The following is a 142,687-nucleotide window of genomic DNA, read 5'->3' on the forward strand; positions in this document are numbered from 1 at the left end:
CCCAAAAGTGCCCTCATAAACATTTCCAGGCAGCGACCTCTTTGTCAGCCCAGTCAGACTTCAAAGAAGGAGGAAGACACAGCTGATGCAATGACATTTTTTTGACCAACTCTGCACTTGGACAAGAAGCATCCTATTGTGTTGCTTTGGAAAAGGGGTGACTGTGCTGCTCCAGGAGCACAGGGGCAGCATCCTGCTGCATTTACAGCATTTTCACATCCTCAGGTGAAAGTTGACACAAGGCTGCCCTGTGATGCGATAGAGGAGGATTTTTGTCCTGCTTATTTTTTACCTTTTTACCTTCTTCTTTTAGTTTTTCTCCTGAATGACCTCATGACTTAAGATCTTAAATTTGGAATTACCTAAAGAGCTGCTTCATCTTCCCTCTGTCCATGGGGAGTGAGACAGCAATTCCATAGGAAATCTCTTTTAAGATCACTTTCCTGTCAACAGCAACAGCAGAAAGCACTGAGGAGGAATATTTTCTTTTGTTTTTTTAATCTGGCAATTTTCCCTCCATTTTAGAACAATGTATTCTTTGCCTTAGCTATTAGCCCAAGTGATTAACTTATTGTCAGTGATTTATGACTCCTCTTAAGATATTCCCAGGGTTATTGGACTGACATAATCAAATTGCTCCCACTTAAGAGCAGGCAGAGCCAGCACAGAAGCAATCCTGAGGAGCTGCTGCTGTTCCAGGCAGGGTTTGCTGGGATGCCAGTGCTGTGAAATGCAGGGGCTGAATTTTCTCACCCATGGTCCAAGCTCTGGTGGGGGAGCATGAACTTGTGCTCCAGCAATTTTAGATGCCTCCAGGAGCTGCCAGCCCTCAGGCTATGGGAGAAAAGTGAAGCATCCTAAAATTGGCTCCTGCTCACACTCCTGATAAGGGGCTCTGTAGGTGCTGTGAAAAGCAGAATTTGCTTTTCATTTATCATTCCAAATCTCTCTGTTCCTCTGGGTCTTCTGCCCTGTCCAGGATCATGAAACTCTCCTGTAGGCACATTCCCACCCTGCAGCTGTGGACACATCCCTCTCTCCCATCTCTGCAGCTCTTCCCCTGAGCAGCTCCTCTGCTTCCAGATCAACCATTCCTCCTTTTCTGGGGGCAAGTCTTCCTTCCTCCTTGTTCCTTAGTGACCACAGTCTGCAGGCAGGAGGAGAGGCTGGAAAAAGATGTTGAGGGCTCTGCAGAGTCTTGGGAAGATGGATTCAAGGTGGTGTTGAGTGCAACTCTGCTCTACAAACCCAGAGCTTTGCTGTCCTGCTCGCACCCCGAGCTGCTCAGCTCTGGTGGCACAGCCCAGCCCCAAAACAGGATGCCAGTTATTTTCTTTTCAGGGTGGACACCCTTGTCAAAACAAACCTTCTGAGATAAACCCTGCTGCCATTCACCCCTGGGTCACTGCTCCACACAGCCCGAGGTTACCTGGCCGTGGGTGGGGGATGACCCCAACACGGGCACGTCCTGCAGCTCTTGGGTGATGGTTCCTCCCTGTGCCTGCTGGCTGGACACCTCCCCTGCACCTCCACTCCATCCTCAGGGCTGCCAGGAAGCTGCTGGCATTGCTGCCAGTCCCTGAGGGAGAATTAAGGGGTGACTGGGTGACAGCCTGCATGTCCCCCTGCCTTCCCTCCGGGCTGCCCCTGCCACAGCTGGACCCTCCTGGCATCACCTCACTCCCTGTTAAACACATCTGGAGCCAGCTGTGCCTCTGTGCAGCTCCACCCTTGTGGCAGAGCCTGGGGGACACATTTCACATTTTTAATTTACCACTGATCCGTTCCAGCCACCTTGTGCCTCAGTTTCCCCATGTGTGATTCGGAGTGGGAGGTTGTGACCCTCTGATCCTCAAGCCTCCTGCTGTGTCACACACCCTGCCAAGCACATCGGGGGGCTTGGGTTTCCTTGGGGACAAGTGGCTGGAGGATTGTCACCACTAGGACAATGGTAGCTCCTCCTGGGATGCACAATAAGCCAGCAGCTCATTTTTCTCACCTTTCTGCTGCCAATCCCTGTGTTTGACAGCTCAGGAGGTGTCTGGCATCCCCCAGTCTCCAAGGGTCAGGAATGCAAGTGCCAGGTTGATAAAAGGCCTTGGTTCAGGAGATGCCATGGAGATTTACACCCCAGCTCAGTCTGAAGGCAGAGTGTGCACTGGTTAATGCAACACCTCCAAAATAAGCCAGGAAAAGGCTCTTTTGACACCCCCTGCCCAGGATTTCTTTCATCTGATCTGGGAATGGTTCCAGTGAGGGATGTGGACAAGGAGACAGTGAGGGAGATGCCAGAGGATCTTCCTGCACTCACTGATGCAGTGAGGGTTTGTGTTTGGTCTTGGGTAAGCCTGACTCTTTTTCCCCCTTAAAATACCCCCAAAGGATGGAAAATAAACAGAAAAAACCTTGGAGTTGGTCTGGAGTCTGTTCACATGGGTAGTGGAAGTGTCCTGGGATCTGCAGGCCTCCAGCTGTGGTGGGTCCCCTCCAGGACCTGGGACCCCTGCAGATGTTTCAGGTGTCACCAAGCATTTTGTGTGTCATGGGGAGCCAGCTGCTCGCTCCATCCCAGAGACTGTGCTGTCCAAAATCCATCCCACTGCCTCCCCATCACTGAAAAGGCAGTTTGGGTCAGGCTGGAAGCAGCAGCAGCAGCAGAGGGAGCTGCTCGGCCGGTGGATGCTGGAAAACTGATGCTCAGAAAGTGCTCTTGTTTCACTGAGAACTCTTCAGGGGCTGGGCAGGAGCTGGCCTGCAAATGTCAATTTCTCAATCTCTGGACCCTCCCAGGGGCTCCTCTGTCGGGGCAGACCCTCCTGGAGCAGTTTTGAGTCAGGAAAGAGAGACCCACTGGATTTTTTCGGTCTTCAGGTTCTTGTTTATTATTATCCTTTTGCACGCTGTCCACACTGGCTCAGTGCACTGTGAAAGCATCACAAAAATGGCCAACAATCTCTTGTCACAAGGTCTTTTAAAGCTAAACTGTCCAATTAAGAACTGACACCTAGATTATTTCCCCTTATAACCCAATAACTGATCCCAAAAGTCACCAGTGTGGATTTTTCTGCCCAATTACAAAATACCACCCAAATCCAGGAAGAAGAAGGAAGAAGAAGAAAACCAGGATGACACCCTTTGCTTCCACTTACAACATACTAAAAAACCCAAAGCCTAAATTTCTCACCAAGTGATACCCCTACACTACTCTCCACAATCTATTTCACACTTTAGTGGATTCTGGTCTATCTTGAAGTTTTGGAAACTTTCTCCATGAATGAGGGTGAAAGTCAGTGCTCCCTTGGGGGTCAGGGCACCCCAGAGCAGCCAGAGAAATATTCCCTGGGTTTCCACATGCAAACACTGCACCCTGCTGAAAATGACCTTCTGTCCTGTCCTAGGTTACAATATTAAGATTAAGATCCTGCTTCTTCTTTTACCAAATCTTTCTCCTGAATGATCTCGTGACTTACGATCTTAAATTTGGAATTACCTTGAGAGCTGCTTTCATCTTCCCTCTGCTCCATGGGGAGTGAGACAGCAATTCCATAGGAAATCTCTTTTAGAATCACTAGGAATTTCACTTCAGGAAATATCTTTTAGGATCACTTTTCTGTAAACAGCAACATCCTCTTCAACATCCTCAAGAGCTGTTGAAACCAGGAGGGGCATTGTTTTTTCCTTATCTCCTGTTAATGGGCCCATCAATGCCTTTCCACATGACTCTGAGATAACTCCCTCCAGGAGCCATTGCTGTTTAAGGGACCCACCACAGAATGGTATCAGCCCATTGTGAGATGCTCTGCCCAGGGGGGGAGGAGCTAAGAATTCCCGCCTGGATATAATCTGGGATTTGGGACAGAACTCCCTCCAGGAGCCATTTCTGTTTAATGGACCCACAACCTGACTTACAGAATGATAACAGCCCATTGTGAGATGCTGTGCTCAGCGGGGAGGAGCTAAACATTCCCACCTGGATATAATCTGGGATTTGGGACAGAACAGGCAGCCTTTCCGCTGGATTCCCAGAGGAACAGCCATCTTTTCTACTGGATCTTCAGAGGAAGACTACACCTTTCTGCAGGATCCCTGCTCCAACAGAACCACACCTGAGACTCCAGGAGGGCTGCAGCCACAATTCCAACTGGACTGCTACCAACACCCTGACCCACAGGGTGTCAGGTTGTGTTCTGACTCTGTCAGTGATTTTTCTTTTGTATTATTACATGTATTTTGGTTTTCTTTTCCCTTTTCCTAATAAATAATGTGTCTGACTTGGAGTCTCTCACTGATTTTGCTTTCAAACCAGAAGATGTCCTCGCAGACCGGCCCGGGAGGTGGAGCTGGAGCTGCTGGGAGGCAGCAGATGCTGGGCTGAGCTCCACGAGATCAAGAAGTGCATCAGCACAGCCTGAGCTGGGTAAATAACCCTGTTCCCCATGGGTCCTGCTGAAGGGCAGCCTTGGAGCAGCACTGGCTGTGTTAGGGATCAATCCAGACTGGCTGCGATTCCCACAAAGTGGGATTTTTGTCCCTGCTGCAAGAGAGGGCTGCCTAAACTCCTCTACAGTGAGCTTTATTCTAGCTCATTTGAAAAAAGGATTTAAGTTAAAGATGTCTCCTTTTCAAATAAAATATTTTCAGATTATCCCCTCAGGAAGCAGATTTTGGCAGAAATTTTCACGTCACTGAAGCTTGCTTTGATTTTATTTCTATTGTGGTTTTGGATTTTTATTTTTTTTTTTTTTTAAATACTCACTTATATTAAATTATGGAGTGGAAGGCTGGCTCCACAATTTATAAAAATGTTTGTTCATTCAAGGAAAAAAATAAATCAGTCCCCTTGTTCTGCTGAGATCTTGGTAACTTTATAACACATCAATCATTGATAGTCCATTAAAGTCCTTAAATGAACGACCATTTGGCTGAGGGATTTTGGGTGCTTGAGGGCTTGGGTTGAAATCTGTCCTTGCCCTGCCTTTGGCAAAGAGGTTCCATTCCCAGGGTGGAATTTTCTTGGCTGTGGAGGCCGATGGAAATCTCTGACGAGCTCCTGCCTGCTCTGTACTTCCCGCACACCTTTCACAATTTCTGTGCTTTTGGGGAGAACGTCTCGCCTGCTCAAACTTGACTCCCTTTTTGGGCTTTAAATATTGAGAGCAGATCAATATCTCATGAACCTCCTCGGTGAAGATGCGTGTGATTTGCTGGGAGCTGTATCAGCCTCTTCTCCTCTCCTTATTCCCACTACAAGCTCATTAAGTCGTGCCACAGGCAGAGATCCATCAAAGGCTGTAAGTGTTGTGGATGTTTCCTGAAGTGTCTCATTCAGAGCGTGATGAGCTTTGAGTGCTTCTCCTAATGCAGGCACAATCCAGAGTTACTGGTGTGCTCTTAACTAATAAACCTTCAGCTGCAGCCCAGAATAGCAAACTCTGTAATCATGGAAAATTGCTTTCTGATGGGTGAAAATGCACGAGCCTGGGGTGGAGATCTGCTTCCCTCCCCCCTTCTCTTTTCTTAAGGCACTGAGTAGGAAGATGGAGAGGGGAAAGGGAGGCAGGAGCATCCATCCTCCCCCTCACTGTCACAATGGCTTTTTTGGTGTTTGACTCTGGTTATCACTGCAAATGGACATTTCAGGATGAATGGGAATGGGACCTCTCCAGGTCACTGTGAAAGCTTCCCCAGTCTGGGCATCATCCAGGAGGTTGCTGAACCTTCCATGGCAGTGCCAAGTCCATTTTCCCCTGGAAAAAGGTGAATACTCAGAATCCTGAGGAGAGGAAACCTGCACCACCAGGGAAGGGATGGTCTGGGGTTCATCCATGTGTCTGAAGCATCTGTGCTTCACTAGGGAGCTGCAGAGAGACCTGGGAGAGCTTGAGCTCATCCCAGCCAGAGACATCTCTCAGGACAGCACCAGACCTTGGCTGGAGATGGCAGGGAAGAGCTTTTCTGGTGGGTGGGAAATACACCAGTGCCTCCAGCTGGAAGTGTGGTCTGCAAGAGGCAGCAAGGGAAGGAGCTGCTTTTGGAGAGAAATGCCTTGGGGGCACACCTGGGCTTGCAGGTGTCAAATGTGGCTCAGCAGGAGATGAAATGCCAAGGGTCCAAGGGCAGAAAGGTCCCCTCCCACTGCCAGGGCAGGAACATCCCCCTCCATGTCCTTCCTGGGGGGTTTGTGGCTCAGGGGGATGCGTGAATGAGGCCGTGCAGGGAGCTCAGGTCAGCAGGCACTGCAGGACACCCAGCCCTCTCTGGGGAGAACTCCAGAGCCAGGAGCACAGCGGGGTCATTCCCTCATGTGCAGAGCAGGATGCACTCCCTGGAAAGGGACGGGGTTATCCTGATGTCAGTCGGGGTGACTGCGGAGTGAGGGCCAGGATGTTGCCTTGCTGGAGCCTGGCCTGGCTGAGGCTGGGTTTCCAGGAAGGAGAATGTCCCTGGGGACATCTGATGCACTGTGGTGCAGGGACAGCCTCAGAGGGATGATAAACACAGCACATGCAACACAGGCACGTGGCACTGAGGGAGGATGCCCAGCAGCCACAACTCACGGCTTTGCAGCTCCGAAGTTGAACTCAAACTTCAAATTCAGTGGGAAGCCACCCCCCCACTGCCCCAAACCTTAGATCCACATTTCCCTCTGTGAGGTTTGGCCTTAATTAGGGTTTCTGTGTTCCTTCTGAATTATTCATGAATAATTATTTTGCTTCATACAGACTGGTTTTGGTTAGCCTGCTTCACCTCAGGCTGGCTCATCTAATTAATTGACACCTATGAGAATATGAGGCACAAAAATCCCTCCAAGCCCTTTCAAGAACTTCATATCTAAATTCAAAGACTATTCAAGGACTGAGGCTCTGGCTACTAAATATTAATACTCATAAAGTAATATTTATCCTTATCTTCTTCCACTTTACCTCTTTCCTTCCTTTATGCTTCTTCAGTAAATCAAGATGAGACCATCAATCAGCATCACCAAAAACCTTCCTGGGGTGCCCTTTGTAGCTTAGCTGGAATGAATCATTATCTGTGTTTCTAAGAACCTGATGAGCTTTACTGCAGAAATTAAGGTGCTCTCCCAGCTGGTTTCTGGCTGAGAGGAGGAAAGGATGGTCTGGAGCACATGTGCCAAGAACAGGAGCAGAGGGGCTCAGCCAAAATCACACGCTCTCCATTGTGACCATGACTGGAATGTTGGGATCATGGAATTTCCTGAGCTGGAAGGGACTCACAAGGACCATTGAGTCCAACTCCTGGCCCTGCACAGGTGAATCCCAGCAATCCCACCCTGTTCCTGAGAGGGTTGTCCAAATGCTTTTTAACTCTCAGGTTTGAGGCTGTGTCCATTCCCTGGGGAGCTTATTCAGTGCACAACCACCCTCTGGGTGGGGAACCTTTTCCCAATATCCCCCTAACCCTTCCCTGACACATCTCCAGCTCTTCCTTGGGTCCTCTCACTGGTCACCAGAGAGCTCCAGGAGAGCCAGGAGGTCACCACTGAACCTCAAGGCTGTAGGGGGCTGTGCAGGGCTGAGGGTGGTCCCCATTTGGTTTGTGCCTTGTGCCATTGAGTGGTGGCCATGGAAGCACTCAGAGGACACCGGGGGATGTCTGGCAGAGTCAGCACCAGGCTTCTGCACCCATGGCTTCCCCTGGTGCTGGTGCAGCAAGGAGATGAGTTTAGATGGCATGGCAGTGCTTCCAGGCCACGTGTTGTGTTGTTGTGTCTTCCTTCCACGGCAGAGCCGTCAGGCCTGGAGAGCTGTGATCTGTGGGAAACAGCAGTAGGTCCAAGGATGAGTTGATGAGGTGTCAGATGGAGGTCAGGGCTAGCTGGGAGGGAGTGTTTCTTTCCCTCCATGGCTGCTGAGATGCTTGGGGGAATTGAAGAGGACACAGAAGCTGTGGGATGACGCGGTGCTCTGAGGGCAGAGGTCCTGGACAAGGGGAAAATCTCCAGTGGCTACAACTCCACCCACACTCAGTCTCTGCCTCTCTTCCTCTTGTTGTGTTTGGGCTGGAAAAAACCCTTGAGTGCAAGAGGACCCTCCCAGCACCCTGCCAAGACCAGGTCTGGGCCAGAGCAGCAGCTGCATCATAGGGCCATTCCCACAGCGATTATATCCTGCATGGGAAGGTGTTTGGGTCCTGGAGGGGGTTCCTTGGGCTCCAAGCTGAATGACAGGCCTGGCCAGGACCAACAGGACCCTCTCTGCAAGAGCTCTAGCTGCTTCAGCCCTCTGAGCAGCTAAAGAGTAAACAGTGAAATGAAATAGGCACAAACAAGCACAGAGATCAGCATTCAAGGCTCTCCGGCGCTTCTGGCCTTGGATTTGCAACAAAACCTTTTCTCAGCTGGCTTTGAAAAGGGAACCCACACAAGCTCCTTTTGCTATTCAGCCCAAACACAGGGCTGCTACTCATTCGAGCCCTCTGAATGTTCCCTCAGCTCCCGGGTTCCTTGGGCTGTGCCAAGAGCACAAACAGAGGCTGGAGGTGGGCAGGAAACGTCAGCAGAGCGGCAACGCATCCTCCAGAGCGGGGTAAGCAGGGCACATCCCAACACTCTCATCCTGTTTCTTGCTGTGGAAAGTGGGGAGAAGTGCTTGGGAGGACATCCTGGAGGCTGCCTGGTTTCCTCCTGCCATTGCTGTCAGGGTTTTGGCTCACTTTGCCAGGAGAAGCCAAGCTGTTCATCCCTGTTCTGCTCCAGCACTGGAACCTTTCACCTGAGCCATCAAACGTGGGCTGGGGGCTTGGCCAGAGCAGCTCCAGAGCCCAGCTCTTTGGAAACTGCTCACTGCTGTACGTGTATGGTTGATCTGAGGGGGGCTCCTGGGACGAGTGAAGAGATTTGAATTTTCACTCCATGTTTCAGAAGGCTGATTTATTATATATATATATATATATATATATATATATATATAAAAATAATATACTAAAACTATACTAAAAGAATAGTGAGAAAAGGATTCATCAGAAGGCTAGAAAGAATAGGAATGGAATGCAATAACAAAAACTCATGACTCTCAGAGAATCCGAGCTAGCTGACTGTGATTGGCCATTAATTAGAAACCAACAGATGCACCTGTTGCACTCCACAGCAGCAGACAGTTAATTGTTTAAATTTCTTTCCTGAGGCTTTTCAGCTCTTCAGGAGAAAAATCCTAGCAAAGGATTTTTCATAAAATATCATGGCTACATATGTGCTGGCTTCATCTGCTCCTTAAGGAAGGCACGGCACTGGGATCCTCTCCTTGGGATGCACAGCTTGGCTGTGCCTCAGTTTCCTTTCAGCCTCAGTTGCTAACTCACTGGGCTGCTGCACATTTCATGGACTGATCTAGTGGAGGAAACACTGAAATTAAGCTCAGCCTAATGCTCAGTGCTAATGCTGATGTGTTCCAAAACCAGGTGAGGTTTTCAGGTTCCCCACAGGAATGAAGCTACGGGAGTGGTGTCCCCTGGATCATCTGGGACCATGGCAGGAAAAGAAATGGGATTTTATTGCATTGCCTGTGTTGTCTGTTCTGCTCAGAAGGAGAAGATTTTGGCCCATCTCCAGCTTTGTGGCCACCTTCAGGAACTCCTGGATGCAGCTCCAGAAACCCTTCCTGGATGCTTTGATTTTTAGCCCAAGGAGGACACAGCTTGTCCTCATGGCTGGGTCAAGGAGAAAGTATCAGGTTGTCATCCTGTGCTTATCCTTCTGCTTGTCCCTGGAGTCTCTGTGCTTTCCCTTTTGTTATGAAACAGGGTTACAACACTCCTTTTTCCTTCCTGAAAACCTCTGATCTTCTCAGAGGTGTGTTGACATGTAGGGATGAAATCATCCACTGTGGTATTTCTCCCAGCACTGAGGATTTTGCTCTGTTTTCTATTACAAAACAAGCTCCAGGTATCTCACTTCTCCACTGTCCTGGCTCATCCCAAGGAAATTCCCTCAGCAAGCCCCTCCTGCCCTGTAAATGCATTTTCTTTTGATCCCTTCTTCTGCCAGGCATCACCACCTTACAGCACTGGTACCAATGCTGCTTACATGTGATTTTAAATCCCATCCTAGCTAACACCACAGGGGTTTGAATTTCCAGCTCGTGTGCGTGGATCATGCTAGGAGGGCTGCTCATGCCAGGAAATTCCTTGCATTTTCTTGGGTAGTTTTCTCCTCTGTGCCTCCTTGCTGGAACGGGCTCTGGCACAGCTTTTGTTTGCTGCAGCTGCTGGAGAACAGAGCAATCATGGTTCCTCTCCTTCGTGGGCGAAGCTCATTGTTTTGGAAGGAGAGCTGGCATTTTTAGAAACCTGCTGAATCGGCATCCTGGATCCCAGAGTGCTCTTGGGCCAAAGCTCAGTGGATGGAAATGGATGCTGATATTTAGGTAGCTGAGACCTGCCTCTGGATTCCAGGGGATGAGGTTTTCACCTGTGAATTGAACCCCATTCCTGCTGACTCCAAAGGACTTTGCCCACTCCAAGCCCTGAAGGAGAGGAAGCATTTCATGGGGCTGCTGACACACCTCAAGAGGTTTCCCTACCTGTCATAGTGCAGGTGACCCATCCCTACTGCCATTGCCTTGCAGGTGATCTTCAGCTCCTTCACAAGATGCATCCCCTCGGAAACCTCTGTCATCCCAGGAGATGCCAATACCTGTCCTGGCAGAGGTCTTTGGACAGTGATGGAGGGGAAAGATGAGCAGCACCGTGTGCCCTTGTGATGTCTGCACGCACAGAGGGCAGCAAGATGTGAAAATTCACTTAAAATGTTGGGCGAGGCTTGCTTCATTCTGGTTCCCTTTGGCAGCAGGAGTAAGCTTGTCAGGGATAATAAGGGTAATAAACGTTGCTAAGCAATAAGTGATTCCAAATCAGCTTCATCAGCTCAGCCCTGTGGGGAGGAAAAGGGATCTGAGCAGCAGAAAACACCTGGCAGGGGGATGGCAGACACAAACAGCCCATGTCAGCTTGGGGACCATCCTGTGACAGAGATGTGTCTGTGCTCACTGGCTCCTTCCTGCAGGTTATGGGGGCAGGAGCCAGGATGTCCCCAGGTGTCCCCATCCCCATCCAAGTCACATTCCTTGCTGCTGAGTCCCTTTTTCCATGCCTTTCCTGCTCAGATAGGTTCACTCTCAGGTGAAGCTGTCTCCAGCACGGGTGAGGTGCCAGGGGATCCCATGCTGGAATTAAGAGCACAGGGGAAGCATCAGAACAGCCTTTTCTGTGCCATGGATTGGCGTTGTGTGCCAGAGGAGCTGGAGCTGGGAAAGGTCTGGAGAAGGACAGTGAGGAAGGTGGAAGCAGGGAGTTATATTCCCATGAAGAATAGCCAGGTAAGTACCTCTTGTCTGTGAGAGATGGCTGTGGGAGGGCACAAGAGCAGTTTAGAAACTCATGGATAGTCTGAAGAGTGTGGATGAGGACTCTGCCTCATACAGCTCAAGAATTAGGGGTGATCACACAAAGCTGACAGGACAAACCCTTTAAATTCCAGGAAATCCCAGAGATGATTCCCCCGCCTTGCTGGGGTTTTGATTACTTGCCAGCTATTAGAATGAGCCTGATGGTTGACAGGCATCCCATGCAGCATCCACCTGGCTTGGAAGTGCTCTTCCCAGTGGGAAATCCTTTGGGGATGGCTGCAGAGGACTTCACTGTCATTGTTCACACTGCCCTGTGTCACTCCTCTGTCACAGTTTGTTGTGGGGCTCCAAAGCCTCTCCTCGCTGTCTGCAGTGACTCCTGGCTGCTGATGCTGCTGGTGAGGGAGGAATCAACCCCACAGGGCTCCACTTGATCCTGAGTGATGGAAAACAAGTTCCTCATCACCCCATGGCTGCTGACTTCCTTTTTGCCTTCCAGTTTGCTTCCTGCTCTGCTCTGCCCGCTCACACAGGAGCAGCATGTGTTTGTTTTCCATGTTTTCCACAGGGTATTTTGTCTGAAAACATTCACCCTCCTTTCCCTGCTTGATTTGGGACAGCTTTAGTTTTGGTCCCAGCCCAGCACCCCACTGGGCCACCTTCACATTGTCCTGGGGGCCAACACACATGGTGGGGGGAAGCTGTGAAGTGGGCTCCAGAGTTAAGGGGAAACCAAGCCCCGGTTCCATGGGATGCCCACAGATCCTGGGGAGAGGAATGTTGCTCTCAGTGGTGCAATGCTTTATCATCCTGAGGGAGTGCAGCACGTGAGAGCTCATCCCTGAGGAGCTGCATTGTGCCTTCCAGCCCAGCAAACTCTCCTCTGGGTGTTCATGCTCTCCTGATTTGACAGGTGGCTGTACAGGTGTACATGGGTTGATCCATATGGAGTTCACCAGGAGAACAAGCAAAAACTATGGAATGGTTTGGGCTGGAAAGGACCTTAAAGACCATCACCTTCCCCTAGAACAGGTTTCTCCAAGCCCTGTCCAACCTGGCCCTCAACACTTCCAGGGAGGGGGCACTCAACAGATAGATGTCACTGGATTCCACAAATCCACAGATGGATTCCACAGAACTGTTTGAGGATCAGAATATTCCATTCAAAAAAAAAAAAAAAAAAAACAAAAAAAACCACCAAACCCAAAAACAGGAAAGAAAGTGCACCCAAACAAACCTTGTGGATTTTTTTTCCCTAAAAGCATTTGATCTCTGCCTGGTCTCTTTGTGACGCTGGTGCCATGTGCTGACAAAGCCAAATGTTCTGCTGGACCACAAATCAGGACAAACTCATGGGATCACTGTGGGAACCTTAATTTTTGTATTTTTTCCCTAAATTTTGAACACACAGTCAGTGAACTCTTGCACTGAGCTGCTGCAAAGGGTTGGCAGGAGGGAGCAAGATTTCCCACAAAGGTTTCTTTGTGCTCCTGACTCAACCCCTTACCACGGAGGAATAAGTCATGGATGTTCACCTAGGAGATTCTCTGGGAAGGAGTGGTGGCCACTAGAGGGTGGCCATGCCATGGACAGCACTGCCCTTGGGGACAGTGACTTCCTGGGGCAACTCCATGCACTGGGAACCCCATCAGGGTGAGCTGGCTTCTGGCTTTGGGTGTGGACCTGCCCAGGTACCACATTTCTGACCTGAGAGGGGCTTTGGTACACCCTGATGGCTGATGGACAGGCAAGTGCTTTTCTTATCATGTGCCAGAGGAGGTGAAGAGGTGTGTGGATATCTGGGAAGGAAGAAGAAAGGTGTCAGAGTTAGATGGTTGTCTAGGCAGGACCATGAGTCTCCTGAACTTCTCAAGTCAGGGGCACAGTGGTGACATTTCCACCAGCTTGGAGCTGAAATGCCATTTTTCTAAGCTCCAGTTTTCATCTGCTTGCATCACAACCTGACTCCACACCCAGGCCAATGCAAACTCTGCCTTCTGGGTTATTGCTTGAAAGCCACGATGCTGTCAGGGAATGGAAGGAGCTCCACCCCTCAGTTATTGCAGGTCTAGGTGGGACTTGTACTGCTGCCTGTGAACACATTGCATAACCTGAAGGACATTGTCCCGTGGCTGGAGGTGGCCATAGACTAAGGCCATTGCTAAAAAGGGGCAAAATAACTTCTGTCCTCAGTGCCTGGCTCTCTGCAGGTCCTCCAGGCCATCCCACCAGCCCTGGCCACTTTCCAGCCTCCACTTCCCCTCCTCTGCTCTGCTGCTGTGGGATATCTCGTGATGGAGCTGATTTCCTTGCTCATCCTCCCCCCGTTTTGGCTCTCAACAGGAGCTCTCTGTTCCAAGGAGACTTTGGCAAACGAGCACATTTCTTCCTTTCCTGCCTCAGAACTGTCCCCACCATCCTCCTCACTCTGTCACCCGATGCTCCCTCTTGCTTTGGCTCTCTTTTTGCTTACCCTTCCACTGGCTTCTGGTTCTGCTCCTCACAGCCCAAACACATTTTAATCTTTCCCATCTGAAACAACTCTCCCTCGGCTCTGATTTCCTCCCTGGTTGCCACTTCTGTGCACACACCATGCCAAGACCAAGCTCATGTCTTCACTAAAGCCTTGGCCCGTGTCTGACAAGACCTCACGGATTTTGGGTCGTGCCCAGCATAGTTAATTTGTTCCTCCTGTGCTTTCCTGAAGCCTGAGGACACCACTGGGGCTGCTGACACAGTGAATTTGTCCCCTCCTGCTTACACAGGTCTCATCCCAGCCCCTGAAATCCTGCTGTGTCCAAACCCTGATGGTTTTGCTGTGCTGTGTCCATCCCACCCCTCTGCACACCCACAGCCCTGGGCATCTGGAACCTTCCTCACTACATGGATTCTCTGTGGCTGGCCACTGCCTTTCCCAATGGAATGGCTGATCCCAATCTCTATTCAGCCCATGCTGTCTGCAGCCTTCTTGCAGCTCAGGTGGGGAGAATTTATTTTAACCATCCTTATTCTTCTTAAGTATCTTCTAAAAACACTACAACACTGGGAGTTGGCAACAAAATGGAAGGTTTGGGAAGACCCAGCATTGTCTTTTTTACTTAGTTATAATTTGTTTTATTCATATTGGTGTCTGCTGATGGTCTCTGACCATATGTAGTTGACTTGTGGACTTGTGGGTTTTTGAACGAACAGGAATTTGATCGAGCCTGGAATGACAAAGTGAATTTAATCCAGGCATCTCTTTCAGTGGAGCTGTGATATCAGCAGCAATAAGTTTTGTTTTCCCCAGGCAGACAAATCATAGAATAGAGAATCACAGAATATTCCATGTTGGAAAGGGACACACAAGGATCAACAAAGTCCAGCTGCTGACAGGCAAAGGTGTGGGATGCTGCCCAAAAGGACACGAAGGTGCTGGAGACAGGAGGATGTGTGCATGGCAGGCAGGCTGTTATTGCCAGCCAGCACCAGCTGGTCCCACACAGGATCTGCTGCTGATTTTGTAGCTCAGTTTCAGCTTCTTTAAAGCTTTTCTGCATTCATGGAAAGGGGCTGGTTGTGTTAGTGCACCCCTGAACACCCTGCAGTGCCAAAACACTCTCTAGATACTCTGATTTTAACAGAGAAGCAGGGAGAGGGCTGAAATGATCTCACAGCAGCTCTGGAAGTTTGTGATTTCTGTGATTGGGGCAGAAGATACTCAACAAGCTCTCTTACACTTCCCACCTTCCCAGGCTATGGATTGAGATCAAGGTGCCTCCTGCCTTGGCTGTTAGAGGTTCCTGGTGTGTCCTTGTTTGTAAAACCTATCTGTCCCTCTAGAGCTGGTGCCTGTCCCTCTAGAGCTGGTTCCTGCCCCTCCAGGGCTGGTTCCTGCCCCTCCAGGACTGGTTCCTGTCCCTGCTGGCTTTGCAAACATCAGGCAGACACGAGAACATCTGCCTGATGTTCCCAGTGAAACGTGTGGGATCTGCCCTGTCCTGCTCTGTGCCACGGAGATGTTGCATCCTCAGCAGAGTGAGGGCTGGAGAGGCTTTGGAAAATGCAGATTTCCAAGCCCATTTGCTAATGCTGTGTGCTGACTCCAAAGTGCTGAGGGGAGCAGGAAGAAATGTGTCACCAGAGCTGGGAGAGCTGCTTTGGCCTGATGGGCTTCCATGTTCCAGGCTGGGAGAGCTGGGGTTGTTCAGCCTGGAGAAGAGAAAGCTCCAGGGAGACCTTCCAGCACCTTCCAGTGCCTAAAGGCTGATTATATAAAGGAGAGAGATGAACTTTAATACAGTAGATCCTGATAGGAAAGGGGGAGAGGTTTTAAATTGATTTAGATCAGATATTAGGAAAAAAAATTGTTCCCTATTTGGGTGGTGAGACCCTGCACAGGCTGCCCAGAGAAGCTGTGGCTGGCCCATCCCTGGAAGTGTCCAAGGGCTTGGAGCAACCTGGGACAGTGGAAGGTGTCCCTGTTCATTTCAGGGGGTGGAACTGGATGTTTTTTAAGGTGCCTCCCAACACAAACCATTCCATGATTCTATAATTCCACGCTCCCACGTTGGGCAACCCCTTTGTTTTGAGCCTGCATAGGATAGGCAGACCCTCATGGAAAGAGACTTCAAGTTCTCATGTTCCCTTTGAGGGAGCATCTGAAAGATGATTCCCAGGCCTCAAAAGGCAGGAAAACACAAAGGGAGCCTGGAAAAGACCCAGGACACCAAGATGCTCAAAGCTCATCAGGCTGGGAGGAAGATGGATCAGAAGGGTTGTGACAGAGGACTACAAATCACTGGGTGGTGTGGGAAGGGTGGACAGGAAGAATATGTTCCCTGTCTCTATCTCTGCGAGAATTACAGGGCATCAGATGAAACCAGAAATTGTAAATCCAAAACAAACAAGAGGAGGTGGCTCTTCCCCCAGTGTGTAATTAAGCTGTGGAACTCCTTGCAACAGGATGTTGTGGATGTTGAAAATCGATGGGGGTTCATAAAGCAACGAGATAAATTGATGGAAGGAAAAAAAAATTGTTGTGGGTAATTAAATATGAAATTGATCTCTATGGCACAGGAACCTACCAATTAGAAGCTGACTGGATATTTTGGGGAGTTATCTCAAATTATTTGCTGTACTGTGACACTCCTCTCTAGATATACATTTCTGGCCATGGCCAAAGAGAAGTCACTGGGGTGAATGGAACTTGATGGCTGTTCTGCAGGTCCCACATTTTTGTGCCTACCTGGTGGTAGATTAGGGTCCCCCCATTTATTTTTTAGGTCCCAGGACTTGTGAGGATGCTGCAGGAATTTTGGTGGCTTGCTGTGGGAGTTTCTCCTGTTTTCTCATGGATATAATGCTAATATAAATTACAATTAAAGTTTTTCACAGGAAGGGGCTTCAGTCACATCCACAGGGACCATAAAATGGCTTGGAAACTGTTTGTGTCCTTAACATTCCATGCTCCCCAAACATCCTGACACCAAGTCATGGTTCTTGTTTAAGCTGCATCTGCAGATCAGCTGTGGATCCTTTGCAGTGGGACCCTGGCTTTAATGGGATCCATCCCAGTGTAACTGCACCTCTACTGGAGTTTGGTCACCTGCAACAAGGGTGGCTTTGAGGAACATTTCATCATTTTCCTGATCCTAATTCATAGGAGTAATCTCAAGTAATCTCTCTAAGGAGGCTTAGACTAAACTTTGCTAATTCTACATATTTCTCCATTTGTTGTTTTGAGCAAACTTTTTTTTTTCTAGCCAAGGCACATCAGGGAAGCTTTTGCTGCCTTTTCCCTGGCCTTGTGTGGACCAGCAGCATTGATCAGATCATGCAGCACCTTTGGGACCTGAAGGCACTTCCTTACCCTTGTGTCTGCTTAGCCTGAGTGCCTCATGCCTTGGTTCCAGCTGGGATAGAGTTAATTTCCTCCTTAATAACTGGTGCAGTGCTGTGTTTTGGGTTTGAGTAACATTCCTCAGTACTATTAAAACACAAATATGCTCCCCTTCCCGGCGCCCATCCCCATTTTTATCCCTGCCATCTCCTCTCTGTTTATTGACCACGCAGAGATGCAATTATGGGAGTCGATCCACCCAAAAAATGTCTAAACATCAACACCATCCACGTGGTGATTTTATGGGTGGGGAAAGAGGAAGCAGCAACACTTTTGGCAGTTTTTTCTGCAAAGACTCCATGCTGGGAAGCCTCAGATTCCAGGCATGTTGGTGTTTGCACAATGCCATCATCAGCGGTGCTGGTTTTGTGACCTCTGGCTCCACGTGCCTTGAAACAGGACCTGTGCATTGGTCAAGATGAACAGGGGCTCGATGCAGGTTTTAATTTTCTTGTAAAACTGGCCTCTCAGGGTGAATACAGAGGGATCAGCAGGGATGGAAATCATCAATCCCAATTCCAGGAGGTGACCAAAGCACGCTGGGCCCTGCCCTGTGCTGGGTGCTGTCTGTGGTCCTTGCTAGCGCAGCTCGACTCGGTGACATTTAGAGACACAGCACGTTCCCAGGGCGTGACCTTTTGAGCAAAGAAAGAGGGTCCTGTGCCTGGGAAGCTCCAGGCTGCTGAGTTTCCCCACGTAGAGCCTGGTGCTCCCATTTCCCACGGATCACAAGGCAAGGGGGAAGTCACGATGCCAGCGCTCGCTTTTTTGACAGCTCCAATTCTCAGCCTTGCTGCAGCTGCAAATTCACATCAGCTTCTCCATCTGGCTTCCCTCCACAGGGCCAAGGAGGACACTTCCAGCAGGCCTGGAACAAGCCAAAATGTGCATCTTGCTGACAACTCCCTGCCCTGTTCAGAGCCAAATGTGAGAGGTGACTTTGTCCCCAAGTTGGAACGCAGATTTAGTTATCCCGTGACAGCCTTGCAGATTTGCAGCTGGAGGGGCCGAAGGCTGGAGGTGAAGGCACAAAATACAGGCTGAAATTTGGAGGGCAGGAAGAGTTTTTTACAGTACTTGGTGTCCAACATTGCATTGGGAGCCTGAATCTCTCTGATGCCTCTGGGCATCATCAGTGAAGCCACAACTGTGCAGAGGTGAAGGTGGCATTTCTTACATCCCAGCTACTCCACTGGGACACCCCAGCTTCAGGTCCTTCTGTCCCTTAGGATGACAAAAAATCATTTTAATTCAGCAGTCTCCTTCATGTTTACCTTCCCAAGAGGTAAAAGGAAGCATTTCTGCCCAAAACTCTCTGTGCTGCTCAGATCAGAAATGCCTGCAAGTTCCCAACCCATGAAGCTTTGTGGCAGGGCTGGTGTGGGAGCTGCAAATCCAGCAATCAGCCTGTTCAGACCTTATTGGGATTCAGAGGTGTGAGGTTCATAGGCCATTTTCATAACAGATGGGAATTTTAAGTAGCTGCACACTGCAGCAAATTATCTATTTCCTTACAATCTATTATTGCATGTAATTTTTAAAGTTGAGATATCAGAAGCCTTTGTAGAAGGAGAGGTGACCCAATGTGCAAGGCTGTGAGTTTCTGTGTGTTCCAGACCCATTTCACCTGGAAGCATAAAACACTCTGGAGGTTTTTCTGCTTTATCAGGATGTGGACACCATGAACTGAGGGCTCAGGAGTCCAGGATTCTGCACTCTGATCAGAGCTTGACTTCTCTTCAATTTGTACAACATGTTCTGCCAAGTCAGGAAGCACCTGAGATTGGTTTAATGAATTTTCTTATAGCAAGTTAAACCATGCCTTGAGTCCACCCCAGTTTAGGTGTGCTGCTCAGTCCATGCCCAGGCAGGACATTTTAGGCTGAATGCTTGAAAAAAATCCTCTTCCTCTCTGAGGCCACATTTTAGTTTTGGGTCAAACCAAGTCACCAGATTGACAAGAAAGGTTTGTGCAGGGCAGGGGGAACTCTGAGTTGCTCTGAAATTGTGTCCAAAGGCTGTCATGGTTTGTAATTCTGACCTTTGCTACACACTGTGCTCAAAATCTGCTCTGCTGTGGTGCCTAAGCAAGACCCAGACCCTTTGGACGATGCAGATGTCAGTGTGTGTGCACAGGGTTGTGAAAATGTTGATTTTTCACAAATTTGGCTGAAGTGAGGTGGAGCTGAAGGATGGTCATTCCCCTCAAGATGGTGATTTCCTCTTGTTTTCTTTCAAAAGCCCAGAGGAGGATTTGTTTTCACACCTTAGCCAGAAGCCAGACTGCAGCACCCCGAGTCCTGCCAGCCCCTGCCAAGGCAGATGGTGCTATTTGACCTGCTGCAGTCACTTCCATTTTCATCACCAGCTTTGTAAATGGTTCTGGGCAAAGGGACATAATCTTCTTCTATGATACCTGCCAGGAAAATCCTCCTGGAGGCAGCCCCACATGATGTGCCTGCTCCCTGGTCTGTGCTAGGCTCTGCCTTAGGAAAGGGATGAGTCTGTCAGGTTGTGCATCCTGGTTCTTCCTGGGGAGCATTCAGACTCCTCAGCTACTGATTTAACCAGACAAAGTCACTCCAAACATGGGGCTCCCGACCTCCCCAGCCTTTTCCTTTGTGCTTATCCTACTGTGATGTAAACTGAGTAACTCCTGCTTTGTAAAGCAGCAGAAAACCTTCAGCTTCAGATGAATATACATTAAAGCTTGAGTAAAAAAAGGTACTTCGTGGTAAGTACTATTTAATATTTACATGCAAAGACTTTCCATCAGGATTAATTTCCATTACTTTGATCCTGAAATAGTTTGGGTTGGAAGGACCTTAAAGACAATCCAGTTTCACCCATTGCCATGGGCAGGGATACCTTCTGCTAGTCCAAGTTGCTCCAAGTCTCATCCAACCTGGCTTTGAACACTTCCAGGGATACTTCTGGCCATATGAAAGTCAGGAATGGAATCTAAACATTGCCCAGGCTCAGAGGATGGGCTGAGATTTACTCCTGTGCTCGAGATGCTGATGAATCAGTTCCCTGCTCCAGCTGTGGTCTGTGTTGGGAAGGTCTCAGCAGTGTCCCAGGTGGGTGTCCCACCTCTGGCTGGCTGCTTTTGCTTTGGTCTGTTTGTCCCCCAGGAGATGGAGGGGGAGGAAGAGGACTTTTCTCTTTCAACCCACTCACCCCTGGGACTGCTGCCTGTGCTGCTGAACCCAAACAGCAGCCAGAGGTCACAGCCTCAGTCCTCAAATGTCCCAGAAGAGGAAGTGCTGTACATGCTGAAACTGTCTCCTCAACAAAACAGCAAGACCAAAGCTGCAGCTGGGGTTTAAACAGCCTGACCTTGAGTAACACAGGCTTGCCAGCTTGAAGAGAAGGTAAATGTGTGATTTGGGGTGGGAAGGCAATGGTGGGAGGGAAAGATTTGGCTTCCAGAAGGGTAAATCTCTCTGGATCCTGGTGAAAATATCTTCACTGTAAGAGTGGTCAGTCATTGAAACAGGCTTCCCAGGAAAGTGGAGGAGTTCCTGGGACTGTTCAAAAACATGTAGGTGAGGCCCTGGGACATGGGTTAGTGCTGGCCCTGGCAGTGCTGGGTTAAGGGTTTAACCCGATCTTAAAGGGTTTTTCCAACCTAAATTGTCCTGTAACTGTGTGGTGATGCTCCACACGGTGACAGCACAAGGAAAGGTGTGTAGGTGCCCTGCAGAACACACCTGTGCCTCACATGGGCATTGCCAGGACCTCTGGGACAGCCAGGCTGGGTGGGGGCTGAGCCCCCAGCAGTGGATGTAGCTACTGGACCTGTCCTGGGGCAGGGAACCAATGCCTGGATTGAGACCAGCAACCCACTGAGCGTGGTGACAGCTGTGAGCTGCAGCTTGTAATGGGCACTGACACAATCCCTGACCATGGGGACGTGTCCTGGCACATGTTTGTCAGCTCTAGGCTCATGCTGGGGCTGAGGAACCTGTGCCTGGGGGCTGCACACAGCCTGTGGCTTCATTCCCCTCCTTCCTCCTTTGGGCATCTTGGCTTAAAACATTCGAGTTGAAGCCTGGCTCTTGCCAGGGCTCTCCAGCACCACTCCAGCATTCCTGCACCATCTGCCATGCCCATATGCCCAAGGTTTTGTCCAAGGGCACTCTGCACATACCCTGGTCACCACTCTGGGGGGTTGAGGACAGCCCTCACAAGGTCTTTGAGCTGAAGGAATAACAATAATTTCATTTTGTACCCAAAAAGAGCAGGTGAACCAGAAAAGACGTGCAGCAATTCCAGTTCAGAGTGAACATGGTTAATCTATTCCAGGCAAGAACAGACAAGAGCCCACAGCATTTAACCAGGAACTGCTTCCTGGGGACAATGACTGGCAATGTGACCATAGTCCTGCTTAATGAAATCATTTGTAGCTGGTTCAAAAGGTATGAAGGACCTGCTTGACCTTTTGTAGTGGAAAAAGTCCATGGCCTTGTTTTACACAGTGAAATGGGAAGGTCTAAGCCCTGGAGAAAGTAGCTCCAGGCAGGAAATGTGACTGGACATATGGACAGGTGGCTCTAAGGACCTTGTTTGCAAAGAGAGGCTGGAGCAGGGTAATGGACTGGCCTGGCCTCATTGGTTTGGGGGTTTCTGTGTGCTGTCTTGTCATGGGAGCAGTGGGAATAGGGGCAGGGCAGGGATTTTTAAAGGTAAAAGAATGAGCAATGACTTCAACCAATGCAAATGGATTTAGGTCTGCTTTGGTCATTGGGTTACCTGACTGATGGGGCAGTGAAGCTCCCTGCAGCCCAACAGCTTAGGGATAATGTGAGTTGGGATGAATTTGTAGGTGCTCTAGGGCCATGAACTGCCAAGATGATCCCATTATTTGACCAGGAGCTGCAGGAGAGACTTTTGGAGAAGTCTTGAGCTCCTCAAGTCATCAGTCTGGGATCCTGACTGCAAATCAACAAGCCTGGCTCCCTGGAAGGATGGAGGAATTGTTTGTGAGGAGCTCCTCACACCATCCCATGAACTGGCAGTCCTGATGGAAGTTTGTCCTGTCCAGTGGTAACATGTGCTGTATCAGAAGTTCAACAAACGCAATGTGTTTTCTGTGAAATGTCCAGCATTCCACAAATCTGACATTCTGATGGGAAAAAGAAAAAAAAAAAAACAAAAAAACATGTTGGCCTGGAAAATTCCCAAGCATCCTGACTGGCTCTGTGTGGTGTTAGGAAACGTGACAGCATTATGCTGTCCATCCCATCCCTTGGGTGTAACCTCATCCCAGACCTGAATAACCTGTCACTCTTGGATAAAGGCTCTGGCTCTCTGCCCTGGCTCCCCTGTCCCCACTGAGCTTGTTTCCATGGATTTCTGCCATGAACATGGCTTTATCTTGGTCTCCTAAGGAAACATTTGTGAGCACACTCTGCACAAATATGGAGGAGGCCTGGCTTCATCTGTGACCTTTGCTCTTTACCTTCCTTGAAGAATTTGACCAACTTCCACCAGATTTCATGGCAAGAGCCACAAATATAAGCTGGTGGTTGACTTGCACCATAGGGGGATCACAAGGCACAAATCCACATGGCATCATTAGGCATTGTCAGCTTTGTTGCATGTTGAACTATTGTTCATGTTGAACTGTTGTTCTCTCTCCACTCCTCTTTTTGCCCCTACAGGGTGAGATTGAAGGGGCCAAGGAAGGTGCACATGCCTGGATAAAGGAATTTGCAGGCTTATCTCCCTTTTGCTTTCTGTATGGGGTTTGTAGTAGCTCTCCCCAGCCCAAAGTCAGGCTGGGTCCCTTTGCTTTCCCCTCTGGATGTTGCTCTGCAGAGCAGAGCCCATGAAGTCACTCTCCAGATCCTTCATTAGCCTCTAAAAGCCTCTGAGATTCAGCTGCTTTATAAAAGAAGAAGTTAATTTTTCATGTTAATGTAGCACTTTTGACTTGGCTGTCCAGAAGCCTACAATGTGCAAACAACAAAACATTCCTGCTGTAAAATTCATGTGCTCCTCAAGGGATTGCAGGGAGGCTCCAGGAGTTTGGAAGTCATAATTTAGGCCTTCAGCTGAAGGCTGGAAAATTCAATGGATTTTGGTGTGTATGTGACTTGATAAAATCTGGGTTTCTCCACTTATTGAGCAACTGCAAGGGTGGGGCTTAGGAAGGGTGATGAGGATTTGGACACTCCTGATGACAAGGTGTGAGCTGGCGACGTCCCTTGTCCTAGAAACACCTCAGGTGGACAAAATGCATCAACACAGAAATGAGATGTTTTCTGGCATCTGATAAAACCAGTGAGCTCTGGCATGCAGACCCTGCCCTGACTGTAAAATGGCCACAGCCACCACCAAAAGCAAGAGTCATGCGTTGTCCACACCTACACAGGATGCCTGGAGTAACCTCCAGGAATCACGTCCTACAGGGATGTCATTTGAGGATGGAGTCCACTCTGCTGGGAGTGTTTGGGCTGAACAACACCTCTTGTCCCACCTGCATCCTGCAGGAATGAGGGACTTTGTAAAGAAGCAGCAAGCTCCATGCTGCCAGCCAGGGGGATCCTTGGACAAATCCAGGTGCTGCCAAGCCACCCCTTTGACCCTGCTCTTCTGGAGACACAACATCTCCTTGCACTCCTGGTTTGGAACATGAGTCTCCTCCCCAGCCACCCAAATAAGCAGTTGTGGTGACAAAGAGGCTTTCACAACCTCCTGTGTGACAGTGGAAGACGTGGGGAAGGTGATGATGTCAAGGGTGGTTCCTGCAGCCACCCAGCATCAGGGTGTGTGCACCCTTTCCAAGAATGTGGCTGCGGGGTGTGGGGTCACAGCTGAAGCCCTCGGATGGGGTGGATGGAACACGGGGATCAAATCAATATTGAACCAGAAAAAGCAGGGGGAGGAGAAGTGTAGGAAAGAGCCACAAAAGGAATTTGAGGGGGGCAATGGGAGTCCATGGAGAACAGTATGATTAAAGGCCGGATCCTGCTGCTATGTGCCACCTCTGGCAGTGGCCACCTGCTGACCTTGGTGTCAGTGGCACTGAGCACCAAACTCTCAGTTTCTTGCTTGGTTTGACCAAGCAGGGAGATCCCAACAATGGAAGGAAGGTCACGGGCTGCTCTTGCACCCCTGACCTATGTCAAAAGTAGAATAGAGACCTCTATGTCATTAGAAGAGCTTTAATTTAAAAATATCCAGGTGAGGGACCCTGGTCTCTGTCTGGGGGCTCATGGAGAGGATCCCACTGGAAGGCAGAGAAAGACCATGGAGCAGCAGAGACTGGTGCTCTCTTCTCCTGGCAGGTTTGAATTTCCAAGTGCGGAGTGTGGTGGGCACAGGACGAGTCAGCACATGGTGATGGATAGCATGATTATGGATAGATGGCATTATTATGGATTATTGTGTCTGCCCCATTCCTGGAAGTGTCCAAAACCAGGCTGGACAGAGCTTTGAGCCACCTGGGATAGTGGAAGGTGTCCCTGCCCATAGCAGGGGGTTGGAACTAGGTGGCCTTTCAGGTTCCTTCCAACTTAAACCATTCTGTGATTCTAAGAATATATGATTCTGTGATCTGCTCGATGGGTTTACCTCAGTGACAGGTCAGCAGAAAGGTCTGGGGATCCTAAGGGATGAGTCTTTATGCTTCAGGACCCCACTACACCCCCCTTTCCTGTGGGAAAAGCACCCTGGCTGCCCTTAATGTGGAAAAATGTCAAAATTCTCTTTTGCACCTGAGGAAGAGCCAGGCACAGCCCTTACAAAGCAGCATAATTCAGGAAGATCTCCAGGTTCTCCCCTGGACTGCAGCCTGGAGGTGCTTTGTCTGAATGTAGCAATGCTCTCTGATGTGTGGGATTTAATAGAAAATAAGGGCATTTATCAAATTCCCTGAGTGCAGCAAGGAGAGGGGTCAGCACGTTCCTGCTTCCCAGCCTCACAGCTCAGTTCTGTGGAACAAGGATGTGTGTTGGAATGAGAGAGGTGGGCCAAAGGCCACCAGGCTCACCCTGATTTCAAATCCCTCCGTTCCCTTACAAGCCCAGGGAATCTCCAGAGGAATTCTCTGCCTTCCAAACACACAAGAGCTACAAACAGAAAAGCCTCTCTCCTGACTGAAAAATATTAGCCAGATAAGCTGAATATTCTTCTTTTAATTTAATTTTAATAGCCAAAACATACTATGCAGGCAACAGATCCGATGTTTCTTGGCTAGCAGGGATGATTAGATCTCTATAACTATATGCTATGAAGTGTTCTTGCTACAATAAATAAAGGTCAAAGGCAAGACACTTCCTGCTACTTTTGCTGACACGTGGCTGCCATTTAGTGATTCATAATCTCTACACACGGCTTGGCACACGCAAGGGATTTTTTTTTTTTTTTTTATAGGAGCTGTTTTCCACTTGTGCAAACACAACAAAGGATTTAAAGGGACCTGCTTTGAGCCACCTCCAGCACCAGCAAGATTCAGCAAAAGGTAACAAAGATGAGCAGGACCATGGGTTGTGTGTTGAGCTATGCACAAGTGGGAGCTGATGCTCTGCTGGCTTTTAGGGGTCTTTGAGCTGAAAAAAGTTTAAAGATATGCCTGTTTTTGATTTTTTTAATAGTTTTTTTTTTCTTCTGTATATCCCAGTGCCTCGTGGAACTGCATAAGCACTGATGTGTCTGAGTGGCAGATAACAAATGCTGGGAGATAAAAAAAACTGATGGTGTTTGGGTAGGATTGTGGTGGGCTCTGGTCTTCTGGTCCCCAGGCTGGGATTTAGTTGTGACATGGACTCTGATGAGATAAATTTTATTATCTGGACAGGAAAAGGAAAAAAATAGTACAGGAATTAAGTGTTTTGCCATGTTGGGTCTGCTCTGTGGTTTGTACAATTTGTTGGTAGCAGGTGTACAGGGGCAATTGCAAAAATATGTGAAATGCCCTTCATATTTAGGAAGAAAATTGGGCATAAGCTGCTTGCTTCATCCATCAGGCATTCTTAGTTCTGAAGAGTTAAGTTGTGTAAGGCTGTGGTTATTGTATTCGAGACAACTTTTTTTTCTGTTTCTGTGGAAAATATCTGCAAGACTCAGACAAACCTGAAACATCGGGATGTGGAGAGCTGCTGGGTGTTTGGGTGTTTGTCCTGAATGCAGTGAAAAGGAATGACTTTTTAATGCACTCTCACGATTTCTCAGAGAAAATCAGACTTTTCTGCACTAAAAGTCTGCCTCGTCTCCCATTTTGTTTTGTTTCAATGACCTCACAAAATGTTTCCAGTTGGAAGTGGACTGGGAGATGTGCACCTGTGAGCAGGTAATTCCATAAAGTTACCTTTGGTGGTCGGTCCACTTCATTTCCTTTTGGTAACTTTATTTTTCTACTGTGCATTCATGAAAAGTTCAGGGAAATGGTTTGAATTGTGTTGTTTGAGTGAATTCCCCATGCAGTCATGGAATTGTAGACTCACGGAATGGTTTGGGTTGGAAAGGACCTTGAAGATCATCTTGTTCCAATCTCCTGCCATGGGCAGGGACACCTTCCATGATCCCAGGTTGCTCCAAGCCCTGTCCAACCTGGCCTTGGACACTTCCAGGGATGGAGCAGCCACAGCTTCTCTGGGCAACATGTGCCAGGTTCTCACCACCCTCACAGGGAAAAAATCCTTCCCAATATCCCATCTAAATCTTCCTTCTTTCAGTCACTTTGGGGTTTGTATAACAGCCCAGCTCAGAGACTGCTCTTAATTGTGCAGCAGGAGCCAGTCCTTGCATGGGAGCCAACAGCCGAGGGGCACAGGAGAGAAAAAGCTGGCTGGGGAAGGGGAATCTGAGTGGGAGCCTTGCAATCCATGGTCCTACTGACTGAATCACGCTGCTGATGTCATTTATTAGGGTTGTTTCCTGCTGAGGAACAGACCCAGCAGCACACAGGTCTCCAGCCACTGCTGGCACGCTCCGGCGCGGTGAATCACCCGTGCTGTTTGCTGAGCTGAGTCACTGGCGAGGACAGAGACCTCACAGAAAATATTCCTTGGTGAACAAACTACTCCAGGATCTCAGTAAAAAAAAAAAAAAAATTAAAAAAAAAAATCCAGGTTCCTTTCTGGCGTTCTTTGCCCGATGAAAGGAGAGTTTTTCTCAGTGGAATTTCTCTGCTCCGAGGTGGTGTCTGGGTGCAGAGTGACCTGTGTTTCCAGCTGGCAGAACAAAGGCAGGGATCGTGTTTGAAGGCTGTTTGTTCAGCATCCCAGTAGTAAGACTTTGGGCACCTGGAAACTTTGGCAAGCAAAACCTGTATTTCATGACATTTTTTAATTTTTTTTTTTTATTTTTTCCTTCTGAAATCTAAGGAAACAGAGAAAAAAAAAAGTTTAGGTTTTTTTCTTTTCAACCAAAAAGGAAATTGTGCAAGGAGGGGGAAAAAGGAAAGTTGTTCCAAGTTGTTCCAAGGCCAAATTATCACCTGCTCACTTTTAATATTGGCTCAGGTAAGTAAAAAGAGAACTGAAGAGCACACAAAGTAGGTCTGGAAAAATCCTGTGTTTGAGAGACAGGGTAGTGAGGGAACAGCCAGCCAGTGTCTTGGCTATACAGGAACTAGTGGCCAGAAAATGAAATTGGTGGGATACCTCCATGAAGGTGGTTCCTCATGCAATGGGTAGCTGAGCTGGAAATGTCTTTCTGAAGGATATTGTGGATATGAAAACGTTCAGGAGGTAAATGGGCTACTGAGAGATGATGGAATTTATGGAGAGATATCTTCTGGGATTTACTAAGCAGATAAATCCCATCAGGCTCAGGACATCCCTTGAGGTGAATATAAAGAAGGCAAGGAGAGCTTTGGGGAGATGTGTTTTGTGTGTTTGACCCTGTGATAGTTTACTTGTGGGGAACAAAGTTCTGGGAGTTCCTTGCACTTCAAATTCCAACAGACCCAACCTTGAGCAGCTCCTCGTGGTCACTGATTTTATTTATTTTCCCATCACTTTAACCTGGAGCAGCAGGAAGGAAAATAAGCTTGGCCACTGAAGCCATGGTACTTTGCACCATGTGAGCAGAGTTGGGAACAGCATTCCTGGGCACCAGGGGCAGGAAAGTGTCTTTTAAAAGTCTGAGGTGCCCCAAATGATACCAGAGAGCTTATGAGGATGTTCAGCTTTCTCTTACATTTTCTTTTCCAAGTCCCTTCCTACCTTCATCTGCACCAGCCAGAGCAGCTTCCAAGCTGGAAGGAGCCTGAGCACTGTGGCTCTTTTTATTCCCTAATGTGTCCTGGCAACACTGGGCAGCCAGCCTGGCATTTTGACTGAGATTTTAAAGGCTTGCTATTACTGATTTCTCTTTTTCCATTTCTCTCCCAGCAACACTGGGTTATTTTACCTTTTTTTTAAATTATTTTTTTAACTCTTGCTTTGCCCTTCCTTTGGGGACTGGGACAAGGGACATAGCTCCTCAAAAAATATTTGGATGCCAGATCCCTGCTAGCACCTATCACCAACTGTACTGTGCTGCTACCTCTCTTCTTCCCCACCTCAGAGCCAGGCAAACACATTCTGTTCTTTTGAGATTATATCCTGGAGATCTGAATGTCACAGCAGGCTGTGCAGTTTAACACAGGAAACATTTGTGCCTGCTATTTAAGAGAAATAAGTTGCTCATGTTTCCCTGGGAACCAGCCCGTCAATCGAGCTCACTTGACTCCCCTGTTATTAAAATAAAATGTGAAAGAGTCAATGGATATATTGCAAGTCGTGGAAGGGCAAAAATGCTATCTGGGTGTATTTTGTATCCAAAATACTCATCCCTGTGTAAAGAAGAAGTGTTTTTTCAGCTTTTTCAGATGGATTGCTGTTCTTTTGGATTACTTTTGCTGGCAGTGTTGTGTCTTCACACACAGAACTTGGAGCTGACTGTAAAAGAGCCCCCTGCAGCTCAGCAGTTGTTGCATTACGTCTGTGTGCAGGTTATACACAACACTTGCTCCCCAGGCGCCCTGGCACTGCTTTTGTGGCTGTGTTCTTTATTACCCCTCTTAGACCGCTCCTTCAGTGCTTTCCTCTCCACCCCAGGAGTGTTCCTCACCTCATTTTTTTGCGGGTTTATAGGAGGGTTTATCTTTAAGACCTGCCACTGGGAGAGGCAGCAGGTTATCCGTGGGGCAAGGCTATTTTTAGGGAGCGCAGTGCCAGGATGGCTCACAGCTCTTGGCAGCGAACACGTGCGGAGCACAAAGGCAGCCTCTGTGCTCAGGGCTGCAGAACTGGGCACCCTCAGGAGCTGGGAGCCAGGCACGGGCAGGGAACAGGGCACAGCAGGAAAAAGGAGCTGCTCTGGGCAGGGAGAAGGGCTGTGGGCACTGCCAAGGCACAGGAGGGGAGGCAGGGGCTGCCCAGGCTGGGATGGAAACAGGGGAGGTTCTCAGGATCGTTCTCTGGCTTTTGCAGGTATCAGCCCTTGGCTTTTGAAGGGAAATAGCCAAACCAGTAACATAATGCCTGGAAGAGAGATATATTACTCTCTTTGATTATTGAAACACCTGGCCAGTGCTGGAGATCAAAAATGGGAGTAATTTGCATTTTCCCACCGTGCTTTCCTCTACCTGCTGTGAGATAAAGGCAGGAGCTGTGCTGCCGTCAGCAGCAAAGCCTCCTCCCAGATTTCCACATCCAACCCTGTTCCTTTGCACCTGCCAAATATTCATTTCCTGGATTCTTTTTGTGTTCAGAATAGTTTAAGTGATTGCGGTTTCACGCAAACTGTGCTGAACTGGCGACAAAGGGCTCTAAGTGTTCATAGCTGCTTTCACAAGAAGGCACGTTGGGTGAGACAGGACTGGATCTCCTGGGGATAACTTGTGAGGAATAGAGGCTAGAGGTGCACAGAATAGTGATAAATTGCTGAGAATCCAGCTGTTGACTGTGTCACACAATATAAGGACATGAGAGCATTGAGGGCTGGAGCACCTCTCCAAAGAGGAAAGGCTGAGAGAGCTGGGGGTGTTCAGCTTGGAGAAGTCTCCAGTGAGAGCTCAGAGCCCCTTCCAGTGCCCGAGGGGCTCCAGGAGAGCTGGAGAGGGACTTTGGACAAGGGCATGGTGTGACAGGACAAGGGGAATGGCTTCCCACTGCCAGAGAGCAGGGATAGATGGGATATTGGGAAGGAATTCTTCTCTGTGAGGGTGCTGAGCACAGGTTGCCCAGAGTAGCAGTGGCTGCCTCATCCCTGGAAGTGTTCAAGGCCAGGTTGAAAGGGGCTTGGAGTGATTAAGGCTGAGAGAGCTGGGGGTGTTCAGCTTGGAGAAGTCTCCAGTGAGAGCTCAGAGCCCCTTCCAGTGCCTGAGGGGCTCCAGGAGAGCTGGAGAGGGACTTTGGACAAGGGCATGGTGTGACAGGACAAGGGGAATGGCTTCCCACTGCCAGAGAGCAGGGATAGATGGGATATTGGGAAGGAATTCTTCTCTGTGAGGGTGCTGAGCACAGGTTGCCCAGAGTAGCAGTGGCTGCCTCATCCCTGGAAGTGTTCAAGGCCAGGTTGAAAGGGGCTTGGAGTGATTTGTGATGGTGGAAGGTGTCCCTGCCCATGGCAGGGGATTGAAACAGGATGATCTTTCAGGTCCCTACCAATCCAAACCACTCCATGAACCCAGGATTCTCTGATGAATGGAAATAGCCAGCTCCTTGCAAATCAAAGGATGTGCCACTGATATTATTCCTTGATTCATTGTCAATATTTACCTGAAGAAAGCAGGCCAGCTTGTGGAAACAAAATCCAAAGAAGGTTATTAAAAACAGGGGAACAATGTCTACCCCACAAAGTCCCTGGCAGAAAATAACTGGGAGCTGAGAGTGGTGAATCCTGTTCTCCCACTTGTGGAGACTCAGGTTGTTCCCTGGCCAGCACACAGGTGTGTGGAGAAGATAGTGCCACCTTTTCATCTGCTGTGCCTGTGCTCCAGGGAAAGCATTTCTAATTTTCCTCACCCAAATGAAACCAAAAGGGCACTTTAGGTACAAGAACTCACAGAAATGGAATCGTGAAGGATTTTTAAATTTAGCAGAGAGAAATTTGTGGCAAGAATAAGTAATTGGGACTTGAAGCTTGACAGATAGAAGCCAGAAAAAGCAGCACATTTCAAGTTTTTGGGATGTGTGCTTGCTACCCCAATTTATTGAGGATTGCAAAGGATCTTCCACACATGGATTTTTTATTTCATATTGTTGAGATTGGATACTTTACTCAGCAGCTATATCCTTCCAGAAATCCATGTAGGAAAGTGTCAAATCCTGTAGCTCTCAGGAAGAAGAAATTACTGCTTGAGCAGTCTCATTCCAGAAATTGCCTTCCTAGAATGGAATAAGGATGAACAAACATGGGAGAGGAATTTCTCCTTCTCACCTGGTCTAGTTTTATTTTTAACCACAAAGGTGAGCTGGGTGGTTGTTCTGTGTCCAGATTGTTCATCATCATCATCAAGGGGAAATATTTATGAGAGAGCTCCCTGTCACTTGGACAGCCTGTCAAATAGCAAAGGTCATTGTTACTCATTCCCATGAACTGCTGCAGCTACACTGGGATGACTGGAAGGTCACAAAGACTTTTTTAGCAAAGGGCAGACTCTCTGAAGTGACTTTTGAAACTGTCTGTAGCCTGAATTTGCTTTCCAAGGGAGGCTGCTGGGCTTTCAGGTTCCCTTTGTAGTCTTGGTAAAACCTTTAATTGACTTATTGTCAGGGGATTGTGAGGAAAAGGGGGAAAACACCCACAAGATGCAATACTGTTTGATCTCTGTGTTTCCTTGTTGTGCTTGTGAGCTACAGCCTTGCTTCAGATAAAATTTCTGGTGGGATTTTGTATTTATGTTAGAATGTTTCTGTCTCCTGCACCGGACGTGGGTTTGGCTTTTTTTTTTCTCCTGGGAACGTATGTTTTTGTTTGAGCGCTCAAGTGTTCCTCAAGTGGGTGAATGAATCATGGAAATTCTGTATTATGGACGGATGGAAAGATAATAAAGCATTCTGTGTGGGCCTTCATGGTAAGTTTGCTTTGCAGGTAAAAGGGATTAGTCTTTCTCTAGTAAACAAACAGTGCAGAGGATGGAAAAGCCAGCTGGGCTTGTTTGGAGTTGCTGTAGTTATTTAACGCAGGTAATTTTTCAGACTGTACGTGGTGTCCTGCTTAGGGAAACACAAGCAGCTTTGTCACTGTGTGTCTGGTTTTTTTATTTTTTAATTGAAATGTTTTGATTTTTTTTTCTGAATATATGCGTGTGTTTTATTTTGCTTAATTTAAATGAAGTCTTGTAGTTTTTAATTTTATTTGTTTTACTTTTTGGGCAAAGGGCATCTGGTGAACTGGGTGACATTTTCTGAAGGTTAAACAGATTTACCCACAGTGTGTCTTTTTTAACAAAAGCTTAAATCTGTATATTAATTGACTTAGGAATTAATTTAGACATATAGGCTGCCATTTGACAGCAGTATATTCTGAAATGTCTCATAGATATCTATTTTTGAATAAAGAGGGTGTCACTGAAGTTACGACTTTTTTGTTAGTTTTTTCTACGGCTTTAGTTATAATGTGGAATATAGGGATAAACCGAGTTACAGAAAAATCTTGGTTAGTTTGAAACTTATATATCGTGGTCCCAATAGTATCCCAAAAGGAGTCTAAAGTGATAGTGTGTGTGTTAGTATCTGGAAATTGGGAAAGAATCCATTTTATAAATTTTTTCAGGTTAGTTTTTGAAAGGTTACCTTTAGGAAAAGAGAAGTTGTTAGAAGATAGGATTTTTAGGATTAGTAAATATAAATCTCTCTCGTTCTGGGATCGTTTTAAGGTGCTAAAAATAGAACCCATAACTGTGTGTCACCCTGCCCAGAGCAGGAGCCAAAATCAGTACCCAGGTATCCTTAGGATAATAATTCCTGGCTTACAAAACTGGAAACCCCTTTTCTGATTTACATATTTTCTGTTCAAGTTATATTTTAACTTCATGAGGGTCCTGCCAGATGTCAGTGTCTGAGTGGGATTCCCCAAAAACTTGACCCAAACTCATGAGGCCTTTTCACTGCAGACACACTCCTAATGCCAAAGCCAAATCTTGGCAAGAGTGGGCAACCTCTGAAGCACAGCACAGCCTGTGGCTCATGTTGGGGGTCTTTGTATTGAGATTCCTGATTTCAAGTAAATAACAGCACTTTTCCCAACATTTTTTAATATGACGATGAAAAATGCTGTGCAACAACAGTAACGCAAAACATTTTTCTGCCAAACATCAGGAATGTGGTGCTTTGGAGCACAGAGGGATACTCTGAGCTGCTTGTTTTTACCTGCTACTCCTGCTTTCTTTTTCAGCCAGCTGGATCCTTATTTTTCTAAAAAAACTTCATGCCAGGCTTAATGCTCATCTCACCTGACAGTTCTAGGAATGGGGCATTATGTTGGTCAATAGGAATCTAGAGAACAATCACTTAATGGCTTTAAGTCATTATTTTGCTTGGCAGAAAATAAAAAAAAAAATATAGCAGCATCAGTCAATCCAATAGACCTCCTTGGCCAGACTTCAAACCTGCCCAAACCTAAAAATACAACTTCACAGAGTGCCCAGGTACCCTCTCGCCCTCCATGTGCCCACCATGAGCTCTCCTGATTTGTTTTCTGGAATTCCTTCCCCATCTGAAGGTGTGTGTGGAAGGACATGAGACCTGAGCTATTTCTGTCCATTCTGTGGTGCAAAAAACCCTTCCTTCAATTTTCGTTCTTCACATTGATTACATCTCTGGATTGCAGCTCTGGGCAATCTTTTCAGGTGTGCTGCACAAGGTCTTTATCCTCCCTGTTTTTATAGGTAAAGCTCTCCAGACTTTTACCATTTGCTTTACATTTCAGTCATAAACCTGTCCTTCAAGAGTGCTTCCCAGGAAAGGTGCTTTATTCACTGTGCAGTCTGCTTATAGAAAACAAATGTCAAAGGCATAAAAAAATGCTGATTTTAAGATTTCATCAGATTTCCTTGGGACTACTGTCTGCAAAAGGCACCAGCCCCAGTCCCATCTGTCAATTACTCTTCCTTGCTGCATCGAACACTGCATTAAACATAGGTTTGCAAGGTATTTTAGCTTTATTTTCCCACAGGTAATTGCATTTCTGTCTACCCTTAAAATGCCTCACAAGCATTCCTCGGGTTTAGGGCTGACTCTGTTGCCAAATCTAAACTGGAGAAAGAGGGTAGAGCCCAGGGGACTCCTAATACCCAGAGCTTGCTAGATTTAGTTCAAATCCTTCGCATTGCAGCCAGGCGAGCTCAGAGCTGGTGCAGCCCTGCAGCACAGTTGTTTATTTGCTGTGGAGGAAATAGAAGTGCCATTCAGTAGGAATTGGCTCCCCAGCTTTCCCAGCTGCTGGATGACAAGCATCCCTCATGGTTCAGCTTTTCTGTGGGTACAGGGGACACCAGTCTGTCCTTTGTGTCCTCTTTGCCTACGAACAAACACGGCCTGGATTTGGGGCAGCCCTGAGGGACAGGTGTTGCTCTGTGAGATGCTGAGGACTCCAGGCAGGAAATCCTGGCTTCCCTTCTATCCTCTGCAGATAAGGATCTCCAGGCTGGACCATCAAACTGTCCCTATTTCCTTATCACCTCTGACTTTGTCCGGTCTGGTGGGAAAGGCTGCTCTTTCCAGCATCGTTGCCAATTCCTCTCTTTCCAGATAGAGCTGGTTAGAACAGGGATATGGATCATTTCCCTGAAGTCCTTTAATTTGCAAAGCTCTGTGTCCCTCTGTAGGCTTGGTGGACACCCAGTGCTGGGGCTGTGAGGCAGGTGTGGGAGGGCAGAGCCCACCACCAGGCACAGGCTGGCTCCTGGGTGGAGGCTCACAAACCACATCCCAAACAGTGTGTAGCCATGGAATCACAGAATATTCTGAGTTGGAAGGGACCCACAAGGACTGACCACTCCAATTTCTGGCCCCTCTGGCACATGGCAACCCCAGCAATCCTATCCTGCTCCTGGGAGTGTTGTCCAAACTCTCCTGGAGCTCTGGCAGCCCTGGGGCTGTGCCCATTCCCTGGGGAACCGAGAAACTTGGTTGAGAGATTTGGGGCAGAGAAAATGAAGTATCCCCAAAATCAAGGAGAACTTGTAATTTTATTTACAATTGTAATAACAACTGTAATAATAAAATAGAAGATCATAGAATGATTTGTGTTGGAAAGGACCTTGAGGATAATCTTGTTCCAACCCCCTGCCATAGGCAGGGACACCTTCCACTAGAACAGGTTGCTCAGAGCTTTGTCCAAACTGATCTTGAACATTTCCAGAGATGGGGTGTCCAATATACATTTAGTATGTATATGTATGTATATATAAAATATATATAGATACATACAAAATGTTTATTTTTTATAAATTTATATATAAATGTGTATTATATGTAGTACATATATATATATTATGTATACACATAATTACATTGCATATACATTATATGTTATAGTGTGTGTGTATATATATGTATGTATATGTTGGAGAAGGTCCTTTGCTAGCTTTTAGGGGTCTTCAAGCTGAAAAAAAGTTTAAAGCTATGCCTATTTTTGATTTTCTATAACTCTTTTTTTTTTTTTTTTCGGTATATCACACTGCCCCGTGCAACTGGGTGAACACTGATATCAGTGCATGGCAGAAACCAGATGGTGAGAGATAAGAAATTGTGACGGTGTTCGGGTAGGACTTTGGAGGGCTGTGTTTTTCTGGACCACAGGCTGGGCTTTAATTGCGAGGTGGACTCCGATGAGATTAATTGCATTGTCTGGACAGGAATAGGAAAAAACTCGTGCAGGAATGAAGCTATTTTCCACACTGGGTCCGCTCTGTAGTTCGGTGAACGCCCCGGAGCAGGGGTATCAAAGCAGCCTTGAAGTACAGCGGCAATCGCAAAAGGTGAAAAAGACCCGTCTCGCTTAGGAAGAAAATTAGGTTTAACACGCTTGCTTCACCAAACAGCCGCTGACATCCTTAGAGTTTCACGTTCAAGTTGCTCTAGACCAGGAGCGGGGCGGAGGAGGCGGCGCAGGAGGCGGAGGCGGAGAAGGGGAAGGAGGAGGAGGCGGAGGCGGGGGATGCTCGAGGCGGAGCCGGGGCGGGCCGCAGGGGAGGCGGCTGGAAAACAGGCCGGCGCTGGTTCTCGGCCCGCAGTGCCCGCAGCCGCCGCTCAGCCGCGCCGGGAGCCGCTCAGCCGCGGGAGGCAGCGAGGCGAGAGCCGGGCGGGCGCCCCGACCCCGACAGTCCCTTCCGGCACCGCACAGAGAGGTACGCGGCGGGCGGCGGCCCCGGTCCCCTCGGAGCGTCCCCTCGCAGGGTCCCCTCGGCCCCCTCAGCCCGCACCTGCGGCGGGAGGGCCGGTGTCGCCTCGGCGGGGCTGCCCGGCTCCGTCCCCGCACAGAGCGCCCGGGCAGCGGCGGGGAGAGGGCGGGGGGCTTTGTCTGGGGGCACAGAGCCGGGACCCGTCCCACACGCCCAGCTCGCCGAGCCGCTCTAGGGGTCGTTCCCGGTGCCCCGTCCCACACACCTGCCCGAGGGGCCGTTCCCGGTGCCCCATCCCAAACGCCACCCTGAGGGTTCAGCCCTGTGCCCCATCCCAAACGCCACCCTGAGGGTTCAGCCCTGTGCCCCATCGCAAACACCATCCTGAGGGTTCAGCCCTGTGCCCCATCCCAAACACCATCCTGAGGGTTCACACCATCCTCAAGGGTTCAGCGCTGTGCCCCATCCGAAACACCACCCTGAGGGTTCACCCCTTTGCTCCATCCCAAACACCACCCTGAGGGTTCAGCCCTGTGCCCCATCCCAAACACCACCCTGAGGGTTCACCCCTTTGCTCCATCCCAAGCAACACCTTCAGGGTTTAGCCCTGTGCCCCATCTCAAACCCCATCCTCAGGCGTTCAGCTCGGTGCCCCATCCCAAACACCATCCTCAGGGGTCAGCCCGGTGCCCCATCCCAAACCCCATCCTCAGGGGTTCAGCTCGGTGCCCCATCCCACACATGACCCCGGAGGAGCCAGCCAGCCCTGTGCCCCATCCCACACACCGCCCTGAGGAGCCATTCCCCGTGCCCCATCCCACAATCTCACCTTCCCAAACTGCTGCAGGGGACCTTCACCCCAAACCACCCCAGGGATTTGCTGACCCTCGTTCCTCCGCCCCTTGACACCCCAGCCCAGGTGCAGAGCAGGTGTCATCCCTGCCGCTTTTAATGGGGACCGTGGGAGAAAGGATCGCTCTCTCGGCTAAGGGAGAACGTGCATGGTTGTGCTGGGATTTTGGGGCGGTTTGGGTGGTTTTTTTCCCCCTCCCCTGTGTTGATGTCGGTGAATCTCTCATGTGACACGAGTCCGCGCGTGCCTCCGCATTCCCCGCCTCGGCGTTCCCGGTGATGACACCGGGAGGAGAGGTTAAGTGGGGAAGTCACCGTGCTGGGGATGCGAATGACGAGCGGCGAGGGCTCACTCCCGGCTTGTTTGTGTTTCTGCTGTTTTCGTGTTTATACAAAGCTGTTACAATACCGGGGGCTTGGCGGCTCGCACCGGCGTTTTCAGTCGAATCCGTCGACTTGTGCGGAATTGCTCCCTCTTTGAGATCGGTGTGGTAGATGAGGGATTAGTTCCGAATGCCGGGTAGTAAATGCACAGAGCCAATTGTCAGTTACGGAAACTCAAAACAAAGCTTTTGTTTACATTCTCAGCCCCATACACAGAGCTGCTCTGCTGCATCCTTGCTCTGCTCATCCCACAAAGTGCTTTCCGTGGATTATAGACCTGCTGTCTCAAACCTGGTGCCGGGACCGGCTGTAATTGCCTGATATATTAGATGTAAACACAAGCTTTATATAAAAGTGAAACCATATATATCGCCTAACACGTGTCCACTCTGTGATCCTGCACAAAGTCGAGCCCAGAGCCCTGTCCTTAGCTCACCCTGTTGATCCACTTTTCCCGTAGCCTGTATGATGCAGTCCTGTTCCCAGAGTCACCAGACAGGTTTAGTGGAGACCAAGAAGTCAGCCCAGGAGCATTTCTCTGTGTTGTGCAAGAATGCTGGTATGTTCTCAGTCCTTTACAGATGTTGTTTTATTGACTTAGTGATAACATTTTGCTCTCCTAGGTCCTTTTCCCTTTCCAGATTGTTAGGCCAGCACTTACTAATCTTCTATGCTTTTATGGCACTGCTGTGGAACAGATGTACTGCGTTTTTTAGGGAGTAGTAAGCTCTGTGGTTTCAGCTGGCTTTGCCTGTAAAAAAAACCAGCACTGCCTTTCCCTCGTGCCACTGTTGTGGAGTGGGTAGCCACACTAGGAAGCCTGTTTGAATGACTACTGAGCTGGCAAGAAATCCAACAGGTTTGGGTCTGACTCAGTGCCTAGATCCAAATCATTGTGTGGCTGATCAAACGTTTACCTGGACTTCTTTGGGTTTGGAGCAGCATCCAGCTGGTATTTTGGCTAAGCTGCGCGTGGAAGGGGGTGTAGAGGTCTTTAAATGCTAAAAATGCTGGGTGCTGTGGTCATTTATCCCTCTCCATCCTTTGGCTCCGTGGAACAGCAGCTCTGGAGCTGTTCCTCTTTGTGCCACGCTCCCCTGAAACGCTGGAGCGTGCGGCTGGAACACCACAAACGCGCTGCACGTGTCCTGGGGTCCCGTGTCCTCAGCCCTGCTGCTGGCACTCGTGGTTGTCCCTCTCTGGTTTGAGCTGGAAGCTCTTTCTCCCCATTGTGTTTCTCCCACCAAGTGTCACGAGTCAGCTGTGGTGTCTCTGAAACTCAGTGTTTTTTTGGGATGGTGGAATCTCAGTTGACTTGGTGGCATTGGAGGGGCTGAGGTAGGGTTTGGAGAACTCTGTGTAATTGTTGACATGCATTACAAACAGCAGACACGATTTCTGGGCTCCCTACAGCATCTAAGAGGTGTAGATGTACTTTTACTGACCTCCACCTTAGCCAAGTAGTGTAATTTGGGTTTTTCTCACTCATCCATCCTCAAAAACTATCGGACCCCTGCCCATCTCTGCCTCAGAAGCTTGGAGGAGTATTCCTGCAACTTGCTGCCAGCCTCAGGAGGGTATCTGCCTGTCTCTCTACCCCACTTCCATCGTTTCATGTTTTCTGTTCCTGTCATCTCACTGAAAAGTAATCCCTTCTAATCGAATCTGAGGTTCTCCAACTAAATTCCTGCTGGCCCAAGTGCGTGTCTAAGGAAAATTGTGATGCTGACTTCTGAAGTATGTGGAATTACTTTGTGTGATTGGGTTATACAAAGAAGAGAGAGAAATTATTTTCTCTCGTTTTTTTCAAAAGTATTAAAACGCAGCCTGCTGTGTTTCACAAATCTCACCGCTGTCTCCTTCTCTCAGTAATTGTAATTAACAGACCAGAAAATGGAAAAATGTAGAAATACTCTTTCCCACTGGCCACAAACATTAGTCCTGTCCAGAAGTTAATGAAGTCAAGTCTATGGAAATTAAATAACTGGTTTTTTTTAGTTCTGTTGGTGAGCTAAAACATTGTGTTAGAGTGGTAAATAATAAATAAAAGGGCTGTAAAGATCTCCTCTTGGAATTGATGTGGGTGAAGAATGGATTTGAACTCTTCTTCTCTGGAGAGTCTAAACCTCTGGCTTTAAGATGTGGCTGAGGGATCTGTCCTGCTCTGCTTGCATGCAAAAACTGATCTAAGCCCGGCAGTAAAGTGGGAGAGAGATGGTAACCCACCATGAGAATAGGGAATAAAAGCATAACCATAAAAAAATCCCAAATGCAATCAATTCATCAAATTATGGAATCCTAAGACACAAATAGTTTTACAAGTGACACTTCAAAGCCACCTTTATGGTGTTTCCAGATTGTGTTACCATCTTTGTTGTCTTCCTGTTGAGGGACCATGAACATTTTCAGCTACCTTGATTTTTTGTTCCATTTTCAGTGGCTCTGTTGCTGCGTTGGCTTTGCTGTGTCTGGGCATTCCTTGCTCCGTGTTGAGGGCACGTGGGTGTGTGCACTGTAATAAATCTTGAGTTTATAGAAGTCACTGTGGAAATTGGTTGAAAAGCTTTCCTATTTAATTTTTTTTTCTTTTTATAATCTAAAATTTCAGTGGTTTCTTCTTGTTTTAACAAAAGATTCCAGAAATACCATGGGTGGGAGTATGAACCACTTGGAAAATAAATCTTCGTGGCCACTCCAGTTACTTCCGTGAGCCTGGTGGCACCTGAGGAGCACATCGGTGTGGTGCAGGTGGTGTGTGGCTCTGCTCTGGAGAGTGGCTTTGGAGGTACCTTAGTTTGAGGTCCTGTTTTTGTGTTTCCATGAGAACCAGTGCCCTGGAGGGGCCCTGGGATGGGGTTGAGCTGCAGGCTGAGAGTGCTGTCCACCTGGAGAAGAGAAAGCTCTAGGATACCTTTGATCACCTTCCAGTGCCTAAAGGGGCTCCAACAGAGCTGGAGAGGGATTCTGGATAAGAGCCTGGAGTGACAGGACAAGAAGGAATGGCTTCCCACTGACAGGGGGGACTTTTAGATTAGATATTAGGAAGGAGTTCTTTGGTCAGACAGTGATGAAGCTCTGCACAGAAGCTGTGGTTGCCCCATCCCTGAAAGTGTCCAAGGCCAGGTTGGACAAGGGCTTGGAGTAACCTAGGCTAGTGGATGGTGTCCCTGCCCATGGCAGGGGGTGGGAATGAGATGATTTTTAATGTCTCTTCCAACCCAAACCATTCTGTGATTCAGCCAGCAGCCCTGAGCTGTGGATAACACAGCACACAAGGTTTTTATAACAATGTATTTGCTGTCTGAACCCAGCCAGCAGCGTGACAAGGACATTTACTATGGGAGATGTGCTCTATATTCTGGTGACCTTTTCCTCTGGAAATCTTTAAATGCAGTGAATGTGGTGGTGTTTGGTGAATTTTAATCATGCCCTTGGTTTTAAGTGCAGATTTGGTGTTATTTTTCATGGTGGATTGAAGTTTTTGTTTTGTGACATGTTGGGGCGGGGGCTGTGAGGCTGCGAGGATGGGATGGAAGGGAAATTGTAAGGATGCAGCAGGAGTGGTTTGGCTCTGAGGAAGGCCTGGGTTGCTCTGAAGGTGATGAGCTCAGCAGCAGGAATGTAATGCAAGAGGGGTGAAAAAGCCCCTCCCTGCTTTTCCTGCTGGAGTTTGATCCCGAGCTATTCTCGGGTAGTTCTCTGCTATCAGGCCCTGCTTTAAAGTCTCAGTCAAACAAGGCACTTATTGTTGGTGCTCTCTAATTCCAGATGATGGTGGCTGGCAGCTTGCTGGGTCTGAGGGAGACAGGTTTTGCAGCCCCAGAGTAGTGATTTACACAGGGCTCTTGTTGGATTTTCCCTCTTTGGGGCAGTTTTCCATATCATGGAAACTTGAGTCCACGTTTCCCTCTCTTCCTGGAGGAGAAGGATGGAGGGAGCACTGGGGGCCACAGAAGAGATCAGTGCCAGAAAGGGAGTGAGGAGATCTCAGCTGTGGAGGGCCCTAAAGAGCTGAACTGACGTAAACCCAGGCAATTTCAGCTTGTAGGGAATTTTTGGTTTGGTAACTTTCATTCCTTTTATCCAGTAGGTCATTCAAGGGCTGCAGAGCCTTTATGATGGCTTGAAAAGTTCATTTAATTCCACTTTTAGTGTGTGCGTGTGTACTTAGTGAGTTCAAAGGCAGGAACTACCTTTTAAGAAATAAAGAAAATATTTGTTTTCCTGGCTGATGAAGTAGAAAACTAAATGGATGTAGATAACTGTTGAAGAATGGACACTTAGTTATTAATTTCTTCAGCATTCATTATCCTTGATAATGCCAGATTTTTCTAAGTGTGTCCTCTAGATTGAGCTGAGTGGCATGGAATAATGTAGGTTGCTGGCATGCTCAGAATGACTGAAACGTTGGACAGGATATGGTGATGCTGGCACATTTTGAGAAGGGGGAAGAAAAAGCACGTTGGTGTTGGATGATTTGTGTTGTGAATCACTTACTCAAGCTCCCTTGTAGCTGATGTAGGCAGAAAATGCCTTGTGCTAGCTAGGTGAAGCAGATAGTCCTAGCCTATCCCTAAGCTGGGAATTGCATAGGAAAGGAGGAGTTTCTTTATAAGAGTTGGTTCAGTTGAATTAATTTTCCAGGGCAGGTGGGGAATGGATTTTGTCTCAGAGAGGTTGCACAAGTGCAGCATTCAAGCACACTCACCTGACGTTTCTGTTGGACGAGTATTTAGTCTGAAACTGAATTGAAAATTCTCCTGTCCCATGGGATGCGTGTTCCAGGATATAGATGTAACCTCCTGCTTTGATCTCCGGTCTTCTTCTAACAGGATTTTCTCTTTTGAAATCAGTCACCATTGTGATCCCAGGGGACTCTGCCAGGAAGATGTGCCTGGTAATCCTTTGGTTGAGCTCCTAAAGCTCACAGACCCTTTGGGGAAGCCTGGCGAGCTGGCACGAGGGTTGTTTTGCAATAGCCTGGCTTTAGGAGTGGAGCTGCCCTGAGATGTTTTCTCTGAGCTGTCCTGTCTCCGACTGCTTGTTTCCTCTCTTGCATAACTCTTTTCAGCCGTCAGAGCGCAGGCTGGCGGGTGACTTACACAGATTTAAGATGCTGCTTCTAGGAAAAGGAGTCATCCTATTCCTGTGCATGTTCTGTTTGACTTTGGGTGCGAGATCTTGGTCAGGGAGCCCACACACCCTGGCAGAAGATTGTTATTTTTATGGGGTCATTTTTTTAGTTGGATCCAATCCCTGGCCCGTCCTGTGACTGGTGCTGTCAGCACTACACGTACAGTCAGGGCTGTCCTTTAAGGACAGTACAAACTGGGATCTAAGTTTTCTGGGATTGCATAACTGTGCCCTCAGATGTGCCAGGATGTACTGACAAACACACACATGTGTGGTTATAGCTGGGATGTGCTCACAAAAACTCTCACATGTGTGAATATTTCTCCTTGGGACCACTTCTGTCACCTTTCTCCTTTGTTGTTCCATAGACAGAGCTTGGAGGTTGACTTTGGATTTTCAAGAATGAGCCAAGAGGATTGTTGGGGGGGCTCACAAGGAAGCAGAAATTCTTAAAACCGCTTTGATAGGCCAAGCTTTAACCCTGAGATAAAGGTTGGTACTTCAGAGTTTGCAGTTGACACTCTGCTGCTCGCATGCTCTGACCCCACGGGGAACTTTGTGCCATTCATTAATGCTTGCAGGAGCATAAAGTGCTCCCAGCAGACTAAATTAAATGTCCTTTTCTAGTTGTGGGGAGCTCACACCGTTGCTCCAGTGTCACAGTGGCATCTGGTGTCTCTGTTTGGGCTTTGAGAGAACTTGACAAAGGGCTGAATGTGACCATGGGCTTTGGAGTGAAGCACTGGGTCATTAATCTTTTTGTCTCCTGATTCCCTTTGGGGTGGGATCCAGGGCTGTGGTGGGCAGGGATCCAGTCTTGAAGATCTTACACAGGAAAATATTCCAGGGAGGAACAGAAGAAGGGCCTACAGAGAAGAAAGAACTGCTCAGACTGTAGGGTGAGATGGGAAGGGGACAGTGGGAATGGGCTCCTGTTAGTAACTGTCCCCATGCTGTGGGATGTGAGAGGGTCTGTGTTGTTGGGAAGGCTGTGCTGGGGAGCTCTTCTTCCTGTGCCTGTTCTGTGAGTCCAGCTCTTTGTGTTCTCCCTGTGTTGCTCCTCCAGGGATGGAGGGAGAAGGTACCATGTGGGAACAGGCAGCTGCTGCACGTGGGACCTTACAGTGTTTCTCCAGTGTATGACAGAAATATTAGGGAGGCTTGTGTGCTTTGGGGCTGCTGCTGACGTGTTCTGTTGTCATATTTCTGTTACAAGCAAAGAGCTGCAGGGCCAGAAGGGACCTTATGTTGTCTAATCTGACCTCCTGCCCCAAGGCTGGGTCAGATCTATTCAAACTTTCCCAGCAGATGTTTGTCCAAAGCAGTTGTTAAAAGCTTCCAGTGATGGACTTTCCTCATTGTCCCTGGGTTATCCTAGAAACTCTGTAATTGTTCTTGCCATTACCATGATTTTCCTGGTTTCTGACTTTGATTTCTGTGCAGCAGTTGAGAATTGCTGCCCTCTTGCCCTTTTGTTACTGTACAGAGTGAGCTGTTCAGTCCTCTGGAGCTGCCTTTGGGAATCTCTGGGCCATGTCTTCCTCGAGCTGCGGCGTCCAAAACTTCCCTGGAGAGCTGTGTCTGATACCTGCATGTACTGAGCCAGCAAACACCATTTTGTGACTCTCATGTAGACTTTTGGGGTGTGATTAATGCATTTTAGTTTTGGACAAAGCACTGGTGAAGTGTTTTGTCATGGAAGGTTTTATTGTGGCTTTGTCTCTTTACCAAATACAAGAACAGAGCACTTGCTTTTCTTGCTCAAGCACTATCTTTTCCACAGGGATGTGTTCTGGATCTCTGACTGTTCCAGAATAATTCCTTGCTGTTCTAAGGTGAAGGAAATCCTTGCCAGCTGCCCTGACCAAGGCTTTCCCCATGATGAGCTCGATTACAGCTCAGCCATTGTGCTTTCCTGCTCTGACCTGCCAGCTGTAGCTCAGGAGTGACCTTCCCTTCTCCCTCCCTGCCGTGATTACACTCTGTGCATCTGATTTTATACCTGCTGTTCCTTTGTTTCCCTGAAGGATTCAGCTATTCATGCATTCTAAAGCTGGTAAAAAGTGGATGGAAGATTATTCTGAGAGGTAGCACTCAAATATAAAGCATGACAGAAAACAGATCAGCCAGCACTAGAGGCATTATTTGCTAAGGTAAACTCCTTCACTTTATTTTTGAGGGAAAAAAACCCCAAAACTTGCCTGTGTGTATTGTTCCAGGTATTTTCTCTGGATCTGTTAACACCTCTATTATACCTTTCAGTGGGAAAGAGTAGGATGTGTGTATGAAAGGTTTGTCTGAACACAGATGGCTTTTGTCCTGAGACAACTGAAGAAGCTCTCACCAAAATGAAGGCTGGTCTGGACAGGTCTGAAACATCTTTTGGCATCGACTTGTGTTTATTGCTGTGGGAAGAGCAGGTAGGGAGGAGCAGTCTGGCTTTTTTTTGTTTGAACTATCAGTATGTATCTTTGAATTCCTCAGTGTTCTTGCAGAGTTTTTGTATGATAACCTGTGTAATGTGAGTCCCCAGTTTCTCTTGTTCTCTTTCCAACTGCAGTGAAAGCTCTGGTCTTTCATTCCTTACTTTTTTTCTCTGTCAGTTGCAGACACTGGGATCTTTAGTCATGTGGAAGGTATTTTATTGACAGCTCTAGAGTCTGAAGTACTTGCTAGCACTGAAGAGGTGTAAAGTGATGTAGACTCTTGGGCAAAATCCCTTTTCCAGTGTTCCTTGATAAAGATTTCTTAGAACTGAAGAGTAAGTGAAGTGGCACAGGAGATTTGAAGCTCTCTCATCTCACTTCCTGCTCCAGACAGAGCCAGGATCAAAGGTAGGTTTCTTGTGAACTTTTTTGGACTTTTTTTAGTCAAGAGTGGCAGGTTGACACCATGCTTTGTGCCCTCCTGGTCAGGAATCTTTTCCTCCTGTCTGATCAGTATTTCCCTCGCTGTCAGTAATTCCCATTGTTTCTTGTCCTTTGGTTTTTGCCATCCAGTCTGGCTCCATCTGCTCAGTAAGCCTCACTTAAGTAAAGACAGTAACCGGATCTCCCACTAAGAACCATTTCTTCTCCAAGTTCAACAGCTCCAGTTCCCTCATTCCCTTCTCACATCAGGTGTTCCAGTCTGTTGGCTGCTGCCTTTCCAGCTCAGTGATCCAAGCAGATTTGGTGACCAGAGAGTCATGGAATCACAGAATGGTTTGGGTTGGAAGGGACCATAAAGATCATCCAGACCCAACCCCTCCCATGGGCAGGGACACCTTCCATTATCCCAGGTTGCTCCAAGCCCTGTCCAACCTGGCCTTGGACACTTCCAGGGATGGAACAGCCACAGCTTCTCTGGGCACCCTGTGCTGCGACCTCCCCACCCTCCCAGGGAAGAATTTCTTCCCCATATCCCATCTATCCCTGCTGTCTGTCAGTTTAAAGCTGTGTGTTTCACCCGTCCAATTAGTATGTCCCCATTTTTCTGTGTTGATGAGCCCTGGACTCTTGTTCTTTCCATCCACATTGATGGCCATTATCTTGTTTTAAAACAAAGATTAAAGCCAGACACTTCAGTTCAAGGGAACCAAACTCTGAATGTTCCTGCTGGATTTGGAAGAAGAGGTCTCCCTTCAGGATGTGTCCTGCTTGCTTGGCTGCAGTAGTCTGTTCTTAGGAACATTTCTGGTTTAAATGGATCCAGCTAAATCTCACACCTGGTGTTCTTTAATTTTGTTGTTCTCCGGAAGGTACTCTCAGGTCTGCTGTTCCCAAAAGCCCATGAGCAGTGAGCAGCCCAGGGCAGGACTTTGCAAGGCACAGCTGAGTGCTTTCCATGGCTCATCCCTTGGGCTTTGCCTTCATGCACCTGTGGAACTTTGCGGAATGTCACCATTTTGTCTTGACCCTTTAAGAGCCTTTTCTGGAGTCTTTCTGAATAGAGAGTTGCTCCCTATTTTTGTATTTGTACCTGGGGCTTCTCTTTCTTAATTACCTGGTGTCAGTATTGGACAGTGCATGAAGGTAATTTAGAAATTGAAATCTGTACACTGTGGTGCTTGCAAATCCTCCCAGCTGAATCATCTGTTGGGTTTATGGCTATACATTCCAGTCTGTCATCCCGACTGGTAATGAAAATATTACACAGCTCTTATGCCTGGCTGGACCCGCTTTCCAGTGCCCTCCCAATTAGATAACAAACCTTGATAATTATGCTCCGAGAAGGATGTTGTCATGCAGCCATTTTATGGTGATTACATCTAATTAATGTTTTCTTAGGTAGATCTTATGGGAATGTCATGTGGAACAGCATCAGAGCTAATACAGATTGCATTTCTGAATCTCCTTATCAGTCCTGTACATTTTTTCCTGGTGATGCACAGATCCTTTATTGCTCCATAGATTTCTGATGCTAGAAGGAACCACAGAGGTGATGAAACCTGCCCCTGTCCACAATGAAAGTTCAACTGAGCAAGTCACACCAGATTGATCAGGAGTTCTGTAACGGGACAGTTGTGACACAGCAGCTCCAGGAGATCAAGAGGAAACAAACGTGATGTGTTTATGGATCCCAAACAAAATTAAACAATTACCTGAATGCAGCCTTCGGAGCAGCCTTTGAACGAATCCCAACCCTTTTTCTGCAAGGGCTGGGAACATAAAGAACGTGTCTAATCTGTACTGCTATCAGGCAGCAGTTATCAGTGCCTAAGTGCTGTTACTCAGATCTCGTTAGCTGCCTAATTGGATAATAGGCAGGACACTTCACAACTGCATAAATATATTAAGTTTAATCTGCTCTGAGGCAGGGAGGGGAAGAGGGGCTTGGTGAGAAATGGGCACAAGAAGGTGCACAGTGGGGCAGAGGTGTAAATATGGGGGGGGTTGTGTCCCCATCACTTCAGTCCCAGTAACTTTCTGAGGCAGAGGCTCTGTGTGTCTGCAGCATTTACATCAGTGCTGGAGTCCCAGAGCAGAGACTTTCAGACTTTACGCATGTTGGCCAGGCAACTTCACCTCCAAAAGCACAGTTTATGTAGTAGTTAAATCCCTTTCTAACTTATTTTCAATAAAATGAATGGTATAACTTCATACCTTGTTTTTAAATCCAACGTGCTAGAACAGAGAGAAGCATCCTGTGTGTTTGTGTGGTACTGGACTTTGCAGCACATTCCTGGTCCTAAAGCTTATTTCCAGCACATGCAGATGGACAGTGGGCAGGATCAGAAAGCTTCCACAGTTCTGTACATGGAGAGGAGAAGCTGTTTGAGTATTACACACTTTTCCTTTTCTTTCCTGAAAGAATGCAATTACTGCAGTTACCCAGTTTTAAACTTTTGGAGTGGGTTGTCTCTTTCCAAAGGTGCAATGAAACGTAAGTCAGATTCTTGTAGACCTGGGTATGAGCACATTTCATGAGTTGGCACCACCTGTTCTATTCTCAGGAGAAGGAATCTGCAAGGGACATTTCTGGGTGCAAAAGATGGACCTGCTAAGGGGATCTTTAGCTTAAGGTAATGGGAGAGTGACTGTGTGAACTGTGTCCTCTCCATTTTTTTTCTGGCTTCCTTTGGGACTGTTGGAGTGTTTTCACAGAAACCCCAAATTGAGCCCAACTTTTGGCCCTGTACCCTGTGTGAGGTGCTTACAGCTTTTCATTAATTTCTTGCTTAACCTCATAGGAAAAGTATCTTCACCTTGTGCTGTCCAGAATCTGCCTGTAGCTAGGCAGGAAAGACGTGAGCCACCCTCTTAATCTGCAAGTGTCTTAAGCAAATGTAAACTCCATTAAGTGTGTTTATCACTGAGTAGCTTGTTCCCAGCTCTGCAAAGCACCTTGTGGTTGGTTTGTATGGAATGTACAAAGGATTCTCTGCTGCTTTGTCCTGACATCTGTGTTTGTGAGCAGCAAAGGTTAAGAGCCAGGCACTTGTCACTAAAGGTTAAGTGTGAGGACACAGTTCCACTGTGCTGTGAATTTAAAGCCTGCTGATTTTCCCATGGAAAATGTTATTTCAAAACAGAACCCCTAAATTGCTTTTATTTTGGATGAAGGGAGACACCATGGGTTGTTTGGTCCATTTTGGTGTAAAAAAGCTCCCAGATGGAGGAACTAAAGAATAGTCATTGAATGCAGAATAATTTTTATGGTTACCCACACCTGATGTATTGCCTGCACTAAAAGTGTGATCAACAGGGAAAAACAGTATTTTTTTTCCAAAGGGTAGCTCACATCTCAGCAGCCCAATTCCTGGAACAGGCTCTGGAGAGAGTCTGTGTCCTTGTTTTGCTGACGTAGTCCCTCTGAGGCACTGGTGGGGGGATAGCTGCAGGTAACTCATCCCTTCTGCTGCTTGTGCCTGGGTCATGCTGCAGTTGGAGGCATCCAGGAGAAATGAAGGAGAGTGGGCTGCTACAGATGGTCTCCTCAAAATGTTGGATGTGTTGATAACATGTTTTCTGTAGCTATACACACCAATATTGCCTTTATCTCCCATCCAAATCTGCTGGGTATTGATGTGGACTCAATCCGTCATCAACTTTGAGTCAGGCTTGACTTCAACCTGTACTTATTAAAGAGTGAAGAAGGCTCTGTCTTACATGCAGTTGATAAGGGAATTTAGAAATAAAAGTGCACATTAAACTGTCAGTAGCATTTTTCCCCCTCTTTATCTGGAAAAAAATAATGGTAGGGGTTGTTTTCTTCCTCCTGCGCGGGCAGTTTCTAGACATGCCCAACACTTGCAGGATTGTTTTTCAGACCCAAGATAACCCTTAGGGTGGTCCTGTCTGCCCCTGCCTGCTGCAGATCAAACCCACACCCAGACAGGCAGGAATCAAAAGCAGAACACCTGCTTAGTTGGTCTCTAGTGTGTTCTTTGCAGAAAGTTTTAAAAATGTGTTTTTTCAGGACAATGAGGAGGTGAGATTTGTGACACCGTGGATTCATCTCGCCCTGTGGCTGAGCATGGATGAGCTGTCCTTGTAGAGGGAGCCACAGGAGGATTGTGTCACTCTAGGTCTTCATTAGGGTTGTTAAGCACTATTTTAAGTTTCCTGAGCTTAAGTCACAGAAGATCTGATGTCTGGAGTCAAGGCCTGGCCTGTGACAGGCAGTCCTTTGGAAAGCTGTGCAAAGATCCTCGTGTCTCTCCAAAGCAGTGCCCTGTATTTCAGAAAGGAACATTGTGAGCGAGGAGAACAAGTTTCAGATCACATGTTCCCCAGCAAATACTGTCCTTTCGATAGGAAGACTTGTTGGAGAATGTTAATTGAGTCCCTTTTTAAATGAAGGAGGCTTTGCTTCCTTCCCAAGTTTTCAAAACAAATTTTCCAAATACAGTGCCTATGTTTCATTCAAGTGTAAATCCTTTCTCTTTAACCTGGAAGTTATCCCAGAAAAAAAGCCTATCCATTCACTGCAGGACAGACCTTTGTGGTTGTAGAGGAAAAAAAGAAGTGGATCAAATTGTCCAAACAGGAAGGGTATTAAGAAAAGCCTTTGCTCAGTGAGCGGAGCTCTCATTTCAGTTTAAATGGTGTCCTACAAATTCCACTTTATATCTCCATTGCTTTTGAAGCATCACACAATGATTGAGGTGTCTGCTAAATTTAGAAATGACAATTTTTTTCCTGCCAACACGCCAGCCTGGCTGGAGGGATTTCAGCATGTCGTTATGGGATGGATGCAAGTGGTGATTTGAAATTTACTGGCTTGTTATCTCATCTGACTTGCACATAGCTCTGTCCTGGTAGGGATTTAATACCTTACACTGATGCCTTTTCATTCAGAGGGCATTAGTGGAAATGGTTTTCTGGCACAGCCAGGTGCTTGTGCTGTTTTACATTTGGTGGAGCTGAGGTACTGAAAGGATCCAGCGTGGTGTGCTGAATAAAATGAGCTCCCACCTAAACGCATTGAAGTTGTGCTTTATTTTGAGCAAGTTATGGGTAGGATTGTCACTCTTTTACTGCAGTCACATGGGAAGGCTGTGGAAGCAGAGATAAATCACAAGTGTCCCAATTCACAGTTTCTACTGCTTACCATATGACAAATCTTCCTGCTCTGTGAAAAATGTCTTAGATCTAAAATACAATTTTTTTTTCTTTCCTCAGCCTGTGGTATTTAATTACTCTTTCTGAGCAGCATTTCATCTCATTTCTGTTGAAGCTGTTTGAGGCACAATTTATGCAGAGGATCAATACTACAGTAAACTTCCTTTTGTTTTGGTAAAATGTCTTGATTGTCACAGAGAAGAAACATTTTGAGTTCAGGTGTGTCGGGAGAAATGAAAGGCACCTTGCAGCAGTGGTAATCCATCACAGGAGTGCATCCCACAGCACTCCAGGCTCCACTTTACCTGCAAGGCACTTAAAACCTCAAAGCACAAGAAGTCGACTGGAGGATGTTTTCTGTTGGAATCTCCAGACAAAATTTCCTCCTCGGGCTTTGTTTTGAAGTTTGCAACAAGATGGGAACAAAGGTGAAGGTGTCATTGTTGTGTTTTCATCTCTTTCCTCACCCACCCTTCTGTTTCTTGTCTTTGGTGTTGTTTGACCTTTAAAGATCCCTTGCAGCCCCAACGATTCTGTGATTCCATGATTCATGAGCTGTTTCTGCTCTCTGCTCCATTCTGCACTCAGGAGGAAAATCACTCAGCGGGGGGAATTGTTCCTGTCACTTTACAGCAGGGATGTGGTCCTGTATAAGAGATTTTCCATGGCAATACTGATTTCCTTTGGATATCTCTGGGTGACCTGAGTGCAGGCAGTCTGTGGTGAGGAGACCCTCTTTGCTTTTGTACTGAAATATTTCTTACTGTCATACACAAACCCATGGGGAAAAATTCCCATCTTTTTCAAGGGAAGCTTTTGGTGCGACCAGACAGCCACTCTGCCAGCCATAACCCAGCCTTCAGGATCTAAGGACTTGCTTCCCAACCTGAATTCCCCTGCCCTGGGCTCTGTGCTGCTCCGGGGTGTGTTTGTGCAGGCAGCAGGACGGAGAAGGCTGCGTGAATCGCAGCGTGCCGAGGCCAGCCCTGGGTATGTGTCTGCTGCCTCAAAGCTGGAACATGTGGTTTCTTTAATGCTCCAGCAAAGCACAAGCTCAGGGAAGGTCTCTTTGATACAGCTGCACCTGGGGAGACATATTTTTCCTGGAGTCACGTCTAGTCTGTTCCAGGCTGAAGTCGATCCAGTTACTGTGGGAGTAAATCCATGCGGTGTTTGGCTTTTCTAATTCTGGTTCTCTTCCCATAGTGTTGCTGTTGGATTTAATGATTTTCCCTGTGGCTTGAATGGTAAAGATGTGGTAACTGCTTGGGGATGGCTTAAAATCAAAGATTCAGTGTGGGTGTTGCTTTTAAAAAGAGAAGAAATAATGCTATTTCAAGAGCTGTGCTGCTAATTCAGGGCAGTTTGGTAGGTCTGGGTTCTGAGGAGTGGTGAGGAAAAATAATTGCTTTTGGCTATCGTGTCTCGTATGGTGTGTCCTGAAATGATCCTCATGTACACATAGAGCTGGAACCCGTACTGAGCCTCTCTGCATGGGGATTTGTTCCCTGTCTCACCCTCCTGGTACAGAGGATGGGAGGAGAAGAAAAGATTCCTGTTGAAATTTTGCTCCCAAGCTTGCTGCAACGAATTTAAAACCCCAAACCACAGCAAATTCCCAAGTGTAATATGGACACCAGTGTTTATTTGACTGAGACATGATTGTGTTCTGAGTTGTGCAAACAGAGGCATATTTCCCATTTAATTAAGGCTCGTTTTATGAATTAAGATTCCCAAACAAAAGGAGAAAGAAGGAGGGTGGAAGAGATAAGATCTCAAGGTTGTTTAGATGGGATAGGGTACAGCTCTTTTTGGCAGCTGGAATATGACTTCTGCAGGAAACTTTTTGCAGCATTGTTCTATTAATTATGCCAGTGTTTTTAGCTTATAACCTTTTTTTTTTGTTCTTGTAGTTCACTGTTTGTCTTTCCTTCCTTTTACAGTCCTGAAACACCAAGCTTTACTTCTGCCAGGAGTGTAGGAGTGGCAGATACCTCCCAATGCTCAGTGTGATTGAGGAGCTGGAAACAGGGGTCGGCAGAGCTGGAAATAGGGAACAATTCCCACTAAGGATCTATCAGAGCCTGGCAAGCTCACAAAGGCACAGGAGAAGGCAGGCCAGTTTGGGACTGGTTGTTGCTTGTCCTGTTTATTTCAACAAATCCAAGTTGTTCCTGAGCTGTCAGCCCTTTGTCCTGTCAGACTGACAGAGCCAAACTGCAGTTTGATGCTCTGGTTTAGGTTCTGGCCAGCTGTTGTTAGATCCCTGGTGGCCAGTAGGATTTGGAGACCAAAGGCACTGGAATTCTTGGCTAGATCACAATTTCTGTCACCAGGGTTGCGATGGGAATATCCTGTTCACTGTGGCAGGTTGAGTACAACTGGTGTCCCCCTGTTCTTCAGCTTCGCCTGACACAGGAGAGTGTTGTGGCAGTAACAGCTGTCTCTGTGATGGGTGGATATTGTGGGATGCATTCTGGGTAGGTGGGACCTTCTACCTCTCTGCAACCTTCCAAACAAGGGGATGCTGATGTGCCAGCTGCAGCACGTGTGTTCAGTCTGCAGGGGATGTGCAGAGCAGTGGCTGTACTGGATTTGCTCCTGTGTTGCCTAAGGAACATGCCAAAGCTGTTCTTTTTGTCACTGCAGTGGAACTCCTTTCAGCTGTGTAATACTGTAGCCTCAGGCACATGAACCACAGCGTTGCAGTTCAGATCCTGCTGGATGCAGGGACAGGAGAAGCTCTAGCCCAGACTACATTCTCAGCCCATTTCTCTGGGAATCACCTGGGGATGATGACTGCCTCCAGAGGGAGTTTGTGATGGTGGAGAGAATCCTCTAGTCCTTCATTTTATCCCCACACTGTAAATCAAGGTGCTGTTCCACTCACCAAGGTGTGTTCCTGGTAGCAGCTTCCATCCCAGCCCCTTGGAGCTGGCAGATCCTGCCACGTTCTCACAGAACCCTTCAGCCAGAGGAACACAATTATTTTCATTTCTTTTCCCTCAGATGAGGAGGATTTGAAAAACACATAATGGTGCATTTTATCAGTGAGTTTTAAATGGTGTGATTCATCCCCTGTGCTCTTGGCATGACGCTCCTTGGTTTATTTTTTTGGATATCCATGCAGTTCTCTCAGTGCCAAGCACTGTAAGGAAGTGCCCCGTGGCAGACAACCTGCTCTGCCCATATGTTCCCTTTAAAAAAAAAAAAAAAAAAAAAAAAACAACCCAGCTCATAATAGGAAGTCTTTATACTGCATGCCAAGACGCTTGGGGCTTGTTAAATATATTCTACTTGTCAACAACTACCCAATTTAAAAAGTAGCCTTGGTGTGAATAAGCTTTGAACAAGTTCATTTGACTCAAGGGATATTTGCAGGCATTAAAACAAGTTGGATCACAGTGGTAAAAATGTGCAGTGGTTTCCTGATCAAAAACACCATCCAGTGACCCTTCCTTTTTTTTTTTTTTTTTTTTTTTTTTTTTTTTTTTTTTTTGTTTTTTTGTTTTGTTTTGTTTTGTTTTGTATTAATCACCTTCAAAAGTGCAGAGATTTTCCCAGCTGGTGATTTTGGAGGGTGAAGGAGGTTTATTGGGGTGAGTGTTTCTGGGGACCACTCAGTGTGTTGCTGGAAAATCAAATGGCAGAGGAGGTGCCTCGTGCCTCCAAAGTAGCAGGTGATCTTATTCTGGAACTTGTTCCACCATCTTTGTTGATTGAGAGTTAATTATAAAATGTCAAATGTCATGGTTAAAGGTCTTTTTCAGCTTGAGTGGTTCTCTTGAGTGCTGTGGTTTATTCTCTTGCTCCCTTCTGCGTTTTTCCTTGATGATGATGTTGTGGAAAGAGGCAAAGGGGATGGCTGTCCTGGATCATACTTGCAAAAAAAAAACCTCAGAACAATTTTTTTTTTGTTGTTGTTGAAGAACTCAAACATTTCTGCTTCACTTTCTGAGCCAGCAGTGCAGGACCACAGAGTGGTGCTGTGGTGGCAGACTGTATTCTGCATGAGGTGTGATGGCCTCAGCTTTAATATCCACCAGCTTTGGGCTTCTTCTCTTTCGTAACTTTTGCAGTAGTTTACAGAGTTTGTTATTTGTTCTGTGTGCACTGAAGAAGCACAGCTTCTTCCCAGCTTGGGAAGAGGAGACAATTTAGTATGGCCTCTTCCCTGTCTCTCCTGAGATGAGGGGAGGGGAAATTCCTGCAAGTGAGAGGGTAAATGAAGTTAAGGCTTGGTAAGGTCAACTTCTCAGAGTAAAGGAGACGTGAGTTTGGACAGGCAAAGGTTAATGCTGTATTTTCCTGTCTCTTCTGGGATGTGTCCAGAGGAAGAAGAGCACAGAGCCAGCCTGAAAGTCCCTGTTGTCTTCAAAAAACCAGTGCTGAGGAGGTTTGGGAGCGAGCTGCAGGTTTGGTGTGTGGGAAAAACGGGAAGCATTTTGGCACACTGCTGTCCAAGAGTACACATGGTGTGTCATTAATGCCTTTCCTTCCTTGATGTTTGAGCCAGCCTGAACTCCCTGTGTGTCAGTCACTGGGGTGGGTCAGTAATTTGTAAATGGAGCTGGTGTTGCTGATGTAAGATCAGCATTTTCAGTGCCTTGAGCCATGCTTGATGGCTTGGGCTTTTACAGGGATAAATTGTAGTAGTGGATGGTAGCATTTATCTTCAGTTCCAACTGTGTTTTTCTCTCACAGCCACCCCTATAAATTCCAGCAGCTCTCTGGAAATCAAACCACTTTATTTCAGATTCTGCCTGTGGAAATACAAGGCAGGACACAAGTTGTTTGTTGGCACAGGGAGTGCTGGTTTGTTTTTGGGAGTCTGCGTTCCTTGTACCACCATGGTGAGAAAGATGAGCCTGGTCATCTTTCCATCGCGAGGGCTGGTGGGCAGAGATGAGGCATGCAGGATAAATGGTGTGGGATGCAGTAGAGAGGGTGCTGCAGAGATGATGGAGATGTTCCACTCACAATCTCCTTGAGACCAGGCAGGGTTGCTCACTCAGGCTCTTGTGTCCCTGTGCAGCTTCTGCAAGGCTCTTTGCTCTGCTCAGGCAGGAAGAGGCAATGGAGGGGATGAAGTCTCACTGATAGGAGAAGCAGGGATTTTCATGTCTCCTTTGTTTCAAGTACTGGAAAACACTGTGTTCAAGGAGATCATGCTGGTGATGGTCCTGCTTGGAGCAGCAGGTTGGAGCAGAGCCTTTCTGACCCACACTTCAGTTGCTGTGTGCTGTCAGGACAGGTCTGCTCACATCTGGCAGCTGCCTGCAAAAGAGGGGAGCAGAACTGGGCTGGGACTGAGTGACTCGTTCCAACTTCTGCATCCACTTGGCAAAGCTGCTCACACTAAAATTCTGGCTTGAATAAAGCCTGAGCACAAGGCTGACGAGGAAGTGTCACTCTGGAGGTGGTTTCAGCCCAGCAGCTGGAAGTGAGCTGCCAGCATGTGCAGGTGTAACATGTGTTAACCTTGATCCCAGTGGCGCTCTACTGTCAGTGACACAGGTTTATGAGCTTGGGAAGGGCTCTGGCATGTACAGAGGAGGCTGTGGGCCATCACCCTGCTCCTGCAGCTCTGCAGGTATCTAAATAAATGAGGTGTGTCTGCTCCCGTGGAGCTGCAGACACAGCTGGCCCGGGCTGGTGTTTGCACAACACCTGTACAAAGGCAGCTTGGAACAGCAGGCTGGTGTCACCCCCTATGTCTGACTGATGTGGAGGACTTGGGATCAATTAATAACACTCCTGAAAGGGTGTGAGTGGTGATTTTGTAAAGAGTTGTGAGTTTGGTGTACAGCCTGCTGGGTTAAAAAGGAGGGAGAAGGGAAAAAGAGACATCTTCCAGTTTGACATATTTGCAGCGTGGAGAGCTTGGAAAGAGCATCTTGAAATAACAGGCAGTAAAGATTAATGTGCTTGTGTTTGAGAAGGCTGATGAAAGGGGGAAGGAGGGAGAAGTTACAAAATGCTTGTTCTGTTGTGCCAGGAGCTGTGGAGAACCACAGCTCCCAGTTTTGGGAGGCACTGACAGGCAGTGCTGGAGCCAGCCCAGAAATCCCTTCCACTTCAGTTCTGTATCTGCTCAGAGATATGATGTGTCCTGACCTGTGCTCAGGGAACAGCCTGAGTCTGAAACCTGCAAATGTGTTAAAGGAGATAAAATTGCTCCAACCAGAATAATCCTTCCAAGCACTTCTCTCTCAGCTTAGGGAAAAAGGTGCTTTAGAGATGATGATTGGAAATTTTGTTATTGCAGTTACTTAGGTGAGGGTTATGCACTACAGCCATGCTCAGTACAAGGAGTGCTGGGCTGTGTAATGAGTTAATGGCCTAACAACTGCAGTGTCTTTACATCTGCTGAATAAGTCACCTTTCTCTTTCTGTGTGGTGGAGCTTTTGCCTTCGGGCTCAGCTAACAGTGCTTTCAAATAAACACTTCTCCTTATGCAGCTGATGAAATAATAGAGGTTATTACATCTATTGAAAAGAGGCTTTTGAAACTCTGAATCAAAAAGTTTGCTGGTATTATTATTATTTTTTTTTCCTGTTTTCATCATGGTAGATTCCTGAGGTGCAAAGGCCACAAAATTCTGTTTTGCAATTCAAACCTGGCCATCTCCAGTGAATTGGCAGGATAATTCACAGCTCCACAGCTGGGTCTTCTGCTGGGATTGGAGTGTAAATGTTTATGACAGATTGGATCCTGAGTTGAAAGCTTCAACCAGTATCCTCTCTGTCTTTAGAGGAAAGTATTTCAACAGCTGATTAGTGTCTTTGTTAAAATTAGATATTTTATTTTTGTTGTGATTTTTTTCCTAGCTTCTGCTCTTGGTTTCTCAATCTCACTTTGTGTCTGCTTAGATTGAATTAATTTGGTGTCAGATTTTCTCTGTAAACACTTTCAGCTGTGATGACAAACCTGTATTATAAACACATGTGTGTGCAGTACCCCTTCATGTGTTGATAGTATTTTGAATAGCTGCACTTAAAATAATGAGGACATACTAGTGTGTTTATTTCTTGTGCTTCCATTTAGTCTTTCAGCTGATTCTTGTTGCTTTTATCCAAGTTCCTTTCAAACACATGCAATATCATTGCTTAGCTTTCTGATTAGGGATGATGCTTAATTCTCATCAGATAAAAACCTCCAGGGAATAAAGTGATTCTGGTAAATTTTTCCGCTGGTCTGTGCAGTCAGCAGGGAATTTGTTTGTGTTGATGATGCATTTCTCACCCTCCAGATTAGCTGTTACACTTGTTAGTCTGAAGGCTGTTGATTCAACACAATTTAAGAGCACTCAGAAAGGTCAGGTGACCTTTTAAAACTGTCTGTAAGCTCCCTTCCAGCTCAGCCATCCTGAGACAGGAATGCCAGGGGTTCAGCAGGATGGATCTCTCCTCCTCCCCATTCCCTCAAAGGCTGTGGGCAGCAAATGCCAGCTGAACACCTGCAATAGTGACAGGGCTGAGATGGGTCCCTCTGGGATAATCGGGAATTTCTTCTGGGAGTGCCAGCAGTCCCAGCTCATGGGTAAATGGCAACCTGCTGTGTGATACAGAAACTGAAGGAAGGTCACTTTTTAAAGATTAACCAGTCCTGGTGGAAAACCCCAAACAAACCCCCAAATCCTGACCAACCTTCAGCCAAACTTTCAAGCACACAAATCTCATTTTCAGAGCATTGCCTTGCCCGAGTCTTTGTGTCACCAGGGCTACAACAATACTGCCACAGGAGAAGTTGGGTGAGCTAAGAATAGCAGATTTCCTTGAGAAATGCTTTTGTTTATTTTGGTTTTCTATTTTTAAATAGTTGGAGCCTCAGCGACCTTTTTCTGAGGGGTCCTAGAAGAATTGCCTGGTCACAGAGTATTGTTGTAGTAAGGAGGGCAGTTGTGAACTGCCTTAATTCTCTGGCTTCTTCCTTGTGACCTGCAAGGTTTTGCTGGCAAAATAATGGAAAAAAAAACCAAAAAGAAGTTGTCACCCCACTGAACTTGTAGCGGGTACCAGTGCCAGGAATGGAAACCCAAGATTCTGGCTTGGTAGAATGATGCCCATCTTAGAAGATATATTTTTTGCAAAGATTTGTCTGCTGGAAAACTGCAGTTCAGGATTTTATTTTATTTTTTTTTTTTTTGGGAGGGATTGGTTTTAGGGGTTATTTTTAAAGGTGTTCGTTTGGGTTTTTTTGAAAGAAGGAAATAGACAGGAGTGAGAGGGGATGAATGGAAGGTAATTTCTCTTAAGAAGTCAGGGAGAGAATGGTGATAGAGACTGAGAGAAGGGGGCAAGTCTGGAAGTAGAAGTGATTAAAATGTGCTGAGTGAGGCACTTACAAGAGCTAAGAGGATCAAAGCTGTATCTTTTAGACAAAAGGAAGATGTGTATTTGGATATTTTCTTCTTGTGGGTAACCAGTGCCTCTTGGCTGTGTCACAAAATGCTGTAAGCAAGACAAAGCAGGGGAATTTTACTTTGAGTGAAGCTGTGATTTAGTGCTACCCTTGCTCTTAGATGGACACCAAGTAAAATTACAGTCTGAGAGATTCACAGTACGACAGCCAACACACTTCTTACCCTGTGATTAAAAGAGAAAAAGAAAAAAAACAAAAGAGAAACAAGCCTTTTTGGCATTCAAGAAGAAGTAAAAAGCCAGAGTTTGTGTCAGAGGACCTGGTAATATCCACTGGCTCGAGAGCCCTGACTGGTGGCTTGGCAAGTGCTGAAGGGAGAGCACTGCACACAATGGGTGACAGAAAAAGAGGACACAGTCTCAAGCTGCACCAAGGGAAATACAGGTTGGATATCAGGAAAAAGTTTTTCACAGAAAGAGTGATAAAGTTCTGGAATTTTCTGCCCGGGGAGGTGGTGCAGTCCCCATCCCTGGGTGTGTTTAACAAAGCCTGGATGTGGCACTGGGTGCCAGGGTTTAGTTGAGGGGTTGGGGCTGGGTTGTACTCGATGATCTTGAAGGTCTCTTCCAGCCTGGTCATTCTGGGAATTCTGTTTTATGTGCTTGTCTCACTCATGAGCCTACCAGAGGGAATAATTGAAATACAGAAATAAAGTGTAGTGGGGGCTTTCTATATTTTTTCCACCTCTTCATTCCAGTGTGGAATGTGGATCCTGGTTGGAAAGCTCAAGCTTTTGGTAAATTTTAATTGCCTTTCCCTGCTGATCATATGGTACAGGTTGTTGGCTAATTAAGGGTGGTTTCCATGTCAGGGTTCTGTACACACAAAATACCCTGCTATTTTCTCATCTGTCTGGACAGGTATTATCCAGTATTAAAATGCTGAAACAGGGGGGAAAACATTTTCTTGGAGCTTTCATGTGAACAATTCACAGAAGCTTGCCAAAGCCCGGATGAGGAAAGCTGTACTTAAAGAGCTGAGCTAAAACCCTTCAATTCTACTGACTGTAGATGACAGAAAAGATGTTCCTTTATTATGGCAATGAAAATACATGGATCAAAGTGTTATCAGGAGAACGAGAAGAGGAGAGGGCTGTAGAATGTCTGTGTGAGGGAATTCTCCCCTTTTGTTCTGCCCTAGTGAGACCCCACCTGCAGTGCTGGGATCCCCAACAACAGAAAGACCTGGGGCTGCTGGAGTGAGTCCAGAGGAGGCCACAGGGATGCTCCAAGGGCTGGAGCCCCTCTGCTCTGGAGCCAGGCTGGAAGAGCTGGGAATGTTCCCCTGGAGAAGGGAAGGCTCCAGGGTGAGCTCAGAGCCCCTTCCAGGGCCTATGGGGGGCTTACAAAAAAGACAGAGAGCACTCTGGAGCCAGGCTGGAAGAGCTGGGAATGTTCCCCTGGAGAAGGGAAGGCTCCAGGGTGAGCTCAGAACCCTTCCAGGGCCTAAGAGGGGCTTACAAAAAAGACGGAGAGCGACTTTTTACAGAGGCAGACAGTGATAGGACAAGGAGGGAGCAGTTTTAAACTAGAGAGGGCTTTAGGTTGGGCATTAGGATGAAATTCCTCCCTGTGAGGGCGGGCAGGCCCTGGCACAGGTTGCCCAGTGAAGCTGTGGCTGCCCCTGGATCCCTGGAAGTGTCCAAGGCCAGGTTGGACGGGGCTTGGAGCAACCTGAGGTAGTGGAATCTGTCCCTGCCCATGGGATGAGCTGGAAGGTCCCATCCATCAGAATTCTGTGATCTACCTTCTGTTGGGCTGTGGCCGTTGGAAGTTGCTGCAGTGGCAGTTGGAGCTGATGCAGGGCCAGCTGGGACAAGCTGCAGTGGCAGAATCAGAGTTTGCACACACTGTGCAAATCCCTCTTGCAGGTGAGTCCACAGAAGGGTGGATTGAGCTGAAGCTGTTTCAGTTGAAAGCAAACATTTTCAAAAGAGTTGTCAGAGCTCCAGTGGGACCACTCTCCTCTTCATACCACTGCCTAAATCCCTGCCGACTGTAGTCTGGTGTCAGCTCCCTTACAGAGAGTGGATATTGCTTGGTCAACATACATAAATTCTCTAAAATCCTGGAGAAAAAGGGACTCTCCAAATGAAACTGCTTCATTAGTTCCTGTGATCATACACTGCAGTAGGCCAGCAGTGTTTTAAGTCGACCCTTCTGGTGATGGAAGAGAGGAGTAGGAATCTTTGTCAGTGGCCAGATGTTGGGAGAATTGAGGAAGAACTCAGAATGGATATCCAGCAACTTGGCAACAGGTAGAGGCAGCACACTATGAGCTCCTTGGATATCTCTGTTTGGGGAGGGAGGAAAGGGAGGCAAGGAATTGTGTTTGTGCTTTATCCAAATTACTGGGCATCAGCTGATTCCAGGGCTGATAAATCCTGGGCTGTGTGTTTATCCTTTACAAGTTGGGACTCATGTCAGCTCAGGTCTGGAGGGGTAGGAATCTCTGCACCCTGTTCTTCGTGCTCCTGAGGGCGGGTGTGAACCACCCAGAACCAGGTAAGTGCACTCTGGCTTTTGTGAATAAAGACATCCTGCACTGGTCATCCCTGCTCAGGGCTGAACCTTAACCATGGGCTCAGGCCATGGTCCCACCTACTAAAATGATGTGATGGGACCTCGATGATCTTGAAGGTCTCTTCCAGCCTGGTCATTCTGGGAATTCTGTTTTATGTGCTTGTCTCACTCATGAGCCTACCAGAGGGAATAATTGAAATACAGAAATAAAGTGTAGTGGGGGCTTTCTATATTTTTTCCACCTCTTCATTCCAGTGTGGAATGTGGATCCTGGTTGGAAAGCTCAAGCTTTTGGTAAATTTTAATTGCCTTTCCCTGCTGATCATATGGTACAGGTTGTTGGCTAATTAAGGGTGGTTTCCATGTCAGGGTTCTGTACACACAAAATACCCTACTGATGTGGCAGGACAGTGTTGGCTCCAGGGGCTGCATTTTGTGAAATTTTGGAGTGGCTCTTGTTGACTTAACATCACTTGGAAACATTTTCCTGTCTGTCCCATTTCTGTAATGGCTGGCTTGAGATCCAATGTCCTTGCTTTGAGCTAAATCCTCCTTACCTCCTCCCCTACTTAGAGGATCTGAAATTCAGGCTTTGTGGTTGCCACAGTGGCAAAGTGGAGCTTCATTGCTGGGTTGTGGAGCTTGTCAGCACTGGGGACGTGGTTCTCTTTCTTCTAAAAGTCTTCACCACAAAATTACCACTTTTGGAGGTTATATAAAAAGATGGGCGTTTGAAAGTCCTTTGACTTGTTTGGAAATAGTCTACATGGCATGAAAGGGTGGAGATTTCTGAAGTTCTTGGTGCTCCAGGCTAAAAAGTTGTTTTGCATCCCAGCTTGACCTCAGTTATCCTTTCTGTGCATCCCATGTTGAAGGCTGGGTCTAACTCACCGAGTTTTTTTTTCCCGCTGGACTTCTTCATTTTTGATCCTTCTAATAGCAGAGGATAAGCTGTATCTGAGCTCCCTGAACACACCTGTGTGCTTCCTCCTACAGGTTCCTTAGAAAGAGAGCTTGGACGGCATGCAAAGTTGTGAAATATCTGCAGACAGCACGGATGATCCTCTTAGTAGTGGCCTACGGAGAAAGCGACAGCCTCGAATAGTCGTGATCGGTGCTGGGCTCGCGGGCCTGTCGGCAGCCAAGGCGCTCCTGGAAAGCGGATTCACGGATGTAACAGTCCTCGAGGCGACCGACCGCATCGGGGGCCGCGTGCAGAGCGTCCAACTCGGTGAGAGTGAGCCGCCTTGGGCTTCAGCTTTCTGGATTTTTTTGCCTTTGTTCTTCTGATTTTTGGGCTGCTTTGGTGTGTGGGTGTGGGTTTCGTGTAAGGGGATGGTGAGCTCTCTTCACGGAGTAGGGAGACACGGCAATGCCTTCTCTAGCTGGGGGACCCAAAGACAGCCAGATCCAAATCTCAGGCCCAAGAGCGTAAACAACGTGGACTGAAGAGAGAAAAATACAAAGGATGGGACTTCATGGGCTGGGGCTGTAATTGGATAAGTAGCTCCAATATGCTAATGGACCAAAATTTATAGAAATGTGAGGTCTTGTGACTAAGCCCTCTTTTTGCTTCCATCTTGGAGCCATCTGGGCAGAGCCAGCTGTGGCTCTGGTAGTGCCAGGGTGTGGCCTTTGAAGGCCCTTCAATAAATATCCTTATATTCCCCTTAACTCTGTTTTGCCTCTATTCCAGCTGTTTAAGACATCAGCTTCTGGTGACCATGAAGGGACAGTGAGGCATCTGGAAATGGCATCAGTGCCTACAGAGGGCTGCTGGTGGGGTTTGTGTGGCATGAGGTCAAATGAACCTTGGAAATGGAGTTATGTGTGGTATCAAAATGGTTTGAGGTGTGGCTGTGTCAGGAGAGTAAATATTTAAATCCTTGGGTGCCTCTTGGGGTGGGTGGGTGGTTCTGTGCTGTCTGGTGCCTCACTTGTGACCCAGGGCTGCTCCAAACCTGTGTTTCCATGAAATAAAGGATTTGGGTGATTGTTTTCTCTCGCACAGGAAGAGCTCTGTGTAACAGGTTTGTGATTGAGTGACTGTACGCAGACTGTTTCCACCCAGGTTTTCCAGCTTGACTCTTTCCCAGGAGCAGCCAGTAAATCTCCAGGCTGTTGATGGGTTGTTTCTCAGGGCTTAGAGCCCTTGGAAAGGGGAAACCCCGAGCTGTTCTGCTTCACAAACAGCCCCATTCATTTCCCTAGAACTAATTTGCTATGTGGGGCATTACCCAGTGGGAATCAGACTGCTGGAAAAACATCTTCAATGTATCCCTTTATCCTGATTTTCAGCTTTCCTACCTCTGCAGCCTCCTTTCTCAGTGTGTAATAAAGGTGCAGACTCTGAATATTTGAATGCCAGGTCAATTTAAAAATATCTACAAAACTCCTGGAACAAACATTGTCCTTTGTAGCACAGGAGCCACTGAAGCTTTTCTTGGTATCCCGAAGGACATTGCCTGTCTCTTCGCTGCAGGAGGCATAAAGCTCTCTGCTTTTCCTGAATTGCTTTCCTGATTTCAATTAACTAATTCTGTTTCTGATCCCACTCTGGAGATTACCTCTGGCCTCTTGCTGCCCTTTCTTTTTATTTCTTAGGTGCTTAAATCACTCACTGTGTTTCACTTGATAAACTCACCACAGTGAATAAACAGCAGCCTCCTGTAAACTTGCAGAAGGGAAACCAATGGAAAGGCAGTCAGAAAAATCTAATCTCTAGGGGTTTGAGTAGGGCACTTCACATTCTGCTGAGACTTGGCATAGAGGTTAGGATGGGAAGTGTGTCCTTTATACACAATCCGTTGTATTAAAAATATCCTGGATGATGCCTGTGAGAGGAGGGAAGTGTGAAAGAGATGAAATCTTTGGGGAGCCACAGATCATTCTCCCAGTGCACCTGTGAAATAGTTCTGGTGTTTTTAGTACTGAGGCTGATTCTCTTATCTTTGCCTGCCTTCACCAGTAACTCACATCTTTGCCTTTGCTGGGAATCCACCTCCTCCTCCTCATTGACACCTCTTAATTAACAGTAGAGGAGAGCAGATGTTTCAGTCTGGAGGCAATTTCAGAGTTTGTAGATGTAACTGCTAGTTGCAGAGCAGAGGCTGACATCCAAAGTCTTAGTCTTTTGTTAATTTTTTAAAACTCCAAACTGTCTTTTCTTATCTTTCTCTTATCTTCTTATCTGCCGGCTCTCAAGGTTGCCCTGTGTGGGTGTGGGCTGCAGTTCTCTGCCAAGGTGGATCCATGTTCTGGCTCTGGCCTCTCCCCTGTCTGCACACTTGACTAAAGATCTGATTTAAATTTCAGCAGAACTACTAATTCGGAAGAAATTCTTCCCAGTGAGGGTGGGGAGGCCCTGGCACAGGGTGCCCAGAGAAGCTGTGGCTGCCCCTGGATCCCTGGAAATGTCCAAGGCCAGGTTGGATGGGGCTTGGAGCAACCTGGGGTAGTGGAAGCTGTCCCTGCCCATGGCAGGGGGTGGGAACAAGATGATCTTTAAGGTCCCTTCCGAACCCCAAACCATTCTGTGACATTGTGGCACCTTCTCAGGGTTATATCTGAATCCTTCCCCCTCACTGAGCCATGTCTTGTAGGGGACAGTATTTTCCTTCAAGTGCACAGATACTTGCTTCTCAGCCCAGGGGAATAATGTGGATATTCAGAGGCTTGGTTCTAGCACAGGTGAGGCAGAGGGTTTGTGTCTTTGTGCACTGTGTGTTTCCTGCACATGACCTATAACATCTGTATCCACTGCAGCTATTTCACAGTTACCCAAGAAATGGCCAGGGCTGCAAAGGGAAGTGTCAAAGTTATCCCTGTCCAGGAGGCTTGATCTACAATCTGTGTGTTTCTCTGCTTTTTTTTTTTTTTTTTTTTTTTTTTTGATTATTGTATGGCATGATTCATTCCAAATAGATTAATTTTGAACCAAAAGTCTTTTAAGGCCCTGAAAGTAAATTGGCTGTCTCTGTTTAAAAGAATTTTATTTAATTTTACACTTTTAAATAACTAATCATTTAACTTACACCTGGCTTATCTAGTAGTGATGATAGTGAGCATGAATATTACAGGCAAGAATGAGCTTTTAATTTGTTGGTATTTGATTATGTTCCACACAGCTCAACAGGAGAACTTGGAATACATCATCACTGTCACCAGGCACTAAGGCAGCAGCAGGAGCTGCTGGCAAATTGTTTTCCTGGAAAAATCAGGTGTCTCAGCAGGATTGCTGTGCAGCAGAGACCAAGCTCCTGCCCTGGAGCAGGAGGCAGCATTCCTGCTGCTGCTTGGCATGGCCTGAGTTGCAGGAGGATTGCATTAACCAGGGGGCTGCCACTTGCAGTATTGATGAGCTCTGTACCTTTGGGTGCCAGTGTTCAGTCGTTTCCACCTGGCTGCGTGCTCTGGGCTGTGTTGGAGTCGGTGTCACCTGAACTATTGGGGTCTGTGTGTTGGTGCTGCTCTCTGCAGCAGGTGCTGTGGTGTACAAGCCTCCTGCTGTAGTGCAGGTTTTGAAGAGCAGTCAGCACAGCTCTCACTGACAAAGGGGCTGCTTGGAAAACGAGATCCGTGGAGCTTCCCTCCGAGGCAGGGCCTCAGCCAGGGAGCAGCATTCCTTGGAGCTTTCACTCTTTAAACCTGACTGCAGCACAGCTCAGTGCTGCAGTGCCTCTGTCTGAGCATACATTTACATGTTAAACAGCAAATGATAGCTGCGAACTGCACCATCCTTTCTTCATCAAGCAGGATCCTATTAATTATCCTGCTTAATCAGGCATTCCCACACTGCTGCAGGGGTGCTGGGAGATGCCCAGCTCTGTCAGACTTTAAACTAGCTTTGGCCTTGTGAGAATCTGTCAGAATATGGGGGGATATGTGACCCAAGCTTATTTTTAGCATCTCCTTTCAGCTGCTGAGCATCCCCCTGTGCTCTCAGCCCAGTCTGGCAGTGCTGGATTTGGGGGGGACGAAGCCCTGGTGCAAATCCTGATAGTTGTAAGGGGAGAGTGGGGCTGACCAAACTCTTTGCGTTTTTCAAGCAGAGAGTACAGGTGATGAAAACAAAATGCTTTTGGTGTTTAGCCTGACAATGCCTCTTTCTGAAGAACCTGATATATAAACCTCCAAAGGCATAAGTAATAAAATACAGCCTATGTACTCATTTGGGGAATGGAAGTGCATGTTTTATTGCAGTTAATCTGAGGTGTATTTGTAAATAACAACCATTTTTAGTCACAGGACAAGGTTCAGTATTCAGGCCAATGTTGCAATCCACATTTCCTGCATCTCCCTGCTGGCAACAACCCTGGTGAGAGCTGGGAACTGAGAAGGGCTGAATTTCTCCTTAAGTATCAGAGGTGTTTCACTGTGAGGGATCTTTATTACAACATCCCATCCTTCTGGCAATACCCAAACCTGTATCCCAAAGGACCAGCTGGAAGAATGCTGGCATTGTGTCTAACAGAGAAAACTCCCTTAAGGGATGTTCAAACATGAGCTGTCCTTGGGCAATTCTGCTTTTGCACATTTTATTCACGGCTGAGCGTGAGAAGCTTCCAGGAAAACAGGCTTCCATAACCAGTTTGCTTGGCTTCCTCTCCTGCAGGGCATGCCACTTTTGAGCTGGGAGCTACGTGGATTCATGGTTCACATGGAAACCCAGTCTATCATCTAGCAGAAGACAATGGTTTGCTGGAAGAGACCACTGACAGCGAGAGGAGCGTTGGGCGGATCAGCCTTTACTCCAAGAATGGGGTGGCTTATCACCTCACCAACAGCGGGCAGAGGATCCCGAAAGATGTGGTTGAAGAATTCAGTGATTTATACAACGAGGTTGGTGTCCAGCTGCTTTGTCGAGTGGTAGGTTTGACTGGAACACTGAGACCCCTTGGCAGTTAGAACATTCCAGGACAAAGGTAGAAAAACAGTCATGTCTTTAATTTATTTGGGAAAAAAAAAAATCAATGCTAAGTTTTCTCTCACCTGCTTCACTGTACCCCATTTGTCTCTGTTGTGGGATTAACTCTCTGTGGTGAGGAAGAACAATCTTTCCATTTTTGTATCCATTTAATCACTTCCAGCAACTATTTCTGGGGAAGACCCAGTAATTTGCTGGGGACATCCTGTAATTAATCCAGTACTTGATTAAAAGAATAGTGGAAGGATCAAGTTGCTAAACCAAGTAGAAGGCAAAATCTTAGCAACAGCCAGCTAAATATTGTATCCCTGTGACTTTTTATTGGTTATAAATACTATGAAATGCTGTGTGGAGTGCCAAAGTCAGTGCAGTTTTGTAGGAATTGAAAGTTTTTTTTGCATCAGAAGGAAAGGAATCTCTTTTCTGGGAGATTCAGACCAGCATGGACTTCAGATGAAGGTTATTTAAACTCTTTTGCTTGCCAAAGTTAATTATAATTATTCCCCACATTTTTTTAATGCTGTTTGTGAAGTACATTTAGAGGGGTCAGTGCAGACTGTCTGGCCCTGCAGGTAATGTGATCTCTCAGTGGGTTGTAGAAAATGGAACAAAACATGAATATTTTCATCAGGCTGTAACAGTGCCTAAAACCTTCAAATTTTCATCTGACAGCAAACTTTAGTATTTGACTCTTGGCTGAACACTGACTAGATTCAGGTTACTCTTGCATACTTTGTTTAAAAATATGTCTGGGAGCATTAGAAAAGTCACTGTAGCCTGTAAAGAATTATCAAGTATTGGGTGTGGAGCAGAAAAGGGGATTTTTTTTTTCTTTTGAAAAGATTTTTGACATCTGTCCTGTGTTTCTGAACTGGAATCAGTGATGGGATGGCACAAAATCAGTTTCAGAGAGGAGTAGTAGGAATTTAAAAGAAATCTCGTTTTGGGAAGGATTTGTCAACCTGTGGACAATGTCTTGGACAAATGCAGGTGGATATAATTCACCTGAACAATTTTTCATGCTACCAGATTAAAAAAATGAATGAGACTTTTTCCAGGCAGGAAAAGAAGACAGGTGAGATGTGAGATGTGTGTGGAGGAAGATTAACAGCAACTGGGGCTAGAAAGAGTAAATGAAAATACTGCAGTGAGCAGCATTATTTATGTAAATGGAACGGTGCCAAACTGTGTGCAGGGCTTGGTGATCATCCTGTCTGGAAGATGATAGGAAAATCTCCAGCAAAGGGAGGGCAGACTCCAAAATGAGAAGGGAATACAGAGATGAGAGCCACTTAGCTTTGAGATAAACCCAGTAAGATAAAGGTCATAACAAGGTACCAGTGTTTTAGAAATGATTAATTTGGTAAATCTACCCTTTCTTTTAAAGGGGAGAGAAAGGGGCAGCCAGTGACATGAGAGAACAGCACATTAAAAGTTAATCTTCTTTACACAACACCTAATTAGCTTATCATTGCCATAGGATATCTTTATCACTAGGAGACAGAAAAGGCTTTCACATTTATGGCTTGTAAAAATGTCTGCAGCCACTCGTGGTGATAAAAAATACTTAAGGGACATCTGGAGCCAAGCAGGGGACATCAGCCAGCCCCTTAATTGCTCTTGCTGGGAGGGGCTTTCTCTGCCTTCCTCCAAAGCCTGCTGGAATTTCTTGCAGGAGCAGCTCAATGTTTTGTGGAGCTGCTTGTCCCAGCTTCCTTGGGGTGCCAGGCTGGAGGATCTGTACTGATTGAAGGCATTTGGCTGTGGTTTATTCCCTGCTCTGCCTAGGAAAAGTGGGAATTCAGGCAAGCTATGTGATCTCGTAAAAATACCCAGTTAGAATGGCTGTAGGAAAAACAAGTGCCCTGGAGGGGGGACAGCCAGGAGCAGGTGTGTGGCTTTGGGGACATTTTCCTCTGGCATAAAGTGCAGAGGGTGTTCCACACATGCTGAGTGTGGCGGAGGTGTTTCTGGTTTGTGTTTTGGGGTGTCCCCCACCTCCCCAGCATTACTGTGAGAGTGGTGAGAACCTGGCACAGGGTGCCCAGAGAAGCTGTGGCTGCCCCTGGATCCCTGGAAGTGTCCAAGGCCAGGTTGGACAGGGCTTGGATCAGTTTGGTTTAATGGAAAATGTCCTTGTCCATGGCAGGGCAGTTGGAACAATACAATCCTCAATGTACCTTCCAATCCAAACTATTCTGTGAGGAGTTTTTTTCTTGTTCATGAGATGTTACTAATTTTTTTTTTTTTTTGGTCAAAGTTCTGTTGCTTTAACTGGTGGTGAAATGAATGCTGAGGAGGAGCAGCAAGAATTTTCAGTTCTGCATCTCTGGTTTTTTTTTTTTTTTTTTGGGAGGCAGGTTTTATGATTGGTTTTGTTAAAGCATTTTGGAGTTGTCCAGGATAAAAAGTAATCTTACAGATCACTAAATCCTGAGGTCAGGGTTTTCCCTTGTCTCATAGGAGCTCTCAGGCCTTTCTCAAATTTTTATTAGCAATCTCACCATCACGTCATCTCACCCCTTCAGAGGGGGCTGAGATAGCAAAGGTGGCACACCCTGTCCTGAGCTGAAAAGAAAGCCCCCCCCACAAAACAGCCAGCAACCCATGATGGATGCAAAGCCTAATCAGGGATGTAGGACTGGCATGAGCAGTGGAAAATGTATCCCTGAATGAGCAGGGCTAAATTTGTCACCCTTCCAAGGGGCTGCCCTCCCTGCACAGCTGCTCGCTCCCCACGCACTCACACCCTGCCTGGCTTTGCCTGCAGCTGCTGCTGTGGCTCCAGCCTGTGCCTTCAGCTCTTCTCCTCCAGCTGGGTCTCCCTAGCCCCAGTTATCTTGTCATCTGGACACCAGATTCTAGGGAATTCAAAGTGCAGGGGGTCTCCCTTGAGTTTCACTGGGGCATGTGGAGTCTCTGAAACTGCATTTTAGCAAGGCAAGGTCTCTCTGTGCTGAGTTTTCCTGGAGTGAAAGGCAAAGCACCTCTGTACCTCCAGAGCTTTGCCTCGCTAATTCATCTGGAAAGTCCTTAGGCTTTTTCCAGGCACTTATCCAATCTTTTTTTGGCTGGCTTCTTCTACCTCAATACAAGTTTTGCTGCATTTTTGTTTGCAGTAGCCTGAATTTTTAATAGCTGTAGGGATGTCTCACAGGAGCCTTTATTTGGTTACGAGGAAGTGGAGCAGTCAGACTGCTTGAAGACTGCTCAGCTCTTCATTTCTCCAGCAGAAAGTTCCTTGGGTGAGGCTGTTGCCGTGCACTGGGGTCAGTCAGGATTTGTCATGAGATTGATGTGACCTGAAGGAGACCAGTGCCTTCAAGGAAGGTCTCCAGTCCACCTGGATTCCCAGCCATGCATTGCCAAGGGAATCACCCTGAGACAGGGCAGGGCTTTTAGGATTGTGCTTCTTAGATCGTGTGCTGTGTGGGGCTGGCACTGCTCAGGGTCATTGTCACTCCATTTGGTCAGTCTCCAAAAGGAAAGGCACCAGCACAGGGAGGTTCCCCAGGGTGTGATGCCCACATCATGTATTTGTCATCTTCCAACCTTCCTCTCCATTCCTTCTAGGATAATTGGGGGAATCCTGGGGCTGGGAGAGGATTTTGTCTCTTCTTGCTTATACTACATTTGCATGATTCTCAGGAAAATGACCAGAGTGGGACCTCTGAGGGTAATGTCTGCACCTTTGGGGTCTGTGTGTGTGTATGACTCCTCAGAAAATGGGAACAGGGACAATTTATCTCAGAGCTGTTCCTCTGTCCCTGCTAAGTTCTTATTTCCCTTTCCAGGGAGGTGTTTGAAGCCGATTCCCAGGTATTAGTGAGAAGTGGGAAGTGGTGAGCTGGACAGGTTAAATGCAGCTGAAAAATCACAGTCCATCACCAGTCTGATTTAGGAGAAGTACCTGCTTTTACTTCAGCTTTTCAGCAAGGACTGGTCCCTAAAGAGCTGCTTCCCAGGAACCCTCCCTTTAACAATCAGCTAATTAATGGCCTTGTTATCTGTCAGCTTTCTCCTGTGTGCTACAACAGCTTCTGGGGGAGGGATGCAGCCAAAGAATGACAGCGTTTTTCATCCTCCACACCCCCACCCCGTGCTGGGCTTCCTGCCATCCCCAATTAAGCTCCAGTGCCTTGGCTTGCAGTTATCATGGAAAGCAGGACCAAAGGGCCACCGAGAGTCACCGTTCCCTCCCTGCCTCTATTGCACTGACAGATGTCTGGCCTGGGAACAGCACAGCCCTATCTCCATCAGGGCTTTTTACTGGACAGGGATTAAGTCACGGCAGTTTTTAAGCCAAGTGAGCAAAAGACAATGCTGGGCATCGTCACTGGAGCTGACAGGAAGGAGTGTGGATGGGGATGTGCTTTCCTGACCTCCTTCAGTGCGGAGAAACTTCTTTATTTAGCTTTGTTCTTCCTAAGAAACTGCTTTTTCCTGTGGTGGAGGAGCACGTAGGTAGTAAATAAACTTGTGGAGGAGGAAGCTTGTAGGTAGCAGAGGGGCGACATCCCTGCTGGAATCCACGTTCCCTGCACAGACCCTGGTTGTGGGATGCCCCAAAGCTGGTCAGAAAGAAGACAGAAGATGGAAGCTGAAGTGAAACTGTTTTAGGACTGTGGACATTCAATTAACTTGTTTTGATTTCTTACCTTTAACCCCTTCTGTCTTGCAGACCCAGGGAGCTGGGGTTGTTCAGCATAGAGAAGGCTCCAGGGAGACCTTCCAGCATCTTCCAGTGCTTGAAGGGGCTCCAGGAGGGCTGGAGAGGGACTTTGGACCAAGGATGGACTGACAGGATAAGGGGGAATGGCTTCCCATTGACAGAGGGCAGGGATGGATGGGATATTGGGAAGGTATTGTTCCCTGTGAGGGCAGTGAGGCCCTGGAATGGATTTCCCAAAGAAGCTGTGCCTGCCCCTGGATCCCTGGAAGTGTCTGAGGCCAGGTTGGATGGGGCTTGGAGCACCCTGGCATCATGGAAGGTGACCCTGTCCATGGCAGTGGATGGCACTGGATCGCCTTTAAGGTCCCTTCCCACCCAAACCATTCCATGATTCTGTGAATTCCCTGGAGGATTGTGTATAAGCCTTCAGAATGAGGGAAGGAAGAATGTTTAGAATGAATGGTTACTTGAGATCTCTGTTTTTTACTTCTGTTTTTTCAGTCAGGCTTCCAGTGCCACTTACTCTGTCCCACCTCAGGGAAACTTCAGAGTGAGACATGTTCAGGTCATCCTGCTGGGATGTGAGATTGCCAGTGGTAATGATGCAGTCTCTCCTTTGGTTTTGCTCCCTGCTTGTATCAGGGGTGTGATAATAGAAAAGCAAAGGTTGGCTGGACTCTCTGTGGTGTAGCTCTCCTTGCTGGACGTGGAGCTCTGGTTTGGATGCAGAGACATTTTGAAGGGTTAACTAGAAAATCAGCAGAATCTTTCAGGTCATTCTTGTTGTTACCTTTCCCCAGGATCTTTGAGGGAAAGCCCATTTCTACTCTCTCAGGAACCCTGCTGCTGAAATGTTGAAATGATTGGAGGAGTATGGGTTTTCAGATATTACAACTGCCTGTTCCCAGGGACCCCAGGGGTGGTCCCATAGGAATGACAGTGCTTTCCCCATCTGGAGAGGGAAAGCCTGGATAATTCCAACTCCAGACAGCATAATTTTGCTCCTGCTTAGTTGGAAATCTTCCTTAAATGAGGTGTCCTAGTGAAGCTTTTCCATAGCTTCTTACACAGGATGTGTTTGCTGCTCATGTTCATTAAAACATACATTTTAAGCATCTTTTTCACTCATTTATTCTGACCATATTCTGACTCTCAAGGTAGGACCTGCTGTTGTTTCTCCTTTTGCTTCTTGCCTACCACAGCTTTGCCTCCTCTTCTTCCTCAGATGGTTCAGCACCCCCAAGAATCAGAGTATCCTGAGTTAGGAGGATCATCACATTCAGCTCCTGGGCCTGCACAGGAAAACCCCCAAAGTCACACCTTGTGTCTGAGGGTGTTGTCCAAATGCTTCCTGAACTTGAAAAGCAAGGAAATAACAGGGGAAATAAGAAATCCTGATGTGATTGAACTTACCTGCTGTCTGATCAATGGGATGGCGCCTCCAGGAAAGACTTTCCTTGATGGTTACAGCACAGAGAACTTGTGCCTTCCTGCTCTGCTGCCTGTGGGGCAGTGAAGAATATAATGGTTAACAAAAACATAGTCAGGCTCACTTCTCCTGTGGGCCAAGTGGTGGCTGGGTTTTAGCAGGGCTTTGCTTGTCCTGTGAGTTTGTTATCTGCTTACAGAGCTCAATCAGATTATGAAAGCCGAGCTGATTGTGCTGACGCAAGGTCTGTGCAGCCCGGACCTGCTGCAAGTGCTTGTGGCCTCAGAAATCCAGGGACCTGAGAACAAAGGGATGCTGGAACTGCCAAAGTTTCCTTTGCTGGAAGCCTTTGTTTCTTATAGGACGTTGGGCCCCCACCATTCTTGTCTGGGAATCTCCTTGGAATTGCCATGTCCCAGGCAGTGTCTGCAATTCTCTTCTGTCTTTACCAGTCCCACTCATTTTCCTTGTGATTGTTTCTTCTCTGTTTTTATCATTTATTTCTCTCCCCCTTCCCCCCCCCCTTTTTTTTCACTCTTTCACTTACTTTCTTCAATTTTCTCCTCATCCCTTGCTTTTCAACTCACCTTCCTCCATTTGCTCACAGATCTCCTCTCTCTCACTCCTACCACTGCAATGTGTTTATCCTCCCCCCTTTCCTCCTGTTCTCTCTATTTTGCCACCTCAATTTCACTTTATTCCTAAAACCCAAGATAAAATCAAGCTCTTGGGGAAAATTGGAGTGGGAAGAACGTAAACCAGAGTGGATTAGCCCTATCAGCAGGGAATGAGAAGCTCCAGGAGCTTTTTGAAGGCAAGGCTGCCACAGTTTTTTACCAGCTTTGTACCAGATATTTACTGTAGACTTCAACTTCTTGACACATCCAAATCATCTCAACATCCAAAAAATGATCATAAGGTGTAATCAAACCATCTTTGACAGGAAAAACTCCCCAGGCAGAGATGTAAGAATATTGTTCACCCTGTGGCATGATGTGCATGAGAAGGGGACACATTCTGGACAAACAAATCATTAATGGGATGTGCTGCATTTCTGAGAGGCATCTTTTGAAAGCCTTCCTGTGTTAAAAGATTCCTCTTGAGTTTTTTATTTTCCGTAGAAAGGAAGAGCCATGATGCAATTGCAGGCTCTTCTGGCAGTAATGTAGATAGAAAGACAAGTTTTTCCAGACAGCCACAAGCAGAGGGCTGAGGTGGATGGTGTTTCCTTACCTTTACGTAGCTTGTATGGAAAACTGGGGTTGAAAAACACCAGGAATATCTTCAGAGAAGAATGATTTGTCACAAGGCATTTTTACTGTGGCTCCTGGTGAGGGGCTCTAGACATGTCACTGTTTTCCATGGATTTCTACCTGTCCTGTGCTCAAGTAAAATTGTGTGCATACAGAATTCCTCTGCTGTTTGTCACCCTGATTTCATGGGATGTTGGAATCCAAAATGCAGGGAATTCTCAGAACTTTGGGCCTGTAAGCCAAAGCTTAGAATTAAACGCAAGATTTGATCTGAGACCTTGGAAAAGGCTTCCAAACTTAAGTACTACAAGCGAGAATGTGGATTTATAGTTTAAAGCAGAGACATGTTAAGTTAAAAAGAGGAAAGTTTAGAGTTTTAGAATTTAGGATATAGAAAAAATAAAAGTAGTTACAAAGGTAATCAAGTTTAGAATACAGTACTGTAGGTTTATGTATCATAACATAATTAACTAAGAAAGCTTGCACTGCAGCAAAAGTCCATAAAACTAAATATTTAAGGATTAAGTAAAAAACATAAATTATCTTTATTCAATAAATCCTTAAAAGGTCTTATAACTAGCGATCTTGTAACTTTCTAAACCATGCAGTAAAGATGTGAGCTAAGCTCACCCTTCCTGTCGATGTCGAAGATACGAAAAATAAATCACATCCTCTAAAAACTCAAAAATCCCATCTCTAACTCATTCAAAATTCCTTCAAAAATCCCCATAAATGGGACAACAGAACAACAACTGTGAAACTCAATTCACCCACTCTGGTGGATTCCTTCTAAATGATGGAGAGGGTGGAAGGGCTGGTGTCAATCTGGGATTGCACCTGGGACACGGAGGTGGAAGAAGAGCTGGTGCTTTTTGTCAGATGTGAGGAAGGACGTGGCTTCTGCTGGGAGGAGGAGGTGAATGTGCTGGATTGGGACAGGTGAAGGAACATCTTGCTGGATGATCCCATCCTTGTGTCCTGTCTCTGGCAGGTCTATAACCTGACTCAGGAGTTCTTCCAACGAGGTAAACCAGTCAATGCTGAGAGCCAGAACAGCGTGGGCGTTTTCACGCGGGACGTCGTGCGCAAACGCGTCAAGGCCGACCCGGATGACACGGAGGCCGTCAAGAGGCTGAAACTGGCCATGATCCAGCAGTACCTGAAGGTAGGTGTGCGCATCATTGGGGTGTTCTGTTTGGGTTTAAACTAGGAGCAAAAAAATCTTCAACCTCACGCACCTGTCTGAGCCCTGCCCAGCCCTGGAAATTGCCTTCTGTGCTCTCTTGCAGTTTGTGTTTCTGTTGACAACTTTCCCTCCTGGTGCAGATCCAAAGACACTGGGCTGCAAGGAATAATACATTTTTTTTTTTTTTTCTTACCTTAAAACCCCAGTTGTCTTAATAGAAGAGGCTTTCCTAGGCCTTGTTAAATTTTCTGGTTTGATTTAGGGTTTTTTTGCCACCTGAAGTAACTCTATTGTCAGGTTCTTTTAGTAGTGTCTTATCTTGTGACTTACACCTGCCCCCCCTGATCCTGCCTGAGTGTTTTTTACCTCTCAGAGATGAGAGGAAATGTAACTTTGATGCTAGTAATTTGCTGAAGAAATCCCCAGAAAGCATTTTGAAGGTAAAGCAATAAAATCCAAGACAGACAACTTTGCACACAGCTTCCGTAGTTTTTTTTATCTCCTTGGTGCCTTGGCTAATTGAGTTCTCTGTGGGATGAGGACTTAATGCTGCATCAAGCACTCCACGAGTATAGTGTATCAGTTATTTTTATTTCAATTAGAATGACTTAAAAGCTTCTGAAATGAGGCAGGGGAGGCAAGCAGCACTTTGTCATTAGTTCACTGTTTTCAGGTGGGAATCTAAACCAAAGAGGAATAAAGACCTAAAGTGTCTCGCAGGAGATTTGAGATGAAGCTGAGGTTTGAACCCTGGTGTCCTGAGCCTAATATCTCAGCATCCTCACCCAAAACCTTTTCTCACAGGGTGTCTCCACAGCTGCCACGTAAAGCTCAGTTATTTATTGTGTTACCCATATACCCATGCAGACAGGGTTAAGTCACTGGATACAGCTCTGGGTTTCCTGGTGGTTTTTCCTGTGCTTGCTCCAGGCTGCCACAGTCAGAGCTGTTTCTGCAAGTCTTGCAAATCCCTTCTCATGCAAATACCTGAGAACAACAAAGCTTCTCATACTTAAGACTATCAGATGACAGAGTGGGGATTTACCTGCCTTGGGTTAGAGTCTTCCTAGTTGTTTGTTTTTTTCCCCCTGGCATTTTGCCTTCATGGTTGAGAGAATCAAACAGCCACCAGTGTTTAACTTCATAATGAGGAGTGTCCTGTTGGAGCATCCAAGCAGGATGAGGATCCTGCTGTGTGCCACGGATTTTGTCTTGTCACCCTGGGGGAGGTCTGGGAAGTGCTTGGGTAGGGTGGAACTACAGCACAGTCCAAAGATGGGTCTTCACTCAGTCCCCACTGGAGTTACCAGGCAGTGACCAGGACAGGGAAGGCACCTGTTGGTCCCTGCAGGCACAGGAGCAGCCTGGGAGCTGCTGGTACAGCCCTGACTTGTTCACTTTGTCCCAGCACAGAGATTCCTGCTCTGCACCAGGGTGCTCCACAGGGAGACAGTCTGGGCTTGTCAGGCTTCCAAGCACAGTCATTAAAGTGTGGAAAGGTCTGGAAAATAGGTCAAAGGGCGAGGTAAGGAATTGTAATATTCCTTAAAATGCTTAGAGAATTACAGTGTGCGAGCGATTGTGACTCCGGTGATGTGAAGATTTTAAGATCACTGTGTCCCGTGCATCAGGATTATCATTAGAAGCTTATCACAAGACAGGCCAAACATCCTGCCTTTGTTCCAGGGATTGTTGGGAGCTACAGCTATGCTTAATACTCCTACAAACATTAACCAACAGGTTAATGGATCTAAAGCTTTGGTAATCACATCAAACACACGTGGCTCACATCTTGGCATTTCCCTTTTCCGTCTCCTTCAGTTCCTCCTGTGCTGGGTCCTCTCACCTCTGGCAGATTGTTAGCTGGCTGGTTGCTGACTGTTTGACAGCAGGCTGAAAGCTGCAGACAGCACAAAGAGCTGCCAGAAGTTTTTTGTGGTTCCTCGAGGGAACATTTATTAGCATTGGAATGAGCATCTGATTAATGCAACTCCAGGTTCTGCTGTAGGAGCACCAGGCAGTGGGTCCCTGGCCACTGCAGAGGGTTTTAAAGGATAGAAACCAGAACTTTAACCCAGAATTGTGCAGAAGCAAAGACATAATGGAATGATAGATTCACAGAATGGTTTGGGTTGGCGGGGACCTTAAAGACCATCCAGTTCCATCCCCTGCCATGGGCAGGACACCTTCCACAGGTTGCTCCAAGTCCCATCCAACCTGCCTTGAAAACACTTCCAGGGCTGTGGCAGCCACAGCTTCTCTGGGCACCCTGTGCCAGGGCCTTACCACCCTCACAAGGAAGAATTTATTCCTCACATCTAATTTAATTTGACCATCAGTTTAAAGCCATAATTCTTTCTCCTGTCACTCCTTGGCCTTGTCCAAAGTCCCTCTCCAGCTCTTTTGTAGGACCTTTAGGTACTGAAAGGTGTCAGGAGGTCTTGCCAGAGCTTTCTCTTCTCTAGGCTGAACAGCCCCAGCTCTCATTTTGTCTTCAGATCAGAGGGGCTCTGTTGTGCAGGGCTCCAGCCCTCTGGTCCCTGAACTCTGGATGATGCAACTCCAACTCTTTACCATGACAAAATGGTTTCTCTGGTTGCAAGAAAGGCTAAGGATTGATTTTTGTCAGATCCTGTGGCCAAGCACTTCTTTACTAGCAAAACTAATCTGGTTTCAGAGTGGAATTCATCACTCTCATCTCATGCAGCTCCTCTGTGCCCTTGCAGAGCTGTGCTGTGGCTAAAGGAGTTGCTCTGTGGCAATGTTGCTTTTGTGTTGCTTTTCCTTAGGTAGAGAGTTGTGAGAGCAGCTCCCACAGCATGGATGAAGTCTCGCTGAGTGAATTTGGGGAATGGACCGAAATCCCTGGGGCACATCACGTCATTCCTTGTGGTTTCATTAAAATCGTGGAGATTCTGGCCCGCTCCATTCCCAAGTCTGTCATTCAGCTCCGCAAGCCGGTCAAGTGCATCCACTGGAACCAGTCGGTCAGCAAGGAGATTGAGAGGGTGGCTGACCACAACAGTGACCTCCCCGAGGAGAACAAGGGCTCCAATGTCTTCGTAGAGTGCGAGGACTGTGAGTTCATCCCAGCTGACCACGTCATTGTGACTGTGTCCCTGGGAGTCTTGAAGAAGCGCCACGAGAGCCTGTTCCATCCCCGCCTGCCTGAGGAGAAGGTGATGGCCATTGAGAAACTGGGAATCAATACCACTGACAAGATCTTCCTGGAGTTTGAAGAGCCTTTCTGGAGCTCTGAGTGCAACAGCATCCAGTTTGTCTGGGAAGACGAGGCAGAGAGCGAGAGCTTGACTTATCCTGAGGAGCTGTGGTACAAGAAGATCTGCAGCTTTGATGTGCTGTACCCACCCGAGAGGTACGGCCACGTCCTCAGTGGCTGGATCTGTGGAGAAGAGGCTTTGATTATGGAGAAGTGTGATGATGAAACTGTGGCAGAAACCTGCACCGAAATGCTACGTAAATTTACAGGTCAGCCTTGGTGGGAGAGGGAGCGTGGGGCTGGGGAATCAAATAATCACGAGGAAGGAAATGCTTTAAAGTCATTTTTAGTTCTTTGGCATTTTGTGTCCCTTTGAATGTGCGTGTGCTTCCAGCATAGCTCCTGCTTGGGTGTGCCTGAGAGCTATTTATACAGAGGGGCTGATAAACCGGCTCAGGAAGTGATGGGCAGAAGTGCTGGAGGATTCCACATCCTCTGCTTTATTGAATCACAAATAACTCTTCAGCAGCTGAAGCTGTCGGGCTCTGAGGGCTGATCTCAGCTGTGGAGAGCAAGCATGGCCCCTTCAGAAATTGAACCTGTTTAGATCAACTGAGTTGTGTTTCAGTCACATCCCTGACTTCCATTCAGTATCAGATAGATGGAGATAATCTCCAAGACCTAAATTTCAAAAAATTTATTGATCTTGAGAGTTCCCATTTTCTGGGTGCATCACTGAAACCTTCCTGGACTTCTCAGATTTAATGTTCTGTGATCACACATCACTTTAAGGGCAGCAGTTGGACTGAGGCAAGTCTTAGGTGCATTACACTGAGAAAATCCAAATGAAATCACTTAAAGCAATAACACTTGGATGCTGGGCTTTAGCTGGTCCACAGGCACTTCTCTAGACGTCACACACCTTTCCAGGAAAAGGGATTTTTGTATCTGAGAGTCTTTGACATCCTCTGATGGGAGACACTGTGCAAGTGCAGGTATAAGGTAGTAACACTGAAAGAAATAGTGATGGACTTAACAGCAATTTTGAAATAAGGGTTTTGAATTTATGCAGAATTACAAGCAGTTATAAGAGGAGCATCCTCCAAGATGAGGTGTAGTTTATGCTATTTTAGAGATGGCTCCTGTGATTAAATGATATTATAGAAGGACGATCGACCAAAATCTCCAGTCTCAGCACTCCAACCTTACCTCTTGTCCATGGAGCTCCAGCTAAGTGGAGAAGTTTGTCTTCACAAGTGCAGCTTTCCCCTGTCCTTACTGCCCATTTGCCACCAACAGCATGGAGATCCAGAGAGTCACAGAATCACAGAATATCCTGAATTGGAAGGGACCCATCAGGATCATCGTGTCCAGCTGCTGGCCCTGCTCAGGACACTCCAACAATCCCTTTGTGCCTCAGAGCATTGTCCAAATGCTTCTTGAGCTCAGTCTGGCTTGGTGCTGTGACCATTCCTTGGGGAGCCTGTTCCAGCACCTCTGGGTGAAGAACCTTTTTCCTGAAAGGGCTCTGGAATCTGAGGACTTCCTGCATAACTGACTACGGGCAAAAGAGGTTTTACCACTTTCTACAAGAGCTGTAGGGTAGAGACTCTGGGTTGAAAAGCTCTGATTCAGTGCCTGCATCCTTGTTTCAGCGGTGCCTCCTGAGCTGCTGGTGTTCAGGGGTGTTGGGTGTCCCCATGTCCTGTGTGTTACATCATTCCCTATGTACCATCTTTCCCCTAACCCCAGCAGGGAACTGCTGCTCTACACAGGCTTAGCAGGAGGCACTTCTCTCACAGGCCAAGTTGTTGCAGTGCTGAATGTACAAACAACCTTGTTTGTTGCAGCTTTTCTTGCTTAAGGCCTATTAAAAAACAAAAAAAATAATTCCAAAACCCACTCCAATTCATCAGTGGGAATTTGGCTGTTTGGGTCTGTTGTCGTTTGGCACGTGGGAGTTTGCTCTCCCTCTTCCTTCTTGGGCTTTTTCACAGTTACTGTTTACGTGTGTTGGATGTTCTTCTCCTCCCAGCATGGAAATATGTGGCTCTGGGCCCTGGCTCTGTGCTGCAGTTGCTGTTCCAGCTGATGCTGCACCTGGTCACTGTCCATCAGGCTCTTCCACACAGCTAATCCCAGGTTATTTCTCCTTGGAGAATTCCAGACTGGATTTACCAGGGCCTTGCCCTGCAATGAGCATTTTGTGCATCAGCTGAGAAATGGTCTTGCAGCTACTGAAAACTGTGAGAGGAAAACCTGTTTTTGGATCACCCATTACCCAAGATGACCTGTTCCACTCTGCCTCCAATCCCTTTGTTGGTAGAAAACCTTTTCAAAGCTCCTGCAGGATTCCCTGGCTAAGGGAGCTGGGTTTATCCTGTTTCCCTTGCTCCTGTTTTCCCTAGAGGTTCCCATAAGGAGCAGTACCTCAGGGCTGATCTGGGCCAGGTGCCAGGCTGGCTGAAATAACAGAAGTGTGCTCAGCTCTCTGTGCACCTCCCTTCTCTGCTGATCTGTTCCAGGGGGAGTGTGAGAGGGGGTTAGAGCAGCAGCCCATGATACACCTACAGCCACTTCTGAGCACGGCTGCACTCCTCTGGTCCAATTAGCACCACCAGACCCAGCTCTGAAAGCCTTTCCCAACACTCAAGTTCACACGGGTCAGCTAACCAGGTTAGGAGACTAGTCCTGCCAGGATCCTGACCTCCTTGGAGAGCCTGGATCTTCCATAGGGCAGCTCAGATCTTCCACACCTCACCTGGTGGTGCTCTGTGACATCTTCTGAAGCAGCTTTTCTCTACTGAGTATAGAGGGAGCCTTATATTCAATAATGAAGCAGATAGTTTGAGCCTTTTAATGTTCCCTTTGCCTTTTGTGCCTTTCATGTGCTGGGTATGAAATGCCCCCTGTTCTCATTCTTCTGAGAAAGAATTCATGCATTACCAGGTAGGTTCCCATCTTTCACTGTGTTTTCCCACTCTATTGCTCGTGGTGGCCTTTCCTCTGGCTTCAGAGTATGTTAGACCAGTTTTAAGTTAAATCCATTCTTTTAGGCTCACACTGAGAATCTCTCTGTGAACTGACCTTGAATTTTCCTCTCAGGTCGGCGTTGGGGATTATCTGGCTTTGCTGTGAAAAGCTCTGAGGATTGTTCTAACCAAAGAACCATCAGCAATTACTGCTTTTCACAACTGGATGGTGAAAAGCAGTGTCCTCCAAATCTGATTAAATGGAATACCTCAGTGCAATTAGGAGCCTTGCTCTACCTTCTTTGTTGGATAAGCTCCCAGAGCAGGAAGCCAGAGGCTCCCTGCTGAAGGGATCACTGGAGCCTGGCAGGCTGCAGCTGGAAATGCCCTGAGTTTTCCTGCCTGACCTCCAGGAGGGGAACAGATCTGTTTTAGGTTCTGCATCACATCTCCCAGTCCCATGTGGGTGTCTGGGGTAGCCACTCTGGTGGTTGTAGTTGGTATGGGGGCAGTACCACAGATCTCCCTTGGTGGAATCTTACATCCTGCTCTCAGGGAGGCAAATAAATTTGGGTGCCTTAATTTAGATTGATAAGTTGTTTTTGTGGTAATTCAGTCAGCCCTATAACCAATAAACCTCTGTATCCACACCTCCCAGCAGCTGAACTAAAATGGGATTGTGTGAGGCACAGGGAGTTGTCTTCTGTAGCTTCACAAGTGGAAATCTGTGGCATGGAGATATGTGCCTTCCTGCTTTAGTGAAGGCCAACATCCTTTCTTTAGCTGTTTAATCTCTCTTTGGATGGTGGGAATGAAGAACTTTCCACATCTGTGTTGTTACTTTCATCTGTAGACAAAGGCAGTTTACCCTGTTTAAAAGCAGAATGAGAAAGTCCAGTGAAAGATGTTCCTTGAAGGACTGTGGCTCTCAGCCTTTGTAGTTGCTGTCTTCAAACAACAGCTCAGGATCAGAACTTGTGCTACGTGCTTCTGTCTGACCTTCAACCAAAACCCTCCTCTGGGTCTCCTGATTTTCCTCTTAGAAAGTGAGGAAATTTTTGCTTGCATTAAAAGGTGCAGAATTGCAGAGGCACAGTTGCTGCACAGTGGACACTTGGGTCTTGCTGACATGGCCTGGTGTGCTGGAGACCTGGGAAGGAGCTCATGTGGATGGATGTGGATATGGAAACATGCACCAGCTCTGGAAGAGGCACCACCAGGCCACTGCAGAGACTCCTTTTATTTGAAAACCCCTCGTGTGCTGTTTTTGTGCAGTGCAGTGGGATGGGTGGCTGCCTTGGCTCTGCCTGGGGAGTGTTCTATGACAGCTTCCATGGTGTATTCTCCTGGGCTTTCCCACAGCCCTCAAAAATAAAACATGATAACTTACTTCCTTGATATATCTGAGAGCTCCCAGTTCTCAGACTCCCTTGGGCTTTCCACTTCCAGGCATTTCTGCTTTGAAGAGTCTTGCAGGAACATGTTTCAGAGGCCTTTGTTATGCAAAGCTCTTACTCCTGAAACAACATTGCTTTGTAGGATGTGTTTTGTTTGTGGGATATATTTATTTGCTAGTCTGTGCCATATTTTGATCTGGGGTCTGGTTTTAAAGTGTTCACAGAGTACTCTGGGCAGGCCATCCTCTGCTTCGTTCCAGCCCCTTATTCCATAGCTCTGGCTGACAGGATACTTCTGAAAGCAGAAGCTGAACCAGGACCTGCTCTTGATTTTAAGGAATTGAAGGCACAGCTAAATAATAGTTTATGAGAGTTAAATAATGCAGTGCCTAACCAGGGTTTACATTTGAGTGTCTCCCTCTCAACTGGGTGAAGAAAGTGGGGGAATTTGGGTTGTCTCATGGCAGGCTGAACATCTTGAGTTGTCACAGAGTCAGGGTCTGAAGCAGGCAAAGGATGTGAACATCTCAAAACTCCTGCTTTTTGTGCTGACGATCTTCTGGAATCACGGAATTACTTAAGTTGGAAAAGCTCTTTAAGAACATTAATCCCACCCATTCCCCCAGCACTGCCAAGGCCACCACTGACACGTCTCCACGTGCCACATCCCCATGGCTTTTAAATCCCTCCAGGAGTGGTGACTCCCACCACTGTCCTGGCAGCTCTGCCAGGGCTGGACAACCCTTTCCTTGAAGAATCATAGAATGGTTTGGGTTGGAAGAGACCTTTATGATCATCCAGTTCCAGTCCCCTTGCTGTTGAAGATTTAGACTCAGCTCAAGGTTCAGGTAGCTGAACCTTGCTTGGGTATGTGATGTTACCTCAAGGGTGGATCTTGCCTTCTGCAGAGGGAATTTCTCTTCACTGGAATTCTCCATGTCCCCCTGTTCCACTCCTGCCATGCCAGATACAATCATGGGACTCCAACAAAAGCAGTGACACTGGGATGGTGCAAAACTAGCAAGAGAATCTCCAAAGTGTGACTCTCCCTGCTTGTACCTGAGGCTCTTGTGCCACCAGCTGGTGGGCTGCAGTCCTGGATCCCATGTTCTCCAAGGTCTTTGGGATGGGGACAGTGGCTGGTCACCCTGTCCTGGGTGCATTGTTCTCCTCTAGGTCCTACATCCTCTTAGCTGTGGAAATCCTACGGTGATCTACAAATCCTGCTTCCAGCCTCAAAAGTCTTCTTTCCATGCCTTGTGCATTAAATAAATAGAGTCTCCTGGATTTTTCCTTCATTTGGGGGACAATGGTATGGGAAGCTGTTGGAATGAGTTAATGCAGGTTTTGAGGACTTCCTGACAGGTTTTTCAATGCCCCCACATAAGGAAGATTTGCCTTCTTTGGAGGCACATCTCTCTCACAAGGCTACCTAAACATCCAATTCAGACTAGGCACTCAATTTAATACCTAAATTTTGGTGAGATCTATCACATGCTTGATTACCACCAGGCTCCCCACTGCAAATGAGACCAGAAGATGCTTTGTATTTCCAAACCAGGCTGTGTCCAAGGTTCCCTGAAGCTCCCCAGTGTTCCAGGAACCTAAACATTTTAATGCTCCTTTCCAAAACAAATCAGAGAATCATTTAAGTAGAAAAAGACCTCCAAGGTCATGGGTCCAACCTGTGACCAGTTCCTCACCTTATCAAGCAGACCAGGGCGCTTAGTGCTTCATCCAGTTGCTCCTTGGACAGCTCCAGGTGTTGTTCCTTGGACACCACCCAGGTGGAATTCCCCCAACACCCTGGAAAATGGAAGAGCTGAGATGAAAAGGGAGGCAGTTTCTGTTACATAAATTGTTAAAACTCAGTGATGGAAGAGAGATCTGCTTTGGGGGCTCTGCTGGGATGGATGTTGAATAAAGTGGAATCTCTGTCACCCACACCTTGCTCAGGCACTGCCCTCTTCCCTCTTGGACACAGTCTGACTTTTTTTCCTTCCGCTTTCCACCCAGGGAATCCAAACATTCCGAAACCTCGCCGGATCCTGCGGTCCTCCTGGGGCAGCAATCCCCACTTCCGTGGATCCTACTCCTACACCCAGGTTGGGTCTAGTGGGGCCGACGTGGAGAAACTGGCGAAACCACTGCCTTATGCTGAGAGCTCCAAAACTCCTGTGAGTATGGCCCAGATGGGGCCTGGGGCAATAAAACTGATGGGACACTGGCCAGCAGCTTTTTGGGGAGGGAGGTTGAAAGAGAAAATCCCTGCTTTGGCCTCCAGCAGTGTGTTTCCCCCTTTCTATTTCCTACAAATGATGTGTGTAGGATTTTGCCTCTTTAACGTTTGGAATGGCAATGTCTCAGGGATTCCCTCATCTCTCCCTGAATTTATCAAGAGCTGCTCATGTGTGTGGCTTTTGGAATTGTGATGTTGTCATTTAATGACCATCAGCCCTATTGTCCAGTTCAGAATTCCTCAGGAAAGCATGTGCTAATCTGTTTTAAAGATTATTATTATTATTATTATTATTATTATTATTACTCTGCTAATGTCTAGGTCTGAATGTGTTAGGGGTGCATATTAGGAAATCTTTCTGTGCTGGCAGTGCAGGCTGAGGGAGGCCCAGTCCTTGGCAGGGGATGATGAGTTTTCTCCCCAGGCACTGCCTTGGCTTTCTGAATTTAGCAAGGAGAGCTGGAGCACACATGGAGGTGGTTACACAGCTCAGGAACAAATTAAGCCAAACTCACCCCATCACTCAGGGTTATGTGTCCGAATCCAAAGGCTGATGAAAATGCAGCATTCAAGCAGCTGCCCAGTCCATTTCCTCTACCACTGCCTGGCCCCAGCAGAAATTATTTTATTCAGTGCAGAAATCTACTTAAGAAAACCCAGTAGGAGCTTTAGGAAGCTTTCTGTGTAGTTCCCAGGGAAAACCTCCCAGAAATTCCTGCCTCAAATCCGAGCTGCAGTTCTAGCAAGCACCTCACTCTTGGTCTAAGAGATACAATGCTGTGTCTCACCCTCTGGGTATTGAGACATGGCTGTTACTCTTCTGAAGCTGCTGTCCAGAAGAAAAATTCCCTTAATGCCGAAAAGGCTGAAATGTAATTTAGGGGAGCAAAGGGAGGAGATGGTACAGAGCAGGTGCTCTGTGCCTCCTGCAGGTTTGTTAAGGTTTTTTGGAACTGGCATCTTGTGGTGCCTCTCGTGGGGGGTTTTGAGAACCAGCCCACCAAAACAGATGAAAAGCCCTGGATCCCTGGAAGTGCTCCAGGCCAGGTTGGAGAGGCTTGGAGCAACCTGGGATAGAGGAAGAACTGGATGATCTTTCAGGTCCCTTCCAACGCAAACCGTGCTGTGTGGGAGGGCACAGAAAGTTTGTCTCCTTTTATCCTCCCAGCTGCTCCCCAGTGAGCTGTGCTGATCTGTGCCCCTTGTGCTGTGCCCTGCAGCCCATGCAGGTGATGTTTTCAGGGGAGGCCACTCACAGGAAGTATTACTCCACGACCCACGGTGCTGTGCTCTCGGGGCAGAGGGAGGCTGCTCGGCTCATCGAGATGTACCAGGACCTGCTGCAGTGCCCGACCTGAGGGAGCCCTGCCTGACCACCACCACCTCCCAAATCCTCCTGCAGGTGTGTGGAGGGGGTTCTGTTTTATTTCAGTTCGCAGTAGAACAGCCTTTTATCTTTTCTATTAAAAAAAATTTAAAAATAAAAACCTCTGATTGTTAAAAATGTTAGTCATCAATAGCTTCATTTCCATGTGCTGTATTGTTAACAGGGAAGGGTGCTCCTTTTTGGTCTGGTAAACTGATTCTCTGTCATTTTAATTCTAATTTCACTTTTGGTGCCTATCATGTTTGTTTTGTTTCTTTTTTCTTTCTGTATTGTAAGTGCCTTCTATACTAAAATAAATGTTGTAATAAAAAGACTGGGTGCTGTGATACTTCCTGGACACTTCACTTGGTAACTTCCAACTCTTTTATTCAACATTACAAAAATAGGGGTTTTTTTTCTCTTCCTATAAAATTTGGAGTAGGAGGAAAACAAGGTTGAAAATAGATCAGAAACACATTACACAAATTGTGTTTGTATGGAATAATCTCTCCAAACTGGAGATTTTCTGTGCCAGCACTACAATCCTGACCAAAGGGGTCTGGTTAGGGCAGAGCTGACAGCACTGTGGTCAGCGTGGTCACAGCCCCAAGGCTTATGGAGTGTTTGGACAAGGCTCTCAGCACAGGTGGGATTCTGGGGATGCCCTGTGCAGGGCCAGGAGTGGGATTTGATGTTTCTTTTGGGTCCCTCCCAACTCCGGGTATTCTTTTGTTGCCTTATGCTTTAATTGTGTGTCCTCCAGAGTAACAGGAGCACTCACCCCACCCAAGCAGCCCCTGGACTGTGCAGATGTGTGTCACTAACTCCAGATGTTAGTGACTCCCAAGGTTTTGTCTGCATCATGTGGAAATGGCCATCAGGAATGAGAAAAAAACTTGTTTTTTTTTTAAACTCCCTCAGAAAGATAAATCATGTGCTTCTTTAAAGACAAGTGAACACAATGTAGCCATCAGCACAGTTTAAAGATATCTAAACAGTTTCCAAAAATAAAAGTTTTCAGGGTGAAGACCACGGGCGTTTAGCCACTGCCTTATCTCCCTGCATTCCATTTCTCCATCTGGCTGGCTGCTGGCCAGAGCTGCCTGTGAGGAGTGAGGGATGCGTCTGCTTTGGCATCTGCTGCCCCATGTGAAGCCTCCCTTCCCTCTCTGCGTGTGTGGGGTGGGAGTTGTGTTGATAAATGAGTTACAGGGCGGGGGGGAAAGGGACAGAGAGAGGGAAAAATCCCCCTCCAGAGGGTGAGTCAGTGCATCCCAAGATAAATGTCTGCAGAGGAGGCACCAGCTCTGTCTGGTTCTCTCCAAGCTCAGCTGAGCTCTGCTGATTCCCTGCTGTAGTGTGGAGTGGGATGCCTTCCTGGCTGCTGGAGAGCTGGGAAGGATGGTGGTATGTTGAATTTATTGCGTTTTTCTCCCATTTTATCTCTTTTCATGCTGTTACTGAGTTGAGAAGGAGTTGGGCTGCAATAGGTGGGTGCAGCACACTTGACTGAAGAGAGATAAAAACTCTGTCCAGCTTCAGTCCCTCAGAGCTCAGGCTCAGGAACCAGAGCTGATTCCTAGCAGCCAGATCTGTTGCAAAGTGGAATCTGAGGAGAAAACCAAAATCCTTTGGGTGTATGAGGCTATGGCACAGGAAGAAACAAAGAGTTAGTTGCTTTTTCTCTTCAGTGAAGAAATTTAGGAAGAAATTCTCAGTGGAAGGGTGGTCAGACCCTGGAAGGCGCTGCCCAGGGAGGTGGTGGAATCCCCAAGGAACACTCAGTGCCCTGGGCTGGGTGACAAGGTGAGGATCAGTCAAAGGCTGGACTTGATGACCTGGGATGTCTTTTCCAACCTAAATGAATCTGTGATTCCTGTGGCTTTATCACAGGACATCCAAGGAAAGCTGCTGTGCTGGTGGCCAGAGTTTGAGAGCTCCTTTTTCTGCTCTGTGCAGACAGAATGATGATGGTGTCTGGCTTTGCTGAGCAGGGATCTGGGTCAGGCCAATCCCCCTCACTCCTCTGCTGCCATCACTCACCAGCAATCCAGCCTTTAAAATGATGCTCGTGTTCCAGAGACACTAAATTTAGCAGCTGTTTACTAAGAGGTGTTTAAAATTAGCAAAGGCCACGCTGAGCATGTGACAAGGAGAGGTGCTGTCACCACGGGGCTCTGTGACCCTCCACGCTGCTCCCACTTCAAGACCTGTGGCATCTTCATTCCCAGAGCTCAGTGGTGAAGGTTGGTGGAAGGCAGATGGGTGTGTTGGCAAGGTAAGAGGCACCTAATTACTCAGCACTAATTAGGGATTGCTCCTCCTGGCTGGCTGTGTGGGGAGGGCAGCAGGTGGGAGCAACCAGAGGTGGGGCTCCAAACTCCCCTGGGTGATGGTGCTGGGGAGAAATGGGCATGGCTGTCCCTTTCCTGGGTGATCCAGGAAAAATCATCCACAAAATAAGAAAATTATTAAGGAAAATTTCATCATGGAAAGGGCTGTGCAGCCCTGGCACAGCTGTCCAGGGCAGTGGTGGTGTCCCTGTGCATGGAGGGATTTAAAAGCCATGTGGATGTGGCACTTGGGGACATGGTCAGTTGTGGTGTTGGCAGTGCTGGGAGGAATGGTTGAACTCAATGGTCTCAGAATTTCCCAGCCTAAACAATTCTGTGGTTCTGCTCCTTTAACTCCCTGGCAAGAAACACTTTAAAAAAGAGGTTTTTCTACAAAAGCTGAAGTGGATGCTCAGAGCCCCGATTGCACCAGGGGAGTGGTGGAGTGGTGGAATTACGGGGCAGGTCCTGGCTTCTGTCTTCACACCCCTCCTTGCCCAAATCCGTGGTGAGCAGAGACCCCCTTCAGTGTCACCGTGTGGCCAATGCCAGAATCACGGAATTAAGGTTGGAAAAGAGCTCTAAGCTCTCATCCAGCCTGGTTGGTGGCATGAAGTGACCTGTGGTTGTCCATGCACAGAGGGGACCAGCACATTTAAGGCCTCCAGCAGGATTTTTTGGCACAGGGCTGTGGATATTTGCAGGGTTTAGCCTTTTCCCTCTGTCAGGAGTGTCCTAGGATCCATACTGGGCTCTGAACTGTGCAAGTGGGCACCAGCCAGGTTGTTCCAGGGGATTCTGATGGTAAAATAGAGTAAAGGATGAGGCTTAGTGCCCAGGGAATTCCCCTGGTGCTGATTTATTTGCAAACAGACCCAGAGCAGAAAAGGAGACTGGGAGCCACTGGGAGACCCTGAGACAAACTCAATTACGGGGCTTCTGTCTTTACACCCCTCCTTGCCCAAATCCGTGGTGAGCAGAGACCCCCTTCAGTGTCACCGTGTGGCCAATGCCAGAATCACGGAATTAAGGTTGGAAAAGAGCTCTAAGCTCTCATCCAGCCTGGTTGGTGGCATGAAGTGACCTGTGGTTGTCCATGCACAGAGGGGACCAGCACATTTAAGGCCTCCAGCAGGATTTTTTGGCACAGGGCTGTGGATATTTGCAGGGTTTAGCCCTTTCCCTCTGACAGGAGTGTCCCAGGATCCCAGGTGCAAGTGGGCACCAGCCAGGTTGTTCCAGGGGATTCTGATGGTAAAATAGAGTAAAGGATGAGGCTTAGTGCCCAGGGAATTCCCCTGGTGCTGATTTATTTGCAAACAGACCCAGAGCAGAAAAGGAGACTGGGAGCCACTGGGAGACCCTGAGACAAACTCAGTGGAACAGCAGTGTCGGAAATGAGTGGATGCTGGAACTGTAGGTGGTAAAAGGGATGGAAAAGCTGGGTTCTGGCTCTGCACTTGGTAAGGGTTGGATATTTTCTCCTCCTGGAGTGATCCCTGAGGTGAGAGCACTGAGTTCTGCCTGGTGCAGGGTCTGGAGCAGCCTCTGCAAGCTGAGCTCACCCCGGGAAAGGCGATTTTGTGCTGCCATCTCGTGGCATTAAAATATTCTCTAGAAACAGTAAGAATTGGACTATTCCCAGGAAATACCTGCAAAGTGACACACGAGGATGTGAGGGAAGAGCAGTGGGAGCCCAGAGGGGTGAGCACAGATAAGATCCTTTATCAGTGGGTTCTGTTTCCATTCCTGGAGTGCCTGAGATATCCCTGCAGGGCTGGCAGGAGCTGTGGAAGGTGGATGGAAGAAGCTGGATGATCTCCCAGCTCTCAGAGCCCACGTGTGTGAGGTTTTGGCCACCCTGCAGCCCCCCCGGGACAGGCAGTGCCCAGGGCTTGGTGTCTGGCTGGCTCAGGAGCCTCCCATCCCCCAGGGAATTCGGGAGTGCCTTTGGAGAAATAACTGATTAATCAGGTCCTGTGTGAGATCCATCCATCCACGTGGTGGGTATGGAGGATTTCTCTGAGTTTCAGGGATGTTTCTCAGAGAATCATGGAATGTTTTGGGTTGGGAGGGACCTTAAGGCTCATCTTGGTCCACCCCCTGCCATGGGCAGGGACACCTTCTGTTGGGACCCTGGATGCTGAGAATTCCAGACTTTCTGTGCTGCCAGGCCCTGACCCCCAGGAGAACACTGCACTGACCTGAGGCCGTGGAGAAGGCTTCCAAAATGGAATGATAGAGCTGGGATTGTGGGTGTGGAGTTTGATTAGAAGTGTGTAATATCACATGGTGGAAAACTTAGAGTTTAATGTTTTAGAATATAGTGATACATACAAAACAAGGTGGGGGTTTTAGGGTGGAGGCTGCTCCTTCTTCTTCACCTTCTTCTTCCCTTCTTCACCTTCTTCTCCATGAATTTCAGTGGTTTTGTGTAATTGGATAAAAAAGTCCCCATTGCAGGCACAGGTGGTCGGTTATTGGGTTAAAAGTAAAAATAATTTAGGTGTCATTTCTTAATTGGACAGTTTATCCTTAAAAGACCTTGGAGAGAGAGAGATGGGGCTCCATTTTTAGTTTTTTAGAGTGAAGTGCTGCAGAACTCATGGTTTGTGAGACTGTGACATAGATAAGAACTAACAACATCTGAGTGCCAATAAGAAATATCATCTCATACATTTAATCCCAACTCTGGCATGAAAGAAAACTTGACAGCCTTCCACTGGACAAACCACAAGGGGTGAGAAACTGGTGTGAAACTTCTCCTAACAAAGGGCTCTGATAGCAGCTACAACCTGATCCACAGCAAAACCCCCTCCAAAATCCTTTTGTGAAGCACAGGGAGAGATTTCCCAACCCCAGGGAAATCCTGGTGGGTTCACAGCAGGTGGTTTGCTGTGAGTGCCTGTAAGACGAGTGACACGAGTGGGAAAACAGAAAAAAAAATAGAAAGAAAAAGAGAATTATGCCTGGAGAAGGAGGAGCAGTGTCTCTTTTCTCATGGGCAGTGTGGCCCTGGCCAGGGTGGCTGCCTGAGGGCCATTTGTCCATTTGTCAGGCATTTAGCAACTGAGCACTGCCAAGAGAAAAGACAACAGCAGAGGCAGGGGCTGGAAAAGTTGATTTATAAGGAGGGAGATTAAAAAAAAAATAAAAATACTGGAGCTAAATATGTCATGTTTGGCTGGGCAAGGGGTGAGGGCTGAGCTGGGAGATGCCAGGAACTGGAAGGGGATTTGGGATGCTCAGGGGAGAATTTTTGGCTGCTGTGGGTGACGTGGATGGGAGCAGATGCTGGCTTAGCCAGGAGAGAGGGCAGTCCCCCACGCTGAGATGGGAACAGGGATAACAGCGGGGCTGTGCTCCGAGTCACCAGCTGAGGGCTGTACATCTCCAGGAAACTCCAGCACAGGGACAGCAGAGGAAACCTTTCCTTCCCTGCCCTGCCAAGCTTCATTTGCAGCACAGCTGCAAACCCTGAATGTCCCTGCTTGCAGGTGACTCGCTTCAAAGTCCCAGTGGATGCTTCCTCCCTGCTTCAAAATCCAAATGGATTCTTCCTTCCTGACCTGGGGATGTTTTCAGACCATCTTGGTGACAACTGGATGTGCTTGTGCCCATAAATATGGGCAGCAATTTTTGCTTGTTCCTGGTCCCATTCCTGTCCCTGGGCCAATGCGTTGAATTTTTGTGATGACAAATTTTGAATTTTTGCTCCTGTGCGGTAGGAGCAAAAGATTCTGCAAAAGCCAGGAATCATGGAATATCCTGAGCTGGGACACACAAGGATCATTGATCCAGCTCCTGTCCCTGCACACGCACCCCAACAATCCCCCTCTGTGCATCCCTGGGAGGTTTGCCCAAACTCTCCTGGAGCTCTGGCAGCCTCGGGGCCGTGCCCATTCCCTGGGGGGGCTGGGGAGGAACCTTTCCCTGATATCCATCCCAAACCTCTCCTGGGACAGCTCCAGCCCTTCCCTTGGGTCCTGGCACTGTCACAGGGAGCAGAGACTGGAGCTGTCCCTGTGCTGTCCCTCAGGAGCAGCTGCAGACCCCGACAACCGGAGAGCTTTGATCCTTTAATTTCTGCTGCCCTCTGCATTAAAACATCAATTTAATTCCCACAAAGTTCTGGCAGGATGGCTGGGAAAGGCAGGGAGATCCTCCACGACTCTTCCATGCTGCTGAGCCCAAGGAAAACCTTCTCCCTCCACTTCTAAACAACAAAAACCTTCCCCATCCCTGAAGAACAGGAACATCAAGCTGCCTCCTAACACAATTGGCTCTAACTAAATGGACATATTCTAAGGCTTGTATGTAGAATTTGATGTAACATTTCTATAGAATATATAAAAATATATATAAACATATGCATAAACACACTCCTAACGAATATATACACTCATATTCTTTATATATTTTTAATATATAAATATATCTTGATCTAAAATATGGACATATTTTAAGGCTTATATGTAGAATTCGGTGTAAAATTTATATAGAATAAAACTTTAATATAAGATTATTATACACACACATATATACACGCATATATGGATTATATGTAGAATTTGATGTAACATTTCTCTAAATATATAAAATATATATATAAATACACTCCTAATGTATATGCACACTCAGATTCTTTATTTTAATACATAAATATATAAATATATTTTGATCTGAAATATAGACTCATTTTAAGGATTATATGTATAATTTAAATGTAAGATTTCTATAGAATAAAATTTTAATATAAGTTTGTTATACATGCACATACAAATGTATAAATATATTTGAATAAAATATATTTATATATTTATATGATAAATATATTATATTTGACAAATATACATATATTTTTATATTTGTATATAAAATATAGACATACAAAAAATAAAATAGAAATAAAATCTAAATATATAGATACGAAATATAAATGTGAAAATATATAAAATACAAACATATCACTCCCAGAGCTCTCTTGAGCTGCCCCTGCTGTGGACTTTGCAAAGTGCCCAGATGACTTTGAATTCCAGGCCAGTTCTGCCCTCGCCCTGCAGCAGGATCCCTTCCCACAGCCCGCAGCCTGTGCCGGTGTCATGTCCTTGCTATGCAGGAATGTCACTGCAGCCACGCCTGCTGCTCCAGGACAAACATTTCCACTGGGGAACGCCGGAGTGGGAGAGAAGGAGCCCTGCTGAGGAGGCTCAGCACTGCTCAGCCCTGCTCTGGGGACAGCTGGGACATTCTACACGTTCTTCTCGACTAAAGGGACGGACTTGGTTGGAAAAGATTGCTAAGGAAGGCAGGAGATCCCCCTGAAATGGGAAATGTAAACCCCCTCCCTCCGAATTATTGTAATTTTGGAATTAAGGGGGCTCACAGGCAAAGATATGGGACCAGGAATAACAGCTCTTTATTAGGGAAGAAAATAAAAATAAAATAAACAATGCAGTAAAACAAAACAGCACAGCCAGAGTCAGAGCAGGAGCTGAGCCCTGTGGGTCAGGGTGGTGGCACAGTCCCATCCCATGGGGGCTCAGCCCTCCTGCAGTGCCAGCTGTGCTTCTGCTGGAGCAGGGATCCTGCACAAGGCTGCAGTTTTCCTCTGGAGCTCCAGGGCTGCTGGAGATGGGCCTGCTCTTCCTCTGGGAATGCAGGGCAGGAGAAAGCTGCTCCTCTGGGAATGCAGTGGGCAAAGGCTGCTGTGCTGTTCCAGGCTCAGATTGTATCCAGGTAGGAATGCTTGGCTCCTCCCCTGGGCGGAGCATCTCCCAGTGGGATGATGGAATTTGATCAGCCCTGCAGGGACACTCACTGGCCATGAACAGAAGATAATTAATAATTAATGGCCCATGAACAGCAGAGATCTCCTGGAGGGAGGATTGGTTGTGGAAGAGATAAAGAAAACTGCCCAATGAACAGAACTGCCCCAGCTCTGACAGATGGGAACAGAACACACATTGCTTGGCAATCCAGGACATGGACCCACCTCAACTCATCCTGGGCTGGGAAAGGTTTGCTTTTCCTGGAGGATTTGGGTCACAATGGATGTGACCAATCCAGCCAATCCAGCTCCCAAGGAACACAGGCAGCAGTTCCTCTGTGGGTAAGGAGACAGAGAAAGCAAATGACAAGGTAATTTACAGGTTTCCCTCTAAATTTGGATGGGATTTTGAAGAGAGATCTCCACGAGGCAGGGCCTCTGAAGACAATGCCAGGTACATGAGCTGCTGGATGGAAATACCACCAAGAAGAAATGCAATTTTTCACTGGGCAGGTGTTCTTGCTCCACATTTCAGTGAGAAATTTTCACTGAATCACAGAAGGGTTTGGGTTGGAAAGGACCTTAAAGCCCATCAAGTGCCACCCCTGCCATGGGCAGGGACACCTTCCACTATCCCAGGTTGCTCCAAGCCCTGTCCAGCCTGGCCTTGGACACTTCCAGGGATCCAGGGGCAGCCACAGCTTCTCTGGGCACCCTGGGCCAGGGCCTCCCCACCCTCACAGGGAAGAATTTCTTCCTTTTTTCGAATTTAATTCTCTCCTCTTTTACTTTTAAACCATCCCTGTTGTCCTACCACTATCTGACTGTTTAAAAAGCTTCTCTTTTTTTCACAAGCTCCCTTTAACTACTTCCAGTGATGCAGCACCTCCTGGTCCATGGAATCGTGTAGAAGTCCCTGCTCTCACTGTCAAAAAAATTATTTTCCTTTTTTTTTAATTTCACATCCTTTCCTGCCAGTGGCTGCCATCTCCAGATGCCAGGGGGACATGGGTGGTGGCAGCCCCTCTGGAGCCCCGTGCCTGCCTGGTAGAGGCTGTTTGCTTTTGAGAGCCACAAGTGCTGCTGCTCTGACCAAACACAAGTTTTAGATGCTTGATCATAGCCCTGGCCCTTTTCCAGGCAGTCAAAACCCCTGGTAGCATCAGCCATATGAAATATTTGGCAGCTTCTCTGAATGGTTTGAATCATTCATGGAAGGGCAAAGATATTCTTTGCTGGATTTTTTTTTTTCCTTTTTCCTGACATAGGCAGTTTCTGGTGAATCTGCTCTCAATTTTGTCCCTTCACATGTGATTATTCAGCTTTCTTCACTGATGGATTTGGGCAGGGAGCTGGGCTCAGTGATCATTCTGGATCCCTTCCAAATGGAGATATTTTGTGATTCTGTGTGGGATGCAATCAAAAACTGTTGATGCAATCAAAATGTTGAAATCCCTCTGGTGTACCTGGCAGGGAAGTGGCCCCTGTGTGGTGTGTCTGGTTTAATCTGGTGGGATTTTGTGATGTCCAGGTCACATGAGCTCTCCAGCAGGTCCTTCAGTGCCATGAAACACAAAATAGCTTTACAGTCCTGGGCTCTGCTTTATCCTCATTCCACCTCAGTGCCAGAGCAGAGGTGATTGTGGATTTCTGGATGCAAGGAGACCACAAATCATGCAAATTTTAATGATTTCCAGCTCATTAGTGTGGGAGTGGAGGAAGGATGGCGGCCTGGAGCAGATCTTGCTGTTGTGGAGGTGAGAGATAAATTGGATACAAGGGAAGAAATTTGGGAGTGGGAGATTTTGCCAATTCCTGCATGAAAAATTGAGAGCTCTCTGAGCACCACCAAGGTTTTGAAAGGAGGTAGAGAGAGAAGGAAAGGTGCTAGTGTGGCTCAAAATTCCTAATTAGGCACAAAACATTGGGAGAGATCAGGATCAGTGGGCTCTGACATGGGAATGCTCACAGCCAGCCCTCCCAGAGAACAGAGCAACTGTCAGATTTTTATTTATTTCCTTTGGAGATGATTTTTCTACATCTCAGTGCTGCATTTTGGGCCTCTATTGAACTACAGCTCCCTTAGATCAGAACCCTCCAGGAGCTGGAACCACTTTATTCTCAGCTCAGAGTCATTAAGGAGGAGGATGAAGAGGAGGAGAAGGACATGAAAAATGAAACTGTGCACCTCATCAGTGACAGTGACCAATTGTGGCATCAACTGGTGCCACAGGTGACCAGGGACAAGGGTGATGGAAGTGTGAGCCAACCTCTGTCTTCACACACCTGAGCAGATATTGCTGCTTGCTTCGCATGAAAACCACACTTTCCAAAGAAAAAACAAGGATGAATTTATAGAAAACAAAAACAGGAGAGAAAAAATAAATTTTCCTTCTGAGTAACTGTGTGTGTACATAGAGGATATGGAAGTGCTTTTATCATAAACAGCAATTACAATAAATAAGGCTGTTTTTTGTATTCACTGGGGAGGCGGTGAGGATGTATTAGCATAAAAGTGACTCAGTCTCTAAGTCTAGATGCTTCTGAGTGCACCACATTTATTTTCCACTTTCAATGGCAAATTTCACTTCCAGTCATCAGCATTTTTTTTTCCTAGCTGATGATATTTACACACTCTTTTTTGGTTGTTGTTTTTCTGGAGAGAGCGAGAAAAATCCAGCCGAGGGCGGCGGTTTTGGTTAACTTTCTCCATTTCCTGGGTAAATGCTCTTTGTGCCCTCAAATGGCTCCCAGACCCTGCTGGGGCTGGAAATGTGAGCTTGTTGTCACCCATGTGGTGACACCAGCTCCTGCTGTGCTCCATGGACTCCTCTCCTCTTTCCTGGCACCCACCTTGGTGAGACTCAAACATAAATATTGGGATTTCGGGGTGGGAGGGTCGTTCCCTTGGAAACACATCACTTGACCTTGGTGCCCTTTCAGTTGCTGACCCTTCTGAGGATGGGAAAGATGTAACAAAAAGCTCTGACCAGCTGGAGCAAATTTGGGTGGTGAAAACTGAGGTCATCCCTGATTTATGAGCACTGCCGGGGTGCAGGGTGTGCCAACCTCCAGAGCACATCTGAAATTAAACAGGGACTGCATTCTCCCCCTGGTTGTAAACAAATCCAAACCAGCAGGGAAGAAGAGCACTTTTACTTCTTTTCTTTTTTTTTTATTATCTTTTTAATATGCTGGATGGCAGCCAGTGTTTCTCACTGAAGTGTCTTTAAAACAGTGCCCAGCCAAGTCCGGCTGTTTGAGGAGTGTGTGAACAGCTGCTCTGAGGGCTGATAAGAGCTGCTGCTTCCGAGGCTCTTCAGAGCCTCTAATCTGGTTGATTCTATCCAGGAGAAAATGGAAAGCTCTGACCTCTGCACCTCATGGAAGAAGGGATGGCATTTCTCACCCTAGCCTCAGAGGAATTTCACCCAAGACAAAAGGTGGCCTACAGAAAAATCCATCTCCTGAAGCTGGAGGCCTCACACAGATGAGATCTATTTTCCAAAAGATCATAGGGCTGAGGAATTAATTGCTGGGGTACCAGTTGTGGGTTTCTCTGGGTCTGGACTGAAGGCACTTGAGACAATATTTAATGTTCAGACTCAGGTGTTTGTTATTTCTTATCAGTAAAACAGCCTCACAACCACATGAGTTTGGCAACTTTTCATCAGAGGGCACAAAATGGCCAACAATCTCTTGTTACAAGGTCTTTTAAGACTAAACTATCCAATTAAGAGCTGACACCTGGATTATTTCCCCTTTTAACCCAATAACTGATCCCAAAGAGCTCCAGTGTGGACTTTTCTGCCCAAGTACAAAATGCCACCCAAACCCATGAAGAAGAAGGAAGAAGAAGCATGAAGAAGAAACCCAGGGTGACACCCTGTGCCCTTCATCTTGCTCCCATCCACAACATAGCAGAAATCCCAAAATCTAAATTTCTCACCCAGTGACACACCTACACTGCTCTCTATAATCTATTTCACACTTTAGTGGATTCCAATCTATCTTGAAGTCTAGGAAACTTTCTCCATGAATGAGGGTGAAAGTCAGTGCTCCCCTGGGGGTCAGGGCACCCCAGAGCAGACAGAGAAATATTCCCAGTGCCCTGGGTTTCCACAATTAATGACGTTGGAGGTCTCTAATTCAGCCCTTTGCTCAACACTGGGCCAGGATCAAGTTGCCCAGGGTCTTGCTCTGGGTAGTTTCAGGTATCTCCAAGGTGTAGCTGCAAAGCCCTTCTGGATGCCTGGCCCAGGGCTGCACTGCACTCAGAGGAAATACTTTTAATTTGTTTATTTGGAATTCCCCTTGTTGGACGTTGCCCCCATCACCTCTGAGGGGAGCCTGGCTCTGTCTCCTCTGCACCTGCACTGAGCAGTGCAGCCAGAGACCACCTAAACCTTCTTTTCTGTGGGATGGGTGAACCCAGCTCCCTCTGCATCTCCCTGAGTGCATCCTCCAAACTCCTGGCCATTCCTGTGGCCCCTGGGCTCCCTTGTCCAGGTCACCTTCCATGGCAGCCTGGCCTTCCAGCAAAGAGGCATCCTTATCCAAACTGTCCCTATCCCAGGGGAATCTCCAGGAGATCTGCTGGTCTCCAGGGTGGTAGCCCAGATGGTTCCCCTGGATGGGGAAGCATGATACTGCTTTAGCTTTTCTTTCCATTGATTAATTATTTATGGTCCACTAAGGTCCTTTTCCTTTCTCTTTTGTTTTTTGTCCCCTTTTCTTTTCAACTCATGCTGATATTCTGGTTGTTTTGTTTGATCTGAGACTCTCACCCAGATTCTCTTTCAACCTGCCTCAGAATGAGCTCCAGAGCTGGGAGCCTTTTTCCTCCTTTTGTTCTGCACTCAGCCAAGAGATTCCAATTTCATTTGAAGATATTTCATAATCCTTTTTCAGTTATTTTGGTACTTTATCCCTCCATTAGATATTGCCTCTTGTAGAAACCTGGGGTTTGGAATATTTTTAAGCTCTGTTAGATATTTCTAACCTAATTCAATTAAGGATTTTGACTGGGGTTTTTTCCTATTTACTTAAATTATTAAAATATATAAACAAATTCTGAGTTGTGTATGTTCATGTCTATCATTCTGATCTGTTCATGTCTGTTCATTCTGTCTGCCCATTACTTTTTTTTTCCTGTGTTGCCAGTGGTATTTTCAGAAATACATTGACACAAACACCATTTTCTTGTTTAAAATAAATAAATAGACAAACTCTTTTACTTTGCACTTGCCTGTCACATTGGATTTTGCTGCTAACCTGCCATTGCACCAATGGAAAAAAGCATTTGATTTAGAGAAGTTGGAACATGAGATATAATGTACACAGTCTCTAAATCCTGATGGTCTTTGAAATTCCTCTCCTGTGATGTGATTTCCTTTCTATTACCCATTCCTCTTCCACTTTTCTTTCCCATATACTCAATACTGACTTCCTTTTTAAAGGTTTATTTGTGTTTGCAGCCTTGTTTCTACATTCAGCAGTTTATCCTGAAAAAGTTCCCTTCCCTCTAGGGATAAGGTAAAAGGTGGAATAAAGGTTTGATAACAGGTGGAATAAACAGAGAAGAAGAAGAAAAAAGTATGATTAAAGTAATTTCTGACACTGGACAAAGTTTATTAGATCCCACAATCATTGCTGTATTCCAGAAAGACCTGGGAAAAAGTGTGAATAATGAAGTTTGGTGGCAATCCTTTGTTATTCAGGGCAAAGCTAATGCTAATTGTGAATATTTGTGTGGGAGATGTCTGATTATTGCATCAGCAGGTGTTGAATTCCATGCTGAGGTGGTCGTGCACTCAGGAGAAGGCAGAAGCACCCAGGGAAGGGCTGCTGGAATGGGAACCTCAGCTCTGTGGTCAGAAAAGCCAAAAGAAAAAAAAAAAAAAAAAAAACCCCAAAAAAACAAAACAAAAAAAAAAAAAAAAAATCCCAAAACCAAAGGTAGGGATTGCTTGGAAAGGAATTGTGAATAAAGAAAAATGTAATTGTTCCAGGTGCAGGATGGTGTTATGAATGTAATGACATCCCTGGAGGAGCTGCTACTGAAATAGGTAATTTTTGGCCATTTGTTCCTAAAAAGGAGGGAACAGACCTAGGAAAAGTCAAGGGAAGGAGGGAATTGAGAGGTCTGGAAAAACCTCCTGCTCAGATAGGCTGGGATCTGCATCCCTGGAGGTGTTCCAGGCCAGGCTGGACAGGGTTTGGAGCATCCTGGGACAGGGAAAATGTCCCTGCCCATGGCAGGAGGGTGGAATGAAATGATTTTTAAGGTCCCTCCCAACACAAATATATCTGGGATTCTGAGACAGGATTCCTTCATTGGAAAGGGGATGGTGAGGCTGGACATGATGGTTTATAATTTGTGAATTAATTACACACATCCCTGGACAGCAGATTGGAAGCAGTTATTGCCACAGGATAGCTTGGATCCTGAAAGTAGATGTGGGATGAAAAAGAAATTAGAAATATCCAGTGATTTGAAGCCCCTTGGTGACCCCTTCTTTGCATGCCCTGAGTGTCAAAATCCAATTTCTTGGTTTAAAGAGAGGCTGGAGTGAGAGAGAGACCTCTCAGCCTGTCAGTCAGGTTCTCCTCTCTGCTAATAAATCCCTCCAAAATAAATACCTAAATGAAAAGAGAAAAAATAAAAAATAACTGATCTGGCCAATACCCAGCAGCAAAAATAGCTGAGGGGGCCCTCGGTAGAAAAATGTAATGCAAAGAGAATGGGTGCTAAAAATAAAGTAAAAATTAAGTAAATACAGAGAAAAAAGAGGAGAGGAGAGGAGATGAGAAGAGAGGGAGAGGGAGAGGGAGAGGGAGTCCTTACCTTTCCTTCAGGTTCCTTTGGGCCAGTGGCAAATCCTCAGCACATCATTTTCTCCTTTGCAAAACAGGTGCAATCTCTGGACAATACTTTAAGCTCAGCAGCACTTGCCAAGTCAGAAAAACTTTTATTTTTAAGGGCAGACAGCATATTTTGATAATTGAGCCTGACCTCATGTATAAGCAGGGCAGGAGAACAAATTTTTACATGAAACCCATTACTTTTCCCTCAGCCAGATCACGCACTGCAAAAGAATTCTCTTTTCTACCAAGTTTTGCATTTCAATCCCCCTGCCGTCACATTTTTGAGAAGATTTGCTCTGTTTGTTAATAACACCCTGTGCTTATTTTGCTTTTAAATTTAATTTTAATTTTTTTTATTTTATTTTTTTAATTTGAAAAAAATTTGAATTTAATTTTTTAAAAGAAAAATTATTTTCATCTTCCTTCTAGAAAAGGGGATTTTCTATTCCTTTGCCTGCTGATGACAGAATCCTGCTTCCCAAGAGGCTGGGATCAGTTGGAGCCTGTGAGACTCTCAGGAATAACTCTGTGCCAGAGCAAAGATGATAATTTAGGGGCTGATTGGAGAAAGTGGAGACTGAAAACCAAAGTCAAATCACGTCTTTCTGGTACATTAAACAGCAGGGGTGTGTTTATTCCTTTTCACAGGCAATTTGTTGGCACAATTATTCATCTTTGCTCAGTTTGAAAAGCTGGAGGTGGGATAAATACCTGTTGTGCAACCAGAAATAGATGGACAAGGCACAAAAATTGAAAAAACTCCCAGGTTCTAATTCCTTGGGAGTGTGTTGTGAAGAATAAAGCCCCATCCAGCCTGGCCTTGGGCACTTCCAGGGATCCAGGGGCAGCCACAGCTTCTCTGGGCAGCTGTGCCAGGGCTCAGCACCCTCACAGGGAAGAATTTCTTCCTAATATTCAACCTAAACCTGCCTTTTTTCAGCTTAATGCCATTTCCTCTCATCCTGTCACTATATATAAAAAGTTGCTCTCCCTCTTTTTAACAATCTCCTTAAAAAAAAAGGGTGAGAGCGAACACATGGAACTGTTCAGAGCATGGAATTGTGCAGCTCACAGGAGCTTCAGAAGCCTCAAACCCCTTCCCATCTGGGATGCCAGCTGTGATAAATATTTGCCTGGTGGAGGAATCCACATCCCCACGTCCTAGCCGGGCAAGTGATTTCAGTAGTGGAATATCAGAACGCCCATTTTGGATTTCTGCATCACTTGCGTGGTGATTCAGCAGCTGCACTGAACACATGGAATTTTGGGTGGTCTGAGGAGCACGTGGGACCCAGGCCCATGAGTGCTTTGGCAAAGAGAGCCCAGAGAGGGTTGGAAGGATAAATTCTACACATATTTATCTGTGCTTATGTGCAGATCTGGGCAGACATATCTATTAATACAAATATATGAATATACACCTGTATAAAACCACATTTATACCCTGTCAACCCCTGTCCCCTGAAGCTTTAAGAAGCAGCATTTAAGCTTGAAACTCTGAAACAGCTGAGAAATGAGAGCCCCACAGCAATCAGAGTGAAATTGGATTTACCCTGTGAATCATCTGCTGAGGACTGCAGTAATAAACACACATAAAACAATGGCAATTTACTCACATATTAACAACTGTGCTGCCAGGGCAGCAAACCTTTTAAACCCACAAAACCACCTGGCTGTGAGAAAAACAGCGAGGGCTACCCAAGGGTGTTCCCTTTTCCCAAGGATGTGTGGGAGAAATTTCAATTTCCAGCTTGCAAACGAGGAAGAGCTTTTGGGACACCTCGGCCTAAGTGAATTTTGGCTTTTTGTTCCTATTGGTAAACCCTTCTCTGCTGGGTTTGAGGCTTTGGGGGGGTCTTTTCTTGTGTTCCTCTCAGTTTTGTGAATTTCCAACACCTCCTGCAAGCTTTGGGAATGGGAAATCTCCACTGACAAGGAGAAAGATCACGGTGTTCCTCTCCTAATAATTCCAGCTGAAGCCTCCTGGCCAGGGATGTTGTTACGATTTGGAACCTTCTGTTTCCAAAAACACTCTCCTGCCACAGCTGAACTCAAATTCCTGATCCATCCCTTGTTCTGCCAGGTTTCAAAGCAGCCATGGATCTGCCAGGGGAGAGCAGAGGGGTTTGTGCCTCTCAGCAGTGCTGCTGCCACTTAAATACTTAAATATGGTCACATTTCAGTGAGATTTATCAATCATCTCTAGCTCTCAGGGATATTCTTTCTTTTTTCTTTTTTTAATTTTTTTTTTTTTTTTTTTTCCTAGAGCAGCAGCTATAGAGGAAAGAAGAGTAAATTTCCAGCACAGGAGCTGGATCAGGCCTTGATTTTTTTATGAAAATCCCAAATGCTTTCTTTTAGTGAGATTTTAGCCACGGTGAGCTGGACTAAAATGGGCTGAGTCCCTCCTTGCCTCACTCTTTTTGAAGGCAAAGGAGAAGAGTGAAGCAAGCAACCTCCAAACTGTGAATTGTCCTGCTCGAGGCTGTGTTATAAAAAGTTAAATTTGAGATCTGGGCAATATAAATGCCAGATAATGTTCTGAGAAAGTGCATAAAAACCTGTTTTTGATGCCTCCATCCTTCCCTCAAACCCCAAGACATCTGTTGCCCACCAGCACTGCACACAGGAAATCTTTAAATCTGGGCTAGTTTGGTTTATTGAACTGAACAGAACGGAGCATTTTTGTTATAAACCTTTATTTTTAATGGCCTCCTGGGACCTCAGTGTCATTTTCCCTCTCTGATTTGTCCTTCCTGGCCTCTTGGCAGGACTCTGTGTCCCAGGATGTCACAGGGGTGTCCTGGGATGTCACAGGGGCTGGGTGGCGTGGTGTCCACCCTGATCTGACTGTTGGGGATGAGCTCAACCACAGCAAACATCCTCTGTCCTCTTCTCCCAAGAGAAAAGGAGGGATCAGACTCTGAGTTTCTCTCTGTCCCAGCTCAGGTCCTTCTGCCATGATCCTGAGCCAGTTTTGCACATCAGATTTTCTGTCCTGTTTCCTGACGTGTGCAGATGTCTTGCACAATCTAGAACGGCTCAAATGGCATGAAATGCCCATATTCAACCCAGAATTAATTATTTTTTTCCTCTAATGATATTTAAACATGTCTCATTCACAGACACCTCATTGGAATGGAGAGGTTTCAGTCCATGAGCTGAATCTCACAGAAGGTACCAAAAAACCCCAAACCTTCTTGTCAGTGACCTTAGTGTCACTCTGTGTGTTGTGAGTCACCAGGGAGGGACCCTTAGAGGTCTGAAAGTGAAAAAAAATATTGCAACCTTTGCCTAGGATGGCTGAAGTTTCTTGGGAAAACTCTGGGGCATCTCCCAGTCCCAGCTAAAATTCCTGTCCTGATAAAAGATTGTAAAAGTCTGTTTATTGAGGGTCTGGTTTTCAATTTCTGAGTGGCAAAAGAAATTTCCCAGCAGGAACTGGCACACAGGGATGGCAAAATCTTTTGACCTTGATGATGTGATGTACATTTGGGACTAAACTTGAGTTTTCCATTCTTTTTTCCTCATTTTTGCCTATGGGGAGGGAAAAGCAGGGTGGAATTTTGGCATGGATGGGCTGCCAGTGTGCAGAGGGAAGGGACACAGAGAGGGCTGGACCTTCCCAGAGCCTGGCTCATTCTGAGTCCCCTCTCTGAATTCTGAAATTCAGAAGGGATAGAGGGGAAAAAAAAAAGCCAAGAGTGAAATATCCCTTGAAATATCCTCCCAGCTGACAGCAATTGCTGCCTCAGGGATTTCTCAGCTCAGAGATTACATAAACGTTTCCAACTGCCCTTGATGGGTTTATCTGTCACCAAGGCACGTAATTGCTGTTCTAACCCCTGCAGACAGATGAAATATCTCGTGGTGATGAGTTCCACCCTTCAAAATTGAGCCATGTGAAGAATCACCTTGCTCACTGGGTTCACTTTGATAATTGGGTTTGATGTCACTTAGTTCTTGCACCATGAGGGGCTGTGAACACTCATTCCCTGCTTGTCTTCTCCCCAGCACTCCTGGTTTTACAGAGTCAGTCATCAGAGTGCTATTTGATTTAAACGTTCCTTGGATGGAAACTGCCCTGTAACTTTGGTCCATTCTAAGTCCATCCTACCCTTTTTGAACTGAATAACCCCAAAAGCAAACAGGAGTCAAATTACACATATTCAGAGGTGCAAAGATATTTTCAAGGTCATTCTCAATCTCTTCCAGTCTCCATTTCTTCCCCCAAATTCCCCAAAATAATTTTCACCTCTGACTGCTATCAAATATTGATCCAGTGTTTTCATGTTAGATCTCCTTTTGATTTTCCCTTTCGCCTTTCCCTTTCCAATCTCAGATATGCATCATATAGATAAGAATCCCAGAATGGTTTGGGTGGGAAAGGACCTTAAAGATCATCCCATTCCACCCCCTGCCATGGCATGGACACCTTCCACTATCCCAGGGTGCTCCAAGCCCTATCCAACCTGGCCTTGAGCACTTCCAGGGATCCAGGGGCAGCCACAGCTTCTCTGGGCACCCTGTGCCAGGGCCTGCCCAGAAAGTCTGGGGAGAATTCTTTCCTAACATCCAATCTAAACCTGCTCTCTAGATGTGGCTGCTGCAATCCCTTCCTGCCTCTGTGTCATGAAATTTAGAGTGTCCTCTCCTGTCTTGCTTTTATCATTAATTCTTCCAAGTGGGAAAGATTATCCCTGTGAAATTGCAAAAAAATGTCTTAGGGAAATAAGCAAGAGGGGATAATTTTCAGGCTTTTCTTCCTCCCTCCTTCATCCCCTATAACCCTTGTTTTAAAAATCAGACACAGCAACGATTTACAGCAACATTTTAGACAGGTTTGTGCATGTATTTGGTACAAACAAACAAAAATATGTGCATTCTGTTTCATAGAGCTTACATCAATCTGGCAGAACCTGAAACACAGAACAGAAATACTCCGGCTAATAAATACATCTGGGCATGAAAAATAAAAATCTATACATAAAAAATTCCAATGTTCTGCTAAAGAAAATGTACACTTATATACACACTGTAAACAATAGTAATGCAACCCAGCTGCAGCCCAGCTCAGGCTGACAGGGACCTTCCTTCCCTCATGGACTTGGGAGAGTCCAGTGACACAAAAACTCATTTTCCACCCCCAACTCTTGGTTCCCTGGAGCAGCAAGGTCTGAGAATGCAATTGTGACATGGAGCCAGTGCAATGAGGTGGGATCTGATGGATGACTGAGGTGCAGGTGCTTTGGGAAATGCTGCCTGGAAAATTTGCTGGAACAGGGCCATTCCCTCAGGTGGTCACACCCTTGTGGATCCAGGAAAACCTGTGGGATCGGACTGAATTTACCTCCTGAAAGTCTGAGCCCGTTTTTCCAAACTTGGGAGAGCTTGGAAATTAGGGGATTCAAGGAGAAATGCTCAATTCCAGGCACTCAGGTCATATTTCATACAAGTTTTTCCTTCCTCCCTGCCAGCAAAGACAGTCCTGTCTCCTCTAAATGAAGCTCTGCATGAGCAGCCTCAGAGTCCAGTCCTGGCACTGCTTCTGATGCAAGATGCCAAATGAAAGCAGGGTGAAAACCAAGTATTTTGCCTGAATGCAGCACAGCAGAGCTCAAGGCTTTCCTACAGCTCCTTCCAGAGCATCTCCTGAGGCCAGGTCAAATACAGTGAGGAACTGAGCCAGAATTTGGGCTTTCATGTGTGTGTGTGTGTCATGTGTGTGCTTAAACTGACTTTATTTTCTCCCTTGTAGGTCTGTAAAGACTTGGGATGGAGAGGCAGCAAACCTCCAGACTAAGCCTTTTTTCCTTCCCAAAAAGCTGTCAAGGGGCTGGAGGCTGTAAATATAAATATTTCAATACTGGAAAAAAGAAAAAAAATAAAGAAAAAAAAAGTATATTGAAAAGATCAGGGAGAAGTGTAAGCAGTAATTCCAGCTCATTTATGGGAATGCACTGCTTGCCAGCATTTGCTAAATGTTCATTTATAGAGGGATGTTTGCCCATTTGTAGGAGAATGCCTGGTATTTTGGGAATGACACATTTATATAAACACAGTGAAGTGTGTGTGTATGTCTGTCTGGTCATGGATGTCCTCTCCCTGGTCCCTTCTCTGCCACATCCCCAGTGCTTCCCATCAGGATCCCAAAAACACCCAGGTAAACAGTGGCAGCTGCAGTCCTCACACTACAAAATGACTTTTTGTGCCACCCCATCATCACTGTAAGGTCTCACTTCCCTTCAGAGCCAAATAAACAGGGAAAAAAAAATCTATTTCCCCCCAGAAGCTCCCATGGGGTGTTGGGAAATCCCTGCTTTGGTAAGGCAACCTCAGGCTGGTTTTGCAGAGCTGGAGAACATGCAGGTGGTTGTGAGTCTGGGTTCAGTGTAAGCGCTGGGATTTGCTGCTGGGAGGAAAATATCTGGACAAAATCTGCTGGTATTTGTGCAATAATTGGTCCAGTTTGTCCTGCATCAAGTAAAGGGTGTTGTGACAGGGCCAACTCCAGATATCTTGTCTCAATATGCACTGCACAGAAGCGTAAAAAAATAAAAAATTTCCAACTTCCCTCCTGTTCTGCTTTCCTTTAAAGCAAATCAGAAAATCAGAAAGAAAGGTGACATTCTCCTTGCTGTGCCTGGCAGCCTTTAATCTTCCTTTGGCAGCCACCCTTAGTGGGATGCTGCAGGCACTTCCATGAAAAGCTCCTCCTGGGTTTGAGGGGCACTGCTGATGTGGAGCAGTTTCCACCCAGGACACGTTCAGTGCCATGTTTCCACCCCTCAGGACTTCCCATTCCTGTTCTTTAGTTCCCTGGCTTGAGGCCCTTCACCTCAGATCCCTCCTCGCCTCCATCACCTACGTGTCTCCTGCTCACGGCTTAACCTGATGGTCGCTCCTTGGGGCTCATCATCTGAAATTTGGTTAAAACACTCTGAATTTTGAAACCAGTGCCTGAAATCTACAGCCAAGCAGAGTTTAGGTGACCATTTCCTGAGCTGCCTGGTCAAGGTGGGCTTGCCATGGCTTCAGCTCCTGGAGTCTCCTGGAGGAGGCTGTGGTGCCCTCCCAAGGGGTGCTCACACTCTGGGACTGTGAGCAGGGAAAAAAACACTTTAATTGTCACCACTTTTGACACAACCAAGGCAATTGTTGGCAGCCACCAGAAGTCTGATGTATCAAGCATGTGGGAAGTCCCTTGGGAGAAGGATCATGAGTGTGACCCCGACTGGGGAGAAGATCCCTCCCCTGGAGTGAGCTCCCTCTGCACCTCAGCTCCACTTCAGCTTGGACTCTGTGGGCAGTAGAAATGCAAACTCCCCAACTCAGCCATCCCAGCTTTCCTGAGCCACAGCACAGGCTGGCTGAGGACCCGCATTACAGAATCACAGAATCATTATGGTTGGAAAAGACCTCTTGGAATCCAACCACCAACCCTGCACCACCCGTTCACCATTAAACACCTCCTCCAGGGCCACATTCGCACGTCTTTTGAACACTTCCAGGGATGGTGACTCCACCACTGATCTGGGAAGCCTGGTCCAGTGCCTGACCACCCTTTGACTGAAGAAATCCATCCTAATATCCAGCCTAAATCTTCCCTGGCACAACTTGAGGCCGTTTCCTGTTGTCCTGAGTGAAGCCCCTGGGATGCATTTTTATCCTGCGTTTTCTAAGAAAAACAAGAGCAAAGAAAGGGACAGGAAGGTTTGGGGATGACTGACACCAAAAGGAGCTGGTTTCTCTGAGTGTCACGGATGGATGTTCACTGAAGCAAGGTGCGTTGCAAGTATTTCACTGGAGAGTGAAATGCCAAATGCTTCACAGGATGGAATTAGAGGAGAGAGACCTGCACACCCCCTGGCAACAGTGCACACATCTGGAGTACTCCTCTGACCTAAAACCAGCTGATGTGGAAGGGCCAAAGCTGTGGCCACTGCAGAGATGATGACTGAGAGCTGGGATCCCTTCACCTTGCTTGGGAATACCCAGGTCCGCTCTCCCTCCAAAGCCAAGGCCTCTTCTGGATATCCTGTTCAGGACCTCCAAGCTCCCAACCCACCCACATAAAGGATCAGCTGCCAGCTACAGCTTGGCAGTGTCCTTCCTGAGTGCTGCCTCTGGATGGAGACATGACCACATGTACTAAGGCAGGGTTGGCAACTTTTGGGATTCAATCTTTCCATCAGATTTCACTGTGGTGTTTTTAAGGCAAAGGAGACATCCTGGTTTCCCTTAATTGCACAGCTTCTTCCAAAGCCAAAGACAACCATCCACCAGAGGAGACAGCTCTTGCCCTAAGGTCATATCCACACCTTCTCCTCCTGCTGTGGCTTGTTAGAATGGGATATGCCATTGGCTCTAATTTGAGGAACCCACAGTCCCACAGAAGGGGCTGAGCTCCACGCGGGGGATGCTTGGACAACCTTTGGGCAACTGCATTTTATGCCTGATCGCTGCTTCCAGCCTGCCTGACAGACCCACAGGTGGTATCCCTCCATGTTTCTTCTGGATACCTCTAAAGAAACCATCGACAGCTGCCCCAGAGGCTTCAAATATCTGTTTCTCTCAGCCCACAGCAGTCTGTTAAGTCATGGGTTTGGTAGTCGATGGTTTCAGTGAAATCATGAGGGATCCCGATCGAGACAGACTCCACCTCTGTCTTGTAGGTGGCTGTGGCCCCCCCTTTGCTGGAGCCACCCCGGATTTTGTTAGAAAGGCTGTTCATCTTCTCCTTCAGCTGGGTGGACGCTGGTTTCTGGAAAGGCGTCAGCATCTTCCAGCCCTTGAAGCTGAGCGTTCGCCTCTTACTGCCTCTCTCCTGGAAGGAGGAGTTAAATATGAAGGAGCTGTTCAGGGTGTTAATCCTGGGCCGTAGGTCTGTCTCTGAGTCCTGCACCGAGCTGTTGATGGAGGCCCCTCTCCAGTGGTGGTCGTAGACCCTCCAGATGGGCCGGCGCTGCCGGCGGCACTGGCACTTGAGCAGCCGGATGAACGCGCGCTTGAACTCCTTGCTGGAGCACGGGTAGATGATGGGGTTCACGCAGCTGTTGAAGTACCCCAGCCAGAAGATGATCTTGAAGACGATTTCCGAGGGCTTCAGGGACGGGAAGAAAGAACCTTGGGAGAGATTGAAGGGAATAGGGTTAGAGGAAGTGGAAGTGGAAGGATATCAGTAAAGTGATAAGGTGTCGTAGGTTGATAAAGAAGTGAGTTTTCTTGGGAAGTTATAGCCAGGCTTTGCTGGAACTAGCTCTCTGAGCTTCCCGGAGGATGGCTTTCCTCCAGCAAACAGCCCAGGGAGCTTTTATGTAGTGTCAGTCACAAAGCTGGTGGCCAATCCAGTCTGGAAGAGGGGAGATGTGTTGAGAAGGCTGATGGTGTGGTGGTGGTGAGACCCTGGACCATGTTTCTCAGAGAAATTGCATCTCCTCACCCCTGGAACTGTCCAAGGCCAGGTTGGATGGGGTTTGGAGCAACCTGGCCTAGTGGAATGTGACTTTCAGGTAATTTACTGCCTCCAGACTTAGAGACTTCTGCATAGAAGTACGGCCACAGCCCTGTCACCTGCACTGAGAGAAGAGCAACACCCCGTCACCTCCTCCTCTCGTGTATTTTGGGTTATCAGTGCCACAAATCCTCTGTTCAGATTCTGTGGTGATGCTAAGGGGGGCTGTCAGAGTGGGCTCAGATAATATCCACTGCCCCAAAACTTGTCCTTGATACTTTAAAACACTTTTGTCCACCCCATCCCACCTTAGGTTTTTGCAGATTTTCCCTGTGGTTTGCTCGGTGAAAAAGCTGGAGATATATTTTTTTTTGGGCCAGAAGATGTCAGTGTTGCTCCCACATGGCCTCAGAACAGCATTCCTCACTTGGATCTGAAATAACTTTCTGACTCAGCCTTAATTTCTTTTAATTTTAGCTCCAAATCAAGATGACAAATCATGCCACCATGTGACTGAGCGTTAATTTGTATTTTAGTAAATAACATTAACTCCAGATATCATTATTATTTTCCCCTGCGCTCCTAAGCCTGGTGTCAAAACAGTAAAACAGGTGCCAGGAGCCAGAAATTCATGACTGACACTACATAAAAGCTCCCCGGGCTGTTTGCTGGAGGAAAACCATCCTCCAGGAAGCTCAGAGAACTGGTTCCAGCAAAGCTTTTGTACACCATCCCTAAAAAGTGGAGAAATTTCAGCCAGACTCAACATTAGGTGTGTGGGCAGCTCCAACACGGCTATGTGGGGGAACACAGACACATCCCAGCATTTTATGGTGGTTGGGCAGGCAAAGCAGATTAAATATCTGCTGAAGGCCCACCCAAGGCAGGCAGGAGCTCAGTCTGGCTGTCAGTGCGTGCTGAAGGGGACATGGAATAAGGACAGTGAGCAGGACTGACATCTCTGTGCTGGGAAGACTCAAGGCCTTCCTGGGAATGAAGGCATTTGCAGCTGAATGAGCAGCTGCTGGTGGTGGCTTTGAATGGAGCAACGATCATGGAATGGTTTGGGTTGGAAGGGACCACCTGAAAGATCATCTTGTCCCAAACTCCCTGCCATGGCAGGGACACCTTCCACTGTCCCAGGTTGCTCCAAGCACTGTCCAACCTCATCTTGGGCACTTCCAGGGATACAGGGGCAGCCACAGCTTCTCTGGGCACCCTGTGCCAGGGCCTCAGCACCCTCACTAGGAAGAATTCCTTCCCAATATCCCATCCATCCCTGCCCTCTGTCAGTGTGAAGCCATTCCCCCTTGTCCTGTCACTCCATGCCCCCATAAATAGTCTCTCTCCACCTTCCCTGTCAGCTCCCTGAACACAGGGCTCACTTCTGTACAGGCAGTGACCCCATCTTGGTTGTTTCAGATAAAAGGAGTTTATTCTCTTGGGGACAGCGCTGAGATTCCCAGGTTGGCTCCGGGCTGCTGGAATCAGCAGTTTTGATTTTAGCCCCACCAGAAACACCTCCCTGAGTGACAGCCAGGAGCTCTGAACCACCCCTGTGGTGCTGGGGCCATCCCCCTTTGCCTTCCATGCATCTCCATCTTCATCCCACCATGGCTTTGACCATCCCCCTTTTTCACAGTGCCCCCAGCCCACCCCCCTGGACCTACAGGAACCATGGATGTGTCAGGAAATGGGACCTAGGAAGATGAAGGACTTAATTGAACATGCAATCCTGCTTATTCCCTTCTCAGAGAGAGGTTTCCTGCCTCAGTTTCCCCTCAGAGAAAGGGTAAATTACCAGGAACTCTTCACAGTGTTGCTGTGAACCCTGTTTGCAGCGTGCTCTGGGTTCTCAGAGGAGCTGCAGCTCTGTGGAGCATTTTTTAGCTTCAAGAGAGAGGAAAACAAAAAACTATGGTAACAAAGCAAATAAAAGAAGGGTCTCTTTTTGAATTCAGCTGGTAATTACTGCTTGAGCCAGGCTACTTAAGAGATTGATGCTTGCCTAAACAGCCTGATGGTTGCTAAAATAATAATTTCTATCTGGTGTTTAGCAGTTCAGGGCACAATGCAGTTTCTGTATTATGTGCTTTGTCTTTTGCATCCAGATAGAAAACAAATTGAAAAGGAAAAGAAGCTATGAATTCTCTGAGTTTCAACTCTGGCTGGTTTTCACCCAGCAAGAACCTTGTGTACATATGAAGACAAGGGGCCCATTAGCATCCTCATTACCATGCAAATAAGCGTGCCCCTCGGAAGGGACGTGTCCTGAGTGCAGCCACAGTTTCCTCATTTCCTCGCCCTGGGATGAACAGAACTGGGCAGGGAATCCCCAGAACTGCTCCTCTGCACATGCTGGAGCCTCAGAATCTTCTGACGGGCACTGGGAGGCTGAACATAGGAGGATTTGAGGGTTTTTTTTAGGGAATGAGTAAAAAAGTCGAAGAAATCAGCTCTTGCTTTCTTATACTTGAATATGCAACAACACTTTGAGGGGTTTTGGGCTGGGCTTTGTATCATTTTCTATATAAATAAGTGAAAGTCAATACTGAGTGATGGACACTTGAAGAGCTCAGGAAACACAGAAGGATGTGTCCAAGGTCCAGAAATGTGAGTAAAAGATCAGGAATAGCAACACAGAGTGAAGCACCAGCACTTCAGTCCGTTATCTCAGTGTAAGAGCAATTTTTGGTGATCTGGCCCCAAAAGCATCAAGGCCAGTACAGGGCATCATCAAAGAAGAGGAAACATGATTTCTGTAGGGTCTGTCACAATCCAGCAGGAAACCTGGTCTTGTTTAAAGAGGAGCTTTTGCTGAGCACTCAAAATCAGCCCTCTGGGCTCCTGGGCATCCAGCTCAACACCTCATGGGGTGAGGGACGAGGAGATGGTGCCCCCACCTTAGGGACTACCATCAGAACTCATAATAATAATGCTGGGGTCTTAACAGTCCATTTGGGGACTTTATTCCTTCCATGTTTTTATAAAAAAATTATCCCACATCTTGCAAGATCTGAATCTGACTGGGTCAGGGCAAGGGCTGTGTGTCCTGTTGTGACCCTAAATAATTATCTTCAGGACCACTGAGAAATTAAGAAAGCTGCAGGTGAGCTCAGGAAAAGCCTGCTTGCAGCTTGCAAAGTGACTGAAGTTACAGACTAAACATGATCTGAAGATTGCACTTCAGTTTTTGGTGATGCAGAAGTCGAGCCAATAAAATATGTGCTCATATCTTTTTTTTAAAATTACTGTTACTTGTTAATGTCACCATGCTCATATTTGGGGAAAACCAGGCAGGTAAAAATCTCTGGAGCCATGGGCATACTTCCCAAAACTGTGGTGCTCTGTGGTGGGTGGCAGTGGATGCAATCTGCCCTCCATGTATCCAAACACATATCCCATTTTTTTTTTAGGTTGTTTGAGCTAACACAATCTCATAATCTCTCCTCGCCTGCCCTTCTCCACCCTGCCCTCCCCATGACTCACTGGAAGGTGATATCACTTGGATTGTTCAGAGTTGCTGGTCCCACTGTTCAGCACTCAAAAAAATAAAAATGAAGCAAAACAAGAAGAAAAAAAAAAAAGACAAATGCACCAATGCAAATGGAGCCAGTCCAATCTAAATTCTGGCCCTGGCTCCCAGTGTACAGCCAGAATTCATGAGCAGGCTTAGTTGGCAAGGGCATCTTTGTTGTAAAAGGTCCCTGCTCTGCAGCATGTCCTGAACAGTCTGTGGAGCAGGAATGCTGCAGACCTGGGAGCAGGTGGGAAAAACAAAACAAAGGGACAAAGTCATGTCCCAGTGCTGCCCCAACTCAGAAATGCAAGGAGCAGCAGGACTGGTCAACACTGATAAAGGTGTTGCTGTTCCTTGGAGTTATTTGTATCAGGAATGGGCTTGCAAAAAAAAAAAAAAAAAAAAAAAAGCTTTTGGAGAGCTGGTCCTTACAGGTGTCATCATGGAGAGGGAAGGTGAAACCTTCCACAGGAGGTGGCAGGTGAAGAGCTAAGAAGAGGACATGGTTCATCTCACAGCAGGTTGCTCAGCTGTGGGTGTCCCTGCAAGCAGGAGGTAAAAATTGATTGGCCAAACTTATGGAAAATTAAAGAAAAAAATTACCAATGTGTGAACCACTCTGTTTCTGAGCTAGGAAGCTCCAGAAATCCATCTGTAGGATTAGGACTGTGGTGTGGACAGGTGTGCCATCACCTGAGCTTCTAGATGTGGCCTCAGGTTCAGGAGGGGATTGAGAACTGCCTTGGGAGGCATCAGAGAAGAAAAAAAAAATATTATAGCTGGTAGAGAAAAAGCCCTGGCATAGAACGTACTACAGCTTCTCACTGTGGGTCCTTCTGGCCAAAGGAAGTCAGAGAATCATGGAGTGGTTTGGATTGGGAGGAATCATAAAGCCCATTTAATTCCACTGTCCAAGGTTGCTCCAAGCCCTGTCCAAGCTGGCCTTGGGCACTTCCAGGGATCCAGGGGCAGCCACAGCTTCTCTGGCACCCTGTGCCAGCGCCTCACCACCCTCATATTCAAAAACCTTTTCCTTGTATCCAACCTAAATTCACCCTCACTCTCTTCCTTCTCTTTTTTTCTGACTCTCTCAAAGTAAACTAATTAAATCTGCTCCAAAAGAATCATGATCTGCCCCTTCCTGCTCAATACCCATCTTGCATCTCTCCTTGCCAGCTCCTTCCTAGGCCCCCACGATGGATAACCTCCCTGATGCAGCTGCCAAGCTGTGGGGGAACAGGCTGGATTTCAGCAAGGACTTCTCCCAGCGTGTGGGACTCAGATTCTCACTGGTCTTTCCTGACCTTCTCCTCCACTCTCTCCAGTGGGTGTTTGTAGGCATGTCAGGGTCCCTAGAGGGTTAACACCTCCTCGGTGTGCCTTGGAGTGATCAGGGAGTTCACTGCCCTGCTAGGATGGATCCAAGAGCCGCTTGGCCTGGGGAGGAGGACAGCATGTTCACAGCCACTCCGGCGTTTTCCCTGGAGGACGATGGCATTGGGATATCGGGTGGAATTCCTCAGGCCTGTCAGCCCTGCAGCCAACGCCATAAACAGTGTCACAGATAAGCAACAGCTTCCCAATGGAAGCCCCAGTGAGCTGCCTGCGTGTCTCTCTGCTGCCTGCGTGTCCAACTTGTGCATCCTGGTCTGGCCCAAAGAGAAGCAGGGAGAAGCCACCACTCCCCTGACCACTGCTGACCTCCTAGGCAGTGTTTTGTCCCAGGTCATGGTTGGAAAGGTGCTTCTGGAGAGCCCCTGGCCGTGCCAAACCTGGTGTGTAGGTCCTGGTGGGGAGGGAGGGAAGCTTTAGGTGTGATGGGGATCAGGGAAACATTTGTCTGGCAGATTGCAAAGGAAGGAGAAAGCAGTCAAAGGCTCTGAAAAACACCAACACTCTCAAGCAGGTTCTCAAATTTGAGGTCTGGGTGTGGTTTGTGTGTCAGCAAGAGGAGGATAATGAATCAGAGCTTTGCTCTGGTCATTCACTGTCAAATTCATGGCTTCCAAACCTGTCTCCCAACATTTGGCAATATGGTCCTAGTGATATCCCCAAAACTTTTCTCTAAGTTGGTGCACATCACAGTAGGACTTTGACCAAAACTGCCCTTTATTTCCCTCAAATATTGGAGATCTTCTCAGAGTAATCACGGGAATTTGGACCACTGGTTGGAGTAATTGATGTGAGGATATTTATGAGGCATCAAATTTCCTGAAAATTGTGGTTCTTGTTTGAATCACCTGAGTACAGGCACGTGAGCAGGTCCTGGGCCTCCTCTTACAGTCAGCGGCTCAGAGGGCAGATTTTATGGTGAGAGTGGAGTGATCCATCTCCTCCTGAGTGCAAGTCACCAGGCAGATGGATCACAGCAGTTTCAGATGCCTGGACTCAGACTCCTGGCTCATGGGCAACCACACCACAGGCATCCAAGGTTATTCCTGGTGGATTTCACCCTCAATGTCATGATCATGTCGTGGTCTGATGCTCTCTGAGAAGCTGCCAAAGCTTCCCATGCACCAGTTTCTCCCCTGTGTGGGGCAGGACTTTGATCACAGGAAGAATTTCACCAGTGGGAGGTGAAGTGAAAAGCCACTCAGGTTCCTCTACACTGTTCCCTGACAGAAACTTCACAACCAATTTCAAGAATTGTGAGCAGTGCTAATTTGCTTGGCGTGGTCCAGCCAGACCCCTCCAGATGAATTTGCTCCAGGGAACAAATCCATCCTCAAAAGAACATAAGGAATTGGCTTTGCAGCCCCCCAGCATTGCCCCAGCAGACTCTGCTCCCTTAAGCACCTCCAGATGCCCTGGTGCCACATCACAGGGCAGGGAAGGCAAAGCTGCTGCCCCACACTGCAGCCCCAGGCTGCCACACAGCACCCCCTGCTCTGCCACAGATCCTGAACTTCACAGGACAGGAATTCTGCTGAGGACCACGGGGGCACTGCATGGGGCACAAGACAGGCTTTGGGCAAGATCCTGTGAAGTATTCCCTCTGCTCTTCTCTGCTCTACAGCTCTTACTCCAGGGGCTTGAGATCATAAACTGGTTTTCTTCCTCTTTTTATTTATTTTTTTTTTTTACAGTATAGCTGCTCTTAGTTTGATTCCTGACCAAGTTACAGCTAAACTTTGTGATATTCGTAAACTTTGCTGAATATTATTTGGAATGTGCTTTTTTGATATGAGATGAGGGGGACTTAGAGTTTTAAAATATAGTAATATATATGAAACAAAACAGAAGTTTTAGAGCAGTTATTCTTCTTTACATTCTTCTTACTTCTTCACACACAAATTTAAGTAATATTTTGTAATTAGACAAAAAAGTCCACATTGCAGACTTCAAGTAGTTAGTTATTAAGTTAAAAGTAAAAATAATTTATGTATCATTTCTTAATTAAGTAGTTTAACCTTAAAAGACCTTATAACAAAAAATAGTTAACCATTTTGTACCTTGTTAATAAAAGACTAGAGAACTCACTGCTGTGAAACTATAATATGATAAGAAATAATAAACACCTAAGTCTAAACACAAACTATCATCTCAATCCCATCCTCAACAAAAGTAAAAAAGGAAACCAAAAACCAGCAAGGGGGTCCAAAGAAGGTTCAATCATACAATCAGGGAATGGTTTGGGTTGGAAAGGACCTGAAAGGTCATTTAAGTGCCACCCCCTGCCATGGGCAGGGACACCTCCCACTGTCCCAGGCTGCTCCAAGCCCTGTCCAGCCTGGCCTTGGGCACTTCCAGGGATCCAGGGGCAGCCACAGCTTCTCTGGGCACCCTGTGCCAGGGCTCAGCACCCTCACAGGGAAGAATTTATTTCAATACCCAATTAAAACCTGCTCTCTTTCAATGGAATCCATCTCCCTTTTCCTGTCACTCGATGATTTTGTAAATATTCTCTCTCCATCTTTCTTGTATGCTCCCTTCAGGTGCTGGAAGGCCACAGTTAGGTCATTCCAAAGCCTTCTCTTTTCCAGGCTAAATAACCCAAATCCTCTTATATACCATCTTTCTTGGGAGGGCACTGACCCTTCACCTGGGGGCTCACAGCTGAAATTATCATCAGCAAATCCCCAGAGTGTCATTTCATCCATTGCATCCTCCTTCCAAAGACCTGGATGTCCCATCACAAAACCTTCTTGCCCTGCAAGGAATACACCACATTCCATCTTTCATGAGGGATCTCTAAAGAAGAAAGTAATATTTTAAACAAAGGAATAACCCAGGAACTGTGGCCTGGTACTGCAGAGGGGTTAATACCAAGGTTTGTACAGAGAAACTGTACCTGCAGCACAGAGTGGATACCACCAAAAGGAGCCCTGAGTGGTGCATCTTGACTGACTGGATTTCTCCAAGGTTTTCCATATGGTTTTCCACAGTCTCCTGGAGAAACAGATGCACTTTGGTCTGGAAAAGTGGTCTGGGCAGTGGGTGGGGAACTGGCTGACAGGGCACACCCAGGGTGAGGTGGTAAAAAGCTTCTTCCCAAAGAGGCAACCTGTCACCAGTGGGATCGATATCGCTTCCAAGGCTGTTTAACATCTCCTAAGTGAGCTGGATCATGGGATCCGGTGTATCCTGGTGAATTTTCCTGATGATACTGATGCCTTGTGAAGCCTGACTTAGAACTGAGACTAGACAGAGCTAAAGAATAAAGCAGGGATTTATCAAAAGGCCTCAATGGATGCACCTTGGGCAGCACAAGAGCCCAGCCAGGGCTGCACCCAAGGTGAACCAAAATGGTCACAAAATGGACAACCAGTCATGGGGTCTGTCACTTCTGTAAGTTCTGCTCCATTTGCAGATTGGAGTTCATTGTCCAATTCCAGCTTTAGCCCATGCAGTCCCATCCTTGTTTTTCTCTCTCCAGCCCACGCTGTTTGTGCTCTTGGGCCTGAGATTTGGATCATTTGTCCTTGGTGCCCAGCTGTCCTTGGTGCCCAGGAATTGTTTTGTCTCCCTGCTCTGTGCACAGAGCTCACCATCCCCTGATATGAAGCTCAGACCCACACATTAAAGCAGCACAGAATCGGAAAAACAGAAAATCCAAAACCTGAGGCATCAATACCAAACAGAATGAGGAAATGGACACTTCATGAGCAGGGGCCACCCTGAAGGAAGACCTGCATCAACACGAGCACCACCAGCAGAGATGAAAGAAGCCCAGACCCACAAACTAAAGCAGCACAGAATCGGAAAAACAGAAAATCCAAAACCTGAGGCATCAATACCAAACAGAATGAGGAAATGGACACTTCATGAGCAGGGGCCACCCTGAAGGAAGACCTGCATCAACACGAGCACCACCAGCAGAGATGAAGAAGGAATTGTGCCACCTCTACTCAGTGTGTTCAGTTTTGGTCCCCACCAGGCAAAAGACATGTGGGCAGGCTTGAGAGGGTCCAGAGAGTGGCCAGGAAGATGATCCAAGCACTGGGAAGCTGCCATGTGAGGAAAAGCTGAGAGAACTGAGCTTGCTAAGTTCCTGAGAAAAGAAGGCTGAGGGGGAGGTTTTATCACTCTGTAGCTACAAGGAAATTGTGACTCCCTTTTTACAAGGAGTCACCTGGAAAAGATGAAGGGTCATGGGTACAAGTTATTCCTGGGGATATTCCTTCTGCAAACAATTTTTTACCATGACAACCATCAGCCATCAGAATAATTTACCCAGGGAAGTGGTGGATTCCACTTTTTAGATTCAGCTGGACATGATGCTGGACCATCTTGTGCAGACTGTGCTTTTGCCGAGAAAAGTTGGACCAGGTGGTCCTTCAGGTCCCTTCTAACCTGATATCCTGTGATTCCATGAATTTTCCCTGCTTCTTGATTTTTAACAGGAGCTCTGTGGGCTCCACCCAGGCAGGACTAGGCAGAGAGAAGGGAGAGAAATTCTGAAACCAGACTTGGGCTTGGATACTGCAAACCAAACTCTGTAATAAGTCTTTTAAATGGTTAAAGCAATGCTTTCATGGCAGAATCACAGAATGGTTAGGGTTGGAAGGGACCTTGAGGACCATCTAATTCTAACCCATACCTTCAAATCATTCTGCTCCATCCAACTCACTTCAACACTGCCCTGGAATAGCCTTTTTGGCTGCTTGTTTCATCCTCCAAGAAAAAGGCCTGGGCAGCAGATTTAGGACACAGATAGTGCTGAATAAAGCGTGGTCAACGGGAAGATGGACTTTGAAATTAATCACAAAATTAAAAGGAAGATGAAGATGTAGGCGTTTGACATCTGACTTTTAGTACAGACTCCCTTAAAGGTACTAGAATGAGATCTTTCAGGTCCCTTCCAACCCAACCCAACCCAACCCATTCCATGATTCTATGACAAACTGTTAATCCTCAAATTTTTTTGCTGGCTGGCTCCCTCATACTCTAGTTTTCCATGAACCATTTACCAGGCCTTGATGGACTGTCAAGATCTGGGGAGCACAGTTTTGGAATTACAGTTCTAGACTACTCCTTGCATTTATTGACAGTGGTACTTCGTGGTGAGCCCTCCAGTTGCCTTCTGCTGTTCAACTCCTTTAACACCTTCCTTAAAACCTCCCTTTGCAAGGAACTCTTGTTCTTTGGTGGCTTCTGCAAACACAAGTCTGGCTTCCACTCCCCTCCAAGATAAAATGTCCCTTTTCTATCAAGCTTCCTCCTCCACTCTGCTCAGAAACATTGGGAATGTGTATTTTTTTTCCCAAATGAAAAGGTAAGCTTGGGAAATCCTGTGGAAAAGGAATGGAGGGGAATGATTCTCAAGCAAGCCATCCAAGTCTTGGAAAAACCACTGTGTTTGCTGGGTTGGGCCCAAGACTACTCTTTGTTTTTCCAACTCAGAAGTTCTTTTCTCTGCACTTGGTTTTCTAAGAATGTGAACTCACCCGCCCCGTCCTGTTTACAAGCTCGTAAATATGTAGATCAGATTTGGCTGCAGGGTAGGCCTTGGAAGAGCTGAATCCTGCTGGGAACACATGGCATTTTATGTACAGTGAGGCCAGATCTGCGCTGCACAGAGGAAAAAGGCAATTTTTCATTGGGACCAACCCAGCTCAGGGAAAAAAATTGTACCGAGCGCAAAACGCGCAAATCCCGACTTCAATTTGAAGCTCGGGGTGAGCAGAACTCACTGGGGCGGCTGAGTGTGGCCAGAACCCCAACACAGGTGACAGCACTGGTCTGGAAGGACCCTACAGTGAGCCAGTGTGGTGGCTGATGGCTGGGAATGCTGGGGAGAACGTTGGGATGTCAGCGTTGGGAAAACACGATATCGAGAGGAAGTGTGGGAGCTTCCTCGGCACGTTTCCACCGTGCCAGCCCCGAGGGCTTTTCTGTTTGTACCAGAACTGGGCAGACAGGACGTCACTGGCCGTGGAGCCTGGCACTGCAGCCTGTATCCCCTCCCAACACTGCTGCCAGCTCTGATGGATGCTGGACAGCATCCTCCAGAGAGCCGCACCGTGGCGTCACGGAGGAAAGGGTGGGGGGAAAAAAAAGGATGGGGGAGGTGGGTATTTTCAGCTCTGACAAAAAATTGTGGCTGGTTTCGCAGGCTTAGGAGGGGTTATTCAAGATCAGCCAGCCAGCTTATTTCTTTTCAGGCTTGGAGGGGAAAATCCTCCAACGCCTGCCCTGTTTCCGCACTCGGCTCCAAGGCACAGCCCTTTTGGCTTTACTTTGCATGGAAAAATCCACGGTTTCTCATCACTCACTTTCTCTTTCTTGATGTTTTTTTCCTGTGATAAGAAGGGAAACTTATAACCCCAAACCATATTTCCGTCTTTTGCCCCAACCTGGAAATATTCAGGGGAGATAGCAAAGAGTTGGTCTGTCTCTTCCCAGCCCTGAAAGACATTTTTCAGCTGATATGGAGCTCTAAACACATTGCACTTCAAAAAGAGACATTTTCCCCCCTCTCTCAGAAAACAATGGGTCAGTGGAACTGAGCTCCAAAAATATATCAGGAGTGGTGAGATAACAACATCCTATCACTCCCAACAGTTCCTGAAGCCCTTAACTTGAAGGGATAAATTCTCCTGTTAAATGCTGCACTGATTGCCTGTGAAAGACCCCTCTGAACTGGTCCTTTTCCTCATCTCCACAGGGAGGGTCACATCTGTCTGATGTGACCAGAGAATCCTGGAATGGTTTGGGTTTGAAGGGACCTTAAAGACCTCTTCATTCCAATCCCCTGTCATGGGCAGGGATGGCACCACTAGAGCAGGTTGTTCTTCTCTGGTTATTCATCAGTGATGCACTTAAGCCATGTACTTTGACACAAGAGGCAAAAATTGGCTGCCTGGTTGTCTCTTCCATAGAGCTGAGCCTGGGACAAGCACAGAGATGATGTTGGGAAGGACCAAGAAACGTGGGAGCAGATGAACCATTACCTCACAGTGGTTTTGTACATGCTTTACAGCCACAGGGAGTTTATTTCAAGAGAGGGAATGCAAAAACCATGCTGCATTTGCCTGGTTTAAATGCCTGCACAGGGCAGTGGGATCTCTGCTGAGGAGAGAAGAGTGTCTCAAAGTGTCTCATTATGATAATGAGGTTATCTCTCCACTGACATTCCTGCTCCATTTCATCCCTATCCCTATTTATTTTTTAATTTCTGAACCTGAAGGGAAAGGATGAAGATTTGCATTCCATTTTCGTGGCACTTTGAGTACTGCCCATGAGATTCTATCTGCCTCTCTTCCACCTTTTCCTTGGATAAACTTAAGTCTCTTTGCTCCCACGCTCCTCTCTCCCTGCTCAGAAATACCAGACATGGTACATGGGGTACTCCCCCTGCCTTGATATGGCCTTGATTCCTAATTAGCTCTAGGATATTCAAATTTTGCATGTTTACTTCTCATTCCAGGCAAAGGACTCTAGGTAGGCTTTCAAACTCTCTTTCAGAAAGTGCTGCTTTTGTGGACATCCCATATCAAGAAAGGAATCATCCCAGGAAATTATTATCCTCTCTTTTTTCCATCATCACCAACTAGTTCCTGACTTGCCACCTCCCTCTTTGGTCACTTTGATGTGTTCTTATTTCAAGGGAACAAAAAGCCCATGCCATATGTGACTGGCTCTGCTTGTGCAGTGCTGTCTAAAATCTGGGGGATCCTGGGGGACACTGGGGGCGTCCCAGCTGGTCCCCAGGGTGTCTTGGTTAGAAGATCTTTGAGCAGAGCTGTTCAGTCCCCTCTCTGTGTGATGAATTCAAGGCTGGGTTAGGAGACTCTTCTCTTGCTGTGAGGCAGGACTGAGCTTGCCTCCAATGCAGATCCCCTACAAATCTCCCCCAGATATCCAAAAAGAGCAAATTCCCTGGCAACTGCAGCCACCTGGCTCAGACAACACCACTGACCTGCTTCTTTGATATTATCAACCTGTTCATAATTAAATATTCTGTGCTACTGTGTGAAGCTGAGCTGTGTGATGATCCCTACAATAAAGGCTGTGGCACAGATTTTAGAGGTTGTTACACACTGAACTCTGACTAAACTCACGGGCATTAAGCATGAAAATATCTTCTGAACATGAGAGTTCCCAGCACCAACGCCAGTACTGAATCTATCAGCAATAATGCCAGTTCTGGGTCAGTATTTGTGCTCACCCTGAGCAGTAGCACGTGCGAATATTTTGGTTAAATGATTCATTGGAGGAATGTTTTTTCCTTCCAGGAACGAGCTGATGACTTGCTCTTACAGTCACCTCCCTCATGGAATGGCTGTCAGGGCTGTTGGCAAAGAGACAGGTGCGATTCACCTAGGAGCAACATGTCACAGAGAATTTATAATAATAACTCACGCTCAGATCTTAAAGTGACAAGAACGGGAGCAGGTGAACCAGACCAAGAAAGACTGAAAAATGGAGGTTACTCATATGGAAAATCACATCCCTTTTCTGTGCCCACAGAGCAGAAAAGGAGCCAAGGAAACTGAAAATGCTCTGAGGAGCTCTACAAAGCAACACAAAGGTCTGGAAAACTTGACTTAGACCATGAGATTAAAGGGTTTTGATGTATTTGCATTACCCAGGAGAAACTGAAGTGATTTGCTCGCACTTCATGGTGAAATATAGGAGAAGCTGTTCCTGACAGCAAACATATCTTTAATCTAGCCAAGAATGGTAGAAAAATTTACTGCCTTGAAGTTCTAGCTAGATAAATTTACTCTGGGAAGAAAGCAGCCATTTGTAATAGCAGGGATATAAAACAATTGGGAAAAACATAATTGGAGGCAGGGATTCTCCATTATTTGCAGTCCTGAGTTAATGCTGAGTGTCTCTTCAGGGAGAAAACTTGTCTTTGAGTTATGGGGGACCTGAAAAAAATATTGAATGAGGTGCTTAGGGCTGCAGGTGTCTGTGAATCACTGCAGATAGTCAGAGCAGTCCCTCCAAACCTTGGAACTCCATCCCAAAATGTGGTGGGTCTTGAATATAAAAGAGTTGTAAAAATTATCCTGACACAGAGAACTTCAGACATGATAAGGGCAAGAACTATTTAAGAAACTGCTTGTCTGCTCCAGAAACTGCTTTAATTAGGAAGAGCAGTGACCTTTATTCCCTGCTGTAAGATCTTTCCCTGTGTTCCACACGTGTGCTGTGATGTCTGCATTCCTGTGCATTTCATGGCACTTGGAGGCACTGACAGCGAGTCAAGAATCTCTGTCAGGGGGTTTAATTTGAGCATAATGAAGGTTTTGCTTGTTGGGGGATCATGCCAGCATTTAATTAATTACAATGAACTACACTGTTGATATTTGAGAGTGGCGCTCTCACGTCCAGACTTAATGTCCTTTGGTGCACCAATAATTACCCAGAGCAAAAAAAACTGGGAAGAAACAAGCACTGCAGAGGCCTTTCTGGGCCCTTCCTCACAAAGAAAGCTGCTGCCACTCGCTGACACAGTGTCAAGGTCTGCAAGGACCTTGTGAATGCCATGAGCAGAGCCCCGAGCCAGCTGTGAGCACTCATTCAGGTCCCAGCAACATTAAAACTCCTTTTTATTTTTTTTTTTTTTTTTGTGCTGCTGAGGACATTAATGTGTGACATTCAGAGTACTGGATATCTGGAAGAAATTCCTCTCTTTGTTGGTGGGGAGGCCCTGGCACAGGGTGCCCAGAGAAGCTGTGGCTGCCCCTGGATCCCTGGAAGTGTCCAAGGCCAGGCTGGATGGGGTTTGGAGCCCTGGGAAGCAGGTGAGCATGAGGCTAGGAGAGAGAGATGGCTCTTTTTCAGGAAATATCTTCACAAGCACTGCAGGCCAACAAACACACACATTCCTCAGTGCCACCTCTCCAGCTGGAGCTGCAGTGCCAGACTCATCCTGGATGGCTGGAAAGGGGATACACGAGGCCCTGAGAAGCCACACAGATTGTTGGGACCCTGGCTGCTGAGAATTTCAGACTTTCTGTGCTGCCAGGCACTGACCCCCAGGAGAACACTGCATTGACCTGAGGCTGTGGAGAAGGCTTCCAAAATGGAATGATAGAGCTGGGATTGTGGGTGTGGAGTTTGATTAGAGCTGTGTAACAGGGTGAAAAACTTAGAATTTAAAGTTTTAGAATCTAGTAACATATATAAAAAGCAAGATGGAGGTTTTAGGGTGGAGGCTGGTCCTTCTTCTTCACCTTCTTCTTCATGGGTTTGGGTGGTATTTTGTAATTGGATTAAAAAGTCTGCATTGCAGGCCACAGGTGGTTGGGTTAAAATTAAAAATAATTTAGGTGTCATTTCTTAATTGGACAGTTTATCCTTAAAAGGCCTCATAGAAAGAGAGAGATGGGGCTCCATTTTTAGTTTTTTAGAATGAAGTGCTGTAGAATTCAGGGTTTGTGAGACTGTGACATAGATAAGAACTGACAAACAACAGAGTGCTGAGCTGAGGAGCCAGCTGCAGCTCTGAGGGGCTTTGCAAAGCCTGGCCTGGCCTTGTGTCCCTGCTGTCCCCAAGCCACCACTGCTGGGGATGCCCTTAATAAATGCAGTTTATTCCCACTGTACCTGGATGTTGGGCTAAGCCTGATGGCACACAGAGCAACCTTCTGCCATCCAGAGGAGAGCACACAAGTCCCTGATCCCAGCTCTTCCACTTGCACCTGCCAATGGATGCCAATCCCAATTATTTATCAGGCCACACACCATCAGGGGGATGCTGTGGTCTGAATTCCAGAGTGCATGACCCAAGGCAGCCAGGACCAGGGCAGAAATTGCTGCATGCAGCCACACAACTCTTCTGCTGCATAAAAAAACCCATTGCTTTTCCCACTGAACCAAGCTCTTGAAACCTGGATGTGCCTCTGTGCATGTTAGGGTGAAGAAAAAGCTGTCTGGGCTCCTGTCCCTGTAAATGGGCCCCAAATCAGAGAGAATTTGAGGCTTTAACCTTGGATATCTGGAGGTGATGCTTTCCCTTGCACCCCTGAGTAACAGGGTCCTCCTGTTACACTTGGAAGGCCCAAATCCCTTCACTGCACAGATGAATTTTCCATGAACGTGGGGTTTATTTAGTTCCAAACTGCACACAGCCATGTGGCTGCCCAATGACAAACTTCTAGGGATGAGTTTTTCCGGGTGGATTTCTTTTTTTCTACTGTCCTCCCAGCTCAAAGGCTCAGGATAATTGAGCTTGCCCATGTCTGATAACATCTTTAATACCTCTTAAAAGTACCTACAAAATATCAATACCCTGCCTAACACCATCCAGCCCATGTCTGAGAAGAAAAGGAGGAGCTCCTTGTCAGGCACGAAATTGAGCCTGGAGTCATCCTGGATCCAAATAAAATCTCTTCTGGAAAGCAAAGCTGCAAGCTGCTGAACAGACGTGGCCTTATCCATGCATAGGGAAAAACATGGAGAGATGAAAGACTGGCATGTCAGTCCTGACCTGGTAAAGAAATGGGAATGTCAGCTCAGAGTCCTTCCTTGATAACAGCACTCTCATTTAAAACAGACTCCAGGGATCCCAGTTACACTCTCAGACAGCTGGAAGGGTGAGGATGTTGGAAGGATGGAAGGTGTGTGTTGTGTGTATGGGAGTCTGAGATAAAAAAAAAACCACTTATGAGATTGGGGCAATGGGGCTGTTGGGAAAGAGGAGGCAGCAAAGGCTGAAGTATTAATCAAGAACTGGATTTTGGGTGAATTTATGTCATGCACTCTATATTTGCACTGCTCCTGGATGGAAAAGCTTTTCCCTCAGTGATAACTGCCTTGTAGTGATGCAGATTCTGCCTGGATTACACGAAGCAGCAAAAGCAGATTTGCACACTGCAATCAGTTTCATAACATCAGGACAGCCAGAAATTCCCATGTAACAGAAATGCTCCACCACATGCTCAGTTTATAGATCTATTTCCTCTGACCTGAGGTCAAGAGAGGGACAAGATCATCTTTTAAGACAGTTCACATCCCCAATCATCTACAATTCCACAAAGCCAGTGGCCCAAATCCCTGTGATTTCAATGTGACAAGATGGAATTGTTAAGACTTGCTTCTTTTGCAAAATGTGTCAACCCATGCTGAGGAACAGAGCTACCTGGAAATCCAGATGTGTGGTTTGGGGGAAATTTCAGTGTTTGATATTTGTCTTCTTTCAAAAAAAACCCCTCAAAAAAACCAACTCAGCAACAATAAAAAAATAAATGAAAATTTCTGAGGAACTGTGAATTAAAAAAAAAATAATAAAAATTCATAGAACCTGCAGCGCACACTGTTGTCTAGAAGAGATTCCTGGGAACCTGACAACTACCAGCCGACAGGGAAACACTTATTTATCCATGGAGAAAACCATGGCAGCAGTCAACCACCACTAGATGGATCTACACTGTGGGACAGCCTGCTCTCTCCTCTTTGCCAAGCTTCCATAACCACAGAGTGCAGAACATCAGAAAATCACAGTGCAGAAAATCACAGTCTCAAGCTGAGTCAAGGGAAATATAGGTTGGATATTAGGAAAAAGTTTTTCACAGAAAGGGTGATAAAGTTCTGGAATTTTCTGCCCAGGGAGGTGGTGGAGTCACCATCCCTGGGTGTGTTTAACAAAGCCTGGATGTGGCACTGGGTGCCAGGGTTTAGCTGAGGTGTTGGGGCTGGGCTGGACTTGATGATCTTGAAGGTCTCTTCCAACCTGGTCATTCTATGAATTCTGTGAATTCTGTTAAACTGCAAAGTCCTTGGCTAAATGCATTCCCTGGGCTTTCCCTGCACTGAACCACACAGGAGTTCAGGAAATGGAAATCCTGCAATCCGCGGAATTTATGAGTCTGGCTATCTGGAGTGTGCTGAAGTCCTCCAAATTAACAGACTTGCAGCAGGAAGCCTTGAAGCACGAGAAAACCCTTTCTGGAGCCAGGATGCTCAGGGCTTCCAGGTTACTGGCGTTGGATCCAGGAGTCAATCCCGGGTTAGCCCGGAGCTGCCAAGGTTTCACTCTGATGGCTGCATGGTAAGAAATCCATGGAAACTTGGCATGGAAGGGCTGCCCTGGAGCTACGAGGAGTGATTGAAGTGGAGGCTGTTAAACCTGGGATGTTTCCGCTTGGTTTTCCAACTGGCGTTTCCCAGAGGAATCCTCCTTCGCTGGCCAGCACCCAGACCAGCTACTTGGGAATCTCGTAAATTCTGCATAAATGTTTCACTCACTTTGGGCCACTGCACGCAGGAGAGTGGCAAGTGCTTTGCAGATGTGCAGGAGGCTGAGTCCATGCCCCGGATATTACAGCAAGAAGATCAAATGCGATCGGTTTGCGTTTAATGCTGACTCTGGATTGACACTGGGGAGCACTGGACCTTCTGGAATAGCTCATCAATGAAGGAGAAAGGGAGAGGTTGCACAGATGGATCTGTTCTCCATTTCCACTTTAACCTCTGCTTAATTCCCACTTTAACCTCTGCTTAGTGGCCTTTTCTTTTTTTCTAGCTCGTTCTTCACATATATAATGCATCACTTCCCAGCAATTTATTGCAAGAGATGCAATCAATCACCTGCAGGCAGCTAAACTGCCAGTTTTGGAGCTGGAATAGCCATTTCCAGGGTTTGAAAATGCAAATAGAGGCAGGTTTGTGCTTTGCAGCAGCATGGATGCCACCAGACATTTCAGCCCTGCACTCCTGGCTGCTGGAAAAGCCAACACTTCCCTCCCCAGCCAGGCTGGATGGGGCACCAAGTTGGCCACTGATTTGGAAGGACAGAAATGCTGCAGGCAATGGCAAATTGAGTCTCTTATTCCTTTGGTCTCTGATGAGAATGGAGGACAAAATGCTTCCACTCAGACAATTTCACCTTCTATTGGAAGAAAGTTCTTTCAGTTTGTGGAGATGGTCAAATCATGCCTTGAAAAATGGGCACTTCCAAGGATAGGGAAGCCACAGCTTCTCTGGGCTGCCTGTGCCAGGGCCTCATGACCCTCACTGTAAACAATTTTGCCCTTAAATCCAATCTCAGCCTACTGTCTTTTAGTTTAAAACTGTTGCCCCTTGTCCTGTCATTACAGGCCCTGGTAAAGAGCCTCTCTCCATATTTCTTAAAAGCCCCCTTTAGGCCCTGGAAGGGGTTCTGGAGCCTTCCTGGAGCTTTCTGTTCTCCAGGTGAGCACCCCTAGCTCTCCCAGCCCTTAGAGCATCTCCATGGCCGCCTCTGGATTTGCTCCAGCAGCTCCAGGTCCTCCTGCTGCTGGCCCCAGGGCTGGAGCAGCCCTGCAGGAGAGGTCTCACCTGCAGAATCCCCCTCCCCACACTGCCCAGGATGACACTGGTTTCCCAGGACGTGGACACACATTGCTGGGTTGTGCTCGTTGTTCCTCCCCAAGGGCTGCTCTCCCTTCATCCCCCAGCCCCTTCTGACACCCTGCCCTGCCCTTGCACTGGGCTGCGTGAACAGGATGGAGGAGTTGGGTGACACAAAATATTCCCCTGGGTGACAAATCAATCCAGAGTCCACTAAAGGACTCTGCCCTCCGGGAAGGAAGAGGGGTTGGACCAGCTGGGGGATTCTCCCTGGGGTGAAGGTGGTCTCTGCCCTCCTCGCACCCTGGAACATCCAGGATCCTGTGTTGTTCTTTTGGACCTCCCTTGGTTCCCTTGTGGAATAAAGAGGCCTGCTATCAATTAGGCCTGCCAGACAGCTGGTTATAATCTCCTCTTTGATGTCCTGGCACTGAGAAATCCCTGGATGTTCCCACTGAGAGGGAGGAAACAGCTCAAGTTAGGGGCTGGCCCTGCAGCCTGGGAATCTCCCAGGTCATGAACCTGCCCTTGTTCCTGCTCTCCTGAGGCACTGCTGTCCCAGCCTGGCAAACTTGAGGAGGTTTGGGTGATACCATCCATGCCCAGAGCACCAGAGAGGGATTGGAGGTAACACTGGGAGGGATTTGTCCCTGTGCCTGATCCTGACTCAGTGCCATAAATTTACTGGTGGCCTCTTTCATTCACATATTGGAGGAGGCAAAAACAAATTTTCACGTGGAGAAAAGTCATCAAATTATTTTTGCCAAAGCGGATGAGAGAGAAAGAAAGAATTTGGAAAACAAAGGCGAAGTTTCAGTATTGAAACTTTTCTAAGCAAAACTTTTCTTTTGGGGTAGGGAGGAATACACATGTTGAAGTACTTTATACTAAAATTTGCTTACATTTAAGTTTACAAACCAAACCAAACCTAATCAAAACTCAAGAGGAAATAGAAAATTATGGGTCATTTTGAAAAAGAGAGTTTAATTTTCTGTTGGCCCAACTCTTCCCTCACTAGATTTTAAATCTGTGGATAAAAGACCATTATGAGCCTTCTGTATCTCCCCTGGGTGCTTCCACATCCTCATTATCCAACTTTTCATTGAAAACATAGACAGTTTAATGCTTGATATTCTTCTGTGCACTCGTGGCAGCCCCACAACCTAATGGTACCCAGAGGTCAACGATTTGCACACTTAAACTCACAAAAACAAAGCAGTGAACTCTTTGGAGTGAGGAATTATCATTTTACAATAGGAATTCCAGCTCCTACCCTCATGTTCCTGGACACAACTGCAGTCCAAATAGATTTTATTAGTAGGAATAACAAATAACAAATAACGAATTGTTCCCAAATGATCACATTCTTGCGTTCTTTGTTGTTTTGCTGTTTGTTTGGGTTGTTTGGTTGGGGTTTTTTTCCTGTTTGTTAATGGCAATAAACAGCTCAATTTGCTTTTCATTTGTAGGCCTTTTCTGAGTGGTTTTGTGAACATTCCCAAATTTAATGGAAACATCTGTCTAGTGGGATTGGTTTTATTCCGTGCCAGTGTTTGGGGGAATGGATGGCTTAGCACTGATGTCAGACTTGGTGGTTTCTTGAAACCTGCAGGGCCTAAACTCCAGTTTACCTGTCAAAAACAGTATTTCTGTTTCCTGCAGGGAATGAAAAGGGGCTAAAAGCAATAAGGATAACCAAGGAGAGGATGAAAATGGGAAAACTTGCTGGTGCTGAAACTTCTGAGTGACCAGCCTAGCACCAGCAGAATTGGGAGGAAAAAGATATTCATAGTGGGATAGAGACCAACAACCACTCAAGGAGGAAGGATTTAACCTTGAGAAGGAAGAAAATATTCACTGGGTACACAGATCTCTACAGGTACCTGGGTGACAACAGTGGTGACCCCAATGCAGCACCTAAATTCAGTGTCTTGCTTTGCAGAGCCCTTAAAAGTGCCCACAGCATTGCCTGCCAGACCCTGAAGAGGGTTTCTTCACCTACAGCTGGCTCAGCCCCTCTGTCTCTTCACAAGCAAAGTGATTTCTTGTGGACTCTGACACATTTTTCAAACGTGTGGTAGCACTGCCTCCTTGATGATGCAGTTTGGAATAAAATAAAGGTTCCTTGGTCCCCTATGAACCTGAAATGCAGTCACTCCTGGGCTGGAGAACAGTGAGAGGAAGGTGTTTAAAAGCATCAAGAAATAAATAGGGAGACATAAAAATGGACTTTCCCAGACCGTTTTGCTGAGGTGGTTGACCCAGTCCCCATGGTGACCATCAGGCAGTGTTGGAGAGGGAGGATGACTCACATCCTCACATCTGGCAGGGGAGCAGCATTTCTTCATCCCCATTTCAGCACTGCCAGATGGGGACCTCAGGGCTTCGAGGTGTGACTCCTCCAGTGACCTGGGGAGATGTTTCCAGCTAATTTTGGAAGAAGGATCCTATGGAAAACCCCTTATGGAACAAAACAGCAGTGAAAAAGGTGTGCTTATGGAATTAACCCTGTGGTACAACCCTGACCATGAGCTTGGGCATGGCAGGGAGCAACCATTTAATTTCTGGACACTTTCCATTGGAGATCTCTGTACCATGACCCAGAATTGTCCAAACCCAGTATCAGCTTCACAGGCAGAGCACCAAACTGCAAAGCCTGGACAGAGGCAGCCACAGGGGACATCCACCACACAATCCAGGTGGTTCTCTTCTCCATCTGTTCTCCAGGTGGGAAGTGTGATCTGTCAGGATCACTGCTAACGGGGACATCAGGGTTGTTATCACACAGAACTGCTTGCCCAGGCACCCATTTTTCTGCTGTATCTTCAGGAGTTTGAGTGTAAAGTACAAGGCTGGTCCCCCAAAGCACTCAAACCATCAGGGGAGTAAATCCAGATGGATCAGTGGGGGAATACGGATGGAAAAGGCAGGAGCAATTCATTAGGTGGGATGGATTCAACCAAAAAGAGCCTCAAAAAGAGGCTACAGGGGGAGATGACCTCTAAGAAGTTGTTTGCCAGAAGGGTGAAATCCAAGAAAAGAATCCAGTTACTTAAAGAAGATGACACGGACACAGAACGAATGAATTTGGAAGACGACACGGATATGTTCCCACGGCAAAGAACAGAATTTCCAAGAACTGGATGCAGTAAGGTCCAGAATGGCCTCCCCCAAAGCACAGCAGCAGAGGTTCAGGGACTGGCACACACATGAAGCCCACGTGGTTTTGAATGGGATCACGGCTGATCCATGGGGAACTGCAGTGGAACTCAATCCTTTCTCCAAATGCCACAACTGCCCCTGGTATTTGCCACCAGAGCCACGGAGGGGTACAGACAGGAGGAGAATCAGGAAAAAGGAGAAGAAGATGAAGAGCTACAAAGGCAGAAGGCACCTGAGGGTTTGCCAATGCACCTGTGGGATGGCAGACGTGATGATATCTCTGCAGTGCTGGCCTCCAATGGCTGATCTGAATTCTGCTGTGAGTCACCCAGCTCTGCTTTGAGCAGTAAACACTCGGTTTTGGAGCAAATTATTTTTGTTCCATACATTAGGCTGCTAATTTAATCTAAATTCCAGATGGGGGAATATGGATGGAAAAGGCAGGAGCAATTCATTAGGTGGGATGGATTCAACCAAAAAGAGCCTCAAAAAGAGGCTACAGGGGGAGATGACCTCTAAGAAGTTGTTTGCCAGAAGGGTGAAATCCAAGAAAATAATCCAGTTACTTAAAGAAGATGACACGGACACAGAACGAATGAATTTGGAAGACGACACGGATATGTTCCCACGGCAAAGAACAGAATTTCCAAGAACTGGATGCAGTAAGGTCCAGAATGGCCTCCCCCAAAGCACAGCAGCAGAGGTTCAGGGACTGGCACACACATGAAGCCCACGTGGTTTTGAATGGGATCACGGCTGATCCATGGGGAACTGCAGTGGAACTCAATCCTTTCTCCAAATGCCACAACTGCCCCTGGTATTTGCCACCAGAGCCACGGAGGGGTACAGACAGGAGGAGAATCAGGAAAAAGGAGAAGAAGATGAAGAGCTACAAAGGCAGAAGGCACCTGAGGGTTTGCCAATGCACCTGTGGGATGGCAGACGTGATGATATTTCTGCAGTGCTGGCCTCCAATGGCTGATCTGAATTCTGCTGTGAGTCACCCAGCTCTGCTTTGAGCAGTAAACACTCTGTTTTGGAGCAAATTATTTTTGTTCCATACATTAGGCTGCTAATTTAATCACCTGTGGTTCCTCTGAGTGCATGCTGAGGGGTGTGCAGCGAGAGTACACAGGGAAGGAACAGACCTTTTCCAGCTGAACGTGTGGAATCCATCCTGACAGGCTGATGGCCCCATTTAATGTAAACACTCTCCAGCCAGCCCCCTTCCCTCCCTGCCTTTGACTGGAGCAGCCACAGACACCAGGAAAGTTCTGTTTTGAATGTAAATACTTTCCCTTTGCCCTGTCCTTGCAGCAGGTGATTGAAACCACCCACGTCCTCATTCCCCTGACCTCTGGGGGAAGTTCATGGATCCTTCCTGTAGGAGAGCAGCAGCCATTGGGGTCGTTAATGAATCCCAGGAAGAGTCTGAGCATCACATGTGTTAGAAAATAATGGAATTTCAGAGTGGCTTGGGTTGGAGGGACTTGAATATCATCCAGCTCCACCCCCCTGCCATGGACAGGCACACCTCCCAGGTTTCTCTGAGCACCATCCAACGTGGCCTTGTGTGTTTGTGGTTCTCACATCTCAGCATTAGCAGGTGGGCAAAGACCTACAGCTGTGATAGGATAAACTTTGTGTGCACCACTGCCCTGTCCAACACCCTACTGTCACTACCTGTCCTAAATGGAGAGGTCAAACTGGCAGACAAATCCATGTTTTCCATCTGCTGAGAAAGTCAGTGGGGTCCTGCTTTCCTGGAGCACAGGCCAAGTGATGGAGACTGTGAAAAATGTGTATTTTGTGATTGGCTTTTCCCAAGTATTCAAACGAATATTACATGTGTTATGTTAGAAAGTAATGCTGTATTCATTTTCTTAAGTAGTGTGTTAAATATAGTTTTAGGTTATAACATAATGTTAAAATAGAAACTATGCTATGTAAGATATTTTTTAAAGAGAGGAATGAGGTACTTGCACTGAGATAGCAGCTACAGGACACCTAAATCTTTCAGAGATAAAGAATTTATTGCTCCATTATCAGAAGAAACAAACTTCTTCCTGCCTCACTTAGCCCTGAAGAGCCGTCAGGATTAAAGGAAGAAGTTGGCACTGACCAGCCAGAATCCTCTGTTTGAATGGAATTTATGCATCATGGATGAGATGTATGAATATGGAACAGGCTGTTGCTTTTAAGGGTTAATCCTCTGTTAATGTGGGACCTTTTTTTTGGGCTTATTTTGCCCAGAAAGAGGTACCCAGATTGTCTGTAACTCTTTGTTTTTATTGTCTCGTATTGTCCTCATCCTAATTGTCCAATTTTTTATTTCTCTAATTATATTACTATTTTTATAACCACTTTATTACTATTAAACTTTTAAAATTTAAAAATGAGTGATTGGCATTTTTCACAGAGACTACAGAAGAAACAGTCAGGTCAGACCAGTAAAATCACACAAATTACTTTTCTTCTCTATCTCTGCCCATCAGTAAAAATTAATCCCTTCCTTCTGAGACTTTTGTACATATTTCCTACTATCGCTGCACTGAAGCAAAGTGTGCCCTTCAATGCTTGGCAGGAATGTGAAGGAAGCCAGGCTGGCTTCTCTCAGGCCATCTGAGCATGCAGCAGTGGCCCCTTCATTTTGATTTTCAGGACACAGCTTCACAATCTGCCTGTGGAAAGGTGCATCTGAGGGAAAGGCATTGACATGCCAAGGTACCAAGCTGCAGGGCTCATCCTAAACTCCAGTTTTTGGGATAGAGGATGAAATGTCAGTGTGGGGAGGTTACTGGATGTAATTCCCACAAAGGTGCCTGGTTTAATTTTTAATTTTTTGGGAAAGCAATCCAGGGTGCAATCCAGTCATCTGAAAGCAGACACTGAGGTTGCCCTTGTGTCTTGTACCACTGGAGATAAATGCCCTGGATGTCCCTCCTGGACCCTGGATGTCCTTCTAGAAGAGCATGGAGCTTCTCTCCATCCTGCTTTGCAACCAAACCTCAAGTGGTTTCCTCATCTACCTTAGGGATGGCACTGGGCGTATTTCGGGGAAGTAAATTGCAATCCAAGCCTGGTGGGCAATCAAGGCTCTGTAGGCATGGACAGTAATGGGAGATGAGACATCCACCTGCTCATAGACAGCTCTCCACAGAAATCTTCACCTGTGAGTCTGGTCCCAGTTTCTGTGTCTACCTGCACGCTGGGAATGATTACATTCCTTGTCTACCAGAGCCTTGGATGAGAAGGGAAGCACGGATTAAGGTGTTCAGGGAAGGGGACTCAGGGAGGTGGTGGCAAGGGAGGTGATCAGATGCAATAAGAATTGTTCCCTTCTCCTGGGTGGCTTTCCCAGGAGAGCAGAAGCTCTCTGCCAGTATCTGCACCACTCCTTTGCCCAAATGCTGTCAAAACTGCAGTCTGCCTGCATGCAGATACTACAGGGTGCTCTCCTGCCTCCCACATCCATCTGGATCCACTAGTTTGAGCTGCTCCAGTCTAGAAATAACACTACTGTTTGAACAGCCCCTGACACAGAAGAGGCTGAAGCACCTGACTAATGGGCTGGTGCATCATGAAAGATCTCAGATACATCAGTCTGCAAAGAGCCCAGGAGTGCTGCAGCTGTGTGGTGCCACTGGAAGTGAATCACACCATGATTTAATCCTAAATAATCCAGCTTTTGCAAGGCAGAAGAAAGGGAGAGATGCAATATTTGGAAAATCCTGCACTTTGCTCCTTCTTTCTCTTTCTCATTACTGAGAAGGTGAGGAGGCCCTGGCACAGGGTGCCCAGAGAAGCTGTGGCTGCCCCTGGATCCCTGGAAGTGTCCAAGGACAGACTGGATGGGGCTTGGAGTGAACTGGGATAGTGGAAGGTGTCCCTGCCATGGCAGGGGGTGGAATTGGATGGTATTTGGGATCCAACCCAAACCAACCTGTGATTGTATTATAATCTCTGAGTGAGGAATATACAGGAAACAAACCCTGAGATGTAAATTACTCTGCTTTGTTTCCCCAAATGCCCACAGTCCATGGCTGGCTGCCAGCTGGACTTCACACTGCATCCTCACAGCTTTCCAGATAATTCTTATGGAAGGAACAGAAAGAGCCCATGGCTGAAAACCTTTTCTGATGCAGTTTGGAAAGTGTCTCTGAAAGAACTTGGCTTCAAAGGCTGAGGATCAGAAGCTGGAAGCTGCTCTAAACCCAAGTCCTCTGCTTTCAAACCAGGACAAGGGGCAGCTGATGGTGCCACCACTGCTGTGTTTTCTGTGTGCCCCATGCCCTTCCAAATTGCCTTTCTGAGAAAACAGCTGGGGAGGGAACACAGGTGTCAGGTCTCCTGCTGGGCACTCAGGTGAGAGGGCAGGGAATAACACCATTTCCAGCTTCTTCTGCTGACCTAGAGGCTCAAAACCGAGTCCCTGGATTCTGGGGTCAGTGCCCTCCATGATCCCTGTCATTACTCATGAGCTGTTTCTCAGTGATTTGTGGAGCTGCTCTGAGGAAACTTGAGCTGGAAAACAGCCAGGGATGAGATGTGACACAAGCCCACTGTACTGGTGACATCCTCTCCTCAGCAATGCCTGGCTCCACATCATCCTCCTGCTGCAGGGGAGATTCCTGTCCCTTTCCTGTCCTGCTTCCCCTCTTGCCTCTGCCCCAAAGATACCCCCATTCCTCACTGTCTCTATGCTACAAACCATCAGTTTTAGGCTTAGGATATGATTTTCCCCAATTCCAAACAAGTTTCTTTTTTATCTTTTCCCCACCTAAATGCTTTCACTGTGGTCTTCCCCTGTCTCCTGGACTAAGCTCTGGCACAGCCCTTCCAGCAAAATCTGGGGCCAGATTCTTGTGCAGTGGGGGCTGTTCCCTGCTCAGTGTTTGCATAATTGATCCTTTAATTGGAGATCTCTTGCAGGGCTGCGTTATGGCTTCTTTTTTTCCCCATCATGGACATTTTTTGGAAGGTTTGTATCTTTGTTCTTGGGTTTCTCAGCACTTGCAGTCCTGCACTGCAAGAGCCTTGCAGGGGAATACAGCCAGGAGCTCTTTAATTCAGGAGATCAGACAGGGAAGCCCCTGTGATTTGCTCCAGCCTCTGACTCATGGGGGGAAATACAGATCCCATAAATCATGACAGATTAACAAACTCCTGGACACAAGAGGAACAAGTTTGATTCCAGGCCCTGAAACCAAGTGGCACCAACAATCCCATGTTCCTACAGCTCCAGGCACACTTCTTGGGCAGATTTGTGTTGGAAAGAGCTGTATGGAGCCAGTCCTGCTGATCTTCCTTAACTGAATGTCATCGATGTGCTCACTGTGAGCAACAGGAAAGGCAGCTTGGATTTGTCCAGTGCAGGGATTTCTCCCACCAGGAATCCCTTGTAAATGTTTATTTTAATTTTTTTTTCTTTTCTTTTTTTCCCCAGCAACTGGAGGGGATTAAAAATAAAAGATGCATTTCAGGGGCCTTAATGACTGAGCTGTGAATTGCCTCGGGTTGGAAACTGCCCAGGAGGAGGAAATGCCCTCTCTTGATCAAGCTGGCAGTTGGTTTTCTGCCACCAGATCTGGTGGTTCTTGGGCTTGGCTCCAAAGGCATCAGCTACAAGCCCTCTTGGAGAAAGGCTATTCATTAGGAGCAGCTAAAAACCATCTCCTGTTCCAGCCACTCCAGTTAATCCACCCCTGGGCTGATCTCACCCATAAATTATGGTGCAGGGAGAAGTGCAGCCTTCTGTTTCCATGTGGCAGTTTCACAGAGCACCAAACCAGAGAATGCAGGGCAGGCAGAATCAGGGAATCACAGAGCCATTCAGGTTGGAAAAGCCCTCTAAATCACAAAATCCAACCACTCCACGTGCCACATCCACATGGGTTTTAAATCCCTCCAGGGGTGGGGATTCCACCACTGCCCAGGCAGCCTTTGCTGGTGTTTGACAACCCTTCCCATGAAGGAATTCTTCCTAAACATCAGTGAAAAAAATCCTAATCTGTGAACAAAGCTGATTCACTACAATCATAGAATCAATACATCAAGTTATCCCTTAAGGAATGATGGAAATAAATCTCCTGCTCTGTACCTGCAAGGATAGAGACCCCAAGAACCAAACTCTGTGTTTTTCCTGTCATCTTTCACAGGTTTGCCCATCTCATGTTGTCTCACAGTTGGCAGAACAAACTGAGCTTGCTACAGAGACATAGAATGGAAAATTTCACCTGATAGATAATGTTTGACACCAGAAACTGGGACTTTATCCCAGAAGGGTCCCATAATATTAAAAGGTGCTATCAGCCCTACCTAGAATACCACACAGTAATCACAGCAGGTAAAACTCCTATTGATCCATCAGAAGATAATTCAGGTTGCTTTCCCAAGGAAATACAGTTGTTTTGCCAAATATAAAAAAGCCATCAAAACCAGCTTAATACAGATGAATTTACTGTTATGTGGTTTATTCTGGTATTGGTTCCAAAACTCCTGTTGAGAGATTTTGTAACATTTTGCTCACTGAATCCCAGCAGTTTCAATTTTTTCAGGGTCTATTTTTTCCCTGTTTGTGGTACACTCCTTATAGCAACTCGAGATGCGTCAGGACTCTGCTGTATAAAAATGGACATTTGGCTTTAAATAGTTTTATTTGGTGGTGTAGGGGGTGGACTGGAAGCAGAATAATCCCTTATACAAGTCATGGAATATCTGGCTCCTACTCCCAATCACTGCATTGCTTTAGCCAGGCAGAAGCAGAGCAGATGTTCAAATTTGGGTGTCCAAATAATTAACTGAGGTCCAGAATAAGGTATCTGTTATAACAGCAAAAACTGCACTGAGCCCCTCTGTCCACCCCTGGCTTCCCACACAGGTAGGAAACACTTGGGCTCCAAATAAATGTTTTTGGCTGATTATTTCCAAACAAACACGGAGTGTTTCCCTGTTTTTCTGCACCCTGGTATCTTCTGCACTTGGGCACGTGGAGGGAATCAACACTGTCTAATGCTTTGGCTGCATAATTTACTCATAGGCTTGTTATCCATGTGCTTCTTGGAATTGTCTCCTGTGCCCCTCCTGCAGGATGGAAATGCATTTTCCCTGGAGGGAAACCCAGGTCCCAGGTTGTTTTTCCACAGAGTTTCTCTGGATAAACACAGTCCCTGCAGGTGAATCCACTGTTCCCCCAGTGCTGTCCCAGAGGGCTGCACATCCCCACAGGTCCCTGTGCCTTTCCCACTGCACACATCCCTGCTGTCATGCCCCAGGAATGACACTCTGGCAGGTTTCTACACAGCCCTGATGCCATTGCATGGGAAAAAGAGAAGCAGAAATCACGTTTGAGGGCTGCTGAAGCAAAAGCAAAATTTGTCAGGGAAAACAATGGATTTAACTTCACTTTAATGCTTTAAGAATAGCCTTGAAATGGTTCAAGAATGGTTTGGGGCCAAGTGTTCTCTTCTTGAGAAAGGGAGATGGGTTGGAAGGTCCATCCATCCATCCATGCACCCATCATCCATCCATCCATCCATCATCCATCCATCCATCCATCCATCATCCATCCATCCATCCATCCATCCATCATCCATCCATCCATCATCCATCCATCCATCCATCCATCCATCATCCATCCTTCCATCCATCCATCCATCCATCACCCATCATCCATCCATCATCCATCCATTCCATCCATCCATCATCCATCCATCCATCCATCCATCATCCATCATCCATCTATCCGTCATCCATCCATCCATCCATCCATCCATCCCCTATAATTTAATGAATTTATGGTAATTTGGCATGAGCCCATTTGATGGGACCATCCTGTGGTGCCTCTTCCCTGGATGAAGTTCAATAAATGCAACCAGAGCTTGGTACCAGCAGCTTTTGACACCAGCAGTGTCTTTGCTGGTGTTTTTAATCAATGTATGGTTCCTGTGAACCAGGACCAACGTGGGACATGTGGCAGATGGCATGGTTCATCCCAATTGCTCTTGTTCCACTTTGATCTGATGCTCTGAGCCACAGATAATTATTCCAGAGCAATTTGCATTCCTTTGTCTACATCAGTTCTGCCACTTCCACCACAACTCAGAAATTTTCAGGAGATACAAGGAACTGTCCTGACAATCAAAGTAATTAAATGTACTTTAATCATTCTGCTTTCAAATCACCTTTTTTTTTTTATCTAGTCCTCCTGTGCACAACAACACTACAGAAGTTTGGTTTTTTCCTGGGATGTCTTCTGGTAGATTTTTAGTATTTCCTGATGTCTAACCAGGTGCTGAGC

The 142,687-nt window shown here is 46.9% G+C and overlaps 2 protein-coding genes across 5 annotated transcripts in view; one reads left to right on the forward strand and one right to left on the reverse strand.

Moving 5' to 3' along the window:
* Positions 1 to 35,996: 35,996 nt before the first annotated feature.
* Positions 35,997 to 87,888, forward strand: SMOX (spermine oxidase). 4 transcript variants are annotated; one of them, XM_041488162.1, is made up of 7 exons: positions 35,997 to 36,172; positions 62,893 to 63,127; positions 67,511 to 67,764; positions 76,168 to 76,341; positions 79,152 to 79,851; positions 85,968 to 86,128; positions 87,411 to 87,888. In XM_041488162.1, exons 2-7 carry the CDS (start codon positions 62,920 to 62,922, stop codon positions 87,546 to 87,548), a joined length of 1,635 nt encoding a protein of 544 aa, XP_041344096.1. In that variant the 5' UTR covers positions 35,997 to 36,172; positions 62,893 to 62,919; the 3' UTR covers positions 87,549 to 87,888. The 4 variants fall into 4 exon arrangements, with proteins under 4 accessions (XP_041344096.1, XP_041344094.1, XP_041344098.1 ...); XM_041488160.1 differs by lacking the exon at positions 35,997 to 36,172 and adding an exon at positions 36,389 to 36,541; XM_041488164.1 differs by lacking the exon at positions 35,997 to 36,172 and adding an exon at positions 36,389 to 36,541 and having other exon boundaries at positions 67,511 to 67,737.
* Positions 87,889 to 107,357: 19,469 nt separating this feature from the next.
* ADRA1D (adrenoceptor alpha 1D) overlaps positions 107,358 to 142,687 on the reverse strand; it is a 42,634-nt gene continuing 7,304 nt past the window's right edge. The window contains exon 2 of the mRNA XM_041488165.1: positions 107,358 to 111,652. Within this exon, the coding sequence (XP_041344099.1) occupies positions 111,084 to 111,652 (569 nt within the window). The 3' untranslated portion in view covers positions 107,358 to 111,083. The remainder of the gene's footprint in view (positions 111,653 to 142,687) is intronic.

The sequence above is a fragment of the Pyrgilauda ruficollis genome, unplaced genomic scaffold (genome assembly GCF_017590135.1).
Source record: "Pyrgilauda ruficollis isolate IOZ18807 unplaced genomic scaffold, ASM1759013v1 scaffold88, whole genome shotgun sequence".
In the NCBI taxonomy this organism is placed as follows: Eukaryota; Metazoa; Chordata; class Aves; order Passeriformes; family Passeridae; genus Pyrgilauda; species Pyrgilauda ruficollis.

Excerpts from the sequence above, each read along its gene's own strand:
- SMOX (XM_041488162.1), top strand. The coding sequence starts at position 62,920 with ATGCAAAGTTGTGAAATATCTGCAGACAGCACGGATGATCCTCTTAGT. Across the intron at positions 63,128-67,510 it reads CGTGCAGAGCGTCCAACTCG|GGCATGCCACTTTTGAGCTG; the intron begins GTGAGAGTGAGC and ends CCTCTCCTGCAG. Across the intron at positions 76,342-79,151 it reads TGATCCAGCAGTACCTGAAG|GTAGAGAGTTGTGAGAGCAG; the intron begins GTAGGTGTGCGC and ends GCTTTTCCTTAG.